The 135,515-nt window shown below is 44.8% G+C and overlaps 2 protein-coding genes and 1 pseudogene across 2 annotated transcripts in view; 2 read left to right on the top strand and 1 right to left on the bottom strand.

Annotated features, from left to right (window-relative positions):
* The first annotated feature begins 19,233 nt into the window (after positions 1 to 19,233).
* Positions 19,234 to 37,183, top strand: LOC141205539 (uncharacterized; annotated as a pseudogene).
* Positions 37,184 to 48,082: 10,899 nt separating this feature from the next.
* On the top strand, positions 48,083 to 106,682 carry LOC141205562 (uncharacterized). The gene is made up of 8 exons (XM_073664131.1): positions 48,083 to 48,167; positions 62,533 to 62,682; positions 62,812 to 62,988; positions 63,072 to 63,195; positions 63,279 to 63,376; positions 63,575 to 63,665; positions 66,152 to 67,549; positions 104,987 to 106,682. The coding sequence occupies exons 2-8, from the start codon at positions 62,605 to 62,607 to the stop codon at positions 105,607 to 105,609; spliced, it is 2,589 nt and encodes an 862-aa protein (XP_073520232.1). The 5' UTR covers positions 48,083 to 48,167; positions 62,533 to 62,604; the 3' UTR covers positions 105,610 to 106,682.
* Positions 106,683 to 133,970: 27,288 nt separating this feature from the next.
* LOC141205552 (uncharacterized) overlaps positions 133,971 to 135,515 on the bottom strand; it is a 12,824-nt gene continuing 11,279 nt past the window's right edge. Inside the window, exon 6 of the mRNA XM_073664119.1 lies at positions 133,971 to 135,515. This exon is cut by the window's right edge and continues 720 nt beyond it. Within this exon, the coding sequence (XP_073520220.1) occupies positions 134,701 to 135,515 (815 nt within the window). The 3' untranslated portion in view covers positions 133,971 to 134,700.

The following is a 135,515-nucleotide window of genomic DNA, read 5'->3' as shown; positions in this document are numbered from 1 at the left end:
GCACTTTACTTGGGCTACATCTAGGAAAAGGTCTTAATCACTTTCTGAGTGACTTACCATACTCTGCATCTGGTCCTCTTTTTAATATTTGTGTGAGTCTATTTGTTCTTTGTTGAAATTAATAAAGGTTTACACATTTTATTCTATTGGGCATTGGCGTCCCTGTTTGTAGGTTTTTCCTTCAGAGAGACCAATGGTCTGAATTTCTCACCTACTTACCCCTATCTGACTCATCACAAGGGAATTGTTCTCCTGTGTGCCCATCTAGCTCAGTATGATGGTCTCACACAGTATGATACTATTATTAGTATCAGACTTGGATACTAATAATAAAAATAATAAACAGTATATTATTATTCTATAGGTGAGTATTGCTGTACTTTATTGGGGCACTTTATTAGCTCCTTCCCAGAGCATAGGTAGTCAGAGATCGTTCCAACTTGTACATTCATCTTCATGGCACATGGAAACATTCCCCATGTATAAATCCCACAGACAATCATCCCTTATTTTTGCACTTTGACCTCAATTCCAGCCCTGAACAACTAGCAATCAGCGAGCGTCAGTCACTATTCATGTGGATGACGAGTTCTTGTTGATCTATTGCTTCTTGCCCCTTCAATACATTTTATTATAAATGTCTATTACCTACAGAGGCTCAAGAATCCCCACAGAAGGGTTAACTCCTAATCTAGCAATTCCTCACACGGCTGATACGTTGTGCTGCTCTCCTTGTAGCTCCCGGTATATTGTCTCTTTGTTACTCAGCCGCTAAGCTGCATCCGCCAATCACAGATACTGAGATGCAGATATCTCCTGCTGAGCTCCAGGTGAGCACTGTGTCCCCCCATATTGTACTACAGTATTCACATTGGGGTATCCGGGGTCTATGTTACTGAGATACAGATATCTCCTGCTGAGCTCCAGGTGAGCACTGTGTCCCCCCATATTGTACTACATTATTCACATTGAGGTATCCGGGGGTCTATGTTACTGAGATGTAGATATCCCCTGCTGAGCTCCAGGTGAGCACTGTGTCCCCCCCATATTGTACTACATTATTCACATTGAGGTATCCGGGGGTCTATGTTACTGAGATGCAGATATCTCCTGCTGAGCTCCAGGTGATCACTGTGTCCCCCCATATTGTACTACAGTATTCACATTGAGGTATCCGGGGTCTATGTTACAGAGATGCAGATATCTCCTGCTGAGCTCCAGGTGATCACTGTGTCCCCCCATACTGTACTACAGTATTCACATTGGGGTATCCGGGGTCTATGTTACTGAGATGCAGATATCTCCTGCTGAGCTCCAGGTGAGCACTGTGTCCCCCCATATTGTACTACAGTATTCACATTGAGGTATCCGGGGGTCTTTATTACTGAGATGCAGATATCTCCTGCTGAGCTCCAGGTGAGCACTGTGTCCCCCCATATTGTACTACATTATTCACATTGAGGTATCCGGGGGTCTATGTTACTGAGATGCAGATATCTCCTGCTGAGCTCCAGGTGATCACTGTGTCCCCCCATATTGTACTACAGTATTCACATGGAGGTATCCAGGGTCTATGTTACTGAGATGCAGATATCTCCTGCTGAGCTCCAGGTGATCACTGTGTCCCCCCATATTGTACTACAGTATTCACATTGAGGTATCCGGGGTCTATGTTACAGAGATGCAGATATCTCCTGCTGAGCTCCAGGTGATCACTGTGTCCCCCCATATTGTACTACAGTATTCACATTGGGGTATCCGGGGTCTATGTTACTGAGATGCAGATATCTCCTGCTGAGCTCCAGGTGAGCACTGTGTCCCCCCATATTGTACTACAGTATTCACATTGAGGTATCCGGGGGTCTTTATTACTGAGATGCAGATATCTCCTGCTGAGCTCCAGGTGAGCACTGTGTCCCCCCATATTGTACTACATTATTCACATTGAGGTATCCGGGGGTCTATGTTACTGAGATGCAGATATCTCCTGCTGAGCTCCAGGTGATCACTGTGTCCCCCCATATTGTACTACAGTATTCACATGGAGGTATCCAGGGTCTATGTTACTGAGATGCAGATATCTCCTGCTGAGCTCCAGGTGATCACTGTGTCCCCCATATTGTACTACAGTATTCAGATTGAGGTATCTGGGGGTCTATGTTACTGAGATGCAGATATCTCCTGCTGAGCTCCAGGCGATCACTGTGTCCCCCCATATTGTACTACAGTATTCACATTGGGGTATCCGGGGTCTATGTTACTGAGATGCAGATATCTCCTGCTGAGCTCCAGGTGATCACTGTGTCCCCCATATTGTACTACAGTATTCAGATTGAGGTATCTGGGGGTCTATGTTACTGAGATGCAGATATCTCCTGCTGAGCTCCAGGTGATCACTGTGTCCCCCCATATTGTACTACAGTATTCACATTGAGGTATCCGGGGGTCTATGTTACTGAGATGCAGATATCTCCTGCTGAGCTCCAGGTGATCACTGTGTCCCCCATATTGTACTACAGTATTCACATGGAGGTATCCAGGGTCTATGTTACTGAGATGCAGATATCTCCTGCTGAGCTCCAGGTGATCACTGTGACCCCCCATATTGTACTACAGTATTCACATTGAGGTGTCCGGGGGTTTTTATTACTGAGCTCGCTGACCTGTGCTCAGTCTCCTCAGCGTGTTTCACCCATTGTCACATCAGGAGGTTTTTGTTATTACTCAGAAGTCAATAATCTGCTATAACATTATTCATTCAGCACCGAACTCTGACCCCCGGCTACGATGTGAGGGGCGCAGGGGGCACTGACGCCGGACATTTATAGAGAGACCCCCGCCTCATCTCTGTGAGGAGCATTCACTCCGGCCTCAGGTAACTGCCCTACATCTCCATGGTTTATAGGCTGCGGATTACGGATTCTCCACTGTCCTCTCATCCTGCAGCCATCTGACTGGATTTAATGTGAACGGGAACCAGCTAAGCCGCATTCTGTCCACAGCTGTTACCTCACTGTTCACACCACACAGAGACCCCAAAAGAGTCTCCGTGCTGAAGGGGTTAATGCCCCCTGCGGCCAGTAATGGGGTCTCCACATACCTCCACCTGCAGAGCCGCCACCACATATATGGCTGCTCTGTGCGCACAGGAGCTGTGATGAGGTCACAGGAGGGGAGGAGTCAGGGGTCACATGATCAGGGGCCTCAGTGGATGCAGGACTCTGCTGTGCTGGTTGTCATGGTGCTGGATGAGCTGAAGTTTATGTGTGGGGTCAGGAGGGGTTTACAGTGTGGATGTAGCAGAGCCGCGTGTGTACGAGGTGTACGGAGCAGAGCCGCGTGTGTACGAGGTGTACGGAGCAGAGCCGTGTGTGTACGAGGTGTACGGAGCGGAGCCGCGTGTGTACGAGGTGTACGGAGCAGAGCCGCGCGTGTACGAGGTGTACGGAGCGGAGCCGTGTGTGTACGAGGTGTACGGAGCAGAGCCGCGCGTGTACGAGGTGTAAGGAGCGGAGCCGCGTGTGTACGAGGTGTACGGAGCGGAGCCATGTGTGTACGAGGTGTACGGAGCAGAGCCGCGTGTGTACGAGGTGTACGGAGCAGAGCCGCGTGTGTACGAGGTGTACGGAGCAGAGCCGCGTGTGTACGAGGTGTACGGAGCGGAGCCGCGTGTGTACGAGGTGTACGGAGCGGAGCCGCGTGTGTACGAGGTGTACGGAGCGGAGCCGCGTGTGTACGAGGTGTACGGAGCGGAGCCGCGTGTGTACGAGGTGTACGGAGCGGAGCCGCGCGTGTAGGAGGCGTTCGGAGCGGAGCCGCGCGTGTAGGAGGCGTACGGAGCGGAGCCGCGCGTGTAGGAGGCGTACGGAGCGGAGCCGCGCATGTAGGAGGCGTACGGAGCGGAGCCGCGCGTGTAGGAGGCGTACGGAGCGGAGCCGCGCGTGTAGGAGGCGTACGGAGCGGAGCCGCGCGTGTAGGAGGCGTACGGAGCGGAGCCGCGCGTGTAGGAGGCGTACGGAGCGGAGCCGCGTGTGTACGGAGCCGCGTGTGGACGAGGCGTACGGAGCGCAGCCGTGTGTACGAGGTGTACGGAGTGGAGCCAGGCGTGTACGAGGTGTACGGAGCGTAGCCACATGTGTACGGAGCGGAATCGCGTGCGTTTGTACAAGGTGTACGGCGTTCAGCTGTGTGTACAGAGCGGAGTCGGGTGTACGGAGCAGAGCCGTGTGTGTACGAGGTGTACGGAGCGGAGCCGTGTGTGTGTACGAGGTGTACGGAGCGGAGCCGCGTGTGTACAAGGTGTACGGAGCAGAGCCGCGCGTGTACGAGGTGTACGGAGTGGAGCCGCGCGTGTACGAGGTGTACGGAGCGGAGCCGCACGTGCACGAGGTGTACGGAGCGAAGCGGCGCGTGTACGGAGCGAAGCGGCGCGTGTACGAGGTGTACGGAGCGAAGCCACGCGTGTACAAAGTGTACGGAGCGGAGCCGTGTGTGTACGAGGTGTACGGAGTTCAGCCGTGTATACAGGGCAGAGCCGTGTGTTCAAGGTGTACCGAGTGCAGCCGTGTGTACAGAGCGGAGTCGGGTGTACGGAGCAGAGCCGTGTGTGTACGAGGTGTACGGAGTGGAGCCGTGTGTGTGTGTACGAGGTGTACGGAGCGGAGCCGCATGTGTGTACGGAGCGGAGTCGCATGTGTGTACGGAGCAGAGCCGTGTGTGTGTACGAGGTGTACGGAGCGGAGACGCGTATGTGCGAGGCGTGCGGAGCGGAGCCGCGCGTGTATGAAGCGTGCGGAGCCGTGTGTGTATACCTCCCAACTTTTGAAGAATAGAAAGAAGGACGGATGTTGAGGCAAATTTTAGCCATGCCATTTACCATTTCTTTCTCCCCTGGCAGGAGGAGTTGTCATAGGGGCGCTGGTAGTGAGGGACATTCAGCAGAGGAGCCGGGTAGAATGACTCGCTCCAGCGAGCTGTTCCGGAGCTGCGCTCATTGAGTGGCAGGACACCGCTCCTGAGCGCAGCTCCGTGGCCCGTTGGAGTGGCTCATTCTCCTCGGCTCCTCAGCGTCAGCGGTCAGACGATTACAGCGGGGGACATCTCTGGACAGGTGACTATATGAATTTTATTATTTTAATTTTATTTTTACACTGGTGGACACTGGGGGAGCAGACCCTACTACCCTCATCATTGTCCCTGCTGGTGCTGATCCCAGTGTCGGCAGGAACTATGATGAGGGCAGTGTTCAGCACCCGGCGCTTGGGAACAGCACAAACTGTAGCGTTGATTCCCAGGCGCCGATACGTGTTACACTGATAACACACAGATGTCATCCATGTGGGACGTTTTGCGGACCGTGCATGTGCAAAAAATGGACATGTCAGCTTGTGGAGCACACATCCCATGAAAACACACTGACATGTGCGCAGACCCATAGATTTGAATGGGTCTACGTGTGGAAACTGTCACCACACGTACTAGAAACACGGAAGTGTGAAAGAGGCCTTAGATAGCAAAAAATCCCAAACCAGAAAGAGTACAAATATCAAATGCAAATGCATACAGTATAGACCTGACAGGGATAATGCTAAGTGATTAGGATCAGTGTCCGTGTAGTGAACAAGTGAGGCATAGATGCAACATTGGTATGGGAGCCTAGGGATATGAATGGCAAATGCCTATAGGTATAATCAGAGGGTAATCTAGAGGTGACACTTGTATGTAAGGCTGAGCGTAGTAATCCTGGATGGTGGAAGTAGTCACCAGCTGCATCCCCTCACCCCGACGCGCGTTTTACCGCCAGCTTCTTCCGGGGGCGTGTCAGAGTGAGGGATGACTCAAATATTTAAATTCAAAGGTGGCCAATGGGAGTCCCAGAGTGCCCGACTCATGTGAGACTTAATGGATGCATGACGCTGTTGTGCCAGCTTCTCCGAATGGGAATCTTCCTTCCGGCGCCCAATGACCGCAAGCGTGGAACACAAGCGGGTCATGTGATGAGCATCATCAGAAGTCCTGGAGGCATCGAAAGCGGCCCATGCACACTGTCTCTGTGATGCAGATTGATGCGGATTGAAATCAATGGATTACTAAGGGTCGTGTAGATGAAATGATGCAATAATACAAAAAGGAGAACTCAATAGGAAACGATGTAGGTGTATGATGAATTATAGATTATGAAATGGTGAGTTATGAATATATTAGAATAATTTAAGGGGGGCCATGTTGCAGGGAAAATGATGCACAATGATACACTGAGGGGATTATATCTAATGAGAAACATGATGATGTGTAATAAATCACTGTGTAAATATGAAAAATAAAGAATAAATAAAGCTGCCTAGCCTCTCACTGGTGGAAAGTGAATACACTGATGAGTGTGGTGAAAGTGAAGATGCTAATTAAAGTTATATGAATGGGCAGGCACCAGTGCTGGTGGCAGGAAAGAGTAGGAAAGGATAAGAATGAAATTATGAAAATGCCCTTTAAAGTTACAGTTATATGAAAAAGTTTGGGCACCCCTATTAATATTAAGCTTAATGTTTTATAAAAATTGGTGTTTTTGCAACAGCTATTTCAGTTTGATATATGTAATAACTGTTGGACACAGCAATGTTTCTGCCTTGAAATGAGGTTTATTGTACTAACATTCAAACAAAATTTACAAGATAAAGTGACATGTGCTGGGGAACAGCGTATCAATATAAAATAATCAATATAGGGGAAGTGAGCACATAATTGCGGGTATATATGTATCTAATGGACATCATGATTAAAAATATATAAAAAATCATAGTAAGAGATCTAAGATAAACTAATGTTTACATGTCTAAGTCAGTAATATGTAAAAATTAATCATGCCCCAAAAGGGGCAAGAAGGCCTGATATATTAGGCCTAAGATGTTAACAAGACATAATAAAATCATGATGATTGTAGGACAGAAGGTAGCTACCCGCCTAAAAGCTACCTATAAAATGCCCGTCTAGGTGAATTAATTAAGACAATAAGGAAACAATGAGATCAAATGATATACATAAAGTGGGGCCCAACTTCTGGTTTCAACTGTATCTGTGTGAATAAAGTTCTATGTACAGTTGAAACCAGAAGTTTCCATACACTATATAAAAAGACACATATGATGTTTTTCTCAATATCTGACACGAAATCAGAATAAACCTTTCCCGTTTTAAGTCAATTAGGATTGCCATAATTTTTAATATTTGTCAAATGGCAGAAAAATTAGGAAGCGAGAATGTTTTATCGCATTTTTATTACTGCAAAGTTAATTAGAGACACACTTGTGGATGTATTTTAATGCCCACCTGAAACACACTGCTTCTTTGTGTAGCATCATGGGAAAGTCTAAAGAAATAAGCAAAGATATCAGGAAGGGAATTGTGGACTTGCACAAGTCTGGCTCATCCATGGGTACAATTTCAAGATACCTGAAGGTGCTTCGTTCATCTGTACAAACAATTATACACAAGTACAAACAAGATGGGAATGTCCAGCCATCATACCGCTCAGAAAGGAGATGGGTTCTGTGTCCCAGAGATGAACATGCTTTGGTCCGACATGTACATATCAACCCAAGGACCAAAGCAAAAGACCTTGTGAAGATGATGGCGGAAGCAGGTAAGATTGTGTCAATATCCAGAGTGAAATGAGTACTGTATCAACATAGGCTGAAAAGCCACTCTGCCATGTATCAACATGGCCAGGAAGAAGCCATTACTGCAAAAGAAACATAAAAAAGCCAGATTAATGTTTGCAAATCTGCACAGTAACAAAGACCTTAAAGAAGATGTCCAGTACTTTTTACTATGGCCCAAATGTCCCCCAATGTATTTACCCTGTTCAGATAAAAGTTTTTGTAAATACCTTTCTTTGTCCTTCTGGCCGCTCACGTGACGCCCGGCTGCAGCCAGCTCTGACATCCACTGATGTCACGTCAAATTCTGGCTGCAGCCGGGCGTGACTCAGTGCTGCGTTCCACAGTGAGTGATGGGCTGTGGGCGGGGTTACCCCGCGCGTCACACCCAGCATCCACCGATCTCTTTCCCTCTCCTCATTGGGAAAGCACGCAGTGGATGCTGGGTGTGACCCGCGGGGTAACCCTGCCCATAGGCCCGGCATCCAAAGCGGGGACCGTGTCACTGATGTCTCGCCTCACTTGACGTGACATCAGTAGAAGGAAGAGCTGGCTGAAGTTGGGGGTCACGCGATGCTTGTGAGCGGCCAGTGATAGCGCCGCTCACAGGCCAGAAGGACAACGAAAGGTATTTACAAAAACCCTTATCTTAACAGGGTAAATACATTTGTGCCATAGTAAAAAGTACTGGACAACTCCTTTAATTTTTGGAAACATGTCCTGTGGTCTGAAGAAACTAAAATAGAACTTTTTGGGCTTAATGACCATCGTTACGTTTGGAGGAAAAAGAGAGAAGCTTGGAAGCATAAGAACACCATCCCAACTGTAAAACGGGGGTGGCAGCATCATGTTGTAGATTTTTTTTGCTGCAGGAGGGACTGGTGAACTTCACAAAATAGATGATATCATGAGAAAAGAAGATTATGTGGCAATACTTGTTACCGATCCGGGTGGTGGAACCTCTGTGCCGCGGTGCAAGGAGGTTCGTAACTAAGTATCAACTCAGACCGACCCTGGTCGTACGGCGGCTAACGACTCCGTGACCAGGGAGGGACCGAGCAGAGGGACCAGGTACTACTCTGGGGATGACCTTGTAAGAGAGCAGGTGGCTCCCACGGGTCAGAAGACTGGGGCTGACCGGTATAGCGGATGGACACAACAAGCAGGCAGAAGTCTCTGGATAGTTGACAGGTGGTCACGGCACGTGACGGCAGAGCAGGTTAAAGTCTCTAGGTTAACAGACAGGTAGTCACGGCAAGTGACAGCAGGAGCCTCCAGGTAGGCTACGGCAAGTGACGGCCAAGCAGTCTGAAGTCTCTAGGTTAGCAGGCGGGTGGTCACGGCAAGTGATGGCAGAGCCTCCAGGTAGGCTAGCAGGTAACAGGCCGGTAACAGGCGAGTGCTCCCAGGTAAGCGGGCTAGAAGGCACGGCAGGCAGGTAACTGGCAGGTGCTTCCTGGTAAGCAGGCGGACTTGCCCATAGACAGACTGGCGGGTAGAACGGAAGGCAGTGTAAGGATCTGAGTCATGTGTCTGTTCTGTCCGGTTTCTGCCCTTGTCCAAGATGGAGCTGTATGTACCTGTTCTGTTTGGTTCTGCCCTTGTTCAAAATGGAATTGACAGCCTCGGGGTCCATCTTGTTTCCTGTCTGATATCTCCTGCTTCCTGTGTGCTATATATATATAAAGAGACTCCGGCCAACTATACTTTGCTTGTGTATCTTGTATCTTACCTGCTGCCAAGCTTGAAGGACTTGCATCTTGCCTGTTGCTTCTCTACACTGGGATTCCCCACCTGTTACCTGCCTGCCGTTTATCTGGACTTTCATCTGTGTGCAAAGACCCGCTCTGCATCCACCTGCAGTTCAGCCTGCTCCCTGCAAGGAGCCTTATCCGGGCTCAGGATCCTGTGGACTGTGCACCTGGGACATCTAACGGTTTGTACTGACATCACAACCGTTTTCCATAGACTGTTTAACTGATCTCCCACCTGTTACCTGCCTGCCGTTTATCTGGACTTTCATCTGTGTGCAAAGACCCACTCTGCATCCACCTGCAGTTCAGCCTGCTCCCTGCAAGGAGCCTGGTCCGGGCACTGGATCCTGTGGACTGTGCACCTGGGACATCTATCGGTTTGTACTGATATTACAACCGTTTTCCATAGACTGGTTACTGATTGCTTATTGCCTATTCCTGCCTGCTATAACATATGCTTGCCTGCTGCAATATACCCTGTTAATACAAAAATATCGTGTTTGTCTTCATTCCGACCCACGCTATCGATCTCCACAAGTATATAGTTGACAGGCAGACTGTCGGGCTGGAGAGTAGTCAGACTGGCGGACTGGAACAGTAGTCAGGCTGGCAACTGGACCTGAGGGCTGAAGCAGAAGTAAGTATGCTGTGCATCAACTTTTGCCCGGGCACCTCCATTTTGGAGGAGGAGCCTTATATATGGGAGGACCCTCGGCTATTGGCCGGGGACTCTTTAGGACGGCGCGCGTGGCCCCTTTAAGAGAGAGGGAGCGCGTGTTTGTCTTCATTCCGACCCACGCTATCGATCTCCACAAGTATTAAGTATATAGTTGACAGAATACACAAGCCTCAAAAGAATGGAGTTCGCTGGGTCAGATACTGTGGACGTGCGTCTAAAGAAAATATGCTCATATATCACAGGACTTCATGGGGACCTGCAGGCTACTAAAACAAAACTTGCAGCAATAGAGACTCAAATGACTCATAATGCTAATGTGGCCGACTCATCCATCCACGCATTAGCAAATCGCCTGTCAACTCATGAGACTGCAGCTCCGGTTCCAGTAGCAATGCCAACTCCGGCTCCGGCTTTCCCTAAACTCCCGCCATTCAGGTTTGGTGGAGAAAAATTCCGTGGGTTTTTAAATCAGTGTCAACTGTATTTTTCTTCACAGGCAGCTCACTTCCCAACTGAACGAGCGAAAGTATTAACCATGATAATGCTGTTAACTAACAAAGCTCTTGCCTGGGCAAATCCTCTGATTGAAACTGATGATATGTGTTTAAATTCACTGGAAGACTTTATTTCTGCAATGGGTCAAATGTTTGGTGACCCCAATCGGAGTGCCACAGCAGAAGCCGCATTATTGACACTCCAACAGGGAAAGCGCTCTGTCGTAGAATATGCAATGGAGTTTCGGAGGTGGGTGCTGGACACTACGTGGTGCGATTCGGCAAGACATGCAGTGCTTAGGAGGGGTTTATCCGCTGCAATTAAGGATGAGCTGGCATGGGGGGAGTCACCTGTTGCCCTGGGAGACTTTATCAATCATTGTATTCGGATAGATGTTCGTCTCACAGAACGTCGGCAAGAGAGATGGGCGGATGCTAATCGGAAGAACTTACTATCTTTTTCTCCTCCCTCCAGAGAAACTCAGAATAAGTCCTCTCTTCAGGTGGAGTCGGAACCTATGCAGGTGGATGCAATTCAAAGAACTCGTCCTGACGCACGCAAGGAACATCGTTTCAGAGAAAATTTATGCTTCTATTGCGGAAAATCTGGTCACTTTATTTCAAATTGTCCCAGTAAAATTCGCAGGACTACAGCTGCAGTGATCGAATACGATGTCTCAGACGATGCCTCAGTAATTTCTCATCAAAGTCCTCCTCGGGATAAAGAAACCGACCAGGATTACGATTTCTCCGACTGTGCTTCTGAAACCTCTTCACCCGTGAATGCAGCCGTTCTTTCAGTAGGCTCCACTACTTCGGCCTCGGAGAGCTCTAAGAAAAATTCACACTGTTACATTCCTCTCAAGATAAAGATTCAGTCCGGCTGGGTTACTAGTTCTGCTATGGTTGACTCTGGAGCCAGTGGTAATTTCATGGACATCGCATTCGCTAAAAAACACGGTATACGTTCACAGAGGAGAATCGCACCGGTATTAATGGAGACCGTGGATGGGTCCCCGTTAGCATCTGGGCCTGTTGACCATGAAACAGCAGCATTGAAGGTTCGTATGGGGGCGGACCATGCAGAAAGACTGTCGTTTTTGCTGATCTCTTCTCCCCACTTTCCTGTAATCTTAGGCTTACCGTGGCTACAATTACAAAACCCTACTATCAACTGGGCAACAAAGGAATTGCAGTTTCCAGAACGGCAGATGTCTTCCAGGAAATCAGCTTTAATTGGGTCAGCATGTGTAAGTGATCTAAAACTACCTATGGAATATCAAGATTTTACAGATGTATGTGATAAAAAAAAAAACGCGGACAAGCTGCCACCACACCGGCAGTATGATTGCCCCATAGAACTCTTACCTGGCGCCGCGATTCCGTTCGGTAGCATTTATCCTCTGGCCGGACCTGAACTAAAAGCTCTCAAAGAGTATATCGATGAGAATTTAACTAAGGGGTTTATACGACCATCTTCCTCTCCAGCTGGTGCCCCAATCTTCTTCGTGAAATAGAAGGATGGCTCACTTCGACCATGTATCGATTATCGTGAGCTCAACAAAATTACGGTCAGAAATTCTTAACCACTTCCACTAATTCCTGAATTACTTGAGAGGATACGACATGCCAAAATCTTCACAAAATTAGACCTTCGTGGAGCATACAATATAGTACGGATTCGCCCTGGTGACGAATGGAAAACAGCTTTCCAGTCACGTTACGGACATTTTGAGTACCTTGTTATGCCTTTCGGACTTCGTAATGCACCGGCTACCTTTCAACACTTGGCAAATGATATATTTAGAGACATACTCGATATTTTTGTTGTGGTTTATTTGGATGACATTTTAATTTTTTCCAGCAACTTTGAGGATCATCAGCGGCATGTGAGAATGGTGTTGGATCGTCTACGGCAAAATCAGTTGTGCATCAAGTTGGAGAAATGTGAGTTTCACAAGTCGGAAATTCAATTTTTGGGGTATGTTATTTCTCCTCAGGGTCTCAGCATGGATTCAAGCAAGACTCAAGCCATTCAGGAGTGGCCAATTCCCAATACACTAAAGGAGGTGCAACGATTTATTGGATTCGCCAATTTCTACAGACGGTTCATTAAAATTTTTTCGGAGATTGTCTCACCCATTACCCAACTGACACGGAAAAAGACGCTGTTGGTCTGGTCGCCACAAGCGCAGACAGCATTTGACAGGTTGAAGTCTAAATTCACATCAGCTCCCATTCTCATACATCCGGACCCGGATCGAGCCTTCATAGTGGAAGTAGATGCCTCGGACTGTGCTATAGGGGCTGTACTTTCACAGAGAACAGGTGAGAAAGATCTTTTGCATCCATGTGCTTTTCTTTCACAGAAGTTATCACCTGCAGAGAGAAACTACGACGTTGGAAACAAAGAATTGTTGGCCATTATAACGGCATTTAAAGAATGGAGACATTTGCTACAAGGGGCATCCCAACAAATTGTCGTACTTACGGACCATCGTAACCTTGAATTCATGAGGTCGGCAAGGTGTCTAAAACCCAGACAGGCTCGGTGGAATCTTTTTCTTAATCAGTTTGATTTTATTATTTCCTATAGGCCGGGTTCTCGTAATGGGAAAGCAGATGTATTATCCAGAATTCATTCAGTTGATATAAACCCGGCTGCACCTCCAAGAACCATACTCTCGAAAGACAACTTTATAGGTCTGTTACACAATCAAGATCTATTAACAGCTATCAGGGAGGCGTACGCTGCAGACCCGTTCCTGATTCAACCGTCCAGCCAGGTAAATCTAACCTTGAAAAATAGACTTTGGTTCCAGGGACAACGCCTGTATATTCCGGAAACGGTTACATTAAGGGTGCTAAAATTAATGCATGACTCTAAGATTGCTGGTCATAGAGGAGTTCAGAAGACTCAAGAATTCTTATCTCGCTTCTTCTGGTGGCCAACTTATCGGAAAGACGTTCAGCATTACGTCTCATCTTGCGAGGTATGTGCAAGATCAAAGGTTCCTCGCTCCTCACCTACCGGACTGTTGCAACCCCTTTCTATTCCATCCCGTCCCTGGGGGTCTATTTCAATGGATTTTATTGTTGAGTTGCCTATGTCAAAAGGAAAGAACACTATCCTAGTAGTAGTTGACCGCTTAACCAAGGCTGCTCATTTCATTCCCTGTACCGGCTTACCAACAGCGAAACAGACAGCGGATCTTATTTTGCAAGAGGTTTTTCGCCTACATGGAGTTCCTGATGAAGTGATATCAGATCGAGGAGTCCAATTTACTTCAAGATTTTGGCGAAGCTTTTGTGCAGCTCTGGACATTAAGGTAAATCTGTCATCTGCTTTTCATCCGCAGTCTAACGGTCAAACGGAACGGACAAACCAGACATTGGAGCAGTATCTGCGTTGTTACGTGTGTCATCTGCAGGATGATTGGGTAAACTTACTTCCGATGGCCGAATTCACGTATAATAATTCACAGAGTGCGTCCACCAAACAGTCTCTGTTTTTTGCTAACAAGGGGTATCATCCCAGCATTCTTCCACGGTTTCCAACAGATACAGCCGTACCCGCAGTAGCCGATCGGATTACTCTTCTTCGGCAAAATCTAGAGGTCTTAAAAGAAACGCTGGCTACAGCTCAAGAAAGATATAAGAAGGCAGCAGATAAGTTCCGCAAGTCAGCACCAACATACAAGGTAGGAGACATGGTTTGGCTTTCAACAAAGAACTTAAAACTAAGAACTCCAACGTCTAAATTGGGGCAGAAGTATGTTGGGCCATACAAAATCGGTAAATTGGTAAGCCCTGTAGCCTGTCTACTCAAGTTGCCAAAATCTTTGAAAGTACACCCTGTTTTTCATGTCTCTCTGCTCAAACCGGTAGTACCAAATCCTTTTTCCGGACGCATACCTGTTCCACCCGATCCAGTTGTTATTGACGGACAAGAGGAATTCATCGTGGAGGGGATCATCGATTCTCGCATTTATAGAGGACGGCTCCAGTACCTAGTGAAATGGCAAGGCTATCCATCGGAGGAGAATTCTTGGGAACCTCGGGAGAACATCCACGCTACTCGTTTGATTAAACTGTTCCACAGCAGATATCCCAACAAACCGGCTCCAAGGTTGTCCAGAGGACACCCTTTAAGGGGGGTGTAATGTAAGGATCTGAGTCATGTGTCTGTTCTGTCCGGTTTCTGCCCTTGTCCAAGATGGAGCTGTATGTACATGTTCTGTTTGGTTCTGCCCTTGTCCAAAATGGAATTGACAGCCTCGGGGGCCATCTTGTTTCCTGTCTGATATCTCCTGCTTCCTGTGTGCTATATATATAAAGAGACTCCGGCCAATTATACTTTGCTTGTGTATCTTGTATCTTACCTGCTGCCAAGCTTGAAGGACTTGCATCTTGCCTGTTGCTTCTCTACACTGGGATTCCCCACCTGTTACCTGCCTGCCGTTTATCTGGACTTTCATCTGTGTGCAAAGACCCGCTCTGCATCCACCTGCAGTTCAGCCTGCTCCCTGCAAGGAGCCTGGTCCGGGCTCAGGATCCTGTGGACTGTGCACCTGGGACATCTAACGATTTGTACTGACATCACAACCGTTTTCCATAGACTGTTTAACTGATCTCCCACCTGTTACCTGCCTGCCGTTTATCTGGACTTTCATCTGTGTGCAAAGACCCCACTCTGCATCCACCTGCAGTTCAGCCTGCTCCCTGCAAGGAGCCTGGTCCGGGCACTGGATCCTGTGGACTGTGCACCTGGGACATCTATCGGTTTGTACTGATATTACAACCGTTTTCCATAGACTGGTTACTGATTGCTTATTGCCTATTCCTGCCTGCTATAACATATGCTTGTCTGCTGCAATATACCCTGTTAATACAAAAATATCGTGTTTGTCTTCATTCCGACCCACGCTATCGATCTCCACAAGTATATAGTTGACAGGCAGACTGTCGGGCTGGAGAGTAGTCAGACTGGCGGACTGGAACAGTAGTCAGGCTGGCAACTGGACCTGAGGGCTGAAGCAGAGGTAAGTATGCTGTGCATCAACTTTTGCCTGGGCACCTCCATTTTGGAGGAGGAGCCTTATATATGGGAGGACCCTCGGCTATTGGCCGGGGACTCTTTAGGACGGCGCGCGTGGCCCCTTTAAGAGAGAGGGAGCGCGCGCGCACCCTAAGCACAGTGCCCGGGAAGCTGCGCGCGCCGGCAGCAGCAGGAAGAGGAGCGCAGGAGGATGCCGCGCAGTGAGTGGGGAGGTGAGAGGGACGGCGTCTCTGCCTGGCAGGAGGCTGAGATGCCAATGCTACAATACTGAAGCAACATCTTAAGACATCAGCCAGGAAGTTAAAGCTTGGGCGGAAATGGGTCTTCCAAATGGACAATGACCCGAAGCATACTGCCAGAGAGTGGCTTAAGAATAACAAAGTCAATGTTTTGGAGTGGCCATCACAAAGTCCTGATCTAAATCCTATTGAAAATTTATGGGGAAAGCTGAAAAGGCTGCGAGCAAGGCGACCTACAAACCTGGATCAGTTACACCAGTTATGTCAGGAGGAATGGGCCCAAATTCCAACCAACTATTGAGAGAAGCTTGTGGAAGGATATCCCAAACGCTTGACCCAAGTCATTCAGTTTAAGAGCAATGGTACCAAATACTAATGAAATGTATGGAAACTTTTCACTTTGCAGTAAGTAATAAAAATTCCTTAAAACATCTCTCTCTCTCTCTCTCTCTCATTATTCTGGCATTTGGCAAATATTAAAATTTATGGTAATCCTAATTGACCTAAAACCGGAAAGGTTTATTCTGATTTCATGTCAGATAGTGAGAAAAACATGCATGTGTGTCTTTTTATATAGTGTATGTAAACTTCTGGTTTCAACTGTACTTGAACTTTATGTCCATATCTATATATAGATATATATGTGTGTGTGTGTGTGTGTGTGTGTGTGTGTGTATATATATACATATATATATATATATATATACTACAGACCAAAAGTTTGGACACACCTTCTCATTTAAAGATTTTTCTTTACTTTCATGACTATGAAAATTGTATATTCGCACTGAAGGCATCAAAACTATGAATTAACACATGTGGAATTATATACTTAACAAAAAAGTGTGAAACAACTGAAAATATGTCTTATATTCTAGGTTCTTCAAAGTAGCCACCTTTTGCTTTGATGACTGCTTTGCACACTCTTGGCATTCTCTTGATGAGCTTCAAGAGGTAGTCACCGGAAATGGTTTTCACTTCACAGGTGTGCCCTGTCAGGTTTAATAAGTGGGATTTCTTGCCTTATAAATGGGGTTGGGACCATCAGTTGTGTTGTGCAGAAGTCTGGTGGATACACAGCTGATAATCCTACTGAATAGACTGTTAGAATTTGTATTATGGCAAGAAAAAAGCAGCTAAGTAAAGAAAAACGAGTGGCCATCATTACTTTAAGAAATGAAGGTCAGTCAGTGCGAAAAATTGGGAAAACTTTGAAAGTGTCCCCAAGTGCAGTTGCAAAAACCATCAAGTGCTACAAAGAAACTGGCTCACGTGAGGACCGCCCCAAGAAAGGAAGACCAAGAGTCACCTCTGCTTCTTAAGATGTTTATCTGAGTCACCAGCCTCAGAAATGGCAGGTTAACAGCAGCTCAGATTAGAGACCAGGTCAATGCCACACAGAGTTCTAGCAGCAGACACATCTCTTCAACAACTGTTAAGAGGAGACTTTGTGTAGCAGGCCTTCATGGTAAAATAGCTGCTAGGAAACCACTGCTAAGGACAGGCAACAAGCAGAAGAGACTTGTTTGGGCTAAAGAACACAAGGAATGGACATTAGACCAGTGGAAATCTGTGCTTTGGTCTGATGAGTCCAAATTTGAGATCTTTGGTTCCAACCACCGTGTCTTTGTGCGACGCAGAAAAGGTGAACGGATGGACTCTACATGCCTAGTTCCCACCGTGAAGCATGGAGGAGGAGGTGTGATGGTGTGGGGGTGCTTTGCTGGTGACACTTTTGGAGATTTATTCAAAATTGAAGGCATACTGAACCAGCATGCAAGTATATAATTCCACATGTGTTAATTCATAGTTTTGATGCCTTCAGTGTGAATGTACAATTTTCATAGTCATGAAAATAGAGAAAAATCTTTAAATGAGAAGGTGTGTCCAAACTTTTGGTCTGTACTGTATATAGTTGAATATTTATATATATATATCTATGTGAGGACACAGCATTTCTTCTTAATTCTGCCAAATGCAGTTAGTAGTGGGCACAGGGACAGGAGCTATTGTCGCTGACTCTAGTTGTAGATGTAAATAATTGTTGGAATCTTGAATGGCTGCTGTGTACAGATTATAGCGCCCCCTACAGCTTATTGTCCTGCTGTCCTCGTGGAACAAAGGCACAGGATAACTGACAGATTGATCATTGTTAGTTTTGCTGTCTACCTGTTGTATTAGTGAGTTCAAGGTTGTTCTGCAAATATTGAAGGTCAAACTATGAACACTTCGACAATGAGAGATGACTTTCTCCCAATCCTGTAGAAAAAAATGCCTGAATACGAGGTGTGACCTAGAAAAGTAGGATCTGCCTCTTTTCCCACACACTCTACAGCAAGCCACCGACCAGCTGGAGGAACACAGATCTGCTCCACTGACCATCACTGAACCCTCAAAGACGCTGGAGAATCCAGGTTGGGACAATCAGGTCACCTGGCCACGTACCTCACTGCACTCACTCAGCTTCCTAAGCTTGCCACTACCTCGTTTCTGGTTGCCGGCCAATAGATGGGGTAGTCAGCCCTGGATGCTCAGAGCCAGTGGAAAGGTGAGACTATGTCATGTGCACCATCTTTTGTACTTGCTGGGGCTGTACTGTATGTGACTGGCTGGTGTTGGTGCAATAAATTATTGCCGCACTGTGTTACCCTCACTCTGTCTGGTCTGAGTAGTGTCTGGCCCACGGGAAAGGAGATCGGGCGTTCAATGGGATGAGCCCTGGTCCATATGATTTTCTAAAGATGAGACCACCCACTGACCCTCGTGTCTCCACTCTATCTATCTATTAGATTTCAAAATGTTTATGAATTTCTCTAGAAAAATATTTAGATTTGAGAGTCCTCAGTGGTTGATACCTTTTAATGGCTAACTGAAAAGATGGTAACAAATTGCAAGCTTTCAAGACTACTCAGCTCTCTTCATCAGGCTAGTATACCACAAAATCTGAAGAGTCACATATTTATACACAATAAGGGTATGTGCACACGATGCAGAAATGAAGCAGAAAATTTCTGCATCATTTCTGCATCTCCCTGGCAGAAAAAACGCATGCGGATTGTACATGTGTTTTTCCTGCGTAATACATGCGGATTCACATGCGTTTCCGCATGCGGATTGACAAGCGCTTTCCAGGCGATTTTAGCATCACTTGGAAAGTGCTTGACAACTAGGTCACACTATATAAATCCATGCAACCGGCATGGATTTATATAGTGTGACCGTATAAGAATGTTTAAAAATAAAAAAATAAAGGTACACTTATCTTCTGATGCCCCGACGTGTGCTGCCTCATTCGTTCCTGGCTTGTTCCTGGCTGCCGGGATATCGCGAGACACTGCACTGAAGGGCCTGCGGTCACATGACTGTGACGTCACCGAAGGTCCTTCAGTCTTGCACGCGAGCAGAGGGAAGGAGACCGGGGGCCGTCAGAAGGTGAATATATCTTTATTTTTTATTTTATTCTTGTTTTTACAGTTTCTATGGTACCTGGGTGTGGAGGAGGGTCTCCTGTCCTCCACACCCGGGTACCATCCGCACATTAGAACGCGCCAATAACGCAAGTACAAATGCAGTCTTGCGGAATTGGCGCGTTATAATGCAAGTCAATGGCGGCAAAAACGCCGCGTTTCCGCAAAATTAATGGACATGCTGCTGATATTTGAGCGCAGCATAAACGCTGCGGAAAAATCCGCAGCATGGGCACAGCACATGCGGATTATCATTGGGGAACATTGTTGCCCTTCTACCATGCGTTTTTAATGCATTTCCGCAGCCGCAGAAACGCTGTGGAAACGCATAAAAAACGCATCGTGTGCACACAGCCTAAGACACACAAATTATGCAATAGGTAAGACAGGTGATGAAAAGCAGAGTTATTATGAAAGAGATAAACAGTTCTGGCTATAAATATTTTTGTAGATAAGGAGTGTGAAGGTTTTATTGTCCTGTGTCCAGTGTTGTGATGACCTCACAGGTCTGAGGTGCACATTCCTTAGTTGATGTAGAATGACATAAATCCATGCGACACATTCATTCCTGTTCTGAAAGTGTTAAAGGTCACCATCAGTTTATATTCTGAGATTCTTCTTTTTCTTTGAGATTTGAAGTTACCTTTTAATACCAGTAATTTCATGGCTTTTGTGCTGTGATCAGGGGAACAAAAATGCTTGGCTACAGGCAGATCTATTCTTTTTTCTTTTATTGTGTGGCGATGATGATTTTTGCCCTGTCTCCCCTACATACAGACCCCCAGCTGGACATTTGGTACATATAATTAAGTACACTACATTAGATGTGATACAGCTGAACGTACCTGGGATCTTATAGTCCTGATGTGAATTGGGGATCTTCATCTTGTCTGTGGTCGTTATAAAAGGACAGGTTTTGCATTTTTTCTGGTTGCAAGGAAAGGTTCCTGTAGCTGGTGGAGATGACAGGGAGCTTCTGACATTGTCAGGAAAACTTGGTCAGACCTTGCAGCCCTCTGGCGCCCCCTTATCCTGCTGGTTAAACACAGTATTGACCGAGGATAAGCAACAGGGCGCAGCTGCTCTCATTTATGTCGACTATTGTGGCACGTGATGTGACTGGACGTATATATACCACCAGTTCCTTGAATTTCTCTATAAAATGATCTATGACAATGATTATATAATGTACATTGTGGACCATTCAGCCTCAGATGCAGAGTGTGAACATTGCCAAAAATCTATATTGCACATTTAACTGAAATAAATGATACAATTCATCAGAAATGTTAACCATTTAGACGCTTTTCCAAAGTTCCGGATAAATATGAACAAAATGTAAATGTTGATTCATAAGCCGTGAATTCAGCGGGTCGGTCCTGAGGGAATTTACATCCCATGTAGGAATTCAGAGGATCTGGGAAGGGATTTTGCGACAAATGAACAACACCGGATGGAATGGGCCCAGATAACCCGGCACCCAGGCTGGAAAAGATCCATACGCTGGTTTTCTTCGATGCCGATATGAAAGAAATAAAAACAAATATTTTCTAACACTTTTCTATTTTTTTTATAATTATTTGATATTAACCCCTTTACTACCTTGGGTCAGGCCCCTGTGACGTGCCGGGGAGGAGGGGGGATATGGAAATGAAGCTAATAGGCGGGGATTTCTTCGCGTTCCCCAGACGTGAAGCTTGCCAAAACTAATTTAATAAAAAGCTATTACACAGCAAGTGGACCTCTAATATGGGACATACAGGTGAGTATAGATTCACACTTCTATCACCTGTATCCCCATATTAGAGGTCAGATAGGTCCCAGGGGGTGACAGATTCCCTGTAACATGTTAACTGCCATGGGTGGACTCCACCTGTGGCTGTTAGGGGCACATGACAGCTGTACTGATCAGCTGTCATGTCCCTGGAAAGGTGCGGTGTCATCACCGAAGTCCACACGCTTCGCACACGCGCAGTTCCACATGCGTCGTACACACGCGGCTCCTCTCCGTGCACCTCGTACACGCTTCTCCGTACACCTCGTACACGCTTCTCCGTACACCTCGTACACACGCGGCTCCGCTCCCTACACCTCGTACACGCGCGGCTCCGCTCCGTACACCTCGTACACACGCGGCTCCGCTCCCTACACCTCGTACACACACGGCTCTGCTCCGTACACCTCGTACACACGCGGCTCTGCTCCGTACACCTCGTACACACGCGGCTCTGCTCCGTACACCTCGTACACACGCGGCTCCGCTCCCTACACCTCGTACACACACGGCTCTGCTCCGTACACCTCGTACACACGCGGCTCTGCTCCGTACACCTCGTACACACGCGGCTCTGCTCCGTACACCTCGTACACACGCGGCTCTGCTCCGTACACCTCGTACACACGCGGCTCCGCTCCCTACACCTCGTACACACGCGGCTCCACTCCGTACACACGCGGCTCTGCTCCGTACACCTCGTACACACGCGGCTCCGCTCCGTACACCTCGTACACGCACGGCTCCGCTCCGTACACCTCGTACACACGCGGCTCCGCTCCGTACGCCTCGTACACGCGCGGCTCTGCTACATCCACACTGTAAACCCCTCCTGACCCCACACATAAACTTCAGCTCATCCAGCACCATGACAACCAGCACAGCAGAGTCCTGCATCCACTGAGGCCCCTGATCATGTGACCCCTGACTCCTCCCCTCCTGTGACCTCATCACAGCTCCTGTGCGCACAGAGCAGCCATATATGTGGTGGCGGCTCTGCAGGTGGAGGTATGTGGAGACCCCCATTACTGGGCGCAGGGGGCATTAACCCCTTCTGCACGGAGACTCTTTTGGGGTCTTGTGTTGCCCCTTTATAAGAATCATAAGGTTTTTGTTCTGTCTCCTGTAATAGATACATACGACCCAACTATGGAGACAGGAAGGGAGGAAACGTATTGTTCTCATAGTACAGGACCCCTTTACTGGCCCCACAGTGTAATGCCCCCAATATGCCCCTTATGCAGGATGTATGATGCCCCCACACAGTGTAATGCCCCCATTATGCCCCTTATGCAGTATGTATGATGCCCCCACACAGTGTAATGCCCCCATTATGCCCCTTATGCAGGATGTATGATGCCCCCACACAGTGTAATGCCCCCATTATGCCCCTTGTGCAGGATGTATGATGCCCCCACACAGTGTAATGCCCCTATTATGCCCCTTGTGCAAGATGTATGATGCCCCCACACAGTGTAATGCCCCCATTATGCCCCTTATGCTGGATGTATGATGCCCCCCACAGTGTAATGCCCCCATTATGCCCCTTATGCAGGATGTATGATGCCCCCCCACAGTGTAATGCCCCCATTATGCCCCTTATGCAGGATGTATGATGCCTCCACACAGTGTAATGCCCCCATTATGCCCCCTATGCAGGATGTATGATGCCCCCCCACAGTGTAATGCCCCCATTATGCCCCTTATGCAGGATGTATGATGCCCCCCCACAGTGTAATGCCCCCATTTTGCCCCTTATGCAGGATGTATGATGCCCCCACACAGTGTAATGCCCCCATTATGCCCCTTATGCAGTATGGATGATGCCCCCACACAGTGTAATGCCCCCATTATGACTCTTATGCAGTATGGATGATGCCCCCACAGTATAATGTTCCCACAGTACCGCCTGAGATCCTGCAGTTGGAATAAGTCCTGAGGTTTTACTGTTGGAATAAAACCTCTGGAACATGGTTTTCCCTTTTTCTGCTCCCCTACATAAATACTCTTGATATCGAGGCTTTGTACAGTAATATACCGCATGAGGATGGTATCAGAGGAGTAAGACATTTCTTGAAATGGAGATCAGTAGAGTGTAGCAGACATAATGACTTCATGGAGGATCTTATAAAATTCACTCTTACACATAACTTCTTTCTTTTTGATAGGAAGTACTTCCCCCGAGCTCAGCGGTACTGTGATGGGGAGCCTCTGTGCCCCCTTGTATGCTAACCTTTTTCCTGGGCTGGTGGGAGGAAACCACAATATGCAGAGATGATCATAAGTGGTGACATCCATATATTGGGGTGTGGTATAGATATATTGACAAAATTTTTATCATCTGATCAGGGACGAGTGAACAGTTTCTTGAATTTGTCAGGAAACTCAACATCAATAGAGTGGGCCTGAGATTTACAACGGAGTTTAGTTATAACCCCTTGCCTTTCCTGGATGTACTAATCAAGAAAGAACTGGATGTGACCCTAGGGACATTCATCTACCATAAACCTACAAGCACTAATAAACTATTGAAGTGGGATAGCCACCACCCCATCTCCCTGAAAAAAAGAATACTCAAGGGCAAATTTTTATGGTCGAGAAGGACGTGTTCAAATGTCACATTTTAATATACAGACAATAGACATGAACACAAGATTAATGCAAAAGGTTACCCACAGTACATTTTGGATTTCGCACGATTGTGTACAGAAAAACGGGAGAGACAGACTCTTCTCCATACCTAACCAAGAGACCAAGAAAAAGATGGGATAACACGAGTAATAGGAACTGAGTAACCAAATCTTTAATATCTTAACAAAACACTAGGATGTACTTGTGGCCGACCTGGACCTGAAGGGAGCTGTGGGACCTATTCCCACAATAACTTCCAGAAAGAGTCGGTCAATTAGGGACCATTTAGTGCATAGTGTCTATAAAAAACCTGCACGCAAGGGGACTTGGCTGGATAGAAGAATCTGTAGTTTTTTTTAGATGTGGAGAATGTTGTACATGTAATTGGATGAGTGCATGTAAATCTTTCTCGAGTTCCTCCGCCGGTAAAACCTTTTTCCAGAGGGATTAATCCAACTGTAAAACCTCAGGATGGGTATATATGGCCATATGCACCTGCTCCCTAGATAATGTAGGCAACAAGACCAAGACGGGATCTATGAGGAGGGTGGGGGAGCATTTGACCAATATACGCCATGGTCGGGACACCCCATTATCGAGACACATGAACAGTGTACATGTTACATAGTTACATAGTTTATAAGGCCGAAAAAAGACAAGCGTCCATCCAGTTCAGCCTATTTCTTGTGCACTGCAGCTATTCCGCAGCGTTGATCCAGGGGAAGGCAAAAAAAACCCATGCAGTATAGGCCAATTTACATCATTGAGGAAAAATTCACTTCCCGACTCCAATCTGGCAGTCAGATTAAATCCCTGGATTAATTAACTATCACTAAGCATACGATGTAATTTTATTGTTCTCAAGAAAGGCGTCCAGGCCTCTTTTGAACTCATTAAGTGAGTTGGACATCACCACTTCCTCTCCCAGAGAGTTCCAGAGTCTCACGGCTCTGACCGTAAAGAATCCCCTTCTATGCTGGTGCAGGAACCTCCTTTCCTCCAGACGCATAGTGTGCCCCCTCGTCTTTGTCACCATCCTTGGTATAAACAGATCATGGGAGAGATCTCTGTACTGCCCCCTGATGTATTTATACATGTTTATGAGGTCTCCCCTAAGCCTTCTCTTTTCCAACGTAAATAGGTCTAATTTTGACAACCTCTCTGGGTATTCTAGTCCCTCCATTCCCTTTATTACCTTAGTCGCCCTCCTTTGTACCCTCTCTAGCTCCAATATGTCTTTCCTGAGCACCGGAGCCAGTGTACAGTGAAACCGAAGACATCTCCAATTGCATCATTGAGGTGGTTAAACCCAATGTAAGAGGAGTTGGTCACAATAGATGTATCCTCAAAAAGGAAAGTGAGTGGGTCTCCTGACTGTATTCACTAGTCCCGAAGGGACTCAATGAGCAAATTTCATATGCCTGTTTTGTGTGAATACAGCCCCATCCTGGATTACATTTTTGGATTTTATACTCTACCCATTGCTACTCAGTTCCCTGTGAATGGGGTTCACATTTTGTTGTACTTTATCGAGATATATTCTACATTTACTATATAGTAATTAACAAGTATGATGATCCTTGTGTATCTCTAATTATGCAATAGGGTTCAAATTTGACCATTTAGGAATATACTGTGGGCCATCATCCAATATTTTTTGTAGTGATGAAGTAGATCTAAAAGCCTATTGCATGATGTGAGGCTGTGCAATATGTGACGCTGAGTCACTTTTCACGGCCAGGCCATGAGAAGGAATAGTCAAGGAGTCCGAAGTCAAAAGCCAGGAGGGTACGTCATAAACCGAGGGAAGAGGCAAAGGCATAGTCAGGTAACAGTCCATTGGTCAGAATACCAGAAGGATAGCGGATCAGAGCAGAAGGGGTCAGGCATCAGAAGATCAATACACAGAACACTAAGGCACAGAGCCACAAACCTCACACTACGTGAATGTACGTCTGGCAGAAAATGCCCAGTTAAGTAGCCTGGCAGTCACCTGGAATAATGAACACCTGAAGATAGCCGGTGCCTCCCAGTCTCAGATTGGACAGCCGAGCTGTCAATAAACACACTGACTGCTTCAGCACGCCCCTGTACCTGACTGGATGACCGAGCTGTCAATCAAAGTACCGACAGCTTCAGCATGCCCCTGTACATGATTGGACGGCTGAGCTGTCAGTAACTGCATCCCGGACACAGTGAGGGGTGGAACCGTGACCCAATACTTGTTTTTAATCTCCCATGATGCTGATCTCAGAGACAGGACTTTTCTATATTGGTGGAATGCAATACAAATTCATTATGCACTTCGGCGTAGAACATATACTTCTGGACATGGGCAGTCACAGATAGGAGACTGGGATGCTCTTCAGAGTGGAACGCACACATCCAGGCATACGTAATCTCCGACAATGTTCCTAGATACGCTCTGGTGTGTAACACATAACTACGGACATGCGCAGTCACGGATATGAGTGGAGCGGCAGCAATCAGTTTATCTGGAGTTTCAGTTAAAGCGCGTCACTTCCGGACATGCACACTAGGGGATGGACATTATCGAACCTCTAGCGCATGAGAATTAACGCAGGCGCAGTACATTATTGTAGACAGACTCCATTCTATATACACTATGTCAATTCACCTCTAGGAATGGGAATGAGCCTCCTAGTCTGGGGAGGGGTTTTGGATGAAGTTGAATATTTAAACATGGACACCTGGCTATTAGGCACACTCCTGAAGATGATGTGTGTTCAGATGTTTTAGCTGCCTTTGATTCAGCCTGTCTCATCTGTTTCCCTTCAAGCCAGGACTTGCGTTTTTTATTTGTCTCAGCTATCTAATAATTGAATCTACACATATAAAGCATACAGTGTATCACTTCCTCACAGTAAGACTCTTCTAGTTGTCCATAGCAACCAATCAGTGCTCAGCTTTCATTTTACCTCAGCAGCTTCATTGTTGAAAGCTACAATCTGGTTGCTATAGCCAACCAAAAAGATCTTACTGTGAGGCAATTCTCAAAAATGAGGCCCCAGTTACCTCTGCAACAGCCGTTGCTATAATTACAGACTTTAGACCAACTTATCAGGTTTCCCCCCCTTGCGACTATATGGTTGCTGCACCTTTAAGAGTGACTCCTTGGATGCAGTCTCTAACTCTTTGAGACCCTTTGGGCAAAAACTGTGGTTTGGCATTTGTGGCACCCCAGTGGTCCAGTTGCCACTGTGGCCTTGCCTCCCTCACAGGGGGTAATGCCATGCCTGGTTTACCAGTATACAACACTTTCCTGGCTCCAAACCAGAAAGGGGAGCTCCTCCCCTTCAAATTGGAATCTGGAGGCGGGGTTAGAAAGAGTTAGTGGAGAGGAGTTGGAGACAGGAGAGCGACGAGGAAGGACCTGGGGAAGGGAGCTGTGTACAAGCTCGCCCCAGAAGAGAGAAGCGCAAAGGAACCGGACACCGGAGTCCGTGGTTGTGGGGCACTGAAGGCCCAGCAGCCGAATCCGGAGGGCAGGAGACTGCAGGTCTCCTGGCCCCACCAGATGCCCGGCGGCACAGCAGCACCATAGGGCACAGCACCGCCACGTGGGAGCGACACTTAAGGAAGGCCCGAGCTGTCTGCCATACGGGTAAGGAAGAGACGTTTTACTCAGGGACAAGGGTCGCAGCATAGCTTCAAGTAGCAGGGCCAAAGAGAATAGCGCAGAGGGAAGGCCTACAACTCTACATGGCGAGGTGGATCCCCAACTTGCTTCCAGGCCGCCTGGACCTCTACTACCAGCTAGTACCCGTGCCCCGGTCTGCCTAACTACCGCAAGTAAAGATAAAAGGAAACCGCCATTAAGCTGTGGACTGGTCATTATCTGCGGTATCACCTGCATTACACCGTATCAACAACATCCACCTCCACAATTCTACATATACTGCCCTGGAGCTTAGCTCTGCCTGTGGAGAGCTGAACCAACTCTGCTGTGTGACCATCAGCTCCAGAGGATCTGCACCGCAGCGGCGGCCCCATATAGCCGCATACCACAGGTGGCGTCACGAACATTATCTCTAAAAACTTTATTTCCCCTTTTACTTTCCCTTTAATTGACCGCCCTGGGTCACGGACCAGGTCACTGCCACCGTGACATCCCCAGCACCAACCGGCCCGTCTACTGAGTACCCCACGGCCCAGGGGGTGCATCACATTAAACACACAGACACCCATTTTTTTCTTTATTTCTATAGAGCCTAAATTCTGGGGACAAATCTTGTCAAGGTGAACAATTTTTAGGTTTCATGTTTGCAGTATTTTTAGTCTGATGTTAAAGACGGCAGCGCAAAATTTCACTCAAACCAGATGAAAAATGTTTTGTATTCTATGGGCTCCACACACAGATTTACTGCTTTATATATGTAGATATAAAGAAGAAAGCTAAATAGTGTAAAATAATAAATCTCATATGTTTCCCTTATTACCTCCAATAATTGTATTATTACACAGGATTTTTATGATGTTACATCTGCTCATCTTCGTCTCATTAGGGTCTTTACAATATTGGATCCTCTCAGCGAAGATCTCCTATATAAGAGAATTTTCCTTTTTGATCCATCAAAGATGGATATGGACAGAGACAAGATGGCGGAGAGGATATTACACCTCACCCTGGAGATCCTCTTCCGGCTTACTGGAGAGGTGAGAGATTCTGATGACGTCACATTACATCATTCTTATCTATGGGAATAACAGATGGACAGAACTGGAGAGGTGAGGACTCTGGAAATGTCTGGAGGGAGATTTATTAATGTGTCTCTCCATAACCAGGATTACACAGTAGTGAAGAAGACCTCTAGTGAGCGCTGTCAGGACCCTGTGTCTGAGGGATGGAGAAGACCCCTGAGCCCAATCACGAGACCTCCACCTCACCCCCTGATACATGAGGACATCAATGACCAGAAGATCCTAGAACTCACCTACAAGATGATTGAGCTGCTGACTGGAGAGGTGACACTGCTGGGAATGCTGGGACATTATACAGTAACACTATGAAGGGATCGGGGGGTGACGGTATCATTTTATATGTCAGGTTCCTATAAGGTGTCAGGATGTCGCTGTCTATTTCTCCATGGAGGAGTGGGAGTATTTAGAAGGACCCAAAGATCTGTACAAGGATGTCATGGAGGTTCCCCAGCCCCTCACATCATCAGGTAATAGACAGGACAAAATACACACGGCCTATAATTATTTGTATGGAAAGAATGAATTCAGTCCCTGTATGTGTTTCCTCCAGATCTATCCAGTAAGAGGACAACACCAGAGAGATGTCCCCGTTCTCTTCTTCCACAGGACTGTAAACAAGAAGATCCCAATGTTCCTCAGGATCATCAGGTAGATGGAGAGAAGGTGTCATGAGATCTTCCCTATGATGTGTAGACGGCTGTGAAAGTCTTGTTTTATCCACCAGTATTACAGTTATATGAAAAAGTTTGGGCACCCCTATTAATCTTAAGCTTAATGTTTTATAAAAATTAGTGTTTTTGCAACAGCTATTTCAGTTTGATATATGTAATAACTGTTGGACACAGTAATGTTTCTGCCTTGAAATGAGGTTTATTGTACTAACAGAAAATGTGCAATCTGCATTCAAACAAAATTTGACAGGTGCATAAGTATGGGCACCTCACCAGAAAAGTGACATTAATATTTAGTAGATCCTCCTTTTGCAAAAATGACAGCCTCTAGTCGCTTCCTGTAGCTTTTAGTGAGTTCCTGGATCCTGGATAAAGGTATTTTTGAGCATTCCTCTTTACAAAACAATTCCAGTTCAGTTAAGTTTGATGGTCGCCGAGCATGGACAGCCCTCTTCAAATGATCCCACAGATGTTCAATGATATTCAGGTCTGGGGACTGGGATGGCCATTCCAGAACATTGTAATTGTTCCTCTGCATGAATGCCTGAGTAGATTTGGAGCGGTGTTTTGGATCATTGTCTTGCTGAAAGATCCATCCCCTGCATAACTTCAACTTTATCACTGATTCTTGAACATTATTGTCAAGAATCTGCTGATACTGAGTGGAATCCATGCGTCCCTCAACTTTAACAAGATTCCCGGTGCCGGCATTGGCCACACAGCCCCAAAGCATGATGGAACCTCCACCAAATTTTACTGTGGGTAGCAAGTGTTTTTCTTGGAATGCTGTGTTTTTTTGCCACCATGCATAACGCCTTTTTGTATGACCAAACAACTCAATCTTGGTTTCATCAGTCCACAGGACCTTCTTCCAAAAAGAAATTGGCTTCTCCAAATGTGCTTTTGCATACCTCAGCCGACTCTGTTTGTGGCGTGCTTGCAGAAACGGCTTCTTTCGCATCACTCTCCCATACAGCTTCTCCTTGTGCAAAGTGCGTTGTATAGTTGACCGATGCACAGTGACACCATCTGCAGCAAGTTGATGCTGCAGCTCTCTGGAGGTGGTCTGAGGATTGTCCTTGACTGATCTTACCATTCTTCTTCTCTGCCTTTCTAATGTTTTTCTTGGCCTGCCACTTCTGGCCTTAACAAGAACTGTCCCTGTGTTCTTCCATTTCCTTACTATGTTCCTCACAGTGGAAACTGACAGGTTAAATCTCTGATACAGCTTTTTGTATCCTTCCCCTGAACAACTATGTTGAATAATCTTTGTTTTCAGATCATTTGACAGTTGTTTTGAGGAGCCCATGATGCCACTCTTCAGAGGAGATTCAAACAGGAGAACAGCTTGCAAGTGGCCACTTTAAGTAGCTTTTCTCATGATTGCATACACCTGGCTATGAAGTTCAAAGCTCAATGAGGTTACAAAACCAAAAAAAGTGCTTTAGTAAGTCAGTAAAAAGTAGGTAGGAGTATTTAAAACAAGAAAATGATAATGGTGCCCATACTTATGCACCTGTCAAATTTTGTTTGAATGCAGATTGCACATTTTCTGTTAGTACAATAAACCTCATTTCAAGGCAGAAACATTACTGTGTCCAACAGTTATTACATATATCAAACTGAAATAGCTGTTGCAAAAAAAACAATTTTAAGAAAACATTAAGCTTAAGATTAATAGGGGTGCCCAAACTTTTTCATATAACTGTATATGCTCTATATTTGTGTCATGAGAATGGTGGAGATGGCAGGATTAGAGCTGATCATAGATATGACTTCTTATCTGTTTGTGACTATTACAATATTTGTTTCAGGGTGAAGATCAGACCCATATTAATATTACAGAGACATATGTGAGGGGTGATGAGCGGTGTAAAGAGGAGATTCCTACATATGACCATCCAGGTGAGTAGTAACCACTAAATACAGAAAATAACAGATTTATCTCAGTCACCGGCTGTAGCTGTTTTATCGGTTGTGTAGTCCAATCTTATCACAATCATGTGGCCACCATTTTGCCTCTAGACCACAACATTCTCTTAGACCCAAAACTGTTCAAATGACTTCAGGCATTGAAAGCCCTCCTGTATAGAACTTACAACCTGAAGGATCCCCTTACCCCTGGGATTGGAAGACGTTGACCGTGACCTGCTCAGATCTGTAAACTACAAAGCCAAATGACAGCGTACGTAGAATGAGCTGAAAAGTTAAAAATCACTTGATAAAAAATTATCATGATGGGCCTTTAAGAGAAAGCGGAGGGTAATGATGCTGTTGGCTTCTTAGAACCCTGATATCTTATTGGATGAATCTACATACTCCATTCTGTGCTGCTGAATAAGCTCATATGGTCCCTACAAGACCAGGTCCAGTCTTTGCGGCCAAACTTGGCTGTAATATACATTTATTCACGCCTGCAGGAGATGTGTTGGCATGGCTTGAGCCCTGGTTTCATGGATTCACTCCACGTCATAAAGTACATTGTTTTCAGTCCCAAGGAATTCGGATTAGCACAATCTCTCCTGAAATGGGGGCACTAATACTTTCTCTACTCTCCTGAACGGAACTTATAGTAGCTCCAATGGTCCATACTACATGAGTGCATCTACGGTTTAGTGTTGTAGTTCTCTGCCGATACATACGTTCTTGATGTGGGTGAAACATGTTTTTTTTTATTCTATGTCTATTTGTTTACAGTTTTTCCTTTTGTATGATTTGTGGTGGGATTTGCCTGCCTCACTTACAGTTAGGTCCATATATATTTGGACAGAGACAACATTTTTCTAATTTTGGTTCTAGACATTACCACATTGAATTTTAAACAAAACAATTCAGATGCAGTTGAAGTTCAGACTTTCAGCTTTCATTTGAGGGTATCCACATCAAAATTGGATGAAGGGTTTAGGAGTTTCAGCTCCTTAACATGTGCCACCCTATTTTTAAAGGGAACAAAAGTAATTGGACAGATTTAATAATTGTAAATAAAATGTTCATTTCTAGTACTTGGTTGAAAACCCTTTGTTGGCAATGACGGCCTGAAGTCTTAAACTCATGGACATCATCAGACGCTGTGTTTCCTCCTTTTTAATGCTCTGCAGGCCTTCACTGCGGTGGTTTTCAGTTGCTGTTTGTTTGTGGGCCTTTCTGTCTGAAGTTTAGTCTTTAACAAGTGAAATGCATGCTAAATTGGGTTGAGATCAGGTGACTGACTTGGCCTTTCAAGAATATTCCACTTCTTTGCTTTAATAAACTCCTGGGTTGCTTTGGCTTTATGTTTTGGGTCATTGGTCGTCGTTTCATACTACAGATGGACAATCAGTTTGGCTGTATTTGGCTGGATCTGAGCACACAGTATGGCTCTGAATACATCAGAATTCATTCGGCTGCTTCTGTCCTGTGTCACATCATCAATAAACACTAGTGACCCAGTGCCACTGGCAGCCATGCATGCCCAAGCCATCACACTGCCTCCGCCGTGTTTTACAGATGATGTGGTATGCTTTGGATCATGAGCTGTACCACGCCTTCGCCATACTTTTCTCTTTCCATCATTCTGGTAGAGGTTGATCTTGGTTTCATCTGTCCAAAGAATGTTCTTCCAGAACTGTGCTGACTTTTTTAGATGTTTTTTAGCAAAGTCCAGTCTAGCCTTTTTATTCTTGATGCTTATGAGTTGCTTGCACCGTGCAGTGAACCCTCTGTATTTACTTTCATGCAGTCTTCTCTTTATGGTAGATTTGGATATTGATATGCCTACCTCCTGGAGAGTGTTGTTCACTTGGTTGGCTGTTGTGAAGGGGTTTCTCTTCACCATGGAATTTTCTGCAATCATCCACCACTCTTGTCTTCCGTGGGCGCCCAGGTCTTTTTGCATTGATGAGTTCACCAGTGCTTTCTGTCTTTCTCAGGATGTACCAAACTGTAGATTTTGCCACTCCTAATATTGTAGCAATTTCTCGGATGGTTTTTTTCTGTTTTTTCAGCTTAAGGATGGCTTGTTTCACCTGCATGGAGAGCTCCTTTGACCACATGTTTACTTCACAGCAAAACCTTCCAAATGCAAGCACCACACCTCAAATCAACTCCAGGCCTTTTATCTGCTTAATTGAGAATGACATAACGAAGGGATTGCCCACACCTGTCCATGAAATAGCCTTGGAGTCAATTGTCCAATTACTTTTGATCCCTTTAAAAACAGGGTGGCACATGTTAAGGAGTTGAAACTCCTAAACCCTTCATCCAGTTTTAATGTGGATACCATCAAATGAAAGCTGAAAGTCTGAACTTCAACTGCATCTGAATTGTTTTGTTTAAAATTCCTTGTGGTAATGTCTAGAACCAAAATTAGAAAAATGTTGTCTCTGTCCAAATATATATGGACCTAACTGTATGTGAGTCTGCAAGTCCCTGATAGTCTTTAAAAAAAGGTCTCCATTGACTCTTCCAAATGCCTGAGATCTAAATTTAAGACACCTCAGCTCTGCACTATTATAAAAAGTTCTATTTAGATGTCTAATATTTCTTCTTGAAACTAATCTGATAGAAAATATTGGCATTTTTTGATAATTTAGATTGCCAAGAGCCCCCGAGCCCCATTACCCCAGAGAGGTTTCACCACTAGTTACTCATCTCAATTTTTTTTTGCTGATGAAGACTGTTGAGTTTTTATTCATTTCAGTAGATGTGTTATTGTCTTTAGTCACAGTTTTGCCCATCAATATTTAATACCTCTACGTGGATATGGACTTACACAGAGACCCCTAGGCTTGGGCCACTGTGTTACCTTCTGTTCTGTGGAGTGAGATGGGAAGAATAGTCAGATAGCCGGGTGAGAATGAGGAGGGCAGAGAAAATACAAAATCAGAAGTCACAAGAGTAGTCATTCAACGTGCCGGGGTCACAACAAGAAACAAATACACAAGCCGGGAGCTGAGCACAGAGGACTGAACCAGAGGAGAACAAGGCTGTATCTGGCAGCTTCCAGCAATATGCTTCCAGCTTTAGTAGGGTGCGGTGCTTTCCAGTTGGCTGAAGCAGGGAGCAGATTACTCCAGCTGGACAGCACACACACCCATACTGCAAGACTGGATGGTACTACTGGTCCCAGGCTCCCAAATCTTAGTGGCTGGACAGATCCTGCGTTGCCCAGAGCTTCTGGTTCTGACGTCTCTTCCATCACCAGCGCCACCTGCAGAATGAATAAGGCGACTCCTGGTGAGAGAAGCAGACGTCGCAGGAGCAGATCCCAGAGGAGATGGGACACACCATTTGCAGAAGCCCTAATATGACAAAATGGTAGTAAATGAGAGCAATAAAAATCCCCATTGTGGAGATTATAACCCTCAATGAATAGTAGTGACTATTATGACTTCACAGCCACTTTACAGAAATTTGTGCACAGTGGATGTTGGAGAGTGAAAATTGCAAATATACCATTTCATTACCCAACACATAGTGCCCAGATTGTGCTCCAGGAGACACACACCGTAAATTAAGTGGGTTCTTCTCACTATAATAATGCCAAATACATGGATGCTAAATGTGGTTTGGGCGCGCTGCAAGGCTCAGAAGTGAGGGGGAGACTATACTTTGGGAGAGTGGATATTTCTGGATTGGTTTATGGGTACATGTTGCTTTTCAAGAGCTTTTGAGCCACTAATAATGGGGAAACCTCTGTTTTTCCATTGACAGATGATGGACCTGAGTGGGGACTTGTTTTTTTTTAGATGAGTAACAGTTTTTATTAGTATTATTTTTGCCTACATAATATTGTTTGGTGGTTTTTTATTCCATGTTTGGGAGGCAGGATGAACAAACAATTGAACACCACGCTCCACTGGTTCATCCTATGATGTTTTCTATTAGGCCGGAGTCACACCAGCGTATGGTATCTGATACAAGAGCATCAGATGTGATATGCTATTGACCTTCGGCTCCTGCTCTTCAGCGATCAGGAGCCGAGTGTCCTGCTACTGTGCTGCGATTTTCTTGCATGAGATGATCGCAGCACAGGTGCAGAAGAGATGGAGAAAGTATTTTCTCCATCTCCTCCATGGTCTGACCCGGCGTGTATCGGACTGCACTGGGTTGACATCCGTGTGCAGTCCGTTGTTTCACTTCCACCCATAGACTTGTATGGGTGCGAATGAATCGAGTATCGCTGCTAATCACAGCATACTGCGATTGTCTTCTCATGTCGAATCAGCATGAGTAAATAATCGCTGATCTGAGCTGGCCGATATAATAACACTGGGCCGAGTGCTATGCGATGTTTTATTGCATAGCACTTGGCCATGTTATACAGTAGTGTTACTCCGGCCTTATACTGTGAACTGTCATTGTCTTGGTGAATAATTCAATATTTTTACATAACTTGGCATTTCTACTGACAGTTTAAGTAGAAATGTTCAAAAATATAAAATTCGAGGATATTTTATTCAAAAATAATAATTGGTTTTATTCTTGGCAGATGACTGTACCAGGAGATCAGAGGGACAGCTGACATCTTCAATTTTTAAATTAGTTGAGCTTGAGATCCCACAGGATACAACTAAAGTGAATGCCACTACTGCAGATATACCATCATTCCTTCACAGCAAAGATCTGTCATCTGATCCTATGAAACAGGTCCTGTCTTCTGATTCATTACCGACTACTAAGGAAAATCAAAGTCACAAAATAAGCATTAAAAAACAAACTACTGGTAAAGCTAAGAAGCCATTTTCACAATCAGAATATGGAAATAGTTTTCCCCTCGAAAAGTCTTTTCTTAAACATCCAAAAATTCACACAACGAAGAAAATATTTTCTTGTTCCACGTGTGGAAAATGTTTTAACCACAAATTAGGTCTTGTTAAACACCAGAGAAGTCACACAGAGGAAAAGCCATTTTCATGGTCAGAATGTAGGAAATATTTTAAGCAGAAATGGAATATTGTTATACACCAAAGAATGTACACAGGGGAAAAGCCTTTTTCATGTTCAGAATGTGGTAAATATTTTACATGGAAATCAAATTTGTTTCAGCACCAAAGAATTCACACAGGAGAGAAGCCTTTTTCATGTTCAGAATGTGGGAAATTTTTTACCCGGAAAGCGAATCTTGATATCCACCAGAGAACCCACACAGGGGAGAAGCCATTTTCCTGTTCAGAATGTTTAAAATGTTTTAATTTTAAATCGCTTCTTGATAGACACCAGAGAACCCACACAGGGGAGAAGCCTTTTTCTTGTTCAGAATGTGGAAAATGTTTTAACCAGAAATCAGATCTTGTTATTCACCAGAGAACTCACACAGGGGAGAAGCCATTTTCATGTTCAGAATGTGGGAAATATTTTACATGGAAATCAAATTTGGTTCAGCACCAGAGAACTCACAGAGGAGAGAAGCCTTTTTTCATGTTCAGAATGTGGGAAATGTTTTAACCAAATTTCAACTTTGCTTGACCACCAGAGAACTCACACAAGCAAAAAGCCTTTTTCATGTTCAAAATGTGGGAAATGTTTTATCCATAAATCAGCTTTGGTTAAGCACCAGAGAGCTCATACAGAGGAGACGCCTTTTTCCTGTTCAAAATGTGGAAAATGTTTTACCCGAAAAGCGCATCTTGATATCCACAAAAGAACCCACACAGGAGATAAGCCTTTTTCCTGTTCAGAATGTGGAAAATGTTTTAATTTTAAATCGTTTCTTGATAGACACCAGAGAACCCACACAGGGGAGAAACCTTTTTCCTGTTCAGAATGTGGAAAATGTTTTAATCAGAAATCAGATCTTGTTATTCACCATAGGACTCACACAGGGGAGAAGCCTTTTTCATGTTCAGAATGTGGGCAATATTTTACATGGAAATCAAATTTGGTTCAGCACCAGAGAAGTCACACAGGAGAGAAGCCTTTTTCCTGTTCAGAATGTTGGAAATGTTTTGTAAAGAAATCTTCTCTTCTTAGTCACCAAAGAATTCACACAGGGGAGAAGCCTTTTCCATGTTCGTAATGTGGGGAATGTTTTACACAGAATTCATCTCTTAATAAACTTTAAAGAAATCACACAAGGGAAAAGCCTTTTTCATGTTCAGAATGTTGGAACTGTTTTAACTCTTCTGTTCCTAGGGTACATGTGAAGTTGTTACATCACATGAGCCCTGCGCCCAATCAGCTTCATTCGGCTTCACTGTCCCCTTCTTCGGACGTATTGAACATCAACAAGAAGCCAGGGCTGCTGCTGCTTTCTGATTTCCTCTTATTGTTCGATGTGTCCAAAGGTGGGGACAGTGATGCCAGCGTGAATGGCCGCAGAGCTCAGATGACATAAAAATGTCACATAAGCCTCGGAAACGCAAGTGCTCACACCACTGAAACTGCACAGGCATGGGACGTTTGTATAATTGTTTTCATTTTAACAGGACCAAATATGAGGAATGAGAAGGGGTTGTCTAAGAGTAAAGATGTGCGGTTGTGGATGTTAATAATCACCTAGGCAGGTTATCGATGCAATTAGTTTTATTCCTTCCGGCCATGGTGAACAGCAATTCCAGGTAAATGTCCAACAGGCAATTCTCTTAGTCCTAGAGTTCCAACCTGTGATCAGTAGTTCCACTGCCCCGTACCAGGTGATACCCACTGTCCCCCAAGTTTTGGTTGGCCCACAGCTTTTTGTATCTCCCGCCGGTATATTGGCAGTCACAGCATATGCTCCTTTGGATGATGGATATCACAACCGCAGCCCGTGATTCCACCCAGCTCTCCGTCCGACTAGCAATGAATCTTCCCTTTCTCCTGCACAGGGTTCAGCCCCCTGAATCGGCAGAAGAGCTCACCCCTCCCTCCCCCAGCTAATTGTGCCTTAGTGGAGATATTTTCTCAGGTGGAACCCTCCCCTGGTTTTGCATGTGAGACTACCTGTGGTGACGGAGAGAACAATGGCCCAAGGTCTTGGAGCTATGGTCACTGAATGGAATAGATACCGGAGGTTGAACTGATGAGCAAACAAATCACTAACAAAACACAGCAAGCAAATTTCTAACAAAATACAAAATTAAGATTGATGAAAAGGGGTGCTCAGTGCTGGAAAAGTATTTAGAAAGCGGCCAGGTCCTCACACTAAGTACTGGACAACCTCTTTGAAGATCAAAAATTCCACACAGAGAGAAGCCATTATCGTACCTAAAGTGTGAAAAAAGAATTACCGGAACATCGTATTTTGTTGACCATCAAAAATAACTCAGACGAGGAGAAAATATATATGTTATTGACAAATTGTACAAAAACATATAACAGACAAGCATATAATTAGATGAGAAAGGGAAATTACTTTAAAACTTTTTTTTTGACTATAAGACACACTTTTACCAAGAAAAAAATCTTGCTAATAAGTGAGTGCATCTTATCGACAGTGTCCTTCCAGATCACTGAGAGAACTGCTCTTCCACCTCCAGCCCCACACTTATCTAACTGATTGGTGCAGACCAGGAGAGGAAAGTAGCGGGATCTGCACAGAGGCTGCATGTCCTGAGTTAGCAGCTGAAGAACCTTCTACTTGACTAGCTCAAGGACCTTCCAGATCATGTAATCAAATCACATCACCTGGAATAAACTGCAAAACAGGGTAATGTATATACAGTATATGTGTATGCAAATGTGCATATGTAACAGAGGTGTGTGTGTATATAAATGTGCATATATAGCAGAGCTGAGTGTGCATGTACTGTCCGTGCAGCAGTGTTATGTGCTTGCCTGACTGTCTATGCAAATGCTGGAGCTCATCCCATTGATTGCCCGTACTCCTTTCCTGTGGGCATAACACTACTCAGACAATGCAGGGTGAGGGTACCACACTCCGGTAAGAATTTATTAGTCACCAATGGTTAACAGCATATGGTATTAGGTATTCAGTGGCGCTGGTAGGTATGCCTCTTTGAACCTGCTGCAAGTAAGACAACTTACCACAAGTGGTCAGGGAATGTTAGAATAATATGCTTATGAACTTGCGCTCAATGGAGGCATATACAAAAGTGGGGTGACACTCGAGTTAATTAAACATAAGACAATTTATTAAGAAAAAATGATAAAAATAGGTCTTTTTGATAAAATTAGTTAAATAATTTAAAAAGGAGGGATGAGGTGATGCGTCATATGGGGTATAGTTGGATGGGTGGCAGGCGTTCTTCTCTGTTGAGGAAATACTTGGCACGTTGTAGGACGAGTTTGCACCTGGTTAAAAAGCGGATAAGTATTAAGTGAAAGGGAGGGGAGTTTGGTAAACAGTTCTTAGGGAGTGTATTATTGGAAGCTACAAACACGAAACGCGCGTTAGGGGCACTCTGGACCACTTGTCCTGACCTTGGGTAATTATAATTGATTTGATGGTTATTGATGTACTTTAACCAACACATATACTGTTTTGTTAGGTATTTCCTATTCATGTTTATGGCAGGGTTTCCTTTGGTTTAAATCCTATGACAGGATGATAAGCATCTGTTATTAGCATTGGTGATGGTGTGACATTTGTTCACTCTAACACAGTGGAACTATACAGAATTTAGTATTTATATGTGATACATATTTTTTTGATGCCCTGTTGTGTCTACCTGCTGTCTATGCGATATATCAATACTTACCCACTGCAATAAGTATATAGTGTCTGTGATTTCCCAGATATATCTACACTTACCTCTTGTTAAATTTGTCATACAATATATATGCCCCCTAGGTCAGGTTTATATTCTTGGTACAACTTATTTTTCGGTATTTAATATTTTTATTATTTCTGCTCAATACAATTTCTTATATTGTATCTCTATTTGGCTGTATACTCCTAATTTCTTCTATGTAGGATTTATGCTTGATACATAGGAGGGCCTTTGATTTATTGGTCTTATATCGGTACCTTTGCAACCATATTGTTCAAGATATACTGATGGTATTGATTACAGAAAAAATTCCAAACTACTGAAGGTTCCAGTGAGTGCTGTTGCAGCAATAATCTGGTAGTTGAAAGAACATCATTTCACCATAAACCTGCCACAGCCAGATTTCAGACCGAAGAGTGAAACAAATTATCCTAAAAATTGTCCAAGAGCCAACTATTATCTGAGGAAAGCTACAGGAGGACCTGGAATCAGGAGGTAAAATTGTTTCAAAGAAAACTATAAGTGATGCACTCTAGCTCCATTTCTGAACAAAAAGCATGTTCAAGCATGTTTAACCCCTTAAGCCCCGAGGGTGGTTGGCACGTTAATGACCAGGCCAATTTTTACAATTCTGACCACTGTCACTTTATGAGGTAATTACTCTGGAACGCTTCAACAGATCCCCCTGATTCTGAGACTGTTTTTTCGTGACATATTGTACTTCATGATTGTGGAAAAATTTCTTCGATTTATTTGTGAAAAAAATGGAAATTTGGCGAAAATTTTGAAAATTTTGCAATTTTCAAAATTTGAATTTTTAAGCCCTGAAATCAGAGAGATATGTCACACAAAAGAGTTAATAAATAACATTTCCCACATGTCTACTTTACATCAGCACAATTTTGGAACCAAAATTTTTTTTTGTTAGGGAGCTATAAGGGTTAAAAGTTGAGCAGCGATTTCTCATTTTTCCAACAAAATTTACAAAACCATTTTTTTAGGGACCACGTCACATTTGAAGTCACTTTGAGAGGTCTTTATGACAGAAAATACTCAAAAGTGACACCATTCTAAAAACTGCACCCCTCAAGGTGCTCAAAACCACATTCAAGACCTTTATTAACCCTTCAGGTGCTTCATAGGAATTTTTTGAATGTGGAAGAAAAAAATGAACATTTAACTTTTTTCACAAAAATGTTTCTTTAGACCCAATTTTTTTTATTTTCACAGGGGTAACAAGAAAAAATGGACCCCAAAATTTGTTGTGCAATTTCCCCTGGGCACGCAGATACCCAATATGTGGGGAAAAAACACTGTTTGGGCGCACGGCAGGGCTCGGAAGGGAAGGAGCGCCATTTGACTTTTTGATTGTAAAATTTGCTTGAATAATTAGCGGACGCCATGTTGTGTTTGGAGAGCCCCTGTGTGCCCAAACTTTGGAGCTCCCCCACAAGTGACCCCATTTTGGAAACTAGACCCCCCCAAGGCACCTATCTAGATGCATAGTGAGCACTTGGAACCCCCAGGTGCTTCACAAATTGATTCGAAAAAATGAAAAAAAAAACCTTTTTCATTTTTACGAATCAATTTGTGAAGCACCTGGGGGTTCCAACTGCTCACTATGCATCTAGATAGGTGCCTTGGGGGGTCTAGTTTCCAAAATGGGGTCACTTGTGGGGGAGCTCCAATGTTTGGGCACACAGACTCTCCAAATGCAACATGGTAACCGCTAACAAATTGAAGGGAAAATCGGCTCAAATTGTTAGCGGACACCATGTTGCGTTTGGAGAGCCCCTCTGTGCCCAAACTTTGGAGCTCCCCCACAAGTGACCCCATTTTGGAAACTAGACCCCCAAGGCACCTTTCTAGATGCATAGTGAGCATTTGGAACCCCCAGGTGCTTCACAAATTGATTCGTAAAAATGAAAAAGTGAAAGAAAAAACACTTTTTCATTTTTATGAATCAATTTGTGAAGCACCTGGGGGTTCCAAGTGCTCATTATGCATCTAGCTAGGTGCCTTGGGGGGTCTAGTTTCCAAAATGGGGTCACTTGTGGGGGAGCTCCAAAGTTTGGGCACAGAGGGGCTCTCCAAACGCAACATGGTGTCCGCTAACAATTTGAGCCGATTTTCCCTTCAATTTGCAAACTCAAGTAGCGAGCACTTGCGCTCAACACTATTCGCCATATCGTCATCTTTTTTTCTTACTTTTGAAAAAAATCCCAACCCCATCACAAACCTAGCCCTAACCCTAGTATAACCCTAACCATAGCACAACCCTAGCCCCAGCACAACCCTAGCCCCAAACCCAGCCCTAACCCTAGCCCAATCCTAACCCAAGAGTTTATTTTTGACGCCGTTCCTTGTGCGGTATAAGTGATTAGATGACTTTATTCTTCGGGTCGGTGTGATTACAGCAATGCCAGAATCATATGGGGTTTTTATGACTGACAGCTGTCACACACTAAAAGACGCATTTTTTGTAAAATCTAGTTTTTGCATCGCCATATTTTGAGAGCTATAATTTTTCCAGATTTTGGCAGACAGTCATGTGACGGCTCGTTTTTTGCGGGATGACTTGACGTTGTTATTGGTGCCATTTTCAGGCACGTGACATTTTTTGATCGCTTTCTATTCCGATTTTTGGGAGGCAGAATAAACAAAAACCAACAATTCAGGAATTGTTTTTTTTTTTAATTTATTCTGTTCCGCGTGTGGTAAAATTGATGAGGTAGCGTTATTCTTCGGGTCAGTACGTTTACAGCGGTACCACATTTATATTGTTTTTTCTATGTTTTGCACTTTTACATAATAAAAGCAATTTTATAGAAAAAAATATTTTTTAGCATCGCTTTATTCTGAGAGCTATAACTTTTTTATTTTTCGGCTGATGGAGCTGTATGTCGGCTTGTTTTTTGCGGGACGAGATGACGTTTTCAGCGGTACCATTTTTATTTACATGCGTCATTTTGATCACCTTTTATTCCACTTTTTGTTTGGCGGTATGGTGATAAAGCATTGTTTTTTGCTTCGTTTTTTTTTTTTTTTTTTTTTACAGTGTTCACTGAAGGGGTTAACTAGTGGGACATTTTATAGGTCAGGTTGTTCCGGACGCGGCGATACCAAATATGTGTACTTTTATTGTTTTTTGTTTTTTTTTTAATAATAATATTTATTGATGGGTACATTATATTTTTATTTTTGGTGGATTATTTTTTTTTTATATTTTTGCAATTTTTTTTTTTTTTTTTCACTTACAGACAGTTTATACACTTTATTACTTTGTCCCACTCTGGGACTTTCACTTTTTTTTCTCTGATCGCCTGCATGGCACAGGAATGCAGCACCATCCCTGAGCCATGCAGGCTGTCAGCGGTGCACATTGAGAAGATTGTTTGGAGATGCACTGCGCATGTCCAAACAATCTTCCTGCTGTCTGGTGACCCGGATGTTGTCATGACGACATCGGGTCGTCATGGCAACACCCGGGAAGCCTTTGCAGACTGCGCTGGAAGCCGGAAGAGGAGGTGAGTATCGCCGATCACCTCCCCTTGCCCCCGCAATGCCGCGATCGACTTCGATAGACTTCGATCGCAGCATCGCGGGGGTTAATGTGCTGGGAGCGGTGCAGGACCGCTCCCTGCACATAGTATCGGGTGTCAGCTGTGACAATCAGCTGACACCCGGCGGCGATCGCGCCCGCACAGCCTGTGTGCGCGCGTGATCGCCATGACGTACTAATACGGGTCTGGCTCTTAAGTCCCAGGGCACAGACGCGTATTAGTACGTCAGATGTTGTTAAGGGGTTAAAGTTTGTTCAACAACATGTGGACAAGAATGTGAATTACATAGTCTGATCAGATGAGACCAAAAGTGAACTCTTTGGATGCCATAATACACTCCAAGTTTTGACACTAAAAGGCACTGCATATCACCCCCAAAACAACATACCAACAGTGAAGTTTGGAGGTGGGAGCATCATGGTGTGGGGCAGTTTTTCAGCATACGGCACTAGCAAACTTTGTATAAATGAAGGAAGGATGAATGCACAAATATACAGAAACATTTGTGATAAAAAATCAGCCATCTTCCAGGATGATGAACATGAATCTAGGGTTTACATTTCAGCAAGATAATGATCCCAAACACACAGCCAAGGAAACTCTGAAAAAAAGCTGGTAGAATGACCCCGCCAATCACCTGACCTGAATTCAATAGAAAATGTATGGAAGAAACTAAAGGCCAGAGTTCATAGAAGAAGCCCATGGGACCTTAGGATTTGAAGAGCGTTTGTGTTGAAGAATTGTCCAAAATCACGCTTGAGTAATGCATGCTACTAGTTTCTCCATACAGGAGGCATCTTCAAGCTGTCATCACCAACAAAGGCTTTTGTACGAAGTATTACTTTTATTTTATTTTTCATGATTACACATAATTAAATTTATGGCTATCTATGATTGGATTTCTTTACCTGTGTGGATTAGATGGGTTGTTACCGACAACTGGTGAAAATTTCATGTCAATAGAACGTTTAGATAGTTAGGTCCAAAAAATATTTGGACAGTGACATAAGTTTTGGAATTTTAGCAGTTTACCAAAAGATATTCAAGATAAAATTATATAATCAATCTGGGCTTATAGTGCCAACTTTCAGCTTTAATTTGAAGGTATTAACATCCTAATTGGAGTAAAGGTTTAGAAATTACAGCTCTGTTATATGGAGCCGCCTCTTTTGGTCAATTCTCAAAAGCTCTTTCATTGGCTGTATGGGCTCTTCTCTCATTAATCCATCATCAATGAAGCAAGTAAAAGGTCTTGAGCTGATTCCAGGTGTGGCTTTTGTATTTGGAAGCTGTTGCTATGAACCCATAACACAGAAAGATGCTCTCAATGGAAGTGAAAAGATCAAATCACCAAAGGGATTGCAGAAATGTTAGCAGTGACCAAATCAACAGTTTGATACATTCTGAAAAAAAAAGTGCACTGTTGAGCTTGGAAACTCAAAAAGTTGTGGACGTCCACTGAACAAAAACAGTGGTGGCTGATTGAATAATTCTTTCCATGGTGAAGAAAAGCCCCTTTACAATATCAACCTAAAGCCCCCGTCTCACATAGCGATATCGCTAGCGAGATTGCTGCTGTGTCACGGTTTTGGTGACGCAACAGCGACCTCACCAGCGATGTCGCTATGTGTGACACTTTGCAGCGATCAGGCCCCTGCTGTGAGGTCGCTGATCGCTGCAAAGTATCCTGGACCATTTTTTGGTCGTTGGCCTCCCGCTGGCCAGCACACATCGCTGTGTGTGACCAGCGGGACCAACAATCAGGCTGGTATCCATGGTAAACAGCGGGTTACTAAGTGCGCGCGTGCCCCTAGTAACACGATGTTTACCATGGATACCAGCCTGATCGTTGGTCCCGCTGGTCACACACAGCGATGTGTGCTGGCCAGCGGGACCAACGATCAGGCTGGTATCCATGGTAAACATCGGGTCACTAGGGGCACGCGCGCACTTAGTAACCCGCTGTTTACCATGGATACCACTCTGCTACGGTGCGCGGGAGGTTACCATTCACCTTAGCAGAGTCGTATCCATGATAAACATCTGGTTACTAAGTGCGCGTATGCCCCTAGTAACCCGATGTTTACCATAGTTACCAGCCTGCTTCTGCTTCAGCAGCAGGCTGGTAACCGGGAGCAGGACATCGTGGACGATATCGCTGCTTCCCTCATCGCTGGTGAGCCTGCCTGTTTGACAGCTCACCAGCGATGTATTAGCGATGCAGCAACGATCCCTGACAGGTCGTATCGTTGTCGGGATCGCTGCTGCATCGCTTAGTGTGACGGGGCCTTAAGTGATGAACACTGTCCAGGAAGTAGGTGTTTTTTAGTGTCTAGGTCCAACATAAAAGAGAAGACTTCAAGAGAGAGCAAATACAGAGGGTTCACCACAAGGTGCAAAGCATTAATGAGCCTTAAAAATACAATGGCTAGATTAGACAATATGAGGCGGGTGTGTAGTACCGTGCCACGGCCACTACCAGAAGACAGCTAGCTCCGCAAGTGAGTATTTCTGGACGGCAACAATAAGTGATCGGCAGGGGAGTCGGGTGTTTGACCCCAACCCATCAAACATCGATGACCTATCCTAAGGATAGATCATCAATGAAAAAGTAGTGGACAACCTCTTTTAGTTGCCCCATTACTTTTGAGCCCTCGAAATGAAGAGGCTTTGTAGACCAATGGATGCAATTCCTAAACGTTTCACAGGGTATTTTTGTTCAACCCCTTTTTTTGTATCATTTTAAATCCAAATTAGTGGCTTGCGGAGCTTAAATCACGAATATTCAGTCACATTCCAAATACTTCTGGACCTAACTGTATTCATATATTTTCTAATGATGAGCAAGCATGCTTGCCACTGCTCGATACTTAATAGATCATCGCGGTGCTCGGATTTTCAATCAAATATCTCTGGTGCCATAGTTCCTGCCCCACATGTTTTGCGGATGTTAGACAACCATTAAACACACAGGGATTGCCTGCCTTACACGGTAATGCCGTGTTGCCTACTTGAATTACTGTGATTGGCCGGCCGCATTCCTTCATCTGGTTTTATACTCGAACAAGTAATGAGCGCACCCCGATGACTGATTAAGTATCGAGCAATGGCGAGCACGCTCGCTCATCACTAATATTTACAATACATGGACAGATATTGCATCTCTCATACACGCGCGGCTCCGCTCCGTACACCTCATACACACGCGGCTCTGCTCTGTACACCACGTACACGTGGCTCCGCTCCGTACACGCGCGGCTCCGCTCCGTACACCTCGTACACGCGCGGCTCCGCTCCGTACACCTCATACACACGCGGCTCCGTTCTGTACACCTTGTACACGTGCGGCTCCACTCCGTACATGTGCGGCTCCGCTCCGTATGCCTCGTACACGCGCGGCTCCGCTCCATACACCTCGTACACACGTTGCTCCGCTCCGACACCTCGTACACGCGGCTCCGCTCCCTACACCTCGTACACACACGGCTCCGCTCCGTACACCTCTTACACACGCGGCTCTGCTCCGTACACCTCGTACACGCGCGGCTCTGCTCCGTACACCTCGTACACGGGCGGCTCCGCTCCGTACACCTCGTACACGCGCGGCTCCGCTCCGTACACCTCGTACACGCGCGGCTCCGCTCCGTACACCTCGTACACGCGCGGCTCCGCTCCGTACACCTCGTACACGCGCGGCTCCGCTCCGTACACCTCGTACACGCGCGGCTCCGCTCCGTACACCTCGTACACGCGCGGCTCCGCTCCGTACACCTCGTACACGCGCGGCTCCGCTCCGTACACCTCGTACACGCGCGGCTCCGCTCCGTACACCTCGTACACGCGCGGCTCCGCTCCGTACACATCGTACACGCGCGGCTCCGCTCCGTACACCTCGTACACGCGCGGCTCCGCTCCGTACACCTCGTACACGCGCGGCTCCGCTCCGTACACCTCGTACACGCGCGGCTCCGCTCCGTACACCTCGTACACGCGCGGCTCCGCTCCGTACACCTCGTACACGCGCGGCTCCGCTACGTACACCTCGTACACGCGCGGCTCCGCTACGTACACCTCGTACACGCGCGGCTCCGCTACGTACACATCGTACACGCGCGGCTCCGCTCCGTACACCTCGTACACGCGCGGCTCCGCTCCGTACACCTCGTACACGCGCGGCTCCGCTCCGTACACCTCGTACACGCGCGGCTCCGCTCCGTACACCTCGTACACGCGCGGCTCCGCTCCGTACACCTCGTACCCGCGCGGCTCCGCTCCGTACACCTCGTACCCGCGCGGCTCCGCTCCGTACACCTCGTACCCGCGCGGCTCCGCTCCGTACACCTCGTACCCGCGCGGCTCCGCTCCGTACACCTCGTACCCGCGCGGCTCCGCTCCGTACACCTCGTACACACGCGGCTCCGCTCCGTACACCTCGTACCCGCGCGGCTCTGCTCCGTACACCTCGTACACACGCGGCTCCGCTCCGTACACCTCGTACACGCGCGGCTCCGCTCCGTACACCTCGTACACGCATGGCTCCGCTCCGTACGCCTCGTACACACGCGGCTCTGCTCCGTACACCTCGTACACACGCGGCTCCGCTCCGTACACCTCGTACACACACGGCTCTGCTACATCCACACTGTAAACCCCTCCTGACCCCACACATAAACTTCAGCTCATCCAGCACCATGACAACCAGCACAGCAGAGTCCTGCATCCACTGAGGCCCCTGATCATGTGACTCCTGACTCCTCCCCTCCTGTGACCTCATCACAGGTCCTGTGGGCACCGAGCAGCCATATATGTGGTGGCGGCTCTGCAGGTGGAGGTATGTGGAGACCCCATTACTGGGCGCAGGGGGCATTAACCCCTTCAGCACGGAGACTCTTTTGGGGGTCTTGTGTTGCCCCTTTATAAGAATCATAAGGTTTTTGTTCTGTTTCCTGTAATAGATACATACGACCCAACTATGGAGACAGGAAGGGAGGAAACGTATTGTTCTCATAGTACAGGACCCCTTTACTGGCCCCACAGTGTAATGCCCCCATTATGCCCCTTATGCAGGATGTATGATGCCCCCACAGTGTAATGCCCCCATTATGCCCCTTATGTAGTATGTATGATGCCCCACACAGTGTAATGCCCCCATTATGCCCCTTATGCAGGATGTATGATGCCCCCCACACAGTATAATGCCCCCATTGTGCCCCTTATGCAGGATGTATGATGCCCCCACAGTGTAATGCCCCCATTATACCCCTTATGCAGGATGTATGATGCCCCCACACAGTGTAATGCCCCCATTATGCCCCTTATGCAGTATGTATGATGCCCCCACACAGTGTAATGCCCCCATTATGCCCCTTATGCAGTATGTATGATGCCCCCACACAGTGTAATGCCCCCATTATGCCCCTTATGCAAGATGTATGATGCCCCCACACAGTGTAATGCCCCCATTATGCCCCTTATGCAGGATGTATGATGCCCCCACACAGTTTAATGCCCCAATTATGCCCCTTATGCACGATGTATGATGCCCCCCACACAGTTTAATGCCCCTTATTTAGTATGTATGATGCCCCCCACACAATGTAATGTTCCCCCAGTACCGCTTGAGGTTTTACAGTTGGAATAATCCCTCTGGAAAATGGTTTTCCCTCTGCCTGCTCCCCTCCATGTATACCCTCGAGCATGTATACAGGCATGTAGGGGAGCAGGCCTTACTAGATATTGAGGCTTTGTACAGTAATATTCCGCATGAGGATGATATCAGAGGAGTAAGACATTTCTTGAAATCAAGATCAATAGAGTGTAGCAGACATAATGACTTCATCGAGGATCTTCTAAAATTCCCTCTTACTCAAAACTTCTTTCTTTTTGACAGGAAGTACTTCCACCAGCTCAGGGGTACTGCGATGGGGAGCCCCTGTACCTCCTTGTATGCTAACCTATTCCTGGACTGGTGGGAAGAAACCATAATATTCAGGGATGATCATAAAGTGGTGGCATCCATATATTGGGGTACAGTATAGATATATTGACTACATTTTTATCATCTGGTCAGGGACGAGTGAACAGTTTCTTGAATTTGTCAGGGAACTCAACATCAATAGAGTGGGCCTGAGATTTACATCTGATTTTTTTTTACCAGTTTCCTTTCCAGGATGTATTAATTTAGAAATAACAGGATTGGACCCTAGGGACACTCTACCATAAACCTACAAGCACTAATAAACTATTGAAGTGGGATAGCCACCACCTCATCCCCTAAAAAAAGGAAAACCCAATGGGTCAATTTTTACGGTTGAGAACTAACTGTACTAATGTCACAGATTCTAATATACAGCGAATATACATGAACACCAGATTCAGGGATAAGGGTTACCCACAGTACATTTTGGATTCCACACAATCGTTTGCAGAAAAACGAGAGAGATAGAAACCCCTCCATACCAGACCATGAGACCAAGAAAAAGATGGTGTTTTAAAACCTCACCTTGCCACCCCGCCTGACGTTACTATTACAAATATCAAAGAAGACTGACCGTCACTATCAAAATAGAAAACTGGTGTGTACAGGTGCTTACTAAGAGTAGCCATCTCCATATATAACAATCAAATAAAGTAGTACTCTGTAACGCTAAGTATGCAAATATGAAAAATATGAAATTTGAATTGCATTACTGCTGTAGAAAGTAGAAATAACTGAGAAATCTTAGTGCTTAAATTGGCCAATTCATGTGTACCCGGCAGCCATGATAAGGAGTTTCTCTTTGCCAGGGCCTAAATAGTGTGAATCCTCTCTTGGGCCTGTTTCACATGTCCTTATATTTCCGGGACCGGAAAAACTGGTACCTGAGATATCCGTGTGTCCGTCTGTGGCAACCGTGTGCCGCCTGTGTGCAGCATCAGGATCACACGGACCGGCGCCTGGGAATCAGCGCTACAGTTAGCACTGTCCCCAAGCACCGGGTGCTGAACACTGACTCATCCTGGTTCCCTGCACAAAGAAGACTGACCGTCCCTGCACCTCCTCATCTTCCATCTCCAAATTGTCGTCCATATCAGTGACAAACTGGAAGCACTGCCTCAGTGAAGCGGCAACAGGTTCTGTTGAAACTCTTTTCTTAAGGTGACAAACAGCACACCACTGCAGAGTTGTTGAAAGGTCTAACAGACCAGGCAGATCTGTGGCTCTCGCCACTGAACCTACAACCAGGTATGGTTGTGTGTGATAATGGTCTTAACCTGGTGGTGGCTCTGAAACTTGGCAAGCTCGTATACGCTCCATGCCTGGCCCACGTGCTCAACTTAATGGTTCAGCGTTTTCTGAAACCTACCCAGATTTGCCTGAGCTACTTGTGACGGTACACCGCATGTGCGCCCATTTCCGCAAGGCAGCCAAAGCTGTTGCCGGACTGGCAGTGCTGCAGCAGCTTTCAAGTTCGTGCTTACAGACTGTTGTGCAACGTGACCACGCACTGGAACTCCATATTACATGTGTTGGCAAAGCTTTGTGAGCAGAAGAAAGTTGTAGTTGAATACCAGCTACATCATGCTCGGCCTCCGCGCATAACAACCGAGAAGTAGGCATGGATGTCTGACATCTGTGAGATTATACCAAACTTTGAGGAATCGACAAAGAGGGTGAGTGGCAAAGATGCCATAATCAGGGTAACCAATCCGCTTCTGTGTCTACTCAAACACTCGCTGCTCACAATTATAGAGGAAGCTTTGCATGTGAACCAGGAGGAGATGGAGGAAGAATGAAGACAGGGTAATACTACCAAGCCCAGCCTCATGTCAACTTCTCTGGATGGGATGATAATGAGGAGGAGGAACAGGAGATGATTGCCTATGCTACAGAGGGTGCTAGCCACACCAGATTCATCCTATCTGTTTAGCGTGAATGGGGTGAAGAGGAGGAGGAGAGCGAGGAGGAAAAGGAGGAGATGGATAGTAGTCCTCCTGGTGAGGACAGGGAAGTCTGTTGGGAATCTGGCACACATGGCTGACTTTATGTCCCGCTGCTTTCCCGTGACGCTTGCGTTGCACGAAGTTTAGCCAACACTGATTACTGGTTGTTCACTCTTCTTGACCTATTCTACAAGCAGAACTTTCAATCTCTCCTTCCTGCAATGGAGAGGGCTAGTAAAATGGTGCAATACCAGAAGTCCCTAGTTGAACAATTAGTACAAAAATTACCATCTGACAACACTGGCAGCAGAGGTCATAGATCCTTGGACAACCGAGGAGCAGAGATGAAGGAGACTCAAACCAGGTCACACAGAGGCAGGGGGAGACTATCAAAGGTCTGGGACAGTTTCATTAGACCCTCCCAGTGCCCTAATGCACGGGATACTCTAACAAGGAGGGAAACGTTTTGGAACAGCATCCCCCATGATTCCTCTGTGCCATACAACTATAGGATATCCGAACTGGACATGTGGCATCAACTGTTTCTCTACGCCTTGGAGGTGATGGCCTGTCCTGACACTAGGGTTTTGTCAGAGTGGGTTTTTAGTGCCGCTGGGGCATAATAACTGATAGGTGCATCCTTCTGTCAAATGAAAAGGCTGACAGGTTGACTCATATCAAAATGAACAAGATCTAGATTGGCACAGGCTTTTCAACCCCACCGGATGACACTAGCAGAACATAAATCCAATTAAAATGTTCCTTTTTTTCTGGTGCATTCCCATACACCCCTTTTCCACTCAAACAAGTGTATACGGTTCATGGTTTATTATTTTCCGTGTCCTCCTCCTTATCCACCATATCAACAGGGTGATCGTGAGACCCTCGCTCTTATTTTTTTACAGGGTGTGTATGATGCCCTTCGTCATCATTTTGAGAGGCCTACCTCTAAAAATCTCTTACACGCACACATATCTATGTGTATAATCCCCAGGGGGAAATGTTTTTCAGCCCTTGCACTTAGTGAATATGCTTTACCAATCTAGGAGTCCCACTCCTTTCAACTGGAATACAAATGTTTTCTGAGGCCCTCCTCTACGTCTCTTCTAAGCCATATTGAAATCCCTCCTTCTAATTTTTGGCTGCCCTTGCACTATCTAACAATTTTAACAGAATGTGTATGAGGACCTTTTTATGTCTAATACAGGGTATATCAGAGATCCTTCTCCTTCATATTTTTGGCAGTTCTTAATAGGGAAAAGAAAATATGTAGCCTGAAAAGGACTTTTGTTTTAGGTTGTTGCAGCAGTAAATATTGTAGTGCGGCAGTGTTCACAATGTGCGGTAATGAGGCAGTGACCCAAGGAAAGTTCAACTTAAATGTCTTTATTTGCAAAAACTCACAATTTAAATGCAAATGATGTCCTCCGGATTGCAACTGGGTGGTCCAAACTGGTTGACGTGGGCGACTGCAGCGCTGTTTTCCTCTGAGGTGCGCCAGTAACATTGCCTTCACAGGCCTGTGTTATACCTTCACACAGGCTTGCAGTGCACAGAGTCTCCTGCACTGGAGCTAGCAAACAAACCACTGACATTCCCAAACCTTTGCTGCAGGTTTTTAAATGAAAACTGTTGACATGAGCCACTTGTAAGACTCGGGCTGGAGGGAGTGATCCACCCCACTTCCATCCTGTAGATCACTCCAAAAATAAAAGCCCATGTCGGGTTTTCTTAACCCAACTTCTTAAGCTTGACCTAGTCCAAACTTACTTTTATTTTGCACTACAACCATAGCTATGTCTGTGATTGCAATGCACTCTAGCGGGTTCAATAACCTTCTATGAGAATGCTGGGGGATACATACCATCTCTTGCATATGATCCTCCTCACTGCCTCACAATGGACTTTACCAGTCTAGGAGACACACTCCATACAAATGGGAAAAATTTCAGAAATCTCATGCATACTATTCCTTTTTTTTCCTGACATGGAAGACTGCTGCATTTTTGAAACAAGCAACATGTCAATTCTTTTAGCATTTTTCCAGCGTTTGTGCTGCATTTTTTCAAAATTGAAAGCAATGAGAAAGTGCAAAATGCAGTAAAAATGCTACGGGTGAACATAGCCTAAGGAGTGGAGGAGGCGTTTTTTTTTTCTCTTTTTATTTTTGCCGCTATGGTGCCCATAAATTGAGAAGGCTCGTGTGGCTCAGCACCAGACACCATCTCTTTTCCCATCATCACAATTTCAACGATCTCCACATTCCCACGATAGTGATGCAATTGAAAAAAATAGTAAATCAGGGAGTCGAAAACTCGCTGACACACCAATCAGCCTTTGCCTGTGAGTCTGAGACTGCGTGCACTGCAGGCACAATGACGTCACACCTGTAGGGCCTCAGTACTCACACTGTAAACAGTACTGTGTTGTTTTTTTTAAATATCAGGAATAGTGGGGGCATCATATTACGTGAAGGACTGTGGGGGCTCTCATACTGAGTGGGCGGCTGGTGGGGCTATTATACTGAGTGTGGGTCTGTGGTGGACTGTAAGGGCCTCCATACAGGGTGGGGGTCCTCATTTTGTGTAGCAGGCTGTTGTTGCCATAATACTGTGCGAGGTCCTGTGGGGGCCATCATACTGTGTGGGAGCCCTCATTCTGAGCTACATGGGCACACAGGAGAACAATTTTCTTGGTGATGAGTCAGATAGAGATAAGTAAGTGAGAAATGCAGACCTTTGGTCTATCTGGTTGCAAACTTAAATTTATATGGTGCTGTGTGTCAGGAGGGAGATATCAGATCTGATCCGATCTGAAGGAAAGCAAAGATTTAATGGCAATGTGAATCCAAATTCCAGGCAGGGAGCATAGCCGAGACAAAGAGCAGGGCGAGGTCCTTATCTCAGGCCAGGAGGCCTACTTGAACGGTATGGAAGGTCTAATTAAAGGGGATTAAGTTAAGGAAGGATTCCTTATCTTAGGCCAGGATTTAATCAAGGTCTATACTAGAGAAGAAGCCACAGTGTCTCTAAAGTGGGACGCAAGTTCTCCTACTGAAAGCTGAAGAAGCTGTGCCACTGCAAGGTGTGTGTGGCCCTCATCGAATGGACTTTGAGAGCACAAGTAACGAGTCGTACCAATGCACCTCAACCAATGAGGTCCTCACAAATCAACTGGGAGTTGCTCTGAGGGGCCATAGTGACACATCTCGACCGGTAAGGTCCCCACAGGGTATGAAGTGCCTTCCCACATTTTTTTCTTGCTGGCTGTCATAGCTTGTACAAACAAGTTATGTACCACCACATGTAACTGGAAAGTTCCTGACTCTGCATAATGCAGGAGAAGCATTCATAAAGTGTTGTGCCTGCTATCTGATGTATATAACTCTCATCAGGTTCTTGTTAAAGAAAAGTTTATTTTTAGACTTTGGTCTCCTGCATTCGACTCCACTCCAACTGGTCCGGACCTGCCAAGTACAACAGCAGCATGTGGTCTGTAGAGTCGGGGAATATGACTCGACTAAATATATTATATATAATGTATATACCGTATATATATAATATATATATTGTAATGCAGCTTCTTGCTGCATTGCTAAAATGTCCAGGGGGTGTGTTCTGGCTGACCATTTACCTCCCCCTCAGGTGACTGATCACATGAGTGTGACATCATCACAGGTCCTGTGTGCACAAAAGGATATATAAATCCTGGTGGTTTTGAAACAGTAGAGAGTGAGAGGCCTGGTGATGCCTGGAAGGCAGAGGCTGTATCCCTGTGTCCCGGATACCAGTAGCCTTGGAAGGCAAGAGGCTTGGTAGGCCTGGAGTGATGCCTGGAAGGCAGAGGCTGTATCCCTGTGTCCCGGATACCAGTAGCCTTGGAAGGCAATCGGCTTGGTAGGCAAGAGGCCTGCAAGGCGGAGGCTGGATCCCTGTGTGTGTGGGGGGGATACCGGTAGCCTTGGAAGGCACGCCACCTGGAGACTAAGTCTGGGGAGCCTTAAAGTCACAGCTGTGGCAGAACAGAGCTGATAGAAGCAGCTGAGACCCGGCAAAGGTAAATCGGCGCTATAAATGAATATTGTTGCTGTACCTTGCTGAAGTCTGTATTTGAAGTCAAGCAGGCATAGCTGCCACTGGAAAGGCTCTAGGATACATGTGTAACATTCCTGCGAGCTACTAAGATGGACTGTGTTCTAAGCGGTTTATGATGTGTAATAAACTGCTGAACTTCATATTACCGGAAAATGTTGCATGTGTGCTTTAATTGACCTGGTGAAGTGAGTGCCCCCAGCATGATGAATAGCGCTACCTTACAATATATATACAGTACAGACCAAAAGTTTGGACACACCTTTTCATTTAAAGATTTTTCTTGAAGGAGTTCCCAGAGATGCTTAGAACTTGTTGGCCCTCTTGCCTTCACTCTGCTGTCCAGCTCACCCCTAACCATCTCGATTGGCTTCAGGTCTGGTGACTGTGGAGGCCAGGTCATCTGGCGTAGCACCCCATCACTCTCCTTCTTGTTCAAATAGTCCCCCTTACTCAGCCTGGAGGTGTGTTTGGGGTCATTGTCCTGTTGAAAAATAAATGATGGTCCAACTAAACGCAAACCGGATTGAATAGCAAGCCGCTGCAAGATGCTGTGGTAGCCATGCTGGTTCAGTATGCCTTCAATTTTGAATAAATCCCCAACAGTGTCACCAGCAAAGCACCCCCACACCATCACACCTCCTCCTCCATGCTTCAGATATATATATATATAAATATTCAACTATATACAGTACAGACCAAAAGTTTGGACACACCTTCTCATTTAAAGATTTTTCTCTATTTTCATGACTATGAAAATTGTACATTCACACTGAAGGCATCAAAACTATGAATTAACACATGTGGAATTATATACTTGCATGCTGGTTCAGTATGCCTTCAATTTTGAATAAATCTCCAACAGTGTCACCAGCAAAGCACCCCCACACCATCACACCTCCTTCTCCATGCTTCACGGTGGGAACCAGGCATGTTGAGTCTATCCGTTCACCTTTTCTGCGTCGCACAAAGACACGGTGGTTGGAACCAAAGATCTCAAATTTGGACTCATCAGACCAAAGCACAGATTTCCACTGGTCTAATGTCCATTCCTTGTGTTCTTTAGCCCAAACAAGTCTCTTCTGCTTGTTGCCTGTCCTTAGCAGTGGTTTCCTAGCAGCTATTTTACCATGAAGGCCAGCTGCACAAAGTCTCCTCTTAACAGTTGTTGTAGAGATGTGTCTGCTGCTAGAACTCTGTGTGGCATTGACCTGGTCTCTAATCTGAGCTGCTGTTAACCTGCGATTTCTGAGGCTGGTGACCTTGGATAAACTTATCCTCAGAAGCAGAGGTGACTCTTGGTCTTCCTTTCCTGGGGTGGTCCTCATGTGAGCCACTTTTGTAGCGCTTGATGGTTTTTGCTGCTGCACTTGGGGACACTTTCAAAGTTTTCCCAATTTTTCGCACTGACTGACCCTCATTTCTTAAAGTAATGATGGCCATTCGTTTTTCCTTACTTAGCTGCTTTTTTTTTGCTGTAATACAAATTCTAACAGTGTATTCAGTGGGACTATCAGCTGTGTATCCACCAGACTTCTGCACAACATAACTGATGGTCCCAACCCAATTTATAAGGCAAGAAATCCCACTTATTAAACCTGACAGGGCACACCTGTGAAGTGAAAACCATTTCCGGTGACTACCTCTTGAAGCTCATCAAGAGAATGCCAAGAGTGTGCAAAGCAGTCATCAAAGCAAAAGGTGGCTACTTTGAAGAACCTAGAATATAAGACATATTTTCAGTTGTTTCACACTTTTTTGTTAAGTATATAATTCCACATGTGTTAATTCATAGTTTTGATGCCTTCATTGTGAATGTACAATTTTCATAGTCATGAAAATACAGAAAAATCTTTAAATGAGAAGGTGTGTCCAAACTTTTGGTCTTTACTGTGTGTATATATATATATATATATATATATATTTTTTTTTTTCTCCCTTAGAGGTCGGGGAGCCCAATAACATCTATTGCTGTTTGACCTGTGATTTCTATCTACGCCACTGTGTATAGGATAATAGAGTATATTAAAGTTGTTATGGACGAGACTTAACCACTTCGGACCAGAGCCTGTTTTTGCCTTCGTGACCGGGCCAATTTTTTCAATTCTGACCACTGTCACTTTATGATGTAATTACTCTGGAACGCTTCAACGGATTCCCCTGATTCTGAGATTGTTTTTTCGTGACATCAGGATAGTGGTAAAATGTCTTCGATATCACTTGCGTTTATTTGTGAAAAAATCGGAAATTTGGCGAAAATTTTGAAAATTTTGCAATTTTCAAACTTTGAATTTTCATGCCCTTAAATCAGAGAGATATGTCACACAAAATAGTTAATAAATAACATTTCCCACATGTTTACTTTACATCAGCACAATTTTGGAACCCCAATTTTTTTTTGTTAGGGAGCTATAAGGGTTAAAAGTTGACCAGCGATTTCTCATTTTTCCAACAAAATTTACAAAAACATTTTTTTAGGGACCACATCATATTTGAAGTCACTTTGAGGGGTCTTTATGACAGAAAATACCCAAGTGACACCATTCTAAAAACTGCACCCCTCAAGGTGCTCAAAACCACATTCAAGAACTTTATTAACCCTTCAGGTGCTTCACAGGAATTTTTGGAATGTGGAAGAAAAAAATTAACATTTAACTTTTTTCACAAAAATGTTACTTTAGACCCATTTTTTTTTATTTTCACAGGGGTAACAGGAAAAAATGGACCCCAAAATTTTTGTGCAATTTCTTTTGAGCGCGCTGATACCCCATATGTGGAGGCACACCACTGTTTGGGCGCACGGCAGGGTTTGGAAGGGAAGGAGCGCCATTTGACTTTTTGAATGTAAAATTTGTTTGAATAATTAGCGGACGCCATGTTGCATTTGGGGGGCCCCTAATGTGCCTAAACAGTGGAAACCCCCCACAAGTGACACCATTTTGGAAACTAGACCCCTTAGGGAACTTATCTAGATGTGTGGTGAGCACCTTGCACCCCCAGGTGCTTCACAGAAGTTTATAATATTGAGCCATAAAAATACAATTTTCACATTTTTCCCACAAAAAATGTTTTTCATTCCCTAATTTTGCATTATCATAAGGGTAACAGGAGAAATTGCACCATGAAATTTGTTGTGCAATTTCTCCTGAGTACGCCGATACCCCATATGTGGGGGAAAACCACTGCTTTGGTGTACGGCAGGGTTCGGAAGAGAAAGGAGAGCTATGTTGGCTGGGATAGGTTGCAGACACCATGTCACATTTGAAGAGTCGCTGACATGCCGAAACAGCAGAAACCCCCACAAGTGACCCCATTTTGTAAACTACACCTCTCAAGGAATTCATCTAGGGAAGTAGTGAGTATTTTTTAATTTTTAAATTTATACCATTGGGCAGTGAAAAAAGCATAATTATATTTTTACCGCAAAAAAATGTTTTACCCTCAGATTTTACATTTTCACACAGGGCAATGGGTAAAAATGGTGCCGAAATGTGTCACACAATTTCTTCTAAAAGTGGCAATACCCCATATGTGGCTGTATCGTACCGCTCAGCCATACGGCGAGATCTGGGGGGGACGGAGCGCTATTTGACAATTGGAGAACAAATTATTGTAGAATAGGCATTTGGATTTGGGAGCACAAAATTTTCTGAATTTCTTTTGGGGGGCAAGCGCCATTTCGCTTTTCCAGAGCCTTTCTGCTACCAGTAACTTGGAAGTCCCTTATATTTTTAACAGATGACGGACCTGAGTGGGGACTAGCTTTTTTTGAGGACTGAGTTGAAGCTTTTATTGGGAACATTTTACCTAACATTTATCCGGCGCTCTAGGCTGAGCACTTACTTCGGGGTTTCCATCTAAATTTCCAAGTGATCTAATTCAGATGAAACCCCTGCGGGATCCATTCACTGTAATGAGGCAGCAGAGTTACTCTGGACTCCGTCTGGCCTCTGTTTAGCGGTGTCCTTTTTTTCAGAAGTGCACAAAACTGTGGCCAACCACACTTTTATGCACGCCTAAAACAAATGACACCGTGGGATCACAGGCCAGACGGCATTCACAGTGACCTATATCTGCCTCATTACAGGGAATCTTCCGTCATGGGTTCCGTCTGAATCACTTATTTCAGAGATTTACACGGAAACTCTGGCGTAAGTGCTCAGCGCAGAGCACAGGATAAATGTGAGCAGAGCATTACTGCGATCTTTGGGAGACATAATAAACAAATCAGTAGCAGGTGAAGAATTGGTTTTATTTATTTTTTACGCCGTTCCTCGTGTAATATAACTGATTAGATTACTTTATTCTTCGGGTCGGTGCGATTACAGAGATACCAGATTTATATCGGGTTTTTATGACTGACAGCTGTCACACACTAAGAGACACTTTTTTTTTTGCAAAATCTAGTTTTTGCATCGCCATATTTTGAGAGCTATAATTTTTCCATATTTCGGCCGACAGAGTCATGTCACGGCTTGTTTTTTGCGGGACGAGTTGACATTTTTATTGGGTACGTGACATCTTTTGATCGCTTTCTATTCCGTTTTTTGGGAGGTAAAATTAACAAAAGCCAATAATTCAGGAATTGTTCTTTGAGGGTTTTTTTTATGCCGTCCTGCATGTGGTAAAAGTGATCAGGCAGCGTTATTCTTCGGGTCAGTACGTTTACAGCGATACTACACTTACTGTATATTTTTTTTTTATGTTTTAGCGCTTTTACACAATAAAACAATTTTATAGAAAAAATATTTTTTTTGCATTGCTTTATTCTGAGCGCTATAACTTTTTTATTTTTCGGCTGATGGAGGTGTATGGCGGCTTTTTTTTTGCGGAACAAGATGACGTTTTCAGCGGTACCATTTTTATTTCCATTTTGCTTTTTGATCGCATTTTTTTCCACTTTTTGTTTGGCGATATGAGGAAAAAGCATAGTTTTTTGCTCCGTTTATTATTTATTTTTATTACGGTGTGCACAGAAGGAGTTAATTAGTGTGACAGGTTTATAGCTCGGGTTGTTTCGGACGCGGCGATACCAAATATGTATACTTTTTTTATTTTTGCATAAACATACGGATTTATCGGTTTAATATTTTATTTATTTATTTTGTTGTTTTTTTTTTTAACAGTTTGAAAACATTTTTTTTTATTTTTTTTACATTTTTACTTAGTCCCTGTATGGGACAATAATTTTTATTTTTCTGATCACTGATCTCATGTAATGTAATAGACATATATTACATTACATGAGATCTTCACTGACTGTTTCACAGTCAGAGTCTCCTGCCTGGCTTCAGAAGCAGGCTGAGCCAGGCAGGACACCATATATGGCAGAGCTGGAGGCGGTCATGTGACCTCCAGCTGCCATAGCAACCCAAGGTCCTGGAAGGTATCAGGGGTCTTCGGAGAGGTAAGTATACCACCCCCTCTCCTCCTGCTGTCTTCTATATGTCTCGATCACTATAGATTGTGGCATATAGAAGACAGCAAAGGGTTAACATCACTGGGACCTGATCCAATCAGGTCCCGATGATGTTCCCTGTCAGAGCTATCGCTCTGCACCGCTCCTGCAGCGCTTGCAGGACCCTGGGGGTCCTGAGCGCTGCGGGACCACCCACCGTTTTTAAACGTCCGTGCTGCACGGGTGGTCGGGAAGCGGTTAACTAACATTGTGCAGTGACTCTGTTTTCCGTATAGTGATGGATATTTTTTGTTGCTAAATCTTTTATATTGTTTTTTCACTTTTAACCTTTTACTAAACTTTTTTAAACAATTCTGATTAGTGCGATCATACAACATACAAGCCTCTGATTGCTCTGGTGCTGCACTGTACTACTGTAGTGCTGTGTATCATCACTGCCTGTCAGTGTAATACTAATTACCCCATACACATGAGTTAAGTGTTTGCTGAATGGTCATTTGGCAGATGGCTATCTCTCCTAACTCCCCTATACACACAAATGTTCAAGCTATGGTTGGTATAAGAGAGTCGGCTCCAGACTCCTCTACAGGAAGAGCAAACGGATTAGTCTCTGAAATTCACGATGCCAAATCCTTCTCTGCCCTGACATCATAGGTCAGAAGGCCCCAAATAAATTATATAGTCCACCAAACCTCCCAAAAATCAGTGCTTTCATGCAACTTTAGTCTAATGTGAATAGGGGGCGATAAAAGGTAACTTATTGGAAGCTGTCTCTGGCCCGGCATAGTAGACTTTCATACATTGCAGGCCCAGACACCATTATTAGGCATTTAAGTATTGTAGTAACTAAGTAGCTCCATATAATCGAGTACTTGGGGGAGGAGGGGCATTTAGCCCATCTGTGTCAAACCTTATTAGATGCCATGTTTGCTTTTGACAGCAGCAAGTGGTTAAACTACCAGGGTTTTTATTACAGCCGCACCTGTGCCATCCCTGCGGTGAACATCTATGTTCTGGTGCCCAAAAGAGTTAATTTTTTTTACAACAAATGTTTAACGTGTTAAAAAATAACAAAATATGTTCTTTGGTATTTGCATGTTTTTTTCTTTTTACAAGAATTGTTGGTGCCAATAATATCTACTTTTTTCTGGTGTTTTTCTTGTAATATAGGAAAGCCTAATGCTAGAAATAAACCCCATAAAACACTGTACATGGAGACTTTGTTATCAAATCATTTCTGCCCTCGGTGTTTGTGCAAACAAAACAGCTTTATAAATGCCTCACACTTCTGTGTGTGAATCAGACATGAGATCTAACGTGATAGAAGATTACAGTCCGGGGAAGACGGGAAACATTCATATAGACGGCCGGTGGAGATGTAGTCAGTGACGGACTGTGGCTAACTATGTTTTAGAGCCGTAGTAGAAGATGTTTTCCTTATTATGAAGTAGTTATTTCCATGTCACGTGTAATAAATATCTCCTGCAGTATTGCTAATGCCGATTCCAGTGTCGGTAAATGAGACGAGAATTAGCTTTATGGAAGATGAGTCTATGAGAAACATGTTCAGCTGCAGACTCCGAGGAAGAAACTGCTTGTTGTCTGTGGCCTAAAATATAAAGGTTTTATTACTAGATGTAAAGAAAAAATGAAATACTGTAAAATAATAAATCTCCTCATATGTTTCCCTTATTATCTCCAGTAATTGTATTATTACACAGGATTTTTATGATGTTCCATCGGCTCATCTTCTTCTCATTCAGGTCTCTACAATATTGAATCCTCTCAATGAAGATCTTCTATATAAGAGAATTTTCCTGATTTACCCATCAAGGATGGGTATGGACAGAGACAAGATGGCGGAGAGGATATTACACCTCACCCTAGAGATCCTCTTCCGGCTTACTGGAGAGGTGAGAGATTCTGATGACGTCACATTACATCATTCTTATCTATGGGAATAACAGATGGACAGAACTGGAGAGGTGAGGACTCTGGAAATGTCTGTAGTGAGATTTATTAATGTGTCTCTCTATAACCAGGATTACACAGTAGTGAAGACCTCTAGTGAGCGCTGTCAGGACCCGGTGTCTGAGGGATGGGGAAGACCCCTGAGCCTAATCACTGGGCCTCCACCTCACCCTCTGATACATGAGGACATTAATGACCAGAAGATCCTAGAACTCACCTACAAGATGATTGAGCTGCTGACTGGAGAGGTGACACTGCTGGGAATGCTGGGACATTATACAGTAACGCTATGAAGGGATCGGGGGAATGACGGTATCATTGTATGTGTCAGGTTCCTATAAGGTGTCAGGATGTTTCCGTCTATTTCTCCATGGAGGAGTGGGTGTATTTAGAAGGACACAAAGATCTGTACAAGGACATCATGATGGAGGTTCCCCAGCCCCTCACATCACCAGGTAATAGACAGGACTAAATACACACAACCTATAATTATCTGTATGTAAAGAATGAATTCAGTCCCTGTATGTGTTTCCTCCAGATCTATCCAGTAAGAGGACAACACCAGAGAGATGTCCCCGTCCTCTTCTTCCACAGGACTGTAAACAAGAAGATCCCAATGTTCCTCAGGATCATCAGGTAGATGGAGAGAAGGTGTCATGAGATCTCCCCTATGATGTGTAGACGGCTGTGAAGGTCTTGTGTTCAGTCTTGTTTTATCCACCAGTATTATATGTTTTATACTTGTGTAATGAGAACGGTGGAGATGGCTGGATTAGAGCTGATCATAGATGGGACTTCTCCTTCTGTCTGTGACTTTTACAATATTTGTTTCAGGGTGAAGATCTGACCCATATTAATACTACAGAGACATATGTGAGGGGTGAAGATCAGTGTACAGAGGAGATTCCTACATATGACTACCCAGGTGAGTAGTAACCACTAAATGCAGAGAAGTCACAGATTCTTCCCAGTCACCGGCTGTGGCTGCTTTATTGGTCGTGTAGTCCGGTCATATCACAATCGTGTGATCACCATTTTGCCGCTAGAGCATAGCATTCTCCCCTAGTTACTCATTTTTCTGATGGAGACTGTTGAGTTTGATCATTTCAGTAGATGTGTTATTGTCTATAGTCACAGTTTTTTACTACAGTAGTTAGTGCCCAAAATACTGATTTAACCCCTTCCTGCAGCCAGATTTGTGTTCCTAATCAGGGCCCATTTTTCAAATCGTGTGTCACTTTATGTGGTGATAACTTTGGAATTCTTCACAAAGGATAATAGGAAACAAATGGACCTTACAAATTATTTTCAAACTTCTCTTGAATCCGACAATCCCCTATATACGGTTGTACACTACTGTCTGGGCACATGGCAGGTTAAGAAGGGAAGGAGCGCCATTTAGCTATTTGAATGCAGATCTTGCTGGAATAGTTTACAGACACAATGTATTGGGAGCACTGTTCATGGTCACATGGCAGCTGAAAAGATGGCTACCATCTACTCCGGAGCTATCTACTCCGTTTTCCAGATCCCAGGGATTGTCTTGCTCATCACTTATTTAACCCCTCTACATGGATCTGGAGTTACACAGAGACCCCTAGGCTTGTTACCTGCTATTCTGTGGAGTGAGATGGAAAGAAGAATAGTCAGGTAGCCGGGTCAGAACCAGGAGGGCAGAGAAAATACAAAATCAGAAGACACAAGAGTAGTCAGTAAACGGGCCGAGGTCACAAGAGGAAACAAATACACAAGCCGGGAGCTGAGCACAGAGGACTGAACCACAGGAGGACAAGGCTGTATCTGGCAGCTTCCAGCAATATGCTTCCAGCTTTAGTAGGGTGTGGTGCTTTCCAAATGGCTGAAGCAGGGAGCAGATTACTCCAGCTGGACAGCACACACACCCATACTGCCAGACAGGATGGTACTACAGGTCCCAGGCACCCAAATCATAGTGGCTGGACAGAGCCTGTGCCGCCCAGAGCTTCTGGTTCTTACGCCGCCTCCATTACCAGCGCCGCCTGCAGGATGAATAAGTCATTGCCTGATGATAGAAACAGACGTCACAGGAGCAGATCCCAGAGGAGATGGGACCCACCATTTGCAGAAGCCCTTATATGTCACAATGTCAGAAAACCAGAGCAGTAGAAATCCCCATAAAGTGACTCCATTTTGGAAATTATAACCCTCAGTGAATTAATCTATAGGAGTAGTGACTATTTTGACTCCACAGCCAATTTCCTGGAAATTAGCACGCAGTGGATTTTGGTGAGTGAAAATTGCAAATACGAGGGTCAGTCAATAAGTAATGCCTCCTATTTTTTCTCCTTTTAATTGGCAAGAAATTCAAATGCAATTAGATAGGTTGAAAACCACAACATTATCGATTAATTTGTCACTTTTCAGTATAAACTCCATCCATTTCCACAGTCTTTGTTTAACAAGGGCATGTATTCCAGCATGGTAAAAAGCATGGTCTTGCTTCCTAAGCCATTGACGCACGGACTTTTTCACGGCCTCCTCAAACTCAAAGTGAATCCCACGATGATTCTTTTAGCAGCCCGAACAGATGGAAGGTCACCACGAATGATGTCATCGACTCGCTGAATGTTGCTTGGAGTCACTGCAGTTACTGGCCTGCCACTCCGCATTTTGTCAGTCAACGGTGATGGCCCTTCAGCTGTGTTACAGCGACAAACCCATCGTCTAACAGTACTGACATCCACTGTTGCATCACCGTACACATTTTTCAGTCTCTCATGAATTTGAATGAGCGTTTCACCTTCTGCATGCAAGAATTCAATCACAGAACGTTGTCTAATACGAACATCGATGTCAGCCATTTTGCAAGCAGATACAGTCCTGCCACCTGTTGGTGCAGGAAGTTGCAATTGCTGTGGATTGGAGAAGAAGGTTTGAGGAACTGTGCCACATTCGAATATTTAACATAACTACCTTATTTAAGGAGAAAAAAATAAGAGGCATTACTTAATGACTGACCCTCGTATATTAATTTATTACCCAACACATAGTGCCCAGATTGTGCTCCAGGAGACACACACCGTAAATTAAGTGGGTTCTTCTCACTATAGTAATGCCAAATACATGGAGGCTAAATGTGGTTTGGGTGCACTGCAAGGCTCAGAAGCTGAGGGGAGATTTGACTTTGGGAGAGTGGATATTGCTGGATTGGTTTATGGAAGCCATGTTGTTTTTCAAGAGCCTTTGAGCCACTAATAATATGAAAACATCTGTTTTTCCACTGATAGATGATGGACCTGAGTGGAGACTTGTTTTTTGTGAAATGAATTGAAGTTTTTATTGGTATTATTATCACTTACATAACATTGGTATGAAATGGAATGTAAAATTCAAGGATATTATATTAAAAAATAATATTTTTTTTATTCTTAGCAGATGACTGTATCAGGAGATCAGAGGGACAGCTGACATCTTCAATTTTTAAATCAAATGATCTTGAGATTACACAGTATACAATTGAAGTAAATACCATTACTCCAGTTATACCATCATCCCTTCACAGCAAAGATCTGTCATCTGATCCTTTGAAACAGGTCCTGTCCTCTGATTCATTACCGACTACTAAGGAAAAAAAGAGTCACAAAATAAGCATTAAAAAACGAACTGCTCCTAAAGCAAAAAAGCCATCTTCACATTCAAAACCTGGAAATAGTTTTCCCCTCAAAAAGTCTCTTCTTAAACATCAAAAAATTCACACAGCAGAGACTAGATTTTCTTGTTCCAAGTGTGGGAAATGTTTTAACCATAAATCATATCTTGTTTGTCATGAGAGAACTCACACACAGGAGAAGCCATTTTCATGTTCAGAATGTGGGAAATGTTTTAACCGGAGATCAGATCTTGTTAGGCACCAAAGAATTCACACAGGGGAGAAGCTTTTTTCATGTTCGGAATGTGGGAAATGTATTAACCAGAAATCAGATTTTGTTAAGCACCAAAGAACCCACACAGGAGAGAAGCCTTTTTCATGTTCAGAATGTGGGAAAAGTTTTAACCGGAAAGCAAATCTTACTAGCCACCTCAGAATTCACACAGGGGAGAAGCCTTTTTCATGTTCAAAATGTGGGAAATGTTTTAACCGGAAAGCGAGTCTAGATATCCACAAGACAACCCACACAGGGGTGATGCCTTTTTCATGTTCAGAATGTGAGAAATGTTTTAACCAGAAATCAGATTTTGTTAGTCACCAGAGAACTCACACAGGGGTGATGCCTTTTTCCTGTTCAGAATGTGGGAAATGTTTTGTGAAGAAATCATCTCTTCTTAGTCACCAAAGAATTCACACAGGGGAGAAGCCTTTTTCATGTTTAGAATGTGGGAAATGTTTTGTAGAGAAATCAAATCTTAATAAACATCAGAGAACCCACAAAGGGGAGAAGCCTTTTTCATGTTCAGAATGTGGGAAATGCTTTAACAGGAAAGCGCATCTTGAAAGCCACCAGAGAACCCACATAGGGGATAAGCCTTTTTCATGTTCAGAATGTGGGAAATGTTTTGTTGAGAAATCAAATTTTAATAAACATCAGAGAAGCCACATAGGGGAGAAGCCTTTTTCATGTTCAGAATGTGGGAAATGCTTTAACCGGAAAGGGCATCTTGATAGCCACCAGAGAACTCACAGAGGGGAGAAGCCTTTTTCATGTCCAGAATGTGGGAAATGCTATAACCAGAAAGAGCATCTTGATAGACACCAGAGAACCCACACAGGGGAGAAGCCTTTTTCCTGTCAAAAGTGTGGCAAATGTTTTGTACAGAAATCATCTCTTCTTAGTCACCAAAGAAATCACACAGGGGAGAAGCCTTTATCATGTTCTTAATGTTGAATATGTTGGAAATCAACTCTTAATAAAAATCAGAGAAGTCACACCGGGGGGAAGCCTTTTTCATATTCAAAATGTTGGATATTTTTAACCGAAAATTATATCTCCTTAAAGGGGTTGTCCACTACTAAAGCAGCCCCTTGTCATTCCTCATGTTTGGCCTGGTTAAAATAGCACTTATACTCACCGTTCCGGCGCTGTTCCTGCGTGGTCATCACTCGCATTTTCGGGGCTCGTTAGGTTGTTACATCACTGGAGCCCTGCGCCCAATCAGCGCCGGATTCACTGTCCCCTTTTTCAGACTTATTGAACATCAACAGGAAGCCAGGAGTGCGGCTGCTCTCTGACTTCCTCTTGATGTTCAATTTGTCCAACTGTGGAGACAGTGACGCCAGTGCTGATTGGGCATAGGGCTCACATGAGCCCAGGGAATGCAAGTGCTGACAATGCTGGAATGGCGCCGGCATGGGAGATTAGTTTGTGTTTTCACAGAAGAAAACCTGTATGTGTTTGAAAATGTGCATATTGCTCCCCCATCTTAATTAAACAGACGTGATAGAATTCTAATAATCCTTCTACACTGATTGGGGACAGTTCATCAGCATTTCTTTACGCGCAGACACTAATGTCTTCCTTGCAAATAAACTCCACATGTAATTGATGAGAACCGACTCATATCCATTGCATCCACACATGTCGTCCTCCACACCCTGTGGTTCCTGTGTTAAATCCAATATAGTGTTGGTGGCTTGGTATTCAATCCGTTGAAGCTGGCACAGTTCCTGTAGTTGCCATTTCTTGTTGCGACTATGCATCCACTCTGGTACTCTTCCCAAGGCGTAGCTTCTGGGGTTGGACATGGTAGCATCTGAAACCTGCTATGTATGCCTCACCTATGGTCTCCTGGGTCTGTCTATATTCCTCCCTGGTTGTGGAACCTTTGAACGGTGTCTACAACCACTAGTCCCCTGCAGCTCCCCTGGATCGGCCGGGCTGAGTAGTATCCCACCGCTGCCACCAAATGTGAAGACACGGGGTCTTCCATGGACATAATACTACTCAGACATCATAGAGTCAAGCAATATGGCAATACTTTATTTAACCAAAAACAATAAACATATAGAACAGTCCCAGCAATGACCCAAGATGGTGCAAAATTACACAGTCTGGCCCCTGCGCTTAGCCTTCCAGGACCAACTACCTCAACCCCGCACCCCGCTTTGGTTGGACACCCACAGAAAGGAAGTAGCTGCAAGCTTAGGAAGCTGATAGTCCATTCAAGTAAGTGGCCAGGAAATCCGAGGATCCTACCCTGGCTTCTCCGAACATATCCATGGAACCAGGTGACTGGATGGTACCAACCTGGCTTTTTCCGAGTGTACCATGGGTTCCAGTTGACCAAAGGGTCCCACCTGGCAACCCCAAAAAACATATCTGTAGCATCGGCGTCTCTGCCTCGTACTAGGCAGAGACGCCGTCCCTCTCACCTCCCCACTCCTGGCGCGGCGCCCTCCAGCGCTTCTCTCCCTGCTGCTTCCGGCACGCGCTCCTTCCCCGGCAGTGTGCTTAGGGCGCGCGCGCTCCCCCGCTCTTAAAGGGACCGCGCGCGCCGTCCTAAGGAGTCCTCGGCCAATTGCCGGAGGACCTCCCATTTATAAGGCACCTCCTCCAAAATGGAGGTACCCGAGCAATGTTGTTTGCACTGTGTCTCACCTGTGCTTCAGCCCTCAGGTTCCGCTGCTAGCCTGACTTCTCGTCCTGCCTGCCAGCCTGTTACTTACCTGCCTTGTCCGTCAGACCGCTCACCTGGGAGCGTCTCCTACTTACCTTCCTTGTCCGTCAGACCGCTCACCTGGGAGCGTCTCCTACTTACCTGCCTTGTCTGCCAGTCCGCTCACCTGGGAGCGTCCTTCAGTTACCTGCCTGTTACCTGCCTCGTCAGTCAGACCGCTCACCTGGGAGCGTACACCAGTTACTTGCCTGTTACCTGCCTTGTCTGCTGACTGCTCACCTGGGAACTGTTAGAACCTTGTTCTTAGGTTTTTTCCTTTGCTGGTCACTTGACCTTGTTGGCCTATTTAATCCTGCTCCGCCCTTCTGGCTTTGCTGGACTTCATTGTTTAACTACTTTCTAGCTAGCCTGTGCTCTGTATCTAACTCTGTTAGTTTGCTTGGTCTACGGACCTCTATGTTCTATATATTTTGTTTGTTCGTCTGTCTGCTACTATTTCTGTTAGGAGGTGTCCCATTTTCCTCCCAGTCCTTAGTACTTGTAGGGATTCCTTCCCCACATCTATAGGTCTCCGTACAGACTAGCTTAGGACTTTAGCAGGTCTGATCGCAGGATCAGGTCCCCTGTTACATCGTAGGGATTAAGCTGAGTTCTATCGTAGGGACAGATCTCCTCTCTTTCCTTAGCGCTGGTAGCAGAACATAACAGTAAGTCCAGCCCAGCAAATGCTCTAAGGAAAGATTTTTTCTGTTCCATCATGGTGTCGGTTCTGGATTTGGCTAAACACCTGCAGGGACTCTCTTTGGAGGTGACTGAGCTCCGTCAACACGTGAGTAACTGTCCTGGAGCACATTTCTTGGAGCCTAAGGTACGTTTGCCGGATTTATTTTTTGGTGAACACCGAGAATTTTTTTCATTTAAAAATGCTTGCTTATTGTATTTTCGTTTGAGACCCAAGTCCTCTGGGGATGATTCCCAGCGCATAGGGTTTATAATGTCACTTTTGCGCAAAGAGCCTCAGGAGTGGGCCTTTTCTTTGCAACCTAGTGATACATGCTTCAGTTCAGTGGATAGTTTTTTTTCTGCTTTGGGGCTATTATATGATGATCCTGACCGTGTCTCATCAGCTGAGACTGAGTTAAGACGTTTGAGACAGGGATCAGGTAATGTGGAAAAATATTGTACTCATTTCCGTCGATGGTCTACTCAAACAGGGTGGAACGATTCTGCTCTGAAAAGTCTATTTCTTGCTGGGCTCAGTGAAAGGGTTAAAGACCTGCTAATTGCTTATCCTACACCTGAAGATTTGCAACAGGCTATGCAATTAGCTATACGGGTGGATAGGAGACTGCGTGCAAGGGTTAATGAGAGCAAATCCTCTGCTATGTCAGTTTCTGGTTATGAGAATGTGTGTACTAACAGTGGTGAATCGATGGAGATTGGAGCGATGGCACCTCGCTCTCAAGAAAAAGATCGCAGATTTTCTGAAGGCTTGTGTTTCTATTGCGGAAAATCTGGTCATTTAATTAAAGACTGTGAGCTTCGTATCAAGAAAGAAAAAAAAATGGTCAGTCATGCCCGTATTGCCTGTTTAAATTCCAAGGGTGTATTTTTAGCTGCTTCCACGATTGCTCAGGAAAAATTAATGGAATTTCGGGTGTTTGTTGATTGTGGGTCTACTCTGAATGTTATTGATGGGGGATTCTTGGAAAGACTCAATTTAAAACCCGAACCTTTATCATCCCCCATTGCTGTGGTTTCTGTGGATGGTTCCCCTTTGAAGAATATTACTCTCAAGGTCTGTGAATTTCCTCTCACTATTAATGGTGTTCACCATGAGAAATTGGATTTGGTAGTGTTGAATAACTTGCCTTCTCCAGTAATATTGGGATTGCCCTGGTTAAAATTTCACAATCCTGTACTGGATTGGTCTACCAGTGAAATTAAATCCTGGAGCCATAAATGTTATGACAAGTGTTGTAACGGGCGTATTGCAGCTTTGGATAGGGGGGAATTGCCTGTTCCTATTCAGGATTTTTGGAGAGTTTTTTCTGAGAAGGAATCGCAGGTTTTGCCTCCCCATAGAGACTATGATTGTTCTATTGAATTTGTCCCTGGAGCGACTCTTCCTAAAAGTCGTTTATTTAACCTTACTATTCCTGAGAGAAAGGCTTTGGAGGAATACATACAGACAAGTTTGGCCGCCGGTCACATTAGGCCCTCTAAGTCTCCTGTGGCGGTTGGATTTTTTTTTGTAAAAAAAAAGGACGGCGGTTTACGTCCTTGTCTGGATTTTCGTGAGATTAACAAAATTACTGTACGCAATCCTTACCCACTGCCATTGATTCCTGATCTGTTTAACCAGTTAATGGGGGCCAAGTGGTTCTCTAAAATCGACCTTAAGGGGGCATACAATCTGTTGCGCATGAAGGAGGGTGACGAATGGAAGACTGCTTTTAACACTCCTGTGGGTCATTTTGAGAATCTGGTTATGCCTTTTGGTCTTACTAATGCTCCTGCATTTTTTCAGAATCTTATTAATGACATCCTTAGACCTTTGATCGGCAAAAATGTGGTTGTGTATTTGGATGACATTTTGATTTATTCGCCGGATCTGGAGTCTCATTGGCGGAGCGTACGTGAGGTATTACAGTTATTAATGGACAATTCGCTTTTTGCTAAGCTGGAGAAATGTGAGTTCGCTGTACAGAGAATTTAGTTTTTTGGGCTACATTATCTCCAGCGAAGGTTTTGAGATGGACCCGGTTAAAGTTCAAGCTGTACAGGAATGGCCTAGGCCTATTGGTTTGAAATCGATACAGAGGTTTTTGGGTTTCGCCAATTATTACAGAAAATTCATAAAAAAAATTTCTAGTATTGTCAAACCTCTGACCGATCTCACCAGGAAAGGTGCTGATGCGGTTCAGTGGTCTTCTGAGGCCATTGAAGCTTTTGTGTATCTCAAGGAGAGGTTCACCTCTGCTCCCATCTTTATGCAGCCTGATGTGACTAAGCCGTTTTTGGTTGAGGTTGATGCTTCCTCTGTGGGGGTTGGCGCAGTATTGTCTCAGGATAACGGGGATGGATTACATCCCTGTGCCTTTTTTTCAAAAAATTTTTCGGAGACTGAACTGAATTACGATATTGGTAATCGGGAATTATTGGCTATTAAACTCGCATTTGAACACTGGCGCCACTTCTTGGAAGGTGCGGAATTTCCCGTTCAGGTTCTTACGGATCATAAAAATCTGATATATCTTGATGCTGCCAAGCGCCTGAATGCCCGTCAGGCTAGGTGGGCACTGTTTTTCTCGCGGTTTAATTTCTCCGTTACTTACATCCCTGGTACTAAGAATGTTAAGGCGGATGCCTTGTCTCGCAGTTTTTCTCCCATAGTCGGTGCTGAGAAAGAGGAGAACATTTTACAAGAAGGTGTTGTGATAGCTGATTGGACTCTGTTTTGGAAGATGAGATTCTTAAAGCACAGGAGAATGCCCCATCTAACACTCCTCATGGGAGGTTGTTTGTGCCTGGGACCTTTAGGAGAGATTTGTTTGTTGAGTGTCACGAATCTCGGTTGGCAGGTCATCCCGGAATCTCTGAGACCAAGAGACTGGTGGGTCGCAGTTTTTGGTGGCCTGGATGGCAGAAGGAAGTCATTAAGTGGGTGCGTCAATGTACTATATGTGCTAGATCTAAGTCCTCACATACTCCTGCTGCGGGGTTGCTTTGTCCTTTGGAGGTTCCCAGTGCTCCTTGGACACATTTGGCTATGGACTTTATAACTGACCTTCCCCCCTCTGAGGGTTTTACTGTCATCTGGGTGGTCGTGGACCGTTTTAGCAAGATGTGTCACTTGGTTCCCTTCGTCAAACTGCCCTGCGCTAAAACTCTCGCTAAGGCCTTTGTCAAGGAAATTGTCAGACTTCATGGCGTTCCTACTGACATTGTTTCTGATAGAGGTCCTCAGTTCGTGGCTCGTTTTTGGCGTGCCTTTTGTGACAGGTTGGGAGTTCATTTGTCGTTCTCGTCAGGATATCATCCTGAATCTAATGGCCAGACAGAAAGGAAAAACCAGGATGTTGAGCAGTTCTTGCGTTGTTTTGTGGCAGACAATCAAGAGGGGTGGTCTGAGTTTCTGCCACTTGCTGAATTTGCTCTGAACAATCATACATCTTCTTCTGCTGGTTGTTCGCCTTTTTTTTGTTGTTCTGGGAGACATCCGTCGTTTGGGTCGTTCTCCAAGTTGGGATCTGCCGTGCCTGAGGAGGAGAATTTTTCCGGTGATTTGGAGAGAGTTTGGACGGATGTGCGTGGTAATCTTCAGGAGGCCAACAGAAAATCTAAAGACTACTTTGATAGGAAACGACAGGAGGTTTTGTTCGCTGTTGGTGACATGGTTTGGTTGTCCTCTAGGAATCTGCGGTTGAGGATTCCTTCTAAGAAATTGGGTCCCAAGTTTGTAGGGCCCTTTAAGGTGCTTCAGGTTGTCAACCAATCTGCTGTTAGGTTGGAGGTTCCTACCTCCTGGAGAATTATTCCGGTATTTCATGTCTCTCTGTTGAAAAAAGCTGTTGTATCGGATTGTGACGCCTCTGCCTCTGTTCCTCCGGTGGTGGAGGACGGGGAATATGAAATTTCTCGCATCCTTAACTCTAGACAGTATAGAGGTAGTTTGCAGTATCTTGTGGCCTGGAAAGGTTTCGGACCCGAGGATAACTCTTGGGTGAGGTCGGATGATGTTTCCGCGTCCAGACTTATCAGAGCGTTTCACAGGAGATTTCCTGATAAGCCTGGTCCTAGGGGATCCGGAGGATCCTCTTAGAAGGGGGGGTACTGTTAGAACCTTGTTCTTAGGTTTTTTCCTTTGCTGGTCACTTGACCTTGTTGGCCTATTTAATCCTGCTCCGCCCTTCTGGCTTTGCTGGACTTCATTGTTTAGCTACTTTCTAGCTAGCCTGTGCTCTGTATCTAACTCTGTTAGTTTGCTTGGTCTACGGACCTCTATGTTCTATATATTTTGTTTGTTCGTCTGTCTGCTACTATTTCTGTTAGGAGGTGTCCCATTTTCCTCCCAGTCCTTAGTACTTGTAGGGATTCCTTCCCCACATCTATAGGTCTACGTACAGACTAGCTTAGGACTTTAGCAGGTCTGATCGCAGGATCAGGTCCCCTGTTACATCGTAGGGATTAAGCTGAGTTCTATCGTAGGGACAGATCTCCTCTCTTTCCTTAGCTCTGGTAGCAGAACATAACAGGAGCGTCCACCAGTCACCTGCCTGTCTCCTGCCTCGTCTGTCAGACTGCTCACCTGGGAGCGTCCACCAGTTACCTGCCTGTTACCTACTGTCTCCGTCAGCCTGCTCACCTGGGAGTGCCCGCCAGCTACCTGTCAGGTACCCGCCTCGCCTGTCTACCCAGAGACTGTCCCGGTCACTTGCTGTGACCACCTGCCTATCTACCCAGAGACTGCCCCGGTTACTTGCCGTGACCACGATGCCCATCTATCCAGAGACTGCCCCCGTCACTTGCCGTGACCAACTGCCTGTCTACCCAGAGACTGCCCCCGTCACTTGCCGTGACCACCTGCCTATCTACCCAGAGACTGCCCCGGTCACTTGCCATGACCACCTGCCTGTCTTCCCAGAGACTGTCCCTGTCACCTGCTGTGACCACTTGCCCGCTTACCCAGAGACTGTCCCCGTCACTTGCTGTGACTACCTGCTTGCCCTCCCTGGGAGTCACCCGCTTCCTTACAAGGACTTCCCCCTTGTATTGCAGCTCAGAGGTTCCACCTCCCAGACCCGTTACAGTTTGCTCGGGCCATGGAACCCGGTGGCACCCAAGCTCCCTCGCTCTCGGACCTATGTCATGAACTGTCCCGTCAGAGGTCCCAACAGGAGTCCATCCTAAGTCACCTGTGGAATGTCAACTCTCGCCTGGACACTCTGACTGCTCCACCAGCAACCACCGCTAGTGTCATGACTCGCAACCCGGCAGCGCCGCTGCCCACCAATACCATGGCATCCTGTCCCGGACCCCGGCTGTCTGCACCTCCTCGCTTCGGAGGCGACCCCGCTCAAGCTCGGGGCTTCATAAACCAGTGCACCCTGCACTTTGAACTCTTGACTCACCAGTTTATGTCCAACCGGGCCAAAGTGGCATTCATCATGTCCCATCTCACTGGGGAGGCACTGGCATGGCTTAACCCCCTGTGGGAGAGAGGGGATCCCCTGGTGTCCGACCTGTCGTCTTTCCTCATTGCTTTCCGGAGAGTCTTCGATGAACCGGGACGAAAGACCTCACCTGCCTCCTCTTTGCTACGTCTCCGTCAAGGGAGTCTCACCGTGAGCCAATATGCCATACGGTTCCGCACCCTCGCTTCTGAGCTTGCCTGGGATAATGAGGCCCTGGTGTCCGTCTTCTGGGAGGGTCTTTCCGGTCGGATTAAAGATGAGCTCGCCGGTCGGGATATTCCTACCACCCTGGATGACCTGGTGTCGCTGGCTACCCGGATTGACATCCGGTTTCAGGAACGCACCAAAGAGACCACCCGTGAGAGAAGGTTTCCCCGCCTAGCTCCTACTTTCCAGAAACCTGTCTCCTCTTCTGTCACTCCCCGGGCGTACTCACCCGAGCCCATGCAGATCGACCTGACCAAGGTGGTCAAATCTCGCCAAGAGTCTCGCCGAGCCGAGGGGAGCTGCTTCTATTGTGGCAGTAAGGAGCACCTGATTCGTTCCTGCCCGGAGAGGCCGGGAAACTCCAGTGTCTAGGACCGCTCGGAGAGGTCGTCCTAGACAAAAATAAATCCTCTCCAACCCTGACTTTGTCTGTATCTATCTCCTGGGGAGAGAACCGTCACTTTGAACTCGCCCACCTGGATTCTGGATCCGCTGGAAACCTCATCTCCCAGTCTCTGGTTGAGAAATACCGTATTCCCACCAAGTCTCTGGCTGAACCCTTGTCGGTCGCCTCAGTGGATGGAAGACTCCTTCCGGTGACCATCCTGCTCGCCACGGAACCCATAACCCTGCAGGTGGAAATGCTACACTCTGAGGTAATCTCCTTCCATGTGTTGCCCGGACTCTTCCACTCCCTATTGCTAGGTCTACCTTGGCTCCAGACACATGAACCCGTGTTGAACTGGCATTCCGGTGAAGTACTCCGGTGGGGGCCGGACTGCCATAAGACCTGCCTGGTTCCAGTTCGTCCGGTTCGTCCTCCACCTACCCCAGCTAATTTACCCGGTCTTCCGGCTCCTTACTGGACCTATGCTGACGTCTTTGGTAAGAAGGAGGCAGAGACATTGCCACCTCATAGGCCATATGATTGCCCGATCGACCTGGTACCTGGCGCCACTCCACCCCGTGGGCGTATTTATCTGTTGTCTGCGGCCGAAACCCGGGCCATGTCTGAGTACATAGAGGAGAATCTGGCCAGGGGATTCATCCGGAAGTCTACTTCCCCGGCTGGAGCCGGATTCTTCTTTGTCAAGAAAAAGGATGGCTCGCTACGCCCCTGTATTGACTATAGAGGACTCAATCAGATCACGGTTAAAAATAAATACCCCCTTCCGCTCATCTCTGAGTTATTTGATCGCCTTAAAGGCGCCAGGATCTTTTCCAAGCTGGATCTACGTGGAGCGTATAACCTGGTCCGTATCCGTCAGGGAGACGAGTGGAAAACGGCATTTAATACCCGTGACGGACACTATGAGTACCGTGTGATGCCCTTCGGTCTCTGCAATGCTCCCGCCGTCTTCCAGGAACTGGTCAACGACATCTTCCGTGACCTTCTTTACTCCTGCGTGGTGGTATACCTGGACGACATCTTGGTCTTCTCTCCGGATCTTCCCTCACACCGGAGGGATGTTCGTCAGGTCCTGCTGAGGCTCAGGCAGAACCACCTCTATGCTAAATACGAGAAGTGCCTTTTTGAGCAGACCTCTCTTCCATTCCTGGGCTATGTTATCTCCCAGACAGGTTTGCGAATGGATCCCGAGAAGCTCTCTGCTGTTCTAAAGTGGCCCCGTCCGGAGGGCTTGAAGGCGATACAGCAATTCCTGGGCTTCGCTAATTACTATCGTCTCTTCATTCCTCACTTCTCGTCTCGGACTGCGCCCATATCTGCGCTCACCCGTAAGGGAGCAAATCCCAAGGTATGGCCACCCGAAGCTGAGGAGGCCTTCCTTTCCCTGAAGCAAGCCTTCTCCTCTGCCCCTGTGCTGCACCGTCCGGACTGCAACAAACAGTTCTACCTGGAGGTTGATGCTTCCTCCTCTGGAGCCGGAGCGGTGCTCACCCAAAAGTCTTCTTCCGGGAGAATGGTAACCTGCGGCTTCTTCTCTAAAATCTTCTCCTCCTCTGAGCGCAATTACTCCATTGGAGACCGAGAACTGTTAGCTGTTAAATTGGCACTGGAGGAGTGGCGTTACCTGCTTGAAGGGGCTCTATACCCGGTGATCATCTACACGGATCACAAAAACCTGGCATATCTCCAAAATGCCCAGAGACTTAATCCACGTCAGGCCCGGTGGTCTTTGTTTTTTGCCCGCTTCGATTTCATTCTTCATTTCCGCCCGGCGGACAAGAATGTCAAAGCTGATGCCTTGTCCCGATCCTTCCTGTCCTCCGACCAAGAGGAGGAGCCTATGCACATTATCGACCCCTCCAAGGTATTGAATGTGGCCCCCCTGGATTTGACTCGTCTTCCACCCGGCAAGACGTTCGTGGCGCCTCCTGACCGTGAGAAGGTTCTTCACTGGGGTCATTCTTCTAAACTTGCTGGCCATGCCGGCCAAAAAAAGACCTTCCTACTCATTTCCCGGCATTACTGGTGGCCTACCCTGCGTAAGGATGTGGTAGACTTCGTCTCTGCTTGTTCATCTTGTGGCCGCAACAAGGTTCCCAGACACTTACCAGCTGGTCATCTCCTGCCGCTTCCCATACCTGTTGCCCCGTGGCAACACATCGCTATGGACTTCATTACTGATCTTCCTGTCTCTGCCGGGTGTACTGTCATTTGGGTGGTCGCGGACTGCTTTTCTAAAATGGCCCACTTCATTCCCCTGCCTGGTCTTCCGTCTGCACCTGAGCTGGCTAAGGACTTTATCCGCCATATCTTCCGTCTTCATGGCCTACCCCTCCACATCGTATCGGATCGAGGGGTTCAGTTTACCTCGCGCTTCTGGAGAGCCACATGTAAACTGCTGGACGTCACCCTGGACTTCTCCTCCGCTTACCACCCTCAGTCCAATGGTCAAGTGGAGCGGATCAATCAGATCCTTACCAGCTATCTCCGGCACTTTGTTAATGCCCACCATTCTGATTGGGTGGACCTCCTCCCTTGGGCCGAGTTCTCTTACAATAACCACGAGAGCGAGTCCTCTTCCAAATCCCCGTTCTTTGTTGTCTATGGCCAGCACCCCCGGATTCCGTTTCCCGTCTCCGCCTCTGTGGACAACCCTGCCGCGCAGTCTCTTGTCAGCGAGTTTTCTACCATTTAGGAGAGTACCAGGTCCGCTCTTCTTCTGTCCTCCGAGCGGATGAAGAGATATGCTGATAAGAGACGTCTGGATCCGCCTCAATTCCGTCCGGGAGACAAGGTTTGGCTCTCCTCCAAACATGTACGGCTCAAGATACCCTCCTACAAGTTAGGTCCTCCCTTCATCGGCCCATTCGAAATCCTCAGGCAAATTAATCCAGTGGCCTACAAATTAAAACTCCCGGCCACCTTATGGATTCCTAACTCCTTCCATGTATCTCTCCTCAAACCCGTTGTCTTTAACTCTTTTTCCAATAATCCAGGTGCCTCTCCTGCTCCGGTTTCCGCTGATGACGTCTTTGAGGTAGAGAGTATTCTGGCCTCCAAGAGGGTAAGAGGAAAGACTTTTTTTCTGGTAGATTGGAGGGGGTTTGGTCCTGAGGAGACAACTTGGGAGCCCAGGGAAAACATCAACGCCCCGCTTCTCCTTGAAAAATTTCTTTCTGGCCAAAAAAAGAGGGGGCCTAAAGGGGGGGGGTACTGTAGCATCAGCGTCTCTGCCCCGTACTAGGCAGAGACGCCGTCCCTCTCACCTCCCCACTCCTGGCGCGGCGTCCTCCAGCGCTTCTCTCCCCGCTGCTTCCGGCACACGCTCCTTCCCCGGCAGTGTGCTTAGGGCGCGCGCGTGCTCCCCCGCTCTTAAAGGGACCGCGCGCGCCGTCCTAAGGAGTCCCCGGCCAATTGCCGGAGGACCTCCCATTTATAAGGCACCTCCTCCAAAATGGAGATGCCCGAGCAATGTTGTTTGCACTGTGTCTCACCTGTGCTTCAGCCCTCAGGTTCCGCTGCTAGCCTGACTTCTCGTCCTGCCTGCCAGCCTGTTACTTACCTGCCTTGTCCGTCAGACCGCTCACCTGGGAGCGTCTCCTACTTACCTGCCTTGTCCGTCAGACCGCTCACCTGGGAGCGTCTCCTACTTACCTGCCTTGTCTGCCTGTCCGCTCACCTGGGAGCGTCCTTCAGTTACCTGCCTGTTACCTGCCTCGTCAGTCAGACCGCTCACCTGGGAGCGTACACCAGTTACTTGCCTGTTACCTGCCTTGTCTGCTGACTGCTCACCTGGAAGCGTCCTTCAGTCACCTGCCTGTCTCCTGCCTCGTCTGTCAGACTGCTCACCTGGGAGCGTCCACCAGTTACCTGCCTGTTACCTACTGTCTCCGTCAGCCAGCTCACCTGGGTGCGCCCGCCAGCTACCTGTCAGGTACCCGCCTCGCCTGTCTACCCAGAGACTGTCCCGGTCACTTGCTGTGACCACCTGCCTATCTACCCAGAGACTGCCCCGGTCACTTGCCGTGACCACCTGCCCATCTATCCAGAGACTGCCCTCGTCACTTGCCATGACCAACTGCCTGTCTACCCAGAGACTGCCCCCGTCACTTGCCGTGACCACCTGCCTATCTACCCAGAGACTGCCCCGGTCACTTGCCGTGACCACCTGCCTGTCTTCCCAGAGACTGTCCCTGTTACCTGCCGTGACCACTTGCCCGCTTACCCAGAGACTGTCCCCGTCACTTGCTGTGACTACCTGCTTGCCCTCCCTAGGAGTCACCCGCTTCCTTACAAGGACTTCCCCCTTGTATTGCAGCTCAGAGGTTCCACCTCCCAGACCCGTTACAATATCCATGGGACCAGGTGACCTCATTGTCCCAACCTGCTTTCCCCAAATGTATCCATGGGTTCTGTGATCGTCAATGGCGCAGATCTGTATCCCTTTCAGCTGAGCCGGGGTCCTCCTAAGCTAACATCCTGTATCCCGCTTGATCGAGCCATGTGTCCTGCATGCTGTCCTAAAGAGTCTCTCAATCTACTTGCAGCATGACAGAAATCCCTTTTTATATTTAAATCTGTGGCTCATTCACAGGTATGGGGGGAAGGTGGCAAAGGCTTAGGTTTCATTATTTGAGCATTTAATCGATTTGCATAGTTTGTCCTCTGTTTTGCGAGTCAACAAGCCACAGGGCTCACACAATAGTTAATCAACATATATAGCAAAATTGTTCAAAGACCATACATCTCTGTCTCACAAAATTATCAGGGAATAAGTTGCAGTAAATATCAACTTAAGTGTCAACATTCAGATAATATGACAAAGTCTCCTGACTTACTGAAAATAGACGTCTGAATAATTAAGATTAAACTCTGTGTTACAGCAAATGTGCATATGTAGCAGAGCTGTGTGTGTATGTAAATGTGCTTATGTAGCAAATCTGTGTGTATGTAAATGTGCATATGTTGCAGAGCTTTGAATGTATGTAAATGTGCTTATGTTGCAGAGCTGTGAATGTATGTAAATTTGTGTATATAGCAGAGCTGAGTGCATGCATTGTCTATTCAGCAGTGTTGCGTGTGTATATATGTGCGCTGTAGAGTGTTCATTAATGTTCTTGCTGTGAACCTATATGTGAATAAAACACATGGTGCAGAGAAACACTAACAATAGATCTACTAGTTCCATATTCTACCCTAGTACATTAAAATGTGTAATATTCACCCCTCCACTTTACACCAGCAAGGAAAATTTAATTAGTAGAAAAAATATTTTTCCTTTTTTCTGCAGTCTTAACCTTGGATGTGTCTTATGATTAGGTGTGTTTTATAGTCTGCAAAGTATAGTATATTAGAATTAAAAATATATGCAGTTACTAATATCTTTAATCCAAAAAGCTATATTCAATGTGCATTCAATATTTCACATTGTTATACAGTGGGTGAAATAAGTATTGAACACGTTGTCAAGTACACACTTCTCAACATGTGACGTGGGGTGTGCCTGCAAGGGTTAATTCATCTCCTCACACTCAACCCAACACTCAACCTCTGTTCTAGGCTATAAAATGAGCGTAAATAACACCCCGACTTGGTCCGCACACCCCGGTTACAGAACACGATGCCACCACTCATCAAACCCCAGGTGATAAGTCCCCTAAATACAGTGGGTACGGAAAGTATTCAGACCCCTTTAAATTTTTCACTCTGTTTCATTGCAGCCATTTGGTAAATTCTAAAAAGTTCATTTTTTTCTCATTAAAGTACACTCTGCACCCCATCTTGACTGAAAAAAAACAGAAATGTAGACATTTTTGCAAATTTATTAAAAAAGAAACACTGAAATATCACATGGTCATAAGTATTCAGACCCTTTGCTCAGACACTCATATTTAAGTAACATGCTGTCTATTTCCTTGTGATCCTCCTTGAGATGGTTCTACTCCTTCATTGGAGTCCAGCTGTGTTTAATTAAACTGATAGGACTTGATTTGGAAAGGCACACACCTGTCTATATAAGACCTCACAGCTCACAGTGCATGTCAGACCAAATGAGAATCATGAGCTCAAAGGAACTGCCCAAGGAGCTCAGAGACAGAATTGTGGCAAGGCACAGATCTGGCCAAGGTTACAAAAGAATTTCTGCATCACTCAAGGTTCCTAAGAGCACACTGGCCTCCATAATCCTTAAATGGAAGAAGTTTGGGACCATCAGAAGTCTTCCTAGACGTGGCCATCCAGCCAAACTGAGCAATCATGGAAGAAGAGCCTTGGTGAGAGAGGTAAAGAAGAACCCCAAGATCACTGTGACTGAGCTCCAGAGATGCATTGGGGAGATGGGAGAAAGTTCCACAAAGTCAACTATTACTGCAGCCCTCCACCAGTCGGGCCTTTATGGCAGAGTGGCCCGACGGAAGCCTTTCAATAGTGCAAGACATGAAAGCCCGCATAGAGTTTGCTCAAGAACACATGAAGGACTCCCAGACTATGAGAAATAAGATTCTCTGGTCTGATGAGATGAAGATAGAATTATCACCAAAAAGTTCTAAGCGGTATGCGCGGAGAAAACAAGGCACTGCTCATCACCTGCCCAATAAAATCCCAACAGTGTAACATGGTGGTGGCAGCATCATGCTATGGTGGTGTTTTTTAGCTGCACGGACCAGACGACTGGTTGCAATTGAAGGAAACATGAATGCGGCCAAGTACAGAGATATCCTGAATGAAAACCTCTTCCAGAGTGCTCTGGACCTTAGACTTGGCTAAAGGTTCACCTTCCAACAAGACAATGACCCTAAGCACACAGCTAAAATAACAAAGGAGTGGCTTCAGAACAACTTTTTGACCATTCTTGACTGGCCCAGCCAGAGCCCTGAGCTAAACCCAATTGAGGATCTCTGGAGACCTGAAAATGGCTGTCCACCAACGTTCACCATCCAACCTGACGGAACTGGAGAGGATCTGCAAGGAAGAATGGCAGAGGATCCCCAAATCCAGGTGTGAAAAACTTGTTGCATCATTCCCAAGAAGAATCATGGCTGTACTAGCTCAAAAGGGGGCTTCTACGCAATACTGAGCAAAGGGTCTGAATACTTATGACCATGTGATATTTCAGTTTTTCTTTTTTAATAAATTTGCAAAAAATTCTACATTTCTGTTTATTTTCTGTCAAGATGGGGTGCAGAGTATATTTTAATGAGAAAAAATGAACTTTTTAGAATTTACCAAACGGCTGCAATGAAACAAAGAGTGAAAAAATTTAAAGGGGTCTGAATACTTTCCGTACCCACTGTATGTTAGTGTCAGACAATCAAAAAGGCCACACACTCTCTGAAAGGCTATGGATTCTTTAAAGCATACAAGGATCAAACCTATTAAAGATTTTAAGCTTTAATATAAAAATATACAGTGTTTACAAATAAAGGTATAAAAAGGTAAAAATAAAACCACACAAATATGCAAAACAGCTATAAAATAAAAAGGGATAAATAACAGAATGCCTTAATGTTTACATCTACAATTAAGTTCTATTTCCTTGAGGGAAGGGGAATGAATTATGAATCAGACCGGCACATCAGGCCCTCACATGTGAGCAACTTTCTTTTGTGCAACCCATTTTTTATATGCCTGGTCCTGGGCTCATGTTTCCTGGACGGACTGGATTAGAATATTACAATTGCTGGTCTGTGACTGGATCCTGGGCTAATTTAGGGGCAAGCACTTTGCATTTTAAATAGTTTGTGTCTCAGTATTCTTCCAGGAGACCCCACTATGGTTCTGAGTTCCAGCAATAAGAGTAGGCAGACATTGTCTTTGTGTAGAGACGGTCATGTGGATGCTAACTTAACTAGTTATTTTACTGCTGTTCTACATTTCCTTTACAATGATAAGTTTCCTTCACACGCATTTCACCAATTTTGTAACTAAATATATTTCTAAATGTGCTATTGACATGAAATTCTCACCAGAATGTCACACAAGAAAGATCTCATCATGGGTAAAACCAGTGAGCTGTCTCAAGACCTATGCAACTTTATTGTTGCAAAACATACTGATGGCATTGGTTACAGAAGAATTTATAAACTACTGAAGGTCCCAGTGATCACTGTTGCATCAATTATCCGGTAGTTGAAAAAACATAATTTCAGCATAATTGGCCATAACCAGGTTTCAGACAGTTTTAGAAAGAGGAGTGAAAAGAATTATACAAAAATTGTCCAAGAGCCAAGGATTACATGAGGAGAGCAGCAGAAAGACCTGGAATCAGCAGGTACAATTTTTTTCAAAGAAAACTATACTCCTCCTTCATGGCCTGTATGTACGCTCACCACTCAAGACTCCATTGCTCAACAAAAAGTATGTTTAAGCGTGTTTTAAAGTTTGCTGAACAACATTTAGACAAGAATGTGAAATACTGGGAGAAAAAAGTCTGGTCAGATGAGACCAAAATTGAACTCTTTGGATGCCGTATTACACACCATGTTTGGTGACCGAAAGGCACTGCATGTCACCCCAAAACTCCATAGCCACATTGAAGTTTGGAAGTGGGAATATCATGATGTGGGGCTGTTTTTCAGCATACGGCAAACTTTATATCATTGAAGGAAGGATGAATGGACAAATGTACCGAGGCATTCTTGATAAAAATCTGCTGTCATCTACCAACATGATGAAGATGAAATGAGGGTTTACATTTCAGCAAGACAATGATTCCAAACACACAGCCAAGTAAACTTTCAATAGGTTTCAGATTAAAAAAAATAAAGCTGCTACAATGACCATATTAGAGGTCTCAAATCTCCCAGTGGGTGACAGATTCCCTTTAAAGTGGCGAGTCTCAACTTTAATTTAAGGGTAGTCACATCCTAATTGGAGTAAAGGTTTAGGAATCACAGCTCTTTAAAACCCCTTTGCAACCTATGACGTCTTAGTACGTCATAGGCTACCTCCCCCGCTTCAGTGAGGGCTGAGCCCGCACTGAACCGAGCACATGTCAGCTGATTCTTATAGCTGACGTGCCCGCAACAGCCGCGGGTGGAATCGCGATCCACCCGCGGCTGTTAACATGTTAAATGCCGCTGTCAATCTCCAACAGCGGCATTTAACGCGCGCTTCCGGGAAACGCGTCCTAAGCCCCGCCCATCGGCAACCCCGTCATGTGATCGCGGGTCACCGATGGGTGGGCATGACATCCCAGAGTCTGCAGCAGACGCCTGTGGTTGTCATGCGCTGGTCGCTATGAGCGCCACCTAGTGGTCGGCGCTCATAGCACAGGACCAATTCTGCTATATGCAGGGGATCTGCTGATCCGCTGTATGTAGCAGAGGCGATCAGATAGTTGCTGCTTCTAGTCTCCTACGGAGACTATAGAAGCATGCATAAAGTGAAAAAAAAGTTTTTAAAAATATAATTTTTTTTAAAAAAAAATAAAAGTTTAAATCACCCCCCTTTCGCCCCATTCAAAATAAAATATTAAAAAAAAAACCCTACATACACATATTTGGTATCGCCGCGTTCAGAATCGCCCGATCTATCAATGTAAAAAAAGAATTAATCCAAACGGTAAACGGCGTAACGAGAAAAAAATTCTAAACGCCAGAATTACGTTTTTTGGTCGCCGCAAAATTGCAATAAAATGCAATAACGGGTGATTAAAACATCGGATCTACCCCAAAATGTTATCAATAAAAACGTCAGCCCGGCGCGCAAAAAATAAGCCCTCACCCGGCCCCAGATCCCGAAAAATGGAGACGCTACAGGTCTTAGAAAATGGTGCTATTTTTTTTTACCAAATTTTGGAATTTTTTTCACCACTTAAATATAAAAGAACCCATACATGTTTGGTGTCTACGAACTCGTAATGACCTGTAGAATAATAATAGCCGGTCAGTTTTAGCATTCAGTGAACGTGGTAAACAAAATAAATAAAAAACAACTGTGGTATTGCACTTTTTTTGCAATTTCACCGCACTTGGAATTTTTTTCCCGTTTTCCCGTACATGATATGGTAAAACTAGTAATGGCGTTGAAAAGTACAACTCGTCCCGCAAAAAATAAGCCCTCACATGGCCATATTGACCAAAAAATAAAAACACTATGGCTCTGGGAACAAGGGGAGCAAAAAACGAAAACGCAAAAAAGGAAAATGCTCTGGTCCTTAAGGGGTTAATATGGAGCTGCCTCTTTTTCAAGGGACCAAAAGTAATTGGACAATTATCGCAAAAGCTCTTTGACTGGCTGTATGGGCTCTTCCCTCATTAATCCATCATCAATGAAGCAGATAAAAGGTCTGGAGCTGATTCCAGGTGTAGCTTTTGTATTTGTAAGCTGTTGGTGTGAACCCATAACACAGAATGAAAGGTGTGGACTCACTGAAGAAAACAGTGGTGGATGATTGCAGAATCCTTTCCATGGTGAAGAAAATCCCCTTCACAATATCAACCTAAGTGCAGAACACTTTCCGGGAAGTATGTCTTTCAGTGTCTACATCTGCCATAAAAGATGAGACTTTATGAGAGCAAATAAAGAAGATTCACCACAAGGTACAAACCATTAATCAGGCTTAAAAATACAAATACCAGATTAGACTTTGCTAAAAAAAACATCTAAATAAGTCAGTCCAGTTCTGGAAAAGCATTTTTGGGACAGATGAAACCAAGATCAACCTGTACCAGAATGATGGGAAGAAGAAAGTATGAAGAAGGCTTGGAATGTCTCATAATTCAAAGCACAGCACATCCTCAGTAACATATGGTGGAGGCGGTGTGATGGTGCGGGCTTGCATGGCTTCCAATGGTGCTGGGTCACTAGTGTTTATTGATGATGTGATTGAAGACAGAAGCAGCCGGATGAATTCTGAAGTGTACAAGGTGATACTTTCTGCTTAGATTCAACCAAGTGCAGTAAGGTTGATTGGATGGTGCTTCACAGTACAGATGGACAATGACTCAAAACATAGTGCAAAAGCAAAGAAGTAGAATATTCTGCAATGGCCAAGTCAGTCACCAGAGCTGAACCCCATCGAGCTGCATTTACAGGCTTAAAGAAGTTGTCCACTACTTGGACAACTCCTTGTCATACCCTACACTTGGTCCGGATAAAATAAAAAAAGCTAATACTCGCCTCCGTGATGTCGAGACTCGCAGTCCCAGGGCTCTCGTGCGGTTGTTGTGACACGTGAGCCAGGCCCCGAATCATAGCTGGCGTCACTATCCCTGCCTTTGTACGAATTAAACATGAAGAGGAAGTCAGAGATCAGCTGCAGACCGGACTTTCTCTTTATGTTCAGTTCGACAGAAAGCGGGGGGATAGTGACACCAGCGTGTTTGATGACGTCCACGGCTTCCAGACTTCAGGCAGTAATTACAGCAAAGGATTCTCTACAAAGTATTAAACATGAACATTTTATTTATGGTAACGTTCATTTGTCCAATTACTTTTGAGCTCCTGAAATGAGGAGGCTTTGTAGAAAAATGATTGCAGTAACTAAATGTTTAAAAAGATATATTTGTTCAACCCCTTTAATTAAACCTGAAAGTCTCCACTTTAATTGCATCTCAGTTGTTTCATTTTAAATCCAGATTAGTGGCCTGCAGAGCTGAAATCACAAAGATTCACTGTCCAAATATTTCTGGACCTAACTGTATTCATATATTTACACTATATGGACAAATATTGCATCTCTTGCCCCCAAAATAAACCCAAAATGTTCTCCTGCCCCTTTTCCTAACTCACAATCCCAAAATAGAGAAGGACATTCGGAGTTGCCAATCCTCCCTCTTGTAGACTTCAGGAGATAAAGCATCTTCAGCCTCGGCTCTTTACTTCTCCTACAACCAACATGGGGAGAAAACGAAACACTTTTTTTTAACCAGTTATTTTTTATTCTAGTTTTTTTTTTATGAAGGGGAATTACAAAAAAATGTCCCCAATCCCCTTTCCCTTCTCCCAATCCATAATGCTGGGGTAAGATTATCTCTCCAGAGACCCCTGTACAGGAATATTAGGGCTCCAGCGACATCACATCTATTATACAGAGAATAGCGCTATCTCCATAGCTCTGTACACAAGGACATAGAGATCAGACAAGGTCCTCATATTCAGGCAGCTTCTATTTTACTCCAACCCTCTTTATAAGAACAAGATCAGAGTCTCATTATACCAAGCAGAGAAGCTCCAGGGACAAAGACCCCGTCTGCTCCTAACACGCCGGGGGTCCGGAGTATCCAGCCACGGGGCCCGGATTCTCTCATTTGTGGCCCCAGCGTTTCTTGTAGAATAAATCCCTTTCTCATCCAGTCCTGTAGTAATGACTTTGTTATCAGGTTTTGTAGGAGGGTTCGTCTGACTCCATCTTATGTTATCAATATCTGTGCGAGAAACAAGAGACGTCCGAGCGCAGTTTTACCGAGTGTCCAGTGTCAGTTCTTCTACATCTGATAAAGAGCCGCGGTGTCTGCAACCGAACCTAGGAGTATACAGCTGTATACAGCGTACACGCGCGGCTCCGCTCCGTACACCTCGTACACGCGCGGCTCTGCTCCGTACACCTCGTACACACGCGGCTCTGCTCCGTACACCTCGTACACGCGCGGCTCTGCTCCGTACACCTCGTACACACGCGGCTCCGCTCCGTACACCTCGTACACACGCGGCTCTGCTACATCCACACTGTAAACCCCTCCTGACCCCACACATAAACGTCAGCTCATCCAGCACCATGACAACCAGCACAGCAGAGTCCTGCATCCACTGAGGCCCCTGATCATGTGACCCCTGACTCCTCCCCTCCTGTGACCTCATCACAGCTCCTGTGCGCACAGAGCAGCCATATATGTGGTGGCGGCTCTGCAGGTGGAGGTATGTGGAGACCCCCCATTACTGGGCGCAGGGGGCATTAACCCCTTCAGCACGGAGACTCTTTTGGGGTCTTGTGTTGCCCCTTTATAAGAATCATAAGGTTTTTGTTCTGTTTCCTGTAATAGATACATACGACCCAACTATGGAGACAGGAAGGGAGGAAACGTATTGTTCTCATAGTACAGGACCCCTTTACTGGCCCCACAGTGTAATGCCCCCATTATGCCCCTTATGCAGGATGTATGATGCCCCCCACAGTGTAATGCCCCCATTATGCCCCTTATACAGTATGTGTGATGCCCCCACACAGTGTAATGCCCCCATTATGCCCCTTATACAGGATGTATGATGCCCCCACAGTGTAATGCCCCCATTATGCCCCTTATGCAGGATGTATGATGCCCCCCCACAGTGTAATGCCCGCATTATGCCCCTTATACAGGATGTATGATGCCCCCACAGTGTAATGCCCCCATTATGCCCCTTATACAGGATGTATGATGCCCCCACAGTGTAATGCCCCCATTATGCCCCTTATGCAGTATGTATGATGCCCCACACAGTGTAATGCCCCCATTATGCCCCTTATGCAGTATGTATGATGCCCCACACAGTGTAATGCCCCCATTATGCCCCTTATGCCGGATGTATGATGCCCCCCACACAGTGTAATGCCCCCATTATGCCCCTTATACAGGATGTATGATGCCCCCACAGTGTAATGCCCCCATTATGCCCCTTATACAGGATGTATGATGCCCCCACAGTGTAATGCCCCCATTATGCCCCTTATGCAGTATGTATGATGCCCCCACAGTGTAATGCCCCCATTATGCCCCTTATACAGGATGTATGATGCCCCCACAGTGTAATGCCCCCATTATGCCCCTTATACAGTATGTATGATGCCCCACACAGTGTAATGCCCCCATTATGCCCCTTATGCAGTATGTATGATGCCCCCACAGTGTAATGCCCCTTATGCAGGATGTATGCTGCCCCACACAGTGTAATGCCCCCATTATGCCCCTTATGCAAGATGTATGATGCCCCCACAGTGTAATGCCCCCATTATGCCCCTTATGCAGGATATATGATGCCCCCCACAGTGTAATGCCCCCATTATGCCCCTTATGCAGGATGTATGATGCCCCCACAGTGTAATGCCCCTATTATGCCCCTTATGCAGGATGTATGATGCCCCCCACAGTGTAATGCCCCCATTATGTCCCTTATGCAGGATGTATGATGCCCCCATAGTGTAATGCCCCTTATGCAGGATGTATGATGCCCCACACAGTGTAATGCCCCTTATGCAGGATGTATGATGCCCCCACACAGTGTAATGCCCCCATTATGTCCCTTATGCAGTATGTATGATGCCCCCACACAGTGTAATGCCCCCATTATGCCCCTTATGCAGGATGTATGATGCCCCCACACAGTGTAATGCCCCCATTATGTCCCTTATGCAGTATGTATGATGCCCCCACACAGTGTAATGCCCCCATTATGTCCCTTATGCAGTATGCATGATGCCCCCACAGTGTAATGCCCCTTATGCAGGATGTGTGATGCCCCCACACAGTGTAATGCCCCCATTATGCCCCTTATGCAGGATGTATGATGCCCCACACAGTGTAATGCCCCCATTATGCCCCTTATGCAGGATGTATGATGCCCCCCACACAGTGTAATGCCCCTATTATGCCCCTTATGCAGGATATATGATGCCCAAACACAGTGTAATGCCCCTATTACACCCCTTATGCAGTATGTATGATGCCCCCACACAGTGTAATACCCCCATTATGTCCCTTATGCAGTATGCATGATGCCCTTACACAGTGTAATGCCCCCATTATGCCCCTTATGCAGTAGGTATGATGCCCCCACACAGTGTAATGCCCCCATTATGCTCCCTATGCAGTATGTATGATGCCCCCACACAGTGTAATGCCCCTATTATACCACTTATGCAGTATGTATGATGCCCCCACACAGTGTAATGCCCCCATTATGTCCCTTATGCAGTATGTATGATGCCCCCACACAGTGTAATGCCCCTATTATACCCCTTATGCAGTATGTATGATGCTCCCACACAGTGTAATGCCCCCATTATGTCCCTTATTCTTTATGCATGATGCCCCCACACAGTGTAATGTTCCCTCAGTACCGCCTGAGGTCCTGCACTTGGAATGATTCCTCTGGAAAATGGTTTTCCCTCTGCCTGCTCCCCTCCATGTAGACCCTCGAGCATGTATACATACATGTAGGGGAGCAGGCCTTACTAGATATTGAGGCTTTGTACAGTAATATACCGCATGAGGATGGTATTAGAGGAGTAAGACGTTTCTTGAAATCAAGATCAATAGAGTGTAGCAGACCTAATGTCTTCATGGAAGATCTTCTAAAATTCACTCTTAGGCTGCGTGCACACGATGCGTTTTTCATGCGTTTATGCTGCGGAATTTCCGCAGCGGAAACGCATCAAAAACGCATGGTAATCCGCACCCCATGGTCCCCAGTGGCATTCCGCAATGTCAATGCACATGCTGCTGATTTTTCCGCAGCGTTTCTGCAGCGCAAATAAATCCGCAGCATGTTCATTAATTTTGCGGAAGCGCCGCCATTGACTTGCATTGAGACGCATAGAGTCCATGTCTGTACATTTCTACAAGCGAATTCTATGCGTCTCTATGTGCGGATGGTACCCAGGTCTGGAGGATAGAAGACTCTCATCCAGACCTGAGTACCATTGTACCTGTAAAAAAAGAATAAAATAAAAAATAAAGTTTATATTCACCTGTCCGGCGGCTTCTCTCTGCTTGCCGGCAGCGCTTCTCCTTCCAGGACCTGAGATGACGTCACGGTCATGTGACCGCAGACTGTCTCGCGATGTGCCGGCAACCTGGAAGAAGCCAGGACGAGCGCGACAGCACACGCCGGGGCATCGGGGGTGAGTATAGCTTTATTTTTTTTATTTTTACAGTCACACTGTATAAATCCATGCCTTTTGCATGGATTTATACAGTGTGACCTAGTTGTCAAGCACTTTCCCAGTGATGCTATCGCCTGGAAAGTGCTTGTCAGTCCGCATGCGGAAACACATGCGTTAACGCATGTGAATCCGCATGTATTCTGCAGGAAAAACGCATGCACAATCTGCATGCGTTTTTTCTGCCAGGGAGATGCAGAAATGCTGCAGAAATTTTCTGCTTCATTTCTGCATCGTGGGCACATAGCCTTACTCATAACTTCTTTCTTTTTGACAGGAAATACTTCCACCAGCTCAGGGGTAGTGCGATGTGGAGCCCCTGTGTCCCCTCGTATGATAACCTCTTCCTGGGCTGGTGGGAGGAAACCACAATATTCAGGGATGATCATAAGTGGTGGCATCCATATATTTGGGTACAGTATAGATATATTGACCACATTTTTATCATCTGGTCGGGGACGAGTGAACAATTTTTTTTTAATTTTTCAGGGAGCTCTACATCAATAGCGATGGCCTTAGATTTACATCTGAGTTTAATTATTACCAGTTGCCTTTCTTGGATGTACTAATCTAGAAATAACGGGATGGGACCCTAGGGACACTCAACTACCATAAACCTACTAACACTAATAAACTATTGAAATGGGATAGCCACCACCCCATCCCACTGAAAAAGGCAATACCCAATGGCCAATTTTTACAGTTGAGAAGGAACTGTTCTAATGTCACAGATTTTAATATACAGACAATAGACATGAACACCAGATTCATGGAAAAAGGTACCCACAGTACATTTTGGATTCCGCACGATCGTTTACAGAAAAACAGGAGAGACAAACATTCCTCCATACCTAACCAAGAGACCAAGAAAAAGATGGGATAACACTGGTAATAGGAACTGAGTAACCGTATCTTTAATATCCTCAGAAAACACTAGGATGTACTTGTGGCCGACCCGGACCTGAGGGTGCTGTGGGATCTACTCCCACAATAACTTTCAGAATTGGTCAGTCAATTAGGGACCATTTAGTGCATAGTGTCTATAAAAAACCAAGGGGACATGGCTAGATAGAAGAATCTTTGGTTTCTTCAGATGTGGAGAATGTTTTTTCTGTAATTGGATGAGACATATAAATCTTGTTCCTCCACTGGTAAAACCATTGTTCAGAGGGATTATTCCAACTGTAAAACCTCGGGACTTGTATATATGGCCACATGCACCTGCCCCTAGATTATGTAGGCAAGGTCAAGAGGGAATCTAGGAGTAAGGTGGGGTAGCATCTGGGCGATATATGCCATGGTCACGACACCCCATTAGCGAGGCACATGAACAGTGTACATCGAGGTGAAGCCGGAGACATCTCCTTTTGTATTATTGAGGTGGTTAAACCCAATGTGAGAGGAGGTGATCACAATAGATGTATCCTCAAAAAGGAAAGTGAATGGATTTCCAGATTGGATTCACTAGACCCCAAGGGACTGAATGAGCAAATTTCCTATGCTTGTTTTGTGTGAATACAACCCCATTTTGGGTTACATTTTTGGATTTTATACTCTATTCATTGCTACTCTCATTGTTCATTCATTGTTCCCTGTAAATAGGGTTCACATATTGTTTTACTTCATGAAGAGATCTGAGCTTCTATATCAGAATTATTTCTTATCAGTTATATCCCATATATACTATTTACACTGTGTGCAGAATTATTAGGCAAATGAGTATTTTGATCACATGATACTTTTTATACATGTTGTCCTACTCCAAGCTGCATAGGCTTGAGAGACAACTACCAATTAAGTAAATCTGGTGATGTGCATCTCTGTAATGAGGAGGGGTGTAGACTAATGACATCAACACTCTATATAAGGTGTGCTTAATTATTAGGCAACTTCCTTTCTTTTGGCAAAATGGGTCAGAAGAGAGATTTGACAGGCTCTGAAAAGTCCAAAATTGTGAGATGTCTTGCAGAGGGATGCAGCAGTCTTGAAATTTCCAAACTTTTGAAGCGTGATCAACGAACAATCAAGCGTTTCATGGCAAATAGCCAACAGGGTCCCAAGAAGCGTGTTGGCCAAGAAAGGCGCAAAATAACTGCCCATGAATTGAGGAAAATCAAGCGTGAAGCTGCCAAGATGCCATTCGCCACCAGTTTTGCCATATTTCAGAGCTGCAACGTTACTGGAGTATCGAAAAGCTCAAGGTATTCGATACTAAGGGACATGACCAAGGTAAGGAAGGCTGAAAAACGACCACCTTTGAACAAGAAACATAAGATAAAACATCAAGAATGGGCCAAGAAATATCTTAAGACTGATTTTTCAAAGGTTTTATGAACTGATGAAATGAGAGTGACTCTTGATGGGCCAAATGGATGGGCCAGAGGCTGGATCAGTAAAGGGCAGAGAGCTCCACTCCGACTCAGACCCCAGCAAGGTGTAGGTGGGGTAATGGTATGGGCTGGTATCATCAAAGATGAACTTGTGGGACTTTTTCAGGTTGAGGATGGAGTGAAGCTCAACTCCCAGACCTACTGCCAGTTTCTGGAAGACAACTTCTTCAAGCAGTGGTACAGGAAGAAGTCGGTATCGTTCAAGAAAAACATGATTTTCATGCAGGACAATGCTCCATCACATGCATCCAACTACTCCACAGCGTGGCTGGCCAGTAAAGGTCTAAAAGAAGAAAAAATAATGACATGGCCCCCTTGTTCACCTCATCTGAACCCCATAGAGAACCTGTGGTCCATCATAAAATGTGAGATCTACAGGGAGGGAAAACAGTACACCTCTCGGAACAGTGTCTGGGAGGCTGTGGTGGCTGCTGCACGCAATGTTGATTGAAAACAGATCAAGCAACTGACAGAATCTATGGATGGAAGGCTGTTGAGTGTCATCATAAAGAAAGGTGGCTATATTGATCACTAATTTTTGGGGGTTTTGTTTTTGCATGTCAGAAATGTTTATTTCTAAATTTTGTGCACTGATATTGGTTTCCCTGGTGAAAATAAACAAGTGAGATGGGATTATATTTGGTTTTTATTAAGTTGCCTAATAATTCTGCACAGTAATAGTTAACTGCACAAACAAATATCCTCCTAAGATAGCCAAATCTAAAAAAAACCCACTCCAACTTCCAAAAATATTAAGCTTGGATATTTATAAGTCTTTTGGGTTGATTGAGAACATAGTTGTTGATCAATAATAAAAATAATCCTCGAAAATACAACTTGCCTAATAATTCTGCATGCAGTGTAGTAACTAACAAGTGTGGTGATCCTTGTTTATCTCTAATTATGCAATAGGGGTCAAATTTGACCATTTAGGAATATACTGTGGGCCATCATCCCATATTTTTTGTAGTGACAAAGTAGATCTACATGACTATTGCATGATGGGAGGATGTGCAATACTTGTGTATAATCTCCCATGAAGCTAATCTCAGAGACAGGACTTTTCTATATTGGAATGCAATCCAAATTCATTATGCGCTTCAGCGTGCAACTCATACTTATGGACATTTGCAGTCTCAGAATGATCCTAGATGTGCTCCGGCGTGTAACACAACTGCGGGCATACGCAGTCCCGGGTACTACTGGCACGGTGGGAATCAGTTTATCTGGCTTTTCAGTGTAAAGCGCGTCACTTCCGGACATGCACACTAGGGGATGGACATTATCGGACCTCTAGCTCATGAGAAGTAGCGCAAGCGCAGTACATTATTGTAGACAGACTCCATTCTATATACAGTGAGTACGGAAAGTATTCAGACCCCTTTAAATTTTTCTCACCCTTTGTTTCATTGCAACCATTTAATAAATTCTAAAAAGTTAATTTTTTTTTTCTCATTAAAGTACACTCTGCACCCCTTCTTGACTGAAAAAAAACAGAAATGTAGAACGCTTTGCAAATTTATTAAAGAAAAACTGAAATATCACATGGTCATAAGTATTCAGACCCTTTGCTCAGTATTGAGTAGAAGCACCCTTTTGAGCTAGTACAGCCATGAGTCTTCTTGGGATTGATGCAACAAGTTTTTGACACCTGGATTTGGGGATCCTCTGCAATTCTTCCTTGCAGATCCTCTCCAGTTCCGTCAGGTTGGATGGTGAACATGGGTGGACAGCCATTTTCAGGTCTCTCCAGAGATGCTCAATTGGGTTTAGGTCAGGGCTCTGGCTGGGCCAGTCAAGAATGGTCATAGAGTTGTTCTGAAGCCACTCCTTTGTTATTTTAGCTGTGTGCTTAGGGTCATTGTCTTGTTGGAAGGTGAACCTTCGGCCAAGTCTGAGGTGCAGAGCACTCTGGAAGAGGTTTTCATCCAGGATATCTCTGTACTTGGCCGCATTCATGTTTCTTTCAATTGCAACCAGTCGTCCTGTCCCTGCAGCTGATAAACACCCCCATAGCATGATGCTGCCACCACCATGTTTCACTGTTGGGATTGTATTGGGCAGGTGATGAGCAGTGCCTAGTTTTCTCCACACATACCGCTTAGAATTATCACCAGAAAGTTCTATCTTCATCTCATCAGACCAGAGTATCTTATTTCTCATAGTCTGGGAGAACTTCATGTGTTTTAGAGCAAACTCTATGCGGACTTTCATATGTCTTGCACTGAGGAGAGGCTTCCGTTGGGCCACTCTGCCATAAAGGCCCGACTGGTGGAGAGCTGCAGTGATAGTTGACTTTGTGGAAATTTCTCCCATCTCCCTACTGCATCTCTGGAGCTCAGCCACAGTGATTTTGGGGTTATTCTTTACCTCTCTCACCAAGGCTCTTCTCCAGCGATTGCTCAGTTTGGCTGAACGGCCAGGTCTAGGAAGACTTCTGATGGTCCCAAACTTCTTCCATTTAATGATTATGGAGGCCACTGTAAACCTTGAGTAATGCAGAAATTCTTTTGTAACCTTGGCCGGATCTGTGCCTTGCCACAATTCTGTCTCTGAGCTCCTTGGACAGTTCCTTTGAGCTCATGATTCTCATTTGGTCTGACATGCACTGTGATCTGTGAGGTCTTATATAGACAGGTGTGTGCCTTTCCAAATCAAGTCCTATCAGTTCAATTAAACACAGTTGGACTCCAATGAAGGAGTAGAACCATCTCAAGGAGGATCACAAGGAAATGGACAGCATGTGACTTAAATATGATTGTCTGTGCAAAGGGTCTGAATACTTATGACCATGTGATATTTCAGTTTTTCTTTGTTAATAAATTTAAAAAAAAATCTACATTTGTTTTTTTCAGTCAAGAAGGGGTGCAAAGTGTACATTAATGAGAAAAAAAATGAACTTTTTAGAATTTACCAAATGGCTGCAATGAAACAAAGAGTGAAAAATTTAAAGGGGTCTGAATACTTTCCATGCCCACTGTAAAGCGGTGCTGCACGTAGTGGCTTAGAGGAATGCGGTGTCCACCGCTAGTTCCTGGTGGTGCTGTGTGCGTTGTTAGGGGCAGGATGGTATCTAAAGGTGGGGGGCGGGAATAGTGAGGGCGGCTGACCAATCGCCGCCAATCCCACAGGGCTGTGTAGTGTGAACTCCGGAAGTGCACGTGTGACGTCACCGGAAGTGACTCGCTGCTCCCAGGAAGCTGTGCGTTCAACAGGCCAGTGTAAATGCGTTTCAGTGAGCCGGAAGTTTGAGGGAGAGAGAACGTGCGTTCCACCAGTAAGAGCATAAGACCCCATGGGCATGAGCCAGAGCCTTTGATGGAGTGGTGAAGGATCCAGGAGAGGGGACAAGAATGTGCCAGAGAGGAATAATCTTCAATAAAGGAGACAATATATGAGTAGGATATGGAGATCAAAACATGTATATTATTGACCTATTCAAATTGAAGACCACATTTCCAAGCATAAAATACATTTCAACATAGGGTCACATAAGATCCCTGGGTGACAAGTTTCTTTATACCAATTGTCCAATGAGAACCAAACTCCAAATATAAAAAAACCTTATAGAAAGGGCAGTAGGTCATAGTCCCTATTAAGGCTTTTCGGTGAAAAGCACCGTGATGGGTACCAATGTGGCCCCCCCATATGCAAATTGCTTCATGTCATCTTTCGAGAATCAGGTGGTCTACTCTAATCCACTTTTTCAAGAACATTCCATTCTCTGGGAACGTTTCATAGATGACATCTTTTGCATATGAGAGGGTCCCTTAGAATCCTTAGAGGTTTTTCTCCACACTTAACTCCGCATAGCCAGATTTGAGCTTCACCATGACATATGATTCAAGCAGTGTTAGTTTCCAAGGATCAAGGATACACAGGGCCACCTAACAACTGACCTCTATTCCAAGCCCACCGATCGCAATGGCCTATTACACTTTTCTAACAATCATCCAAGGTCGTTGAAGAAATCTATACCTACATCACAATTTCAGAGGGTCAAACAGATAGTGTCCAGTGACACTATCCGCAATCAGAGGTTACAAGAAATGATGACCAAATTCATTGAACGAGGCTATCCACCTAGCTTCTTGCATCCCCAGGCGTCGAATTCCAGAACTGATCGTCCAAACACTAAGGACAGAATCCCCTTCGTTCACACGTTCCACCCCTTCGCCTACATCTTACATAAAACCATTAGGAAACACTGGAACATCTTACAAACCAGCTATCCCACGATCCCTGCGTTCTAACAACCCCCTTCCTACCGTGTTTTAAGAGAGCAACCAATATTAGAGACTCTCTGGTATGTGCCGATTTGGGCACAGCGCACCAATGTCCTAAGCGACGGTTCTTCCAGAATCCCAAAATGGATTCAAAGCACAAGTCCACAATTCTGTGCAAAAACCTAATGTTACCCATTCCCCAACACTTTATCACGGCAGGACATAGTATTTCTCAATTCAAATACCAGGTATTGGAACAAGTTTTGGCACCACGTCGGAGGGGGCGACCAAGTGAGCCTTCTCAAACGTAGAGAAGCCTTCTGGATTCATGAATTACAGTCCTTAGAGCCGAAAGACCTTAATAGGGACTGTGACCTACTGGCTTTTTATATAAGGTTTTTTTATGTTTGGAGTTTGGTTCTCAATGAACAATTGGTATAGAGAAACTTGTCACCCAGGGATCTTATGTGACCCCATGTTGAAATGTATTTTACGTTTTTAAATGTGGTCTTCAATTTGAATAGGTCAATAATATACATGTTTTGATCTCCATATCCTACTCATATATTGTCTTCTTTATTGCAGATTATTCCTCTCTGGACACTCTTGTCCCCTCTCCTGGATCCTTCTCAACTCCAACAAAGGCTCTGGCTCATGCCCATTGGGGGCTCTATATTGGTGTAACGCACGTTCTCTCTCCCTGGCACTCAAACTTCCAGCTCACTGGAACGCATTTACACCGGCCTGTGGAACGCACAGCTTCCTGGGAGCAGCGTGTCACTTCCGGTGACGTCACACGTGCACTTCCGGAGTTCACACTACACAACACTGCGGGATTGGCCGCGATTGGTCAGCCGCCCTCACTATTCCCGCCCCCCACCTTTAGAAACCATTCTACCCCTGAAAACGCGCACAGTACCAGGAACTAGCGGTGGACACCGCGTTCCTCTAAGCCACTACGTGCAGTACCACCTTATAACCAGGAACTAGGGGTCACAGGTATGCTACGTCCAGCTCTATTCTGTCTATCTCTGCCTCCACAGTCCCTCTCAGCTGATAACTGTGAGTCTGCCACTCTCTGCTCTTTTCTGCAGACCCAAGCAACCAGTGTCACCATATCTCCACACTTTTGAATTCCTACCTTTGAATACCATCCAGCAGTCTAGTAGGTGTCAGCTCGCTTCAATTTTTATATATACTTGCCCTATACTATGATGTTGTATCCGTATTAATGGGGTTTGATGAAATATTATGCACTGTTTGACAGCATGTTTATTGTTCAGGTTAAACAAGAGATATTATCATGTTATTGCGCAATGATCCATTTGTATATGCTTTTTTAATTTTATTATTATTCTTCTATTTATTGTTTTGTTCTTTGTGCTATTTCCAACAGTTACTGATGAAGGTCAGATCGACCTAAACGCTAACTTTTGTTTTTGGACTGCATTAAAAAAATTGAACCATTGAATGCCGAGGTTATTCTCCATTCCAGTGTCAGAAAATGCGACGAGAATTAGCTTTATGGAAGATGAGTCTATGAGAAACGTATTCGGCTGCGTGCTCACGTTGCGTATTACAGGCGTATATGCTGCGGAATTTCCGCAGCGTAACCGCTTGTAAAACGCATGTATATCCGCACCCCATGGTCCCCAATGGCATTCCGCAATGTCAATGCCCATGCTGCGGATTTTTCCGTAGCGTATATGCTGCGGTCAAAAATCCCCAGCATGTTCGTTAATTTTGCGGAAGCGCAGCGGAATCAATGTGCGGATGGTACCCAAGTCTGGATGAGAGGAGACTCTCATCCAGACCTGGGTACCAAAGAACCTGTAAAAAAAAAGAAAAAATAAAGTTTATACTTATCTTCTGATGTCTTCCCGGTGTTTTCCCGCCGTCGCGCTGTTGTGTGAAGGACCTGCCACGTCATTAAGTCATGTGACCCATCACATGACTCAATGACGTCACCGCAGGTCCTGCACACAACAGTATGAGCCGCTCAAGACTCCGGACAGGACAGAGAATGCATCGGAAAGTGAGTATAAACTTTATTTTTTTATTTTTTACCATTCTGATTCTTTTTTTTTTAACTATTACTTGGTCACACTATATAAATCCATGCCGGTTGCATGGACTTATATAGTGTGAAGAAGTTGTCAAGCACTTTTCCAAGTGATGCTTAAATCACTTGGAGAAGTGCTTGATAACCCGCATGCGGAAATGCATGCAAAGACACTGCAAAGACGCCTCACAAACGCTTCTACCTGGCGGGAAAACCGCATGTAAAATCCGCATGTGGTTTTCCCGCCAGGGAGAAGCGTAAAAAATATGCTTCAGGTCCGCAACGTGGGCACTTAGCCTTCAGCTGCCGACTCCGAGGAAGAAACTGCTTGTTGTCTGTGGCCTAAAATATAAAGGTTTTATTACTAGATGTAAAGTAAAAAACTAAATGATGTGAAATAATAAATCTCCTTATATGTTTCCTCTCATTATCTCCAATAGATGTATTATTACACAGGATTTTTATGATGTTCCATCAACTTATCTTCTTCTCATTCAGGTCTCTACAATATCGGATCCTCTCAGTGAAGATCTATATATGAACATTTTCCTGATTTACTCATCAAAGATGGATATGGATAGAGACAAGATGGCAGAGAGGATATTACACCTCACCCTAGAGATCCTCTTCCGGCTTACTGGAGAGGTGAGAGATTCTGATGACGTCACATTACATCATTCTTATCTATGGGAATAACAGATGGACAGAACTGGAGAGGTGAGGACTCTGGAAATGTCTGTAGTGAGATTTATTAATGTGTCTCTCCATAACCAGAGATTAATCACGGGGCCTCCACCTCACCCCCTGATACATGAGGACATCAATGACCAGAAGATCCTAGAACTCGCCTACAAGATGATTGAGCTTCTGACTGGAGAGGTGACACTGCTGGGAATGCTGGGACATTATACAGTAACGCTATGGAGGGATCGAGGGGATGATGGTATCATTGTATGTGTCAGGTTCCTATAAGGTGTCAGGATGTCGCTGTCTATTTTTCCATGGAGGAGTGGGAGTATTTAGAAGGACACAAAGATCTGTACAGGGACTTCATGATGGAGGTTCCCCAGCCCCTCACATCACCAGGTAATAGACAGGACTAAATACACACAACCTATAATTATCTGTATGTAAAGAATGAATTCAGTCCCTGTATGTGTTTCCTCCAGATCTATCCAGTAAGAGGACAACACCAGAGAGATGTCCCCGTCCTCTTCTTCCACAGGACTGTAAACAAGAAGATCCCAATGTTCCTCAGGATCATCAGGTAGATGAAGAGAAGGTGTCATGAGATCTCCCCTATGATATGTAGACTGCTGTGAAGGTCTTGTATTCAGTCTTGTTTTATCCACCATTATTATTTGTGTAATGAGAACGGTGGAGATGGCAGGATTAGAGCTGATCATAGATGTGACTTCTCCATCTGTCTTTGACTTTTATAATATTTGTTTCAGGGTGAAGATCTGACCCATAGTAATATTACAGAGACATATGTGAGGGGTGATGAGCGGTGTAAAGAGGAGATTCCTACATATGACTACCCAGGTGAGTAGTAACCACTAAATGCACAGAAGTCACAGATTCTTCTCAGTCACCGGCTGTGGCTGCTTTATCAGTGATGTAGTCCGGCTGTATCACAATTTTGTGAGCACCATTTTGCCTCTAGACCACAACATTCTCCTCCGTCTGAAAATGTTCAGATTACTTTGGGAAATTATGAAAGCCCTTTTCTATAGAATTTACAACCTGGAGGATCCACCTACCCCCTGAGATTAGATGATACTGACCATTACTTGCCCAGATCTGTAAACTACAAAGCCAAATGACAGCGTACGTAGAATGTGCTGACAAGTTAGAAAATCACTTGAAGAAAAATATTATGATGGTCCTGTAAGAGAAAGCGGAGGGTAATGATGCTGTCGGCTTCCTAGATCCCTGTTATCTTATTGGATGAATCTACCTTCTCTCCCTTCTGTGCTGCTGAATGTGCTCATATGGTCCCTACAAGACCAGGTCCAGTCTTTCTGGCCAAACTTCACCTTTATGATCGACAACATTAAATGTGCAGTGAGGGACAAGTGTGAATTTCTGTACAATAACAACAGAGTTTCCCTTTATCCTGAGTTTTCAATTTCTTTTAAAACCAACTAACTTCAAACAGGATTGTGATAAACTACATAAAACATTACACCTGTGACATGATATATCTCTAAGCTGTGCGTGGCTGATGGCTGTCATATACATTTATTCACGCCTGCAGGAGATGTGTTGGCTCCAGCCCTGGTTTCATGGATTCACTCCACGTCATAAATTCCATTATGTTTTCATCCTAAGGAATTCAGATTACTGCACAATCTCTCCTGAAATGGGGGCACTAATACTTTCTCTACTCTTCTGGTCAGGACTCATAGTAGCTCCAATGCTCCACCATAAATAAGTGCGACTCCAGTTTAGTGTTGGATTTCTCCCTTCATACATACGTTGTTGTTGGGGATGTTGCATGTTTTTATATTCTTTCTTTTTTTACAGGTTCATTCTGTATGATAGTTTCATTGTGGTTGGATCGGCCGGCCTCACTTATGTGACTCTGTAACTCCCTGGTAGTCTTTCAAAAAGATCTCCATTGCCTCTTCCAAATGCCCGAGATCTAAATTTAAGACGCCTCATCTCTGCACTATTATAAAAAGTTCTCTTTGAATGTCTAATATTTCTTCTTGAAACTCATCTGACAGAAAATATTGTCCCTTACTATAGTTTAGATTGCCAAGAGCCCCATACTTTAATTACTCCCATTACCAGCGCTGCCTGCAGAATGAATAAGGCATCTCCTGGTGACAGAAGCAGATTCACAGGAGCAGATCCCAGAGGAGATGGGACCCACCATTTGCAGAAGCCCTAATATGACAAAATGTCAGAAAACCAGGGCAGTAGAATTCCCCATAAAGTGACTTCATTTTGGAAATTACAACTCTCAGTGAATTAATCTATAGGAGTAGTGACTATTTTGACTACACAGGCACTTTCCGAAAATTAGTCCTGGATGTTGGAGAGTAAAAATTACAGATTGGCCATTTTATTATCCAACACATAGTGCCCAGATTGTGCACCAAGAGACACACACCATAAATTAAGTGGATTCTTCTCACTATAGTAATGTGAAATACATAGATGCTAAATGTGTTTTGGGCGCACTGCAAGGCTCAGAAGCGAGGGGGAGATTTGACTTCGGAAAAGCAGATATTGCTGGATTGGTTTATGGAAGCCATGTTGATTATCAAGAGCCTTTGAGCCACTAATAATGTGGAAACCTCTGTTTTTCCACTGACAGATGATGGACCTGAGTGGGGACTTGTTTTTTGTGGGATGAGTAGAAGTTTTTATTTGTATCATTTTTCCCTACATAACATTGTTTGATGGCTTCTTATTCCATATTTTGGAGGCAGAATGAACAAACAGTTGAACACCACGCTCTACTGGTCCATCCTATGAGGTTTTCTATTAGACTGTGAACTGTCATTCTGTCAATAACTTGCCATTTCTACAGACATTTTAAGCACAATTAACACAAGAATCCCACTGAAAAATAAATAAAGATTGCATACCACTTCTAAATCAATCTAAACAAGCAGATCCCTGGGCTACATGCTAATCCAGGGAAATGAAGAGATATAAGCTCAAGTTTAAAAATCTATTTTATTAGACACAAATCTAAAAAATAGAGGAATATTTAAAATATTTTTAATCCTCTATTTTTTAGATTTGTGTCTCATAAAATAGATTTTCAAACTTGAGCATATATTTCTTCATTTCCCTGGATTAGCATGTAGCCCAGTGATCTGTTTGTTTAGACATTTTAAGTAGAAATGTTCAAAAATATAAATTTCAAGGATATTTTATTCAAAATTAATAATTGGGTTTTTTTCTTGGCAGATGACTGTACCAGAAGATCAGAGGGACAGCTGACATCTTCAATTTTTAAATCTGATGATCTTGAGATCCCACAGGATACAATTGAAGTGAATGCCATTACTCCAGATACACCATCATCCCTTCACAGCAAACATCAATCATCTGATCCTATGAAACAGGTCCTGTCTTCTGATTCATTACCGACTACTAAGGAAAATCAAAATAAAATAAGCATTAAAATACGAACTGCTCCTAAAGCAAAGAAATCATTTTCAAGTTCAGAAAATGGAAATAGTTTTACCCTCGAAAAGTCTATTCTAAAACATCAAAAAATACACACAGCGAATAATAGATTTTTTTGTTCCAAATGTGGAAAATATTTTAACCAGAAGTCAGTTTTTGTTGATCACCAGAGAACCCACACAGGGGAGAAGCCTTTTTCATGTTCAGAATGTGGGAAATGTTTTAGTCGTAAAAAGTTTCTTAATAGACACAAGAGAACTCACACAGGGGAGAAGCCTTTTTCTTGTTCAGAATGTGGGAAATGTTTTAACCGGAAAGACCATCTTGATAGCCACCAAAGAACCCACACAGGGGAGAAGCCCTTTTCCTGTTCAGAATGTGGAAAATGTTTTAACCAGAAATCAGGTTTGATTAAGCACCAGAGAACCCACACAGGTGAGAAGCCTTTTTCCTGTTCAGAATGTGGGAAATGTTTTAATTGTAAAATGATTCTTGATAGTCACAAGAGAACTCACACAGGGGAGAAGCCCTTTTCCTGTTCAGAATGTGGGAAATGTTTTAACCAAAAATCAGTTTTGGTTACGTACCAGAGAACCCACACAGGGGATAAGCCCTTTTCATGTTCAGAATGTGGGAAATGTTTTAACTATAAATCAGCTTTGGTTAAGCACCAGAGAACCCACACAGGTGAGAAGCCTTTTTCATGTTCAGATTGTGGGAAATGTTTTAACCAGACATCCCATTTGATTAGGCACCAGAGAACCCACACAGGGTAGAAGCCTTTTTTCGAATCTTTTTTTTTAATCCAATATATTTTTTATTGAGATTTTCTTCCTTAGTTTTTTTTGACAAAACAAGAAACCAGTACACACAATAATAAAATAACATACCATAGGAATCACATATATGCATCTCTCCTATATATCCTTTCAGCTTGCCCATTACCGTCTGATAACTTGCAGTTACTATATCTTACAATTAACATTCCACATTCTTGAAATCTCTTATATAACCATAATATTGTAATAAACATTATAATCCTATACACATATAGGTGTGCTATATTACCCATACCACATGTTAAGGAATTCCAATGCACATTACAATGAAACATTAGACCTCACCAATACCCCCCTCCCCTATACGTCAAATTGTCTCTCCAACAATAACCCCCTTGATGGCATTCCAGGTGTATCCAACCATAAACCCTATATTTTCTCAAATGTATTCATTGAGTTTCATTGTTTATATACCCCTTTTTCTAATCTGATAATATTATTTATCCTATTTTTTAGTTCACTAATTTCTGGAGGTGAGGGGTTAATCCATTTGGATGAATTATGCTTCCCAGCTTGAAATAAAATATGTGAAATCCCTATTGAAATTGGGTCAAATTCCATATCATCCTCTAATATACCTAATAGGCATTTTTTTAGTCTGGTTCAATATCTACTTTATATACCCTCTTTATAATAGACAAAAGTATTATTTTCTACCCAGAAGGGAGTCCATCTTGATTGTGCATTAAATGAATGCTGAAACTGTAGATATTTATAGAATTGTTTATTTGTCACCCCAAATCCCCCCTTTAATTGATCAAAGCACTTAAGTTTCCCTTCAGACAATATGTTTTATATCGTATATATTCCTTTATCCTCCCAACTCCAAAATCCCTCTAATTTATAGACCTCAGCATATTTATTATTAAACCATATAGGTGTAGATTCATTGCAGTCTCCTATTTCCATTATATCTTTACCCCTATCCCAGACCTTGTAGAGTAGAGCAAGTGTAGGGTATAGTGATTTCTTGTGTGCGAGGTCATTCAGTTCCACTATATGAATAGGAATATTCCACCGTGTTCTTAAGGTAATTAACCCCTTAATACTATTTGGGTTTGCAGCGCTTTGCCACCCACCCAAATGTTGCAATATAATATATTAGTGCATTAGGAATCGCCAATCCACCAGATTCCTCGTCACTTTGTAGATAATCACATTTTATCCTAGACGATTTCTTTTTCCATATAAGAGAATGAAACTTGCTATGAATTTTCTGAAAATGGGAATTATGGATCCAAATAGGGGCATTATGCAGAATGTATAAGAGTTGGGGCATCAATATCATTTTTAATAAGTTCCCTCTTCCTACAGCTGATAATGGTAATCTCCACCACACATCGATTTTCTTTTTATACTTTTCCAGAAGAAGATATAGAATCAGTACAATGTAATCCGGAGATCTTATCATTATACTTATACTCGGTATTAGAATTTCTCAACCCTTTGTATTCGTGTATGTTCTAATATGCTCGAATTAGGGATATCATCAAATAGTAGAATAAACGACTTATCCCAATTAATGGACAGTCCTGACCTTTCACCAAACTCTCCAATAATGTTCAGAATAGGATCAATAGACTTCTGGATATCACCTACAGTAGAAACCAGAAGTTTACATACACTATATAAAAAGACACATATGCATGTTTTTCTCAATATCTGACATGAAATCAGAATAAACCTTTCCCTTTGTAGGTCAATTAGGATTACCATAATTTATAATATTTGCCAAACGCCAGAATGAGAGAGCGAGAATGTTTTAAGGAATTTTTATAACTTACTGCAAAGTCAAAAGTTTCCATACATTTCATTAGTATTTGGTACCATTGCTCTTAAACTGAATGACTTAGGTCAAAAGTTTGGGATATCCTTCCACAAGCTTCTCACAATAGTTGGTTGGAATTTGGGCCCATTCCTACTGACAAAACTGCTGTAACTGATCCAGGTTTATAGGTCACCTTTGCTCGCACCTGCTTTTTCAGCTTTGCTCATAAATCTTCAATAGGATTGAGATCAGGGCTTTGTGTCGGCCACTCCAAAACATTGACTTTGCTATCCTTCAGCCACTTTGTTATCATTTTGGCAGTATGCTTTCGGTCATTGTCCATTTGGAAGACCCATTTCCGCCCAAGCTTTAACTTCCTGGCTGATGTCTTGAGATGTTGCTTCAGTATTGCCACATAATCTTCTTTTCTCATGGTGCCATCTATTTTGTGAAGTGCACCAGTCCCTCCTGCAGCAAAACAAACCCACAACATGATGCTGACACCCCGTGTTTCACAGTTGGGATGGTATTCTTAGGCATCCAAGCTTCTTCCTCTTTCTTCCAAACGCAACAATGGTCATTATGCCCAAAAAGTTCAATTTTAGTTTCATCAGACACAGGACATATATCCAAAAATTAAGGTCTGCATTCCTGTGTGCACTTGCAAATATTAATCTTCCTTTTTTATGTTTCTTTTGGAGTAAAGGCTTCTTCCTGGCAGAGTGGACTTTCAGCCCATGTTGATATAGTACTCGTTTCATAGTGGATATTGACACAATCTTACCAGCTTCCGCCATCATCCGCTGCTCTTATACGTGTGTGACACATGAAGGGATTGCCTAACAAACAGGCAATCCCTGCATATATCACAGCTGTGTTACAGCTGCGACACATGCAGACGCAGTTGCTTCAACTGAAATGCCGAGCACGCCGAAACTACTCTGCGAGTACCCGAGCGTGGTTGTTTAAAGGGTTAAACAAGCATGCTTGCTCATCACTAATGTCAGATATTGAGAAAAGTATGCATATGTGTCTTTTTATATAGTGTATACTTCTGGTTTCAACTGTATATATATCAGTAAATCGTCAGCATAGAGTGAAAATCATTCATCTAAGATACCATATTTAAAGCCTACAATATCCGGACTAGCACTCAACATATAGGCCAAAGGTTCAATGGCCATCGCGAGAAGAAGGGGAGACAGGGGGCATCCGTGCCATGTGCCCCTCCCCAACGTGATTGAAGCGGATAAGAGACCGTTAGTTCTTATTTTAGTCTGAGGTCCCAAGTACAAAACCTGTATGTATGATAGGAATTTGGAACCCACCCCAAACCTTTTCAGAACCTCCTACAGGTATATCCATTCTATGCCATCGAATGCTTTAGCTGCATAGAGAAAGAAAGAAAGAAAGAAAGAATAGCTTTATGTCCTATTATTGCATCTGATTTCTGAATATTCAAAAAAGGCCTTTGTAAATTCATTGCTGTGGACCAGTTTGGCATAAAGCCTGATTGATCCTGATGAATAATCTCTGTAATAATGTGAAATAATCTATTTGCCAGGGCCTTTGCAATAATTTTAGTGTCTACCAATAGAAGAAAAATGGGACGATATGACAGCATAGATTTTGGTATGTGACCCGATTCTAATGCTTCATTAAAAGTATCTCATAGTTTAGGGATTAGGAGATCCTTACATTTTTAAAAAAAATTCACATGACAGTCCATCAGAGCCGGGGGCCTTTTCATTACCAAGGGACTGTAATGCGTCCTCAAGATCAGGCATTGTCAGTGGGTTTTCTAGGTAGGAGCTACTTTCCTCTTTAAACTTGGGTAATTTTATATCCTCAAGAAACAATCCAAGTTCATCCTCATTTCCTCTAAATCTTGATTCATAAATACTAGAATAGTAAGTATGAAAGGCATTTAGCACATTATTGTTTCCCGTTATGGTGTCTTCATTTTCGGTGACATAAGATGGACCCTCCTGTGATTTATCTACGGTAGAGAGAAGATGCCTCACACTTTCCCCCTGTTCAAACTATTTTTGCTTTGTAAAGAACTGCTTGTTTTCTGCCTTAGAGATAAGATGATCATGAAATAATCTCTGAGCTGCCTTTTACTCCCGGCCATTACCATCTGACGGGTTTAGGGTGTATTGCACCTCAGCCTGTTGTACCCCATTTTGGAGATCTTGTGTGAATTCTTTAGTTTTAGCTTTGTATCTAATAATATCTCTTATAAGTGTTCCTCTACCATAGGCCTTCATGGCATCCCATAGTATTATTATTATTTTTTAAACATATTTTATTGGTATTTTTGTAAAGATAATTCAAAACACATCCAAACACAAGAAATAATCAATCTAGATGGGTCTTGCTGTTGATTCTTGAGCTTTCAGCCATACGTTGTGACATGGATCAATCCTTCCTTTCTAATTTGTTCTTATTCTCATCCTCCTTCCTTTCCCTGATCTACATGCTATTGATTATTAATCTTTGTCTAACCATTTCACACCTTTATGCAAGTTGGTTTCTCATTATGTTCTAATATCTATTACTTTTCCCAATAGATTCTTATGTATCAAACAATATTTGCAGAATCATCTGTTGGGTCTTGTAGGAGTTTTCCTAGGGACCCTCTCAATCTCTCAGTGTGACATCAAACAGAGTTAACAAACGACGTTACAATATGTGTGATTTCTTCTTGATTTCAGTGTTTTCCAATAAAAGTTTTTCCATTTCACAAAGTATTTGCTCGTGAGTTTCTTATTTTTTCTGCTTCTATTCTTTCTAGATATAATAGATTTTTTAATTGTGAGATGAAATCCTGTAAAGTCGGGATTGAAGGTTCCAACCAGCAGCCTAGTAACATACGCTTTGCCAATAGAACCAAAACCTATAATAATGGGGCGATCTTATCCGGAGAACTTCCCTCTTTCATTTTATCTCTAGGCCAGAAGTGGAACAATTTCATCATAAGAGGGAGTTGTGTTTTAAAGTTCCACATTTCTTTAACCCCTTAAGGACCTTGGGATTTTCCGTTTTTGTATTTTCATTTTTTGCTCCCCTTGTTCCCAGAGGTATAGCTTTTTTATTTTTTGGTCAATATGGCCATGTGAGGGCTTATTTTTTGTAGGACAAGTTGTACTTTTGAACAACATCACTGGTTTTATCATATTGTGTACTGGGAAACGGGGAAAAAAATTCCAAATGCGGTGATATTGCAAAAAAAATGCAATTCTACAGTTGTTTTTTTTACCACGTTCACTGAATGCTAAAACTGAGCTGAAATTATTATTCTCAAGGTTATTATGAGTTCGTAGATACCAAACATGTACAGGTTCTTTTTTATTAAGTGGTGAAAAAAAAAGGCATTTTCCGAGACCCGTAGCGTCGCCAATTTTTGTGATCTGGGGCCAGGTGATGGCTTATTTTTTGCGAGCCAAGCTGATGTTTTTATTGACACTATTTTGGGGTAGATCCTATATTTTAATCGCCCATTATTGCATTTTATTGCAATGTTGCGACGACCAAAAAAACGTAATTCTTGCATTTAGAATTCTTTTCTCGTTACGCCGTTTACCAATCGGATTAATTCTTTTTTTATGTTGATAGATCTTCCGATTCTGAATGCGGCAATACCAAATATGCGTATATGGGTTTTTTATTATTATTTTATTTTGATTGGGGCGAAAGAGGGGTGATTTAAACTTTTATATTTGCTTTATTTTTTTATATTTTTAGAAACATTTTTTTACACTTTTTGCTTTCTTCAATAGTCTCCATGGGAGATTCAAAGCAACAGTTGTCCAATTGCCTCTGCTGCATACAGGCGGTGAGCAGATCGCCTGTATGCAGCAGAAATGGTCACTTGTTATGACCGCCGACCCATGGGGGCGGTGCTCATAGCAATAAGGACATGACAACCACAGGGGTCTGCTGCAGACCCCGGGTTGTCATGTCAACCCATCGGTGACCCAAGATCATGTGACCGGGTCACCGATGGGCGGGGCTAATGCCGTGCTTCCGGCGCGGCAATGTTAAATGCCACTGTCAGAGATTGACAGCGGCATTTAACTGGTTAACAGCCTCGGGTGGCTCGCGATTCCCCCGTTGGCTGTTGCGGGCACATGTCAGCTGTATAAATCAGCTGACATGTGCCCGGTTCAGTGCGGGTTCAGCGCCGGAGCCCACGCTGAACTGGGGGTGATGACCTGGGGCGTACTAATACGTTCCAGGTCATAAAGGGGTTAATGCAATCTAGAGTAGCCCCCCAGAAGATGCGTAGTCTTGGACACAGCCAAAGCCCATGTAATAAATCCGCAGAATTCTATCAGGTTTAAGGGGCGTTTTGGGGAGATCAAAGGTGGATCTGACTTTATGAATGATCTTAAATTGGGTTTCCCTCCACATCTCATTAGTTATTGCTTTATAGTTTTTTCTCCAACTTTCTCTTATCTTAACTCCAATGTCTTGATCATTAAATTGCTTCTCCCAGTGTTTGAAAGATAATTCAGTATTTATCCCCAACATCACATCCCTCATTGCATAAAAATAGATGATGACGTCCTCGTGGCTCTCAATAAGCAATCAAAGTCATTAGCAGTAATTTCTAGGGAGGTGTCTTTCAGGTGACTCATGATAGAGCGTCTAATTTGTTCCAATTGTAATGTTTGATTAGGGCTTAGATGAAATTTCTCAATCAACTCCTCTTGATTTTTGATGTTGATTCCTTGTTTAATTCAAAAATTCTATCAGATCCTCTTTTAAAGAATTACCCACCAACATTAGCCAATATGGATTCAATCAGCACGGGCATTTCATTGCCCCCTCTATTCGCCTGTTCTCAATTGCGCACGTATCGGAGAATGGTCTGAGATTCTCCTGGGTAAATATTTCACTTTGTGAATTAACGGATTCAGAGATTCTGTTCCAATTGCCAAGTCAGTCCTTGACAAGGAATGGTGTGACACTGAGTAGCATGAATATTGTCTAATTGAAGGATTTCTCTCTCTCCAAATATCCACATACCCAATTTCTGAAAATAATCTAGCCATCCCCGTAGAGGAGGCCGAGTCAGGTATGTTACCCATATGCAGTCTATCCCAATGTGGATGGAAATAATTATTGAAATCTCCCATCAACAAAACTGGAGTCTTAGGAGGCTCCAATGTAAAGTATAAGATTTTTTTAAATAATTGTATCCTTACATGGAGGGGGTTTATATAAAGCTACCAAAATTATTTTAATTCTGTATATAGACTAATATACCAATACACCGTTCTTCAGTATTCAATGCCGTTTTAAGGGATTTAAATGGGATTGATTTATGAATCAACACAGATACCCCTCCGGCATGAGAAGAAAATACTGAATGAAAAGCATGGCCTATCCACGACCTATTAATGATTTGTTTTGTTTCATGAGTCAAATGTGTTTCTAACAAACAGACAATAGCTGGTTGGTATTGATGTAACCAGTATATACAGCCACCTCTTGGTTGGGTCTCCCATTCCCCGCACCTTCCACGCTATAATATTTACAAGCTTAGCCATATGTGCACAGGGAAACAGAATAACCATTAGACCGTTTTGAGCTGTTCCTCCACCCTCCCTTCTTTTTTTTGCATGTACCCCTTTTTAACACATAACATAAATAACTTCTAACATTGCAATACAACCAATCAAACATTACAGACATTTCTCCCCGGAGGGGAGATTGGGAGCCTTTATAAGTCCAACACCTGACTTAAAAAGAAAAGCTCTTCTTCAAAACCTGTTTAGAGATTCCCGCTGTCCATATCAAATGGTATCAAGATTCAAAAGCCACCAAAGCAAAAGTGTTGATGTTTATGGAGGTCCGGATTTATCAGCTTTCAATTTACCTTCGCTGATGTCCAGCCATTCTTTAGTTTCCCGGAGTGATTCATGAATGAGCCCCTTTCCTGAGACTACAATCCTCAGGTGTGCCGGATACATCATAGAGTATGGGAGTAGTAAGTCTCGCAGGCTTTTCTTTACAGGTGTAGATGACACAAGCGAGTGAGTGATTTGATGTGAGGAGTGAAGGAAAGATCTGAATCAAGTATGACCCCAAGACAGTGGGCTTGTTGCTGGAGAGTAATGGTGGAGCCACAAACGGAGATGGCAATATCGGGCACAGGTAGGTTAGTGGAGGGAGGAAATACGAGTAGTTCAGTTTTTGACAGATTCAATTTTAGATAGAGGGAGGACATAGTGTTAGAGACAGCAAAAAGACAATCACTGGTATTTTGTAATAATGCAGGGGTGATGTCTGGAGAAGAGGTGTATAATTGGTGTCATCAGCATAGAAATGCTACTGAAAACCGAATCTACTGATTGCTTGTCCAATAGGAGCAGTGTACAAGGAGAACAGAAGGGGGCTAGGACTGATCCTTGAGGGACCCCGACAATAAGGGAAAGGGGAGAGGAAGAGGAGCCGGTAAAAGGCACAGTGAAGGAGCGGTCCAAATTTTTCTTGGATAGCTTCTCACTGTGTACATCGATCCCCCACAAAATAGCTCTTTATGCTCTAAATTTTCACTTTTCACATGAAAAAATACAGTAATTTTTCAACAGATTTACAATTTTGTTTTGGATGTTGTACATTTGCTCGTACAAAACAATTATTTTTTGTTTAATGAAACATATTACATGCAAATCAATGGAGTTTCAATGGGGGCAAAATACTCCCCCTCTTTAGCCAACTTATCTATGAGCTGGTGGGAGGAGTCGTATGTATACAGCGTGGACAATCCATATAGAGACTTTATATGGCGGTGGGGTAGATACATCGATGATATGATCATCATATGGAATTGCTGTACAAAATGTGATTATTTTAATTGCAACCCATTTAACTTAAGTTTTACTTTCCATCAAGAATGGACACACATTGATTTTTTGTATTTAAATCTGGTTGACATTCCCTATAAAACTGTGATCACCTCAACTTTCAGAAAAGTATAGCAGGTAATACAATCCTGCACACAAAGAGTCATCACCCAAAACATACAACTAGAGGGGAGATGATCCGGGCAAAATGTAATTGTAGCACGGAAAGTGGCTATATAAGAGAAGAAATACCAAAAATAGACAATCCGAGAGAGGTTATAGCAATTGGATGCTAAATAGAGCCAAAAAATAGTTGAGGACAAAACCCGGTTGAAACATAGATCTAATCAATTCAATCAAAATGTGTTATTGCGCATGCACGGGCGTAGGCGCCATTTTGATGCATATAAATGTCAGACTTGGATATACCCAATTGAATTTGCATTATTTAAAATAGGGTGCAGGTCACTGAACGCACAGTGACCTATCATAAAGCATACAAATTAATACACAAGAACAGCACCAAGATAAAGCCCCTCCCCAAATGCCCGCCCCAGAGCACGAGCATATCATTATCTCAGAAATGAATATAAAGATTACACAAGAACCACTGGATGGATTTCATCAACAAAGGTATCATGTCAATCAGTGTAATGTCGCCCACCTGACAGTGTATGTACTTTAGTTTGCACAATCCTGCTGACAGGTGCTTTAAACGAGCCAAAGTCTGCTTACTTTAATATCTGTGTTCTATGTTGTCTGTATATCACGTGTTTGTTAAATGAATTTTAATGAGTTAAACTAATCAGCATACCGGCGTGCTCACCGGATAGACAGCATAAAGGCAGTCACTTCCTAGTGCTAGGCACTATTATTATTATTATTTATATAGCACCATTGATTCCATGGTGCTGACCATAAGGAGGGGTTACATACCAAATACAGATATCACTTACAGTAAACAAACTAACAATGATAGACGGGTACAGAGGGAAGAGGACCCTGCCCTTGTGGGCTTACATTCTACAGGAACGGGGAGGGAGGCAGTAGGTTGAGGGGTTGCAGTAGCTCCGGTGTTGTTGAGGTGGCAGCAAGCAAGGTCATGGCAAGCTGTAAGCTTGTTTGAAGAGAGAGGTCTTCAGGTTTCGTCTGAAGAATCCAAATGTGGAGGCTAATCGGATGTGTTGAAGCACAGAATTCCATAGGATGGAAGATATTTGGGAGAAATCTTGGAGGTGATTATGTGAGGAACAAATAAGTGTGGAGGAGAGAAGGAGGTTTTGGAAGGACTGGAGATTACATAAGGGAATATATTAGCAGATTAGTTCAGAGATGTACGTAGGAGAGAGGTTATGGATGGCTTTGTAGGCCAGTGTTAGTAATTTGAACTGGATACGCTGAGCAATTGGGAGCCAGTGAAGGGATTTGCAAAGGGGGGGAGCAGAGGAGTAGCGAGGTGAGAGATGAACCAATCACGCAGCAGAGTTGAGGATGGACTGGAGGGGTGTGAGAGTGTTAGCAGGTAGGCCACAAAGGATGGTGTTGCAGTAGTCGAGGTGGGAGATGGTGAGGGCATGCACAAGCAGCTTAGTAGATTGAGGGTTGAGGAAAGGACAGATTCTGGAAATATTTTTGAGCTGGAGGCGACAGGAGGTGGTGAGAGCTTTGATGTGGGGTTTGAAGGACAGGGCAGAGTCAAGAGTTACTCCGTGGCAGCAGACTGCCGATACAGGGGAAAGTGTGATGTAATTTATTGTGATAGAAAGATCAGGTGGGGAAGATATGTGAGATGGGGGAAAGGGGAGTTCAGTTTTGTCCACATTGAGCTTGAAGAAGCGAGAGGAGAAGAAGGAGGATATGGCTGAAAGACATGTTGGGATTCTGGACAGCATAGAGGTGATATCTGGGCCAGAGAGGTAGATCTGGGTGTCATCAGCGTACAGATGGTACTGGAAGCCATGAGATTTTATGAGCTATCCCAAGCCAAGGGTATAGATGGAGAAGGATAGGGGTCCTAGGACAGAGCCTTGGCGGGATGAGGGGGTGGTGTGGGAGTGGGAGATGCTAAATGTGCGATTAGAAATGTATGAGGAGTTCCAAGATAGGGCAAGGTCTTTGTTTCACCAAAGGAAGAGAGGATCTGTCGTAGGAGGCAGTGGTCAACTGTGAATTGTCTGTTAGCTTTAAGTCATTAGTAATTTTGGTAAGGGCAGTTTCGGCGTAACGGTGGGGTCAGAAGCCAGATTGTTGGTTGTCGAAGAGAAAGTTAGATGAGAAGTGAGAGGAAAGTTCAGCGTGAACGTGTTGCTCAAACACTTTGGAGGCAAATGGGAGCAGCGATATCAGGCGGTAGCTGGACAAAGCAGTTGGGTCGAGGGATGGCTTTTTGAGGATGGGCATGATTGTGGCATGTTTGAAGGCAGTCCGCAACCCTGGACACTTGCCAAAGCTGTTTAATGAGGTTGTTGTGCCAGGGTTGCCTATTAACTCTGCCGTAGACAAGAGGGGCGACCGAGTCAATAGCTGAAGCGAGAGTGACATTGTAGAAAGCAGTGACGTTCTCTGGAGTGAAGATATGGATGTCAGTGGTAGAATAGAGTCAGAGAGTGTGTGAATGTCTAGATGTGCAAGGTTTCTGCGGACGTGTGCTAGTTTCTGGACATGGGTGACAGGTGAGATGAACAGGGATGAGAAAGTGAGTAGATGGTGTTCAGATAGGGATACGGGGGAGGTTGTGAGGTTAGATAGGGAGCAGAGTCGGGTGAAGATGCGGTCTAGTGTGTGTCCGTCTGTGTGGGTGCCTGAGGAGGACCACTGAGTAAGTCCAAAGGATGAAGTAAGCGACAGGAGTTTGGATGCTGTTGACTGGCGAGTGTCAGTGGGGATGTTGAAATCGCCCATGATGATTGTGGGAATGTCAGCAGAGAGAAAGTAAAGAAGCCAGGTGGAGGATTGGTCAATATAGGCAGTGACCGGGCCCGGAGGTCGGTATATGACAGCCACTTGGAGGTTGGAGGGAGAGTAGATGCGGACAGAGTGGACTTCAAAAGAAGGGAGAATAAGGGAGGGTAGTGGTGGGATGGGATTAAAGGTGCAGTGGGTAGAAAGGAGAAGACCCACTACTCTGCCATGTCTGTTACCAGGGCGAGGAGTGTGGGTGAAATGGAGGCCACCGTAACACAGCACAGCAGGGGAGGCAGTGTTGGAGGGTGTCAACCATGTCTTTGTGATGTCCAGGAAGGAGAGATGACGAGAGGTAAAGAGGTCGTGGACAAAATGGAGCTTGTTGCAGACATAGTGGGCGTTTAGAGTGCTCCAGAGAGAGGGAGCATGGGGGTGGGCGTCAGGGGCACGGGTTTTACGTAGGAGAGGTTGCGGTAGTTTGCAGTTGGTTGGAAGCGATACAAGGGAGAATTTGTGGGAGGTGTAAGTTGTGCGGGTCCAGAATTGGGAGAAATGTCACGAGCAGTGAGGAGAAGCAGAGAGGGAGAGCAGGTGGGAGAAGGAGAATGTCCGGTTGTTTTGTGTTTTGGTAGGATAGATCTGAAGTTAAGGAGCAGGACTGCAGATGAGGTCATGTGGGGAGGTAAGAGGGAAGGAGAGATGATTATTTGGTTAGAGGGTGCTGGGGTTTGGGGATTGCGAAGGAGAGTAAGAATTAGTGGTGCAAAGACAGTAAGGGCATATGTAAGCATAATGAAGGTTTAAGTGTGAATGAGAAGGAGAAACTAAACACAATTAATAAATAGTTACTCGTACCTTCTGGTCACTTCTGGCCCCATTTCCAGCATATTTCCGTCAACTACTTTGGTAACTGCTACTTAGGATAACTGCTCAGAGACCATGCATGGTCAGAGACGAGGCCCTCTAACTTTATACCTCTTAACTAATTATACATGAAAGAAACCAGATGTGAATAGAAGGGACAAGGCACAGGGAGACAGGTAAGAATTATTATTATCATCCTATTGTATAGAAAAAAGATGTCATTAAAATCATAATTAAAAACATGTTAAAAACAACATCATTAAGTTACAGTGCCTCCACCCTTACAAAAATGAACCAAAACCAAATCTTTCGTTTAACCCAGATGGTGCCAAGGTCCCTAATCAAAAAATCCACTTACTTTCTACTTGGCCAGTATCCTCTTAATATTGCCCCCTCTCGAACCCAGATGTACCTGATCTATGTATATAACTTGTAGTAAACTGGCGTCCCTGTTATGACACATGCGGAAGTGTTTGGGTAATGTCTTTAAATTCTCAAGGTCTTCTTCCATATTTGATTTTTCTATATCTCTTATATGTTCTTTGATACATGTTCGAAGTTCTCTCGTAGTGAGGCCTATAAAAAATATTTTGCATGGAAGATTACCCCTTTAGAACTACATGTGAGATGGTGCCGAATATCATATACCCTAGTGCCATCAGCATTTTGGAATTGTTTAGCTTTAACCATATTTGGACAGGCTTTGCATCTGCCACAAGGAAAAAAGCCTTTGGTTGCCAACCACGTCTCGCTCTTATTCCTCTGATCCCCCTCATCATGGCTGTGTACTAGTAGGTCTCTCAAGTTCTTGGAACGTCGTGCTGTTATTGCAGGATTTGCAGGTAAGTAATTCTTCAGAACGGGATCAACTTGTAGTACTCGCTAATGTTTTTCAATAATTACTACAAATTTAAACCATTGGTTACGATAGTTAGCAATCAATCGTACCTGGTTTTTGTCCATGTCACTATCCTTAACTTTATGATTTTGGTACAATAGTTAGTTTCTAGAGATTTTCTGAGCTCTTAAATAGCCTTGGTTAATTTTTTTCCGACTATAACCTCTCGCCTGGAATCTACATAGTAGATCTCTTGATTTTTCCTCAAAGGCTTTCTCTTCAGAACAAATTCTTTTAATCCGTAAAAACTGGCCTACTGGGATTCCCCTAATGGTAGAACTAGGATGAGATGAACTGGCATGAAGTTATGAATTTGTAGCAGTACTCTTTCTATAATCATCCGTTGACAAATTTCCATCTGATTCAGTGTGGATTTTGATGTCCAGAAACTCCACATCTCAACCTGTTTTAAAAGTAAAAGTTTTAAATTTAATTTGTTGTTGTTGAGTCTGGACATTACTTCATTCAGGGCGGACAATGACCCTTCCCAAATAAATCACACATCGTCAATAAAACGCATTCAGTGATGTATATTTTCTATGTCCGGTATCAAGTCGTCCGAAAAAATCTCTTGCTCCCATGCCACTAAAAATAAGTTCACGTATGAAGGGGCACATGTGGCCCCCATAGCTGTTCCTTGTAGTTGTAAATACACTTTATTATTAAAAATGAAACAGTTATGGGTTAAAACGAAATCAAGGAGAATCAAGATTAGATCCGCCATGTCAGATTCAATGTTACTCCCTCTCAGAAACCACGCAACTGCAGTTAGCCCATCGGTATGCCTAATGGAGAGTACAGAGATTCAATATCTGCTGTTACCATAATCATGTTCTCAGTCAGATGTGTGACACCCCAGGGGTCTGGTTGCCACAGTAACGTAATGTGATGTCTGAGAGCAGGTGGGAGGTCCTTTGGTGAGGGATCCTGTGCATGCCACACCTCCTGCCCAGTCTTGGGAGGGGAAGAACTTCCCCTATAAAAACCTGGGGCTGAGGCAGGGTGAGTGAGTAGAAGAAGAGAAGAAGTAGAGACAGCATAGGAAGAAACAGCAGTTACAAGGAGTCAGGGGCTGGCAGCTGCAGAGTTCGCCCTGACTAAGAAGACTTTTTACCGGACCCGGAGTCCGAGGCTGTGGGGACTAATTCCTACCCAGCAGCAGAATCCGTCAGGCAGGGGATTTCAGGTCCTCTGGCCCAGAAGCCCGAAGGCACGGTCACACGCGTGGGACCAGCACCGCCATCGTGGAGCGGAAGCCATTAGAAGGCCCCGAGTCACCGGCCATACGGGTGAGCACCACACGGTACACTCAGGGACGTGGGCTACTTACATCAGCTCCTAGCAAGGTAGCCAGAAGAGTACAGTCAGTTTGGGAGGCCTACAACTACGCCTGGCCAGGGGAGATCCCATCTGCTCAAGGACTGACCAGGCCCCATCCGCTAGCAAGTACTCCGGGAGGGTCTTTTGTTGTTACCAGTAAAGACCCTGAACTACACCGCACCGTCTCTGAGTGGTTCCTGCTACCCCCATCATCCACGTCGGCTGCCCTGAGGCCATACCCCTCCCGTTGGGGGTTATACTATCACGCTGCACAATCCCACCATCGGCCTCAGCGGTCTGCCCTGCAGCAGCAGCCCCCTGGCTGCACTCAACGGGTGGCGTAGTCATCAACCATTTACTACTAATGGACTGCCGTCTAGTTTGACTCCCTGGGCACGGACCGGGTCACCGCCACGAGACTACAACCCTCCACAGATCCGGCTCCGGGTAAGCTCCCGCATGCGCAGCGCAGCGCGACACAGGCCCAGGGGCGCGTCAACTTTGGCGTAGTCGGCAGGATTTCGTGCCCGCAACCACCGGGTACTGCGTGCCTGAAAAAGAGACTTTTCAAACTTACCAGTGGTGAAGATTCCCGCCATCCGGCGCCATCTTCAGCCTTCTTCCCGCCATCGGTGAAGTTTCCCGCCATCCGGCGCCATCTTCGGCCTTCTTCCCGCCATCCGTGGAGTTTTCCCGCCGTTGGACGCCATCTTGAGGACGCCGCGCGGGAAGAAGAGGGGCGTGGACTCCGAAAGCGCGCGAGAACTGAAGCCCCGCCTCACGTCCGGACGTTGCGTAAGGTCCTGGAAGGAGCCCAGCAGACGCCGACGTCACAGGAGCGCGACGGAAGGTCCTCAACCCTGACGATCCACTGCGGAGCCGCGGCCTACGGAAGAGGATCATCGCAAGGTAGGCCACGGTCCACTAGGGGGGAGGAAGATGTCGGATACGGAGGAGAGCTTCACTACCTCGACCCCCGCCAGCGCCACCGCTGCTGCAGTTATGCCCTTCACCATGCCATATATCCCGGGAGCAGCTTGGCTACCCCAGTACTCAGGGGAGTCACATACCCTGCATGACTTTAGAGAAAAGCTGGATAGCCTCTTCCAGGTGTACCCCCTCACAGAAGAGCAAAAAGTGAGCATCCTGGTGGCCCAACTAACCGGGGCAGCCAAAAGAGAAGTAAAATCTTGGCCACCTGGGAGGAGGACTGTCGCAGAGATACTAACCCGGCTGAGGGACACCTTCGATACCCGCACCTCAGCCGAGATCAAGCTTAGATTCTACGGGTGCAAGCAGCGAGCGCATGAGAGTATAAGGGACTATGCACTAAACCTACAAGAGGCCCTGAGGGCCATAAAGCAGACCGACCCTGATGGGGTGGGAAACGAGGACAGGCTGTTGACTGAACAGTTTATAGAGGGTTTATATTGCAATGCCCACCGAACCCAGTTGCGGGCAATGGCCTTACAGGATCCCCATCTGGACTTTGCACAGTTCAAGGATAGAGCTATCCGGGTGCTCCGAGAACCAGCACCGGGTGGCGTTGTGACCCACAGGCGCCCAGCTATCACTTACCACCAGGAGGCGGCGCCCTTGTCGGCAGGGCCTGTGGGAGCTGATGCGCAGGCTTTGGACAATGACCCGGCTCCAGACCTACACCATCAGGTCCAAGAGCTACTTAAGAGCGTTGCTGCGCTAACCCGAACTGTGCAGTCTTTACAGGTTTCCACCCCAGGGAAGATCCAGCTGGCATCCGGACCGGAGGACATCCCGTGGCGTCGACCAAGGAGGACCCCACCGGCCAGAGGAAGACCCAGTGACCGATACAGCGAGGACGGACGACCCATCTGCCGCCGCTGCAATCAACCCGGACATATGGAAAGGTACTGTTCTTTAAACGGGCACAACCTGGGGTAGAGGGCCAACCCCCAGGAAAAAAATCACCAGGCCCATCGAACTGGCGCGACAGATATGTGGGAGGACGTCCAGTCTTGCCTGTGGTACTGGATGGCATTCCCATGAGTGCCCTACTGGATACCGGGTCACAGGTCACCACCATCCCGTACGTGCTCTTCAAGCAGTACTGGAATGACTCGGATATTACCCGCTACCCTGACGACGACTTGAGTATCATCGCCAGCAATGGCCAGCCCGTGCCACAGATCGGATTTAAAGAGGTGACCCTCAAAATCGGTAGAGTCGAACTGGCCGCACAGGGACTGATCATTGTAGATATTGATAAACATGAGAGTCACCCAAAAATAACTCTAGGAACTAACGTAATTGAAAATTGTCTTGCAGAGGTGATTTTCCTTTTACAGCAGGTTGCCAAGAACGCCAGCTCCGGCGAGCAGCGGGTGCTCCAGAAAGAGATCCGGGCACTGATGCAACGGCAACAAGTGGAACTCTCCGGCGGTGAGATTGGTAGCGTAAGAATGTGTGACCCTTTTCCTATTGCCATGCCCCCAAAAAGTGAAATGATGATTTGGTGCCGGGCAGCTATGGGTCTGAGAGGTAGAGATTACCAGGCAATGGTAGAACCAGTTTACTCAGACAGTAGGCCCACCATTTTGACAGCACGGGGGGTGGTCAATGTACGCCATGGGAGGGTGCCCGTTCGCATAATAAATATCGGGGAGAGGGAAGTGTACCTGCCCCGGTATGCCACGCTAGCCAAATTATATACCACTAATCAAAATTCTATACAATCTGTGGAACCCTTGCCTCCATCTCACCCGGAGGAAGGTAACGGCTCTAAGAAAGACATGGAGGACTGGTGTCAGCAACTACATCTGGGTACTGACTCCACTCCCTCACATCAGAAACAAGGAGTCTATCGGGTGGTTCAAGAGTATGAGAGAGTGTTTAGTAAACACCCGTTAGACTTCGGGCGAGTCAAGGGGGTAGAACACCGCATCCCCACGGGAGATCATCCTCCCATAAAAGAGAGGTATCGACCCGTACCCCCTGCACATTACCAACACGCCAAGGGGATGCTTAGAGACATGAAGGAGGCTGGGGTAATCCGGGATAGCTGTAGCCCCTGGGCAGCCCCACTAGTTTTAGTCAAAAAGAAAGACAACACCATGAGGATGTGTGTAGATTACCGGAAAATCAACCGTATCACACACAAGGATGCGTACCCCTTACCAAGGATAGAGGAGTCATTGGCTGCTTTAAGATCTGCTAACTTCTTCTCTACCTTGGATCTCACTAGCGGGTACTGGCAGGTTCCTGTAGCAGAGGCGGACCGGGAGAAGACCGCATTCACCACCCCGATGGGACTTAGCGAGTTCACCTGCATGCCGTTCGGACTCTGCAACGCCCCAGGAACCTTCCAACGATTAATGGAGTGCTGTCTGGGCCACAGAAACTTCGAGACGGTCCTGTTGTACCTGGACGATGTCATCGTATACTCCAAAACTTATGAGGACCACCTGAAACACCTGGCGGAGGTGTTCGAAGCTCTGGCGAGTTACGGCCTAAAGGTGAAACCCTCCAAGTGTCACCTCCTGAAACCAAAGGTGCAATACCTGGGACACGTGGTGAGCGCTGACGGAGTGGCCCCCGACCCCGATAAGATCACCGCAATTAAGGGATGGCCAAGCCCCTCCAGCGTAAAAGAAGTGCGGCAGTTCCTAGGGTTGGTAGGCTACTACCGAAGGTTTATTCCCGGTTTCACCAAAAAGGCAGCGCCTATGCAGGACCTCCTGATAGGCCAGTCCCGGAAGGCCAAGAACCAGAAGCCGCCCTTCAAATGGGAAGAGCTAGAAGAAGAGTCCTTCCGCCAGCTGAAGATGGCCCTCACGGGGGATGAAATCTTGGTGTACCCGGACTATAGCCAGCCCTTCATCCTCTACATCGACGCCAGTAACATCGGGCTAGGAGCCGTACTGTCCCAGATTCAGCAGGGGAGAGAACGAGTAATCTCCTATGCCAGCCGAAAACTGCGACCCACCGAAAGGAACCCCGAGAATTACAGCTCATTTAAGCTAGAGTTCCTGGCCGTGGTATGGGCAGTCACCGAGCGCTTTAGGCATTACCTCGCTTCTTCCCGGTTCACCGTATACACGGATAACAACCCGTTGACACACCTGGACACGGCAAGACTCGGTGCCCTGGAGCAGAGGTGGATGGCCCGTCTGTCCAACTACGAGTTCACAATCAAATACCGGGCAGGACGCTCCAATACTAACGCGGACGCCCTGTCCAGGATGCCCAACCTGCCGGACGAAGGAGAAGATCCGGAGGGACTGGAAGAAGTTGAACTCCCTGCGTTCCACCGTCATGGGACTATCCAGTATTCCCACCGGGTAAGGGGTAAGCAGGCTGCTACGTTGAACCCCTTACCCCACTACAACTGGGCGGAAACGCAAGACAGCGACCCTGCCGTCCGACTGGTGAAGGAGATGCTGACTCGGCCGGAGGCTCGCCTTGAACCAGACGCTCCGGAGGAAGCCAAACAACTATGGGCGGAGAAGAGTCGACTATTCCTTTACAAGGGGAAGTTGTGCCGCAGAATGGTCAACTCCCGGACGCATGAACTACTCTGGCAAGTAGTGGTGCCCCGAAGAGACGCAGCCATGGTGATGGAGGCATACCACGACGGAGCTGGACACTTCGGGTGGAAAAAGCTGGAGTTCCTGCTGCGCGAGCGGTTCCACTGGGTAGGCATGAGGGGAACCATCGAGAAGTGGTGCAGAGACTGTGGCCCGTGCAATCTGAGAAGGAAGGACCGGGCCAGCCAGAAGACTCCCCTGCAGTCCATCGTCACCCGGCAACCGTTGGAACTGGTAGCCTTGGATCATGTAAAACTGACCCCAAGCAGAAGTGGCTACGTCTACGCGTTAACCATCGTGGATCATTACTCCCGGTTCTTGGTTGTCGTCCCCGTCAAGGACTTAACGGCTCAAACAGCAGCTAGAGCCTTCCAGCAGCACTTCTGCCGTCCACACGGGTACCCGGACCAAGTGCTGACGGACCAGGGACCTGCCTTTGAAGCGGAGGTCTTCCGGGAATTCTGCAATCTGTATGGCTGCCGGAAGATAAGGACGACACCCTACCATCCGCAAACTAATGGACTTTGTGAAAAAATGAACCAGGTGGTAATGGATCTTCTAAAAACATTGCCCCTGGAAGAACGCAGTCTGTGGCCTGAGAAGTTGCCCGATCTGGTGGACCTATACAACCACATCCCGGTAGGTTCCACCAACTGTACCCCGGCTTACCTAATGAGGGCAAGACCTGGTAAGTTACCTGTTGACCTGGAAATGGGAGTCCTGACACCCGAGGACACTTCACCAGAAACAGACTGGGACACAGAGAGGCAGCAGCAGTACCGGAGAGTACAGGAGAGCGTGGAGCGAAGTCTCTGTCAGGCTAGGGAAAGACAAGAGAAGACATACAACCAGTATGCTCCCGCTGTTCCCCTGGTACCCGGAGAGCAGGTCTTGAAGAGGAAGAGACGGCTCCACAAGTTGGACGACCAGTGGGAGAAGGACCCGTACACCGTACTGCCCTCAAGCCACGAAAACCCAAAGGTCTGTACCATCAGTAAAGACGGAGGGGAAACCACAGCCATTGTATCCCGGGACCACCTGAAGAAGTGTCCCGAACAACTGAGGAACCCTGAAGAGGAACAAGAAGACCATCGACCCGTAGAGGAAAGGGAAGATATGGTTAGTACCGTGCTCGGGGACTTCCCTCGGTCTTGGACTCAAGTCAATGGTGCAGTTGTGGTACCCGTACTCACCTTCCTCCAACCATCATCCCAAGAACCTACGGAGCAACGGGTAGAGCTGGAAGAACAGCCGGTCCAGGAGGCAGAAGACTCCACACAAGCAGAACAGGAGAATCAACCCTCTGCTTATAGTGAGCCTGCCGTACCCCTAGTGAGACAAAGAGCCGGTAGACAGCTGCCCAGTTTACCCTTGACAGCTCCTACACCCTGTAGTTCAGGGCCAGACAGTCAGCTCCGTAGGTCCACTAGGGCCACTAGAGGCCAGTTACCCGCACGTTGGAGGATCTAAATGTTTAAGCTATTTTGTATGTTTACCTGTCTATAGTTGCTTGTGTGTAATTTTGTGTTTCTAGTTGTTTTTAGGAATCCTTGGTGGATTTACCGGGAATCCTTGTACATAGTTGGAGCGTAACCCAGGATGGACTAAAGACTGTCAAGGACTCGGGGTAGAACAGACCCCTACCTGGTTACGTCTCCCTGTTTCGGTGAAATGGACACCTTTGCTTTTCTTCAAAGACTGCACCCGGTTGCGGATACGCCGTGACCATCTTATTGTGTTTCCTTATTGTATTTTAGTGTTGTTGTTTTTACCTTGTTATGTTTTTCTATAATGTGTTTAGTCCCGGAGTACTAAATTTTACTAGGGGGGAATGTGACACCCCAGGGGTCTGGTTGCCACAGTAACGTAATGTGATGTCTGAGAGCAGGTGGGAGGTCCTTTGGTGAGGGATCCTGTGCATGCCACACCTCCTGCCCAGTCTTGGGAGGGGAAGAACTTCCCCTATAAAAACCTGGGGCTGAGGCAGGGTGAGTGAGTAGAAGAAGAGAAGAAGTAGAGACAGCATAGGAAGAAACAGCAGTTACAAGGAGTCAGGGGCTGGCAGCTGCAGAGTTCGCCCTGACTAAGAAGACTTTTTACCGGACCCGGAGTCCGAGGCTGTGGGGACTAATTCCTACCCAGCAGCAGAATCCGTCAGGCAGGGGATTTCAGGTCCTCTGGCCCAGAAGCCCGAAGGCACGGTCACACGCGTGGGACCAGCACCGCCATCGTGGAGCGGAAGCCATTAGAAGGCCCCGAGTCACCGGCCATACGGGTGAGCACCACACGGTACACTCAGGGACGTGGGCTACTTACATCAGCTCCTAGCAAGGTAGCCAGAAGAGTACAGTCAGTTTGGGAGGCCTACAACTACGCCTGGCCAGGGGAGATCCCATCTGCTCAAGGACTGACCAGGCCCCATCCGCTAGCAAGTACTCCGGGAGGGTCTTTTGTTGTTACCAGTAAAGACCCTGAACTACACCGCACCGTCTCTGAGTGGTTCCTGCTACCCCCATCATCCACGTCGGCTGCCCTGAGGCCATACCCCTCCCGTTGGGGGTTATACTATCACGCTGCACAATCCCACCATCGGCCTCAGCGGTCTGCCCTGCAGCAGCAGCCCCCTGGCTGCACTCAACGGGTGGCGTAGTCATCAACCATTTACTACTAATGGACTGCCGTCTAGTTTGACTCCCTGGGCACGGACCGGGTCACCGCCACGAGACTACAACCCTCCACAGATCCGGCTCCGGGTAAGCTCCCGCATGCGCAGCGCAGCGCGACACAGGCCCAGGGGCGCGTCAGATGCATGTTGTCTGATCTCCGTAAAGCGTAAAATGGTTACCAAAGGTTTTAAAAAATAGTCAATGGTTTGCCCAATTACCTCACAAAGGCCTCCACTGCCCGCGACAATGGGTCTTCCAGGGGGATCCATTGGATCCTTATGAATTTTTGGAATTAGATATAGAGTTGGCAATCTGGGATTTAGTTCTTTGATCACATCGACCATTTTTTTCGGGATCGTTCCTTCTTGGTGAGCTCTCTCTAGAATGTTGATCAATTCCATCTGAAAGGCCGACATAGGTTTAGCTGGTAATTTCCTGTAACAGTTGGTATCATTCAACAATTTATATGCCTGTTCTTCATGCACAGTATTAGGCCAGATAACGAAGTTACCACCTTTATCTGCCCCCTTAAATACAACATCTTTCCAATCTTGCATTTCTTTTAATGTTGTTCTGTCTGCATTGCTCAAATTTGAGTACGTTTTTTAGTGTTAAGTTGCTCAATTTCTGCTGATACAAGTTTGGTGAAAATGTCTACTGCTGGACTTAAATTTAGAGCCGAAAATTTTTTGGATTTTTTGAAAAGTTGTATGGGGAAAGTACTTACCTCTGCTGCAATAGTCGTATTTTCTTCTGCTAGTGATTCCAAGATACGTGAAGCCTCAATTTCTTTTTTTAGTGGTGAAAATTTCTTCATTGTTGGTTTTAGGATGACGTTTTTTCAATATAAGTTTTCTGGCGAACAAATGAACATCTTTGATTGCTATAAATGGGTCTAAGGGTTGAGATGGAGAAAAGGTTAATCATTTTTCTAACACATTTATTTGTGCCTCAGTGAGAATATAGGTCAAGAGATTAATCACCTTAAGTTTATCATTCCTTTGGTTTCTACCTCCTCCATGAGTAGGTGCTCCAAATTTATTTTTCTTATCAAAATATCTCGTTTTCTGACCACTATAACTGGCACCATCCGGTCCATCCTGGTCCCTATTGGATGATGTGCTTTCTGCTGTTGATGTGAATTTGAGGATATACTTCGCGTCTAGGGTGTTTTTCTATACAATTTCTTGAATTGCCATCTGTATACTTTATTGGATTCATAATCCACCTGATCTCTGGCGCATTTTTTCAATTTGCCTTGACTTATATTATGTTCCCATTTTTCCAAGTCCTTCTCAATATCTTTATGCCATTTTTCAAGATTCTCAATTGACATATCTTTATGCATGACTTTTTCTATTTTTTTCAATCTCATTATCTATTTCCACCAATAGGGAGGTATTTTTGTCCACTATGACCTTAATGAACAAAATGGAACATGTAGTTGCTACTGTGATCCATTTACTAACAAGGGTTTCATCTTCAAGTTCAAAAGTGGAAAAAAGCTGGATTCTCAGACTCCTAGGAATTATTTTTTGATCTAGATAATTCTCAAGTGAAGTTTTGGTCCACCAAAGTTTGGTTTTCTTGAATAATAGATTTTTGTATTGACGTATGGTTTCTTTGAGGTGGAGGTGTCACTAAAACCACATGTACTACCTTTTTTAAAAATTTCTATAGCCTTAGATTGCCAGACCAGTTCTCTGGCTTTAAGATCCATTTGAATTTAATCAAACATTTTTTACTTGGACACTCTGTAACGACAGAAATAATTCATATATCAAAAAACGTCCAATATCACCAAGAATTTAAATTCAGTGGTGCTACCCTACATGCGGAACAGTATAAAAAAAGCTATTCCTGAACTGTTGGTTTTTTGTTTATTCTGCCTCCCAAAAATTTCAATAGAAAGTGATCAAACAGTCACGTGCCCGAAAATGGCACCAATAAAAACGTCACGTTGTCCTGCAAAAAACAAACCTTTACATGACTTTGTCGGTCGAAATATGGAAAAATTATAGCTATCAAAATATGGTGATGCAAAAACTAGTCTTTGCAAAAATAAGTGTATTTTAGTGTGTGACAGCAGCCAAACATAAAAACCCGATTATAAATCTGGTATCATTGTAATCGCACCGACCCAAAGAATAAAGTAGTCTAATCACTTATACCACATGAGGAACGACATAAAAAAATGAATAAAATTAATTCTTCACCTGCTGCTGATTTGTTCATTCTGCCTACCAAAGATCAAAGTAAGGCTTGGCTCACATTTATCCTGCGTTCTGCACTGAGGGCTTACACCGGGGTTTCTTTGTAAATCTCTGAAATACGTGATTCAGATGGAACCCCCGGCGGAAGACTCCCTGTAATGAGTCAGATGGAGGCACCGTGGATGCAGTCTGGCCTGTGATCACACGGTGTCTGTCTTTTAATTAGATGTGCATAAAAGTGCCGTTAGCCACAGTTTTCTGAACCTCTGAAACAAAGGACACTGCTAAACAGAGGCCAGATAGAGTTCAGAGTAACTCTGCTGCCTCTTTATAGTGAATGGATCCCTTGGGGTAGGGTTAGGGTTGGGGTTAGGATTGAGGTTGTGTTAAGGTTAGGGTTGTGTTAGGGTTGGTATTTTTTCAAAAGTAAAGAAAAAAAATGATGAGGATATGGCGACTAGTGTTGAGCGCAAGTGTTCGCTACTTGAGTTTGCATCGGGTGCTTGGGTTTGCTCCGAGTATCGTGGGTGCTCGGGTGACATACTCAAGTCTCCACCCCGCATGTGGGATGCCAGCCATACACGAGCAATCCCCGCATGTTTTTTTTGGGTGTTTAACAACCGTGAAACATGCGGGGCAGGGACTCGAGCATGTCACTCGAGCACCCACGATACTTAGTGCAAAAATAAAAAAATGTTTTTTCTAAAGTAACATTTTTGTGAAAAAAAGTTAAATGTTCATGGTTTTCTTCCACATTCCAAAACGTCCTGTGAAGCACCTGAAAGGTGTCACTTCTGGGTATTTTCGGTCACAAAGGCTCCTCAAAGTCACTTCAAATGTCATGTGGTCCCTAAAAAAAGTTTTTTTTAAATTATGTTGGAAAAATGAGAAATCGCTGGTCAACTTTTAACCCTTATAACTTCTTAACAAAAAAAAATTTTGGTTCAAAAATTGTGCTGATGTAAAGTAGACATGTGGGAAATGTTATTTATTAACTATTTTGTGTGACATCTCTATCTGATTTAAGGGCATAAAAATTCAAATTTCGCCAAATTTCAGATTTTTTCACAAAGTACCGCAAGTCTCATCGAAGAAATTTTAACACTATCATGAAGTGCAATATGTCACAAAAAAATAATCTCAGAATCAGTGAGATCCGTTGAAGCATTCCAGAGTTATTACATCATAAAGTGACAGTGGTCAGAATTGTAAAAATTGGCCTGGTCATTAACGTGCAAATCACGTTCGGGAGTAAAGGGGTTAACACAACAAAAATTGAACGAAGCAAATAATATATATTAAACCAAAGGAAAGGATCTACGTATCAAACAATTGTCTAGTACCAATAAGATGGTGACATATCTACACTAGGATATGAATGGCAGACCATTTGGGAATAATCAGGAACCCAAAGCAGAAACATCAAACATGAGTTTGGTCAAAAACCTTTATTTCACAAACAATTGGTTACATGGTGGCACTGCAGAAGCGGGTGCCCACACTACATAAAATACAGTGATTGTATAATACACAAACCGTTATATATGTACAGTAGGTGATATCCAGAACTCTATTGATCCTATTCTGAACATTATTGGAGAGTTTGGTGAATGGTCAGGCCTGTCCATTAATTGGGATAAGTCGGTTATTCCACCATGTGAGGATATCCCTAATTCGAGCATATTAGAACATACACGAATACAAACAGTTGAGAAATTCTAATACCTTGGTATAAGTATAACAAAAAGATCTCAGGATTACATTGTACTGAATCTATATCTTCTGGAAAACTATAAAAAGAAAATAGATGTGTGGTGGAGATTACCATTATCGGCTGTAGGAAGAGAGGAACTTATTAAAAATTATATTGATGCCCCAACTCTTATACATTCTGCATAATGCCCCTATTTGGATCCATAACTCCCATTTTCAGAAAATTCATACCAAGTTTCGTTCTCTTATATGGAAAAAGAAATCGGCTAGGATAAAATTTGAATAACTATAAAGTGACACAAGGAATCTGGTGTTTTGGCGATTCCTAATGCACTAATATACAGTGGGGAAAAAAAGTATTTAGTCAGCCACCAATTGTGCAAGGTCTCCCACTTAAAAAGATGAGAGAGGCCTGTAATTTACATCATCGGTAGACCTCAACTATGAGAGACAAAATGAGAAAACAAATCTTGAAAATTATATTGTCTGATTTGGAAAGAAATTTTTTTAAAATTTTGGTGGAAAATAAGTATTTGGTCAATTACAAACAAGCAAGATTTCTGGCTCACAGACCTGTAACTTCTTCTTTAAGAGACTCCTCTGTCCTCCACTCATTACCTGTTGTACTGGCACCTATTTGAACCTGTTATCAGTTTAAAAGACACCTGTCCACAGTCACACTCGAAACTCCACTATGGTGAAGACTAAAGAGCTGTTGAAGGACACCAGAAACAAAATTGTAGCCCTGCACCAGGCTGGGAAGACTGAATCTGCAATAGGCAAGAAGCTTGGTGTGAAGAAATCAACTGTGGGAGCGATAATTAGAAAATGGAAGACATACAAGACCACTGATAATCTCCCTCGATCGGGGGCTCCACACAAGATCTCACCCCGTGGGATCAAAATGATCTCAAGAATGGTGAACAAAAATCCCAGAACCACATGGGGGGACTTAGTGAATGACCTGCAGAGAGCTGGGACCAACGTTACACAGGCTACCATAAGTAACACACTAAGCTGCCAGGGACTCAGATCCTGCAGTGCCAGACGTGTCCCCCTGCTTAAGTCATTACATGTCCGGGCCCGTTTGAAGTTTGCTAGAGAACATTTGGATGATTCAGAAGAGTATTGGGAGAATGTCATATAGTCAGATGTAACCAAAGTAGAACTGTTTGGTAGAAACACAACTTGTCGTATTTGGAGGAGAAAGAATGCTGAGTTGCATCCAAAGAATACCATACCTACTGTGAGCACGGGGGTGGCAACATCATGCTTTGGGGCCGTGTACATGAAAGAATGAATGGGGCCATGTATCGTGAGATTTTGAGTCCAAACCTCCTTCCATTAGCAAGGGCATTGAAGATGAAACGGGGCTGGGTCTTTCAGCATGACAATAATTCCAAGCACACCGCCAGGGCAACGAAGGAGTGGCTTCGTAAGAAGCATTTCAAGGTCCTGGAGTGGCCTAGCCAGTCTCCAGATCTAAACCTTATAAAAAGCTTTGGAGGGAGTTGAAAGTCCTTGTTGCCCAGCGACAGCCACAAACATCACTGCTCTAGAGAAGATCTGCATGGAGGAATGGGCCAACATACTATCAACAGTGTGTGCCAAAATTGTGAAGACTTACAGAAAACGTTTGACCTCTGGCATTGCCAACAAAGGATATATAACAAAGTATGGAGATGAACTTTTGTAATTGAGCAAACACTTATTTTCCACCCAAATTTGAAAAAAATTTCTTTCCAAATCAGACAATGTGATTTTCAGTATTTGTTCCCTCATTTTGTCTCTCATATTTGAGGTCTACCTATGATGTCAATTACAGGCCTCTCTCATCTTTTTAAGTGGGAGAACTTGCACAATTCGTGGCTGATTACCTTTTTTTTTTCGGACCATAAGACGCACTTTTTTCCCCCAATATTTGGGAGGAAAATGGGGGGTGCGTCTTATGGTCCGAACGTTACCTGCGGTGGTGGTAAAGTGGGATCGCAGGGCCCTCCAGGAACGCGGTGGAAGTAGCGGCGGTGGCGTCGTCAGCGGCAGTAGAGGTGAGCGGCTGGAGCCAGCAACTGTGCCTGGCTGGTACTGGGGCTGGCGCCGGGCTGTGAGCGGCGTGCGGCCTGAGCAGGTTTCCGGTGTGCGCGGCCAACTTCCTAGAGCTGTGATCTACAGGAAAATGGCTGCCCGAGCCGCCGCATGCGCGGACCGGTAGCTCCGGTGGCCATTTTCCTGTAGATCACAGCTCTAGGAAGTTGGCCACGCACATCAAAAATCTTCTCAGGCCGCACACCGCTCACAGCCCGACACCGGCGCCAGCCCCAGTACCAGCCAGGCACAGTTGCTTGCCCCAGCCGCTCATCTCTGCTGCCGCTGACGACGATGCCACCGCCGCGTTCCTGGAGGGCCCTGCGATCCCACTTTACCACCACCGCAGGTAAGGTTCGGACCATAAGACGTACCCCCCATTTTCCTCCCAAATATTGGGGGGAAAAAAGTGCGTCTTATGGTCCGAAAAATACGATAATCAGCCACGAATTGTGCAAGTTCTCCCATTTAAAAAGATGAGAGAGGCCTGTAATTGACATCATAGGTAGACCTCAAATATTACATACACTATGGGAATGCCGGGAGTTAGGTAAATACTGGAAAGGAGTTTTTTGTCTATTATAAAGAGGGTATATAAAATAGATATTCAACCAGACCCAAAAAATGCCTATTAGGTATATTAGAAGATGATATGGAATTTGACCCAATTTCAATAGGGATTTCACGTATTTTATTTCAAGCTAGGAAACATATAGCATCCAAATGGATTACTCCCTCACCTCCAGAAATGAGTGAACTCAAAAATAAGATAAATAATATTATCGGATTATGGTTGGATACACCTAGAATGCCATCAAGAGGGTTATTGTTGGAGAGACTATTTGATTTATGGGTGGTAATGGGGGTATTGGCGAGGTCTAATGTTTCATTGGAATTCCTTAACATGTGGTATGGGTAATATAGCACACCTATATGTGTATAGGATTATAATGTTTATTACAATATTATGGCTATATAAGAGATTTCAAGAATGTGGAATGTTAATTGTAAGATATAGTAACTGAAAGTTATCAGACGGTAATGGGCCACCTGAAAGGATATATAGGAGAGATGCATGTATGTCATCCCTATGGTATGTTATTTTATTATTGTACGTACTGGTTTCTTGTTTTATCAAAAAAAACTAATGAAAAAAAGCTCAATGAAATTTTTTTGGATTAAAAATATAAAGAACAGGAAAAAGGCTTCTCCCCTGTGTGGGTTCCCTGGTGCTTAATCAAATCTGATTTTTGGTTAAAACATTTCCCACATTCTGAACATGAAAATGGCTTCTCCCCTGTGTGAATTCTCTGGTGTCTAACAAGAACTGATTTCTGGGTAAAACATTTTCCACATTCTGAACATGAAAAAGGCTTCTCCCCTGTGTGAGTTCTCTGGTGGTTATAAAGATGTGCTTTCCAACTAAAACATTTTTCACATTCTGAACAGGAAAAAGGCTTCTTCCCTGTGTGGGTTCTCTGGTGCCTAATCAAATCTGATTTATGGTTAAAACATTTCCCACATTCTGAACATGAAAAAGGTTTCTCCCCTGTGTGAGTTCTTTGGTGTACAACAAAAATCCATCTATGGTTAAAATATTTCCCACATTCTGAGCAGGAAAAAGGCTTCTCCCCTGTGTGGATTCTCTGGTGGCCATCAAGATAGTCTTTCCGGTTAAAACATTTCCCACATTCTGAACAGGAAAAAGGCTTCTCCCCTGTGTGAATTCTCTGGTGCTTGACAAAGTCTGATTTCTGGTTAAAACATTTCCCACATTCTGAGCATGAAAAAGGCTTCTCCCCTGTGTGATTTCTCTGGTGCTTGACAAAGTCTGATTTCTGGTTAAAACATTTCCCACATTCTGAACATGAAAAAGGCTTCTCCCCTGTGTGATTTCTCTGGTGCTTGACAAAGTCTGATTTCTGGTTAAAACATTTCCCACATTCTGAACATGAAAAAGGCTTCTCCCCTGTGTGAATTCTCTGGTGCCTGA

Source organism: Phyllobates terribilis, unplaced genomic scaffold, assembly GCF_046119375.1.
Source record: "Phyllobates terribilis strain yellow unplaced genomic scaffold, ASM4611937v1 Scaffold_140__1_contigs__length_4765195, whole genome shotgun sequence".
NCBI classification, from domain to species: Eukaryota; Metazoa; Chordata; class Amphibia; order Anura; family Dendrobatidae; genus Phyllobates; species Phyllobates terribilis.
The sequence above is the reverse complement of the archived record's forward strand: the minus strand, read 5'-3'. Positions and strand labels throughout refer to the sequence as shown.

Coding starts and splice junctions, on each gene's coding strand:
- LOC141205562 (XM_073664131.1), top strand. CDS start 62,605: ATGGGTATGGACAGAGACAAGATGGCGGAGAGGATATTACACCTCACC. Junction 63,666..66,151: donor TCCTACATATGACTACCCAG/GTGAGTAGTAAC, acceptor TTTTATTCTTAG/CAGATGACTGTATCAGGAGA. Junction 67,550..104,986: donor ACAGAAATCATCTCTTCTTA/GTCACCAAAGAA, acceptor ACCAGAAGTCAG/TTTTTGTTGATCACCAGAGA.